This window comes from Rhipicephalus sanguineus, chromosome 10 (genome assembly GCF_013339695.2).
Source record: "Rhipicephalus sanguineus isolate Rsan-2018 chromosome 10, BIME_Rsan_1.4, whole genome shotgun sequence".
Classification (NCBI taxonomy): domain Eukaryota; kingdom Metazoa; phylum Arthropoda; class Arachnida; order Ixodida; family Ixodidae; genus Rhipicephalus; species Rhipicephalus sanguineus.
In genome coordinates this window covers 13,742,057-13,863,699 of record NC_051185.1, presented here as the reverse complement: position 1 = coordinate 13,863,699, position 121,643 = coordinate 13,742,057, and the positions used below count along the sequence as shown (strand labels likewise).

The window sequence follows — 121,643 nt, the reverse complement described above, 5'->3', positions numbered from 1 at the left end:
GGAAGGCAGCTACTTAGTAAAGCAAGTCAGCTTCTTTTGTGTGTCCGCTTTGCGATTTGGTGCCAATTTCTAGATTACGTAGCTATGTATATTATGTAGGATTGAGTACCATCTGTAATTACGTTTTCATACGTAGACCTCGGGGTTAGCTTCCTTTTGCTTCGAAGATGCAACGCACTTTGCAAAAAAAAAATATGTCTCCCTCGTCGCCATGCCCCGCCCGAAGAAAACTGCCGGTCTAACCTTATTTAATGTTTACTCATTCATTCATTCGAAGACACATGTATATTAACACTAATCTATGCACATGATCCATAAGACGTGTTTTTTATATTCCGGATAAGGTCAGAAACAGCTAGCTGTAACTTGCTATGGGAAGAAAAAAATAAATATCATAATTTCCCTTTAGTTCAACGCTAAGTAGGCTCAGCCGAAAGCGTATCCTCTCTAAGGTGGTCTCATTTCACTGAATCAGTCTTGATTCGCTTGACTTACTTTAATTCACTTTGTTTCACTCTTGACGCACTTTTTCTTAAATGATGAAATAGGAGAGGTTGGTGCCATTATGGTGGCACCGGCTACTTTGGTGTACGTCGGTTGACACCTTTAGGGCGAAAGCCTTAGATGCCTTATCAAACGCGAAAATTGACCGTTGGCGTCGGCGTCGTCAACACCAGTGATGCAAACAATATACAACACGTGATGACGTCACCATATGACGTCACTGTGACGTAACTATGTCGGTACCATGACGTCGAATAACGTGAGTCACATGATGACGTAATACCATGACAGTGCCGCCTGGTCAAAAGTGGGCCGTTCACGGAGGCAGTGCAAAACCAGGTGATGTGCAGAAAGCTTGCAATGCATCTGATCCTGGAGGCACTGCACAGCCATATTAGGTGCGGAAAGCTTTCGGAAGGGGGCACGGGTAGATCAATAGTTCGACTGAGCAGAAAAAGAAGGAGAATGTGGCATTTGCCTTCGAGTCATTTTAAGTGAATCCGTAAGGAAACACGTCAGTATTTTTCTTACTTGACTCAATCTTGATTCATAAGTAGGCAATTTCCGTCACTTTTGATTCTCTTGATTGATATTGCTCTACGTTTATTCACTCTTTATTTGCGTTGATGTACAGCTGGCAGCAAAATTTGCGGGGCGTCAACTTTTCATCAAATGGCAATGACGCTTCTAATCTAGCGGGCAGCTGTGTAATTGCGAATAACTACTGCGGGCTGGAGCATTTGACTGAAGGCTATGTTCCCAGAAAAAGCGGGAATATAGGTTTTCCTGACCCTTCGCGTGCCGAAAATGTTTGCTGTTCTTTAATCACTCTGGGTTCAATTTAATGTACATTAATTCACTTTAATATACGTTTATTTACACTTGAGTCGCTTTAATAATTATTGATTAGATTTTTATTCATTTTATTCGCTCTCTCCCACCTAAGTCAGTTCATTCACTCGTTACTCAATATTACTTCGTTTTATACACACTTGATGCAAATTATGCTGCGTGGTATCACTCTTCAATTACTTCAGTGTGCGTCGATTCACTCATAATTCACTTTAATGTACATTCATTCACTTGAATTTGACATTGAATCTATACTGAATTCGCAATAATTTTCACTTCTAATTATTTCGCATTGTTACATCTGAATTAAACATCACGAAAATTTCGGTATTGCTCGTCTTCACAACGCCGCCGGACGCCGGTATTTCCGACCATATCGTCTATATGTAAGGCTTGTTGGCAGTTGGAAATCCGGCGTCTACAGTAAACGGCTCAAGGTCGATCCTTAATCTATCATGGACCCGTCGTGTCAGCCTGATGAAGAAAACGTTGCTTAAGTAAGCAAGATGTTGTGGGATCCAACCCCTGCCGTGCCGACCGCATTCCAATGCCATCAGGATGAGAGAACCATCATTTGCCTCGCGCTGGGTGGACGGTATCAAAACCACAGCTTGTAAAAAAATAATTGCTGTGTACTGCACTACAGCGCGACTCAAAATCTTATCTAAATAAAGGCAAGTAAAGCCCTACAATTAATAATATACAGTATCTGGGGGAGGGGTTACGTTCCAAAACAACGATATGATTGTGAGAGACTCCGTAGTGAAGGGCTCTGAATATTTGGTCCATACGGGTTCTTTAATTAGTGCCTAAATCTAAGCACACGGGCCTCTAGCATATTGCCTCCATACAAATGCGGCTGCCGCGTCCGCAATACGATCCCGCTACCAAAACCCTACACTTCCATCAATTAGTTCAACATCTTCAAGGTCGCTCAGTTCGAAGAATTTTCACAAGTTGTTTAACGGTTTTTGGCAGCATTGTATTGCTTAGTTTCCCTGTGCAGATTCTCCATGCCATCATGCGATGTAGCTTCTGTTTAGCCAGGTCTATTCATAAACCTTATTGTACAACGGTATCCGCGGGGTATACGGTTGCAATCACAGAATGGACCACAACGAGGGTCACCTGGACTCCAGCAAACCTGTAAAAATGGGAAGAAAAATGTATTCTTTGAGGTCACTGCGTGAACGAGTCGTTAATTGTTTATTCAATTCAGGTTAATTTGCATTTCTTCTCCTGACTACTTAAGAACAATCGGTCGTATTATTGCTTTTCAATTTCGATCATTTGTGACGAAGACGATCGATTTCTAAGCTCCTTTTAAACTCTCCTCCTTGGCACTTCATCTTCGAGCAAAGAAATTGCATGGCGCTCCTAGTTCTTAAAACTCATTAATTATCTGTTCAATGTTCTTCGACTTCATCTATTACTGTGAAACGTATTTCACGGTTATTTCAGCTTTATTAATTTGCCTCCTGACTTCTTTATATCTTCTATACCAGATATGCGTTGATTTCTCGTATTTGGAAGCTGTTCATTCCGTATAGCTATTTGTATCGCTCTTTCTTTCCCGCGTAATACGATGTAGGCTGGTTAGCCCAGTCTACTGTGTGGAGTAAATAAGGTACCTAGAATACAGTTTAGATAAGAATGAACTGGCATTGGGTGACACAATGGCGCATTTTAATGTTAGCAGGTTCATTACGATCTCCGAAAAGTGTGTACATAACTACAAGGACTCAGTGGTGCAATCAGGGTGATTCTCGAACGATGTCCAATGCCGGCTGTTCCGGAGAGACAGAACAGCAAGCAGACTACAAGCTTTGCGAAAAAGCTTGGGCAATCAGCGCACAAAACTAAACATGTGTGTTTAATATATCTTTAATTTTCGAGTGCATTGTAACCTAGTAATGCTTGTCGCTTCGCTAGTTGGTACATGCTTACTGGTGTGAAAAAGACACGCAGCAATGACGGAAGAAAGGCGAAATGTATGAGATGCCCTTTTCTCTCATCATCCTGCAATGATTGCTGCGCGCCATTTTCTCACCATTTCGAGCAAATTATTGTTGCAATAAATATCGAATGCCTTGAAATAAAGCTGTATCCACTAGACGAATTTGCAGACAGTCCTTCATGGGTGGTGTCTGAAAGGGTTAAGCGACATCTCATAGCTTCAAGGCTCCATTTCTCTCTGTAATTCTATCTTGTTTGTAAGTCTCTCTCCATCACTCTTTTTCTGCCAGTTTTGCTCGTCCAGGTTATAGGTCAGGATTAGAACATATAAATTGGCTAAACTTATTTATAAATATGTCCGTATTGTGAGCCCATTTCGTTCTAGCTTTTACAGGTTTACAGCTTTTATAACTTTCATTTTCGAGTGCATTGTAACCCAGTAAAGCTTGTCGCTTGGCTAGTTGGTACATGCAAATTGGTGTAAAAATGACGCACAGCAACCACGGAAGAAAGGCGAAATGTATGAGGTGCCCTTTTCGCTCATCTTGCTGTGAACCATTTTCTCACTGGTTCGAGCAAATTGTTAAAGCGAAACACTAAAATGTTTCATAAAAAGCGAAAATTGACCGTCGGCACCGGCGGCGTCAACACGAGAGACGGAAGAAAATCATCATCGTGTGATGACTTCACCATGGCGTCACAGATCACCAAAGTTAGTGACGCCATCATGACCTTATCTCGACTTCACATAATATGGCCTCACATGATGACGTTATCACATGGCATCGCCACTTGGTCAAAGGTGGGCCGATAACGGAGGCAGGAAGAAACCATGTGAGGTGCAAAAGCAATGCCTCCGATCCTGGGGGCAGGGAAAAACCACGTTAGGTGCAGAAAGCTTTCGCAGGGATGCGCGCGAGGATTAATAAATCGGCTGGAAAGAAAAGGAAGAATAAGATGGCTTTCGCCTTCGAGTCGGTTTTAGGCGAATGCATAAATGACCACGTAAGGTTTTTTCTTCAATATTTTTTTATGAAAGTGCTTGAAATGGTGTAGCGTGAACATATATACTCAATGTTTCGAAGTGCCTCAGAGAACTTATTGCAGCCCCAAGTTTTGTGTAAACGCTGGTTTGGGGCACCTGATGACAAATATTTAGCGTGAAAAACAGCGCGCCAAGACGCGACAACCAAAAGAACCACATATACACAGCGCTTTGTGTGTGTGTGTCTGTTCTCGTTGTCCCGTCTTGGCGCGCTGTTTTTAACGCTCAATATGTACCAACTGGCCTGCCAGCAATCAGTGTTGGCTTATATTATTTTGCGAAATATTGCTGGGAAATCTCAATGCAATGTCCGGCGAGCTCCCGCTTTCTTTCGCTATGTCTCGCCTGCATCGAAATTTTCTGTTAACCTCTTCAGACGCTAGGTACACAGTTGTGTACGCCACTTGTTTTCGGGCTAAGAAAGAGCAAGACACATTGAGCTCTGGATGAACTTCACCTCTTGCATAATAAGGTTGTCTTCACTTGACTGAATTTTGCAGCGTACTGTTCCATATAATCACATTGCTGATCGCATTGCCCTGTTCGACGACTCGTTTCACGTAGCGCTTCCCAGGAGCCACGTCAAAAGTAAAATTGTTCTTCGTTCGAAATGCACATAACCGAAAACAAATTCGCACTTTATTTCTAACCTGGAATTTTATTGTATTAATGAAAATATAGATCATGAATGACTTAAAAATAAATAGATATTTCATTACAATTTCATTAGAAGTAATTACTATAGAACGTATAAATTACATTAGTATGGCATTTTTTGCAATTTAATATTGAATGCCTAGAAATAAAGCTGAATCGACTTGACGCATTTACAGACAGTTCTTCATGGGTGGCGTTTGAAAGGGTTAAACGACATCTCATAGCTTCAAGCTTCCATTTTTCTCTGTAATTATCTCTTGTTTGTAAGTCTCTCCCCGTCACTCTTATTCTGCGAGTTTTGTTTGTCCAGGTTACAGGTCAGAATTAGTACATAGAAATTGGCTAAACTTATTTACATGTCCGTATTGTGAGCCCATTTATGGCTAGCTTTTACAGGCGGAGAGATACGGTCGCGCAACAAAGCATTCTCAGGCACGTAATTATTCGTCAACATCAATACTTTGCTAACAGAGTACAACATATTTATACGCTCACACTTATTGAAACAACGATACCAACTTCCTTTTAAAGGAAAGAACATATTCTGCAGTTAAGGACACCTTCGAATTAAGCTTTTTTAGATGTGAAGCACGTTATGGCGGAGTTCAATCCGGTGGTAGTGGTGTGCGGCGTGACCACCCTTACTGCGCATGCGCAAGCCCCCTCCACACACCTACTCTCCACTCCCCTTTCCCCCTTTCCCCATATCCCCTCCCCTTTCTATTTGCCCCATCTCCCTCTCCCCCTCTCCCCTCCTCCTCTTCTGCGCTTTTCCACTTCTCCCTCTCCACTTACCTTCTCACCTTCCATTTTGCATTTTGGCCCTCTCCGCTCCCCGTCTGAAACGCGGGCTCGACATACCGAAACGCTGGTTCGCATCGCCTCATGCTCCCCTTTAGCGGGAGATGGTGTGATTTTTTTCAAGCTCACGAGTGTTTTTAGTTAGAAAAAACAGAGTAAAGCTTATAACATTGAGAGATTGCGACATGACATAACAATGTAGGTATGAAAGCGATTATCAACATTCGCGGGACATTTGAGAAGCACTTCAGATGCGAAGAAATAAGGATGCTAGACGCAGGCAACCCTCAATCCAGTTATAAGAGAAGATGAATAATTTTTCGTCAGGACGGCAGGTGGCGCAACATAAGCTGGGATGACTACAACCTGCTTTCCATATTCGTGTTTCTTAAACAAATTCTTTTATAGTCAGTGGGCCTATCCGTGAATTGATTCTTTGCTCGTAATTTTAACAGCCAAGCTGTTTAAGCTGGCCGTAATTTTGGGCGGATACCATAAAATGGGTATGTGAAATGGTCTATCAAAAAACCGTGATCATTATAAACGGGTATGTGCCAGAAAAATTGGGTAAGTCCCACTACTCCCCACTGTTCCAACCAAAATGAAGAAGGCAACAGTTAGCCCAACAAATGGCTGCAAAACGACGACGGCGAGCCGAAGACTCCGATTACGTACAACGAGAGAATACAAAGGAACAGGAAACGCAACTGCTGCTGTGAGAAGAGCCCCGAAGCGGTGGAAGGCCTACACCAGCGACAACGTGCCTGTAGATCTGAGAGGCGCGAACGCTCGGTTTCATTGCGAGGTTCTGTCTCTGGATTTTGGACACTGTCTTGTCTGTGACTGTCTGTGGTTTAACTCGAACCGCTCTGCGCTGAGAATCAACGTAGAAACAACCTAGCATCACCTAGTTAAAGCCTAACAACGACCTAGAAGCAACCTAGAAACAACCCGCATCACCTAGCTAAAGCCTAGAAGCAACTATATTAGTCTTCAGAATCGTCCAGTCTCGCTGTTTAAAAGCTTTGCGCGGCTTAGTGCAAGCTTCGCCAGTTTATTTCTTTTTTGTGAGTGCTGCATCAACAACATTTATGTCAATAGTGAATCTTTAAGGAATACACAAGTATTATTGTAAAAGCTGCAGAAAGAGCAGAAATAAGAATCGGTGATATCGAGAACTACCTCTGATTGCACATGGTATTCCTATTGTGAGAACTGCTGCTTGCAACGAGTCACACTTCGGTACTTACACGACCAACGCACTGATTGTATAGTACTTTCCCACTTGAGACATTCCTGAAAAGAAGCGGAGAAGAAGCGATAAAACACCATGACCACCATATGATCTGTTGCACATTAATAGTGTGACAGAATTGAAACTGTCGAAGACGGTCAAGTTCGCACTAACCGGGTGCAGAAATTGAACACTTCCTGCTGATGTGTACCGGTTGCAATATTTACTATCACACGTTCTTCTTCTGGTTCCTCATACTTGTGCCATACTGTACAGGAAAAAGGGAGAAATGCGCAGAAAGACAAGGAGATTAGCCAGTTCTTAGACTGGCTGGCCACTTTATGTTGGAGAAAGGGGCTAATAGGAATGAAAGAGAATTGAAAAGAAGCGTTAAAAAACCTGAAAGCAAATGTAAGCGAATAGCAGAAAAAAAAAGAATTGAGGCAGCTTCGAACTAGTGGGGCCAAGCCTGAAGGAAGTGCGGAGCTGGGCGGCGTGCCTTGTTTTTCTTTATTTTTCCCGTCTTTTTTCCTCTCTTCGTCTCGATTTTTTTATATCTTTTTGTCTATGTTTATTTCAATTTCTTTCTGTCTCTCTTTCTCTTTCTCGCTCTTTCTATCTTTCTCCTTATTTCTCGCTTCATCTTTCTTTCTAACTCTTTCTTTCACTCTTTCTTAAATTTAGTTTTTTTTCTCTTTCTCTCTTGCTGTCTCTCTTTTCTCTCCCTTTTTCGCATCTGTTTCTTTCTATATATTTCTCGCTCTGACTATTTCTTTGTCTCTATATCTTTTTCTGTCTTTCCTTTCTTTCTCTCTCTCTCTCTCTCTGTTTCAGTCTTTTTCTTTTTTATATCTTTCTTTATCTTCCTATTTCTCTGTATTCATTCCTCTCGCCCGTCAGAGTTATTGCATTTCACGCCGGACAAATCGGCGAGCATATTTTGGTAGCGAAGCAGAAGATTAAAAGGGGACGAAAAGTACAAAGAGAGCACGTGCTGTCGGATCGGCACAGCATAACGAAAAGCTAAGCAGCTCAGCTATCAAAAAGAAAATGAGAATGTGACACTAAAAGTCTATCTCTAAAAACCAGTTGTCCGTAAGAAGACCAACGATGTTTTTAATACCTTCTGTGCTGAGAACAGTCTCCGTCACTGCCCCAGGCTTCTTCCTTCCAAAAAAGGGCGATTGTCGAGTTGGCTCACTGCATTTTAAGGTTCTTTTCTTTGGTAGCGCTGAAACAAGGACACTCAACAGAATACGGTGCATCTATTTTTCGCAGCTGCAATTACCTCCTACGTTTGTTCGCAAACTCCGATCTTCAATGAGTGTGCATTAGTGAAGGCAACGCCCGTCTGCTCATCTCCAGTTGAAATTTTATATGTAAAATTGTAAATTAAGCCTTCTTTATGCTGTTCATTGAAGATACCGATGGCACCTTGGATTTTTTTCTCTAATTTTGACAAATTCCACGTACATAAAGTCTGCACTACATGCTTGTGATGCCCACTACTGCACAACGCCGAATCTACACAGACACCTCACACCCGTACCCCACGGCTAAAGACACGGCAGTTGACACGGCTAAGGCACAAGGTTACTGGACCCAGCTACTGGGCACGGCTACTGCACAGAGCATACGAAACGCATTGGGTTCATGCGTTGTTTTCTCTGGAAGAGGTCATTTTTCTCTGCACGTGAAAATATATCAATCATGGCAATAAGTTACTAAGCAGCAACTGCTATGAGCCTACTGTTCATAGGCTAGGATTATGTCTGATAGAAGGCCTGAACGTAAAGTCACTAAAATTAAACAAGGAACAAAACAGTGGGAAGTGAAGACGCAAGGAACAATGAAAAGAACTTAAAGGGTAAATAGAATTACAACATTACTTACTCCACCATGACTATGAGTCCGAACATTAGGACAAGACCAAACTTCACGGCTGACATTGGAGTGCTGGTGCCTGCACAAGTTCGTTTGTTGAGATACAACATGGCTGAAATTTTGTGCGTGTATATATATATATATATATATATATATATATATATATATATATATATATATATATATATATATATATATATATATAGATTGTAAACGTCTTTACAATTAGTGCCCTCACACCAACTTCGGTCCCCATTCGATGCCCTTGGAGCTTTGATCCCGTACACTGTCATATATTGTGCCTTAAGACTCCGCCCAGCAAACGCCTCCTTCCGCACCGACCACACGTCCTGCTGTCCTTCGTATGCACCACCCACCTGTTTTCACTGGCGCGGATGGTACCCGAGTGGAGGACTGGCTCGCGATTTACGAGAGCGTGAGCATACCCAATAAATGGAATGAGGCAGGAAAACTTCGCAACTTGGTATTCTACATCGCGGATGTGGGGAGCCTGCGGTACAACAACAATGCGTCAGATTTTCCTACGTGGTCCCATTTCAAGACCGCCATTATCGACGTGCGTTTGGCCACCCTGCCGTTTGTAAGCTGCTAGCAGAACAGCGTTTACGCGAACGAGCTCGCGAGGCCGAACGAGGCCGGTGAATATTTCACGAGCTATAGTTAGGCACAATATTAATGAGAACTAACAGACAACGGTGCCATGGAACGCATAGGAGATGTTATCGGTAGTAATTAGCTTATAAATGTGAAGAACGTAAAGTGGACGAAACGATAAGTTGCCACCGGCAGGGACCAAACCTGCGACCTTCGAAAAACGCTTTGTGATACTCGACGCTCGTACCTGCCAGCATTGAAGCACAGATTATCGGATTAAAAAACGGCATCGTACCAGGATAAGCGTGGTACCCGCTACAACCTCTAAGGCATTATGTGAACTTTGTTGATGCTGTGGCTCACGACGATGAAGAATTATAGCTGAGCCCTTTGTAATGGGTTAGAAGGTTTAAACGACCCACTACTTGCATAATTTTCATTTTCTGACGCTCCATCACTATTTTACTCTCCTACCACGCTATATTACATATATTATCGTGAAAAAAATAAAATTTTTTGAGGTCCTGAGGAAACGGATAATGGATGCTTATGAGCTTCCTTGACAACTAAATACATGTAAACTTGTGAGGTACCCCTAAGCTATAAATCATCATAATTTTTGTGAAGTAGGGAATTATTCAATATGCTATTATTCGTCATTCTGCAGAATAGCGTGATACCTGCTACACACCTGTAAGCCATTATTAGCACTTTGTTCATGCTGTGGCTGATCCTTATGGCTGAAGAATTATGGCGGGTCCTTCTGTAATGGTTCGGAAGCATTCAACGACCCACTCGTTGCGCAGTTCGCCTTGTGTGACGCCTGCTTACAGAATTCGCATTGTTTGACGCCTGGCTGCTGGTTGTTGGTTGTTGGTTGTTGAAGATGGATTACCAACTAGCCCAATCTCAAACTTTGCCTCGCCTCTATTTTACTTTTCTACCACGCTATTTAACATATATGATGAAGTTTCTATAGCGTCTTTCGGCGAAAGTGTTTCAAGCACCGGCATGTCTCTGTGGTAGTATACCGGGCTGCCAAGGAGAGCGCACAGGTTCGAATCCCGCTCCATCCTGGATATTTGTTCTCATTTCGTTTTTTTTTATATCGCGCGATAGCGGTTGCGGACAACGGCAGCGGCGGCGAGCAATTACGGCGCCAAAAACGGCTGTCGTTGTGATCGCATAACAGCTTTCACAGTAAAACTTCTGCAAGCCGGTCAATTATTTGTACACATTGAGGCCGTCTGATTCATCGCAAGGATACAATTCACACCCAGGGACGTCGTACTTTTCAGCAATTCCCTGAAGAATAATGAACGCTATAGTGCCCAATGTAGTTCAACTAGATTTGAAAACAGAAATGACGAAGCGTCACTAACAAAAATTGAGCGGAATTCGACTTTTAAATAGGTTCTCGACGTCGTACAAATTTTCTGAGCTACTGTGTATATGAGATAATCTATAAGGTATAATCGTTGCATCACATAAGCTCTTCTAATGGCAAAGATCATTATCCCTGCTAAAACGTTGTGCACGTTATTCTAGTAATTACATATGCTTCCACAAGATTCCTATCGAAATATATGCGAAGTTTATGGATTCAATAAGGAAACACGGAATTATTGAAATGGCATATGGAACGTTTCAGTAAAAATATCAGGGTTCTCTACCAACCATCTGATTACGATTATACCTTCTATTCTGAGTGTTAGACACAACTATGCTGCTTATCAAGAAAATGTTAATGATGAGAGGGTTACACTGCCTGCGAGAACTTGAATTAGTATGCGAGAAATATGCTGCACGATTCCCAAATTGTGTGCTTAGCTCACCCAAGTTAGCTTTCCTAGGTTCCCAGCATATATTCTTGAAAAATTAGCATTGCGGAAGTATTGGATGCCAAGTCGGCATGACGGCGTGAAAAGAAGCCGATTACGACAACAGTATTCTTCGGCGTAACGTAAGGACTAAACAAATCCAGCACCGAGCGCCTAATTTTTTCATTTGAAACAATGCTTACCCTTCATTAGAGAACGGTCGAGATGCACGACGATAATCTCCAACAAATGTGTTTCAAGATCACTTTGTTACGCGTTTGTCAGACACAATCTGATTGTGCTATGCAAACATCTGTAGAGGCTTCTCCATCACCATAACTCTCTCTTGCAAAGATTCGCAGTCGATTACTCATCACTAGTGCAATATTGTAAACTTTGACAAGCAAATGAGGCTTTTTAGTGACAGCAATTTGGTACTACTCTCTCCGTTACGTAGCTATATTTATTAGGTAGGTTTTCAAGTACAGTAGACACTCTTTAATTCGGATTTCGCGGGACCGGAAAAACTGTCAGAATTAACAGAATGCGGAAATATCGAACGTATTAAGCAAACAATAAATAAATATCTATTCCACCGATGCACTTTAATTTTCCTGGGGAATACGTCAATCCAATAATTATTTTTCATACGAGCAGCGCAAAAAACGCAATTTTCGTCATTTTCGACTTCGTTCACCATGTGAACGCGGATCAAGACCCTGGCGTCTTAATCAGAAACGTGCTCTCAACTAATACCTTATTCTGTAGCAATAATGCGATTGTGGAAGGTGACCACGCCTTCCTGAAAGACAGCGGCCGTTTCGGCTGTACTTTTCGTTCCTTTTGCGTGGCACATTTGCATTGCCTCGCGCTTCGTGCACTCCAAGGATCGTCCGAATAAACCGGGTTCAGTCTTCATATGACCGAATTAACGGAAGTTTGATACCATCAAACGATTCATGTGCTGGCCTGGACCAGAGAACACGGCCGAATTACCCGATTTTTCGAATTTACGAGCGTCGAATTTACGAGCATTTACTGTATCACATTTCATTCCGTGTGCATCCGTAGCACCTTGGGGATGGTTTAATGCACGTGCGGGTAGTACGATCATCGTTAAAGATATTACTCCAGGGCACATGGGAATTACAAGTAAATGAGTTCACATGATATACTGGACGTGTTTTTTTTTTTTTTGTTTCAGAAGTGGCTAGAAACATGTAGCCGTAACCTACTGTCGAGAAAAAAAGTGTCACTTGTTTATATGAGCCAACGCTAAGTAGATCACAGGCGAAAACATATCGTCTGCGAGCCACTCTTCATTGTCTTGTATCACTACTGCTTCACTGCATATGCTTAATGCAGTATGTACTTTGATTCACTTTTGATTCACACTTATGTCACTTGATTAAATAGTGATTCACACCTAAATCGTTTCATTCACCCTTAAATCACTTGAACGTGAAAGTTGAATAAATCTTCATTTGCTCTACGTTAATCTACGTTGATTCACACTTTTTTCAGTTTAGGGTACTTTGAATCATATTAATTCACGATAATCGATGCCTATTCACTCTTTACTCAATTTCTTGACCATTCATTTCGTTGAAATTCACTTGAAATTTCATTTCATTTTATTAGTTCGCGTCCGCGATCCAGCATTATAGGCCGCACCTGTTGCATTGACACCCTCGGAGGTGACCCGAGGTGACACCCCCTACTTCCCCTACGTAACCGTTGTAGCCGGTACAACAAGTTTGATGACGTCGTAGCTGCCATTTCTATTGACGCGCTCGCCGCTGCGCTGTTGGTGTCTCAAGGAAATCGTCGCCAACAGACGACGATGAGGAGGACGACGACAACGAGGACGATGATGGCGACGACATCGCGCAGCACGTACGGCAAGCGTGAGAATGCGAGGAGACGACGCGAACAGCACGGAAGTGCGTCACACTTCTGTGTGCTGACGTGATCGAGCGCTGCAGCCGCTATGTGGTGATAGTTGCACCCGGAGGCTTGTCGTTTTTGAAACCGAAACTGACACTGGTCGGTAGTGAGGAGCCTGTAATTAATTATTTGTCGCGCGCTGCAGCAAACGATGTTACGTGTTATGACTAACAGGTCCCCAGCAACACATTGCAGCAAAAAACGTGAGGACATAATTTTTGTGTCAGTACCCCTTTAACCTTTTGTGGACCCCTAATGTGGCCATGATGAAAAAATCACACCATCTCCCGCTAAAGGGGACCATGAGGCGATGCGAAGCAGTGTTTCGGCATGTAGAGCCCGCGTTTCAGAGGTGGAGTGGTGAGGGGGAAAGGGGAGAGGAGAAGAGGAGAGGGGGTGGAGAGGGAGAAAGGGTAGGGGAGGGGAGAGGTGATGTGGAGAGGGGGAGAAGGGCTAAGGGGGAGAAGATATGGGAGGGGAGAGGGGCAAAGGGGAGGGGGAGAGATGGGGGAGAGGAGGAGTGGGAAAGGGAAATGAGAGGGGGAAAGGGAAGGGCAGAGGTGATGTGAAGAGGGAAAGGAGAGAGAGGAAGTGGAGAGGGGAAGTGAAGAAGGTTTGCGCATGCGCAGTAAGGGTGGTCACGCCGCACACCACCACCACCACCACCGGATTGAACTCCGCTATAAGATGCTTCACATCTAATAACACGCAGCGTAACTAAGCACAATGTTGCAGGATCCAACTCCTGCAGCGGTGGACGCATTGCGATGCTGGTGGAGTTGAAAACTGTCATTTACCTTACATTCGGTGCAAGGTAGTCAAGCACAGCCGGCAAGCAATGTATGTACACAGCACCATAGCGTGACTCATGATCTTATCCTGAATTTGGCCAGTAAAACCGCAGAATTTCATAGATTAGTCCAACGTATTTGCCGCCGTTGAGCTCAAAGAAATGACAAAACCCTTTTCTCAATATCGAGCAAACTTTGTTTAATCAGTTTTCTTGCGTAAATGCTCCATGCTATCATACGATGTAGCTTCGAGTTAACCATGCTTCTGCATAAATCGTATAGTACAACTGTATCTGTTACGCCTACGGGTACAATCGCAGAATGGTCCGCACAGACGGTCACCTGGGTGCCTGCAAACCTATAAAAATGGAAAGAAAGTATGTAATATGGAGGTAAGTGCTTGATTGAGCTGTTAAGTGTTTCTTAGTTTCTTCAGTTTGCCTTCAGCGCTGTGAAATGTTTTTTTTTCGATCATGTAAAGCTTCCGAAAGTTTGCGTGAACAAACAATCCGTTGTAAGCTTGTTTAGTAGAAGTCTAACTTTTCAAAACGCCTTACATAGTTGTTGTATTTGTTTTTAGATTTATAACTATCGGCTGTTTATAAATATTTCTTCCGCGCTTTTGTTCGCGGATAACACTATGCTGTTTTTCCCAGTCTCCTTTGTGTAGTGAACGAGGTGCCTATAATGCTGTTGATCTCGAAGGAAACTTGATTTGGGGGACATATTGGCATTGCGTAATGTTCTCAGGTTCATTACTAGTGGCGAACGGTGGTATATAAATAAAAGCACCGGATGGTGTTACGTGTAATTCACGGACCACGTTAAATCCTCGCTTTTGCTTAACTCTACAACAGTGGCCTGACTACATGTTCTTTGAAAATGGTAAGGTTGGGTCATGAGCACGGAATGTTAAACATGTTAGGTTACCCTTATTAGCTTCCGTGCGTAATAAAACCGAGTAAAACATGGTGCTGGTCCTCACCTCTCTCCTTCTCACCCTCACTTTCATTTCCACCTCCATGCTATACTGTTCGGCTACGCTATGTTCTACCCTTCCCCTCGTCCTCATCCTCACACCACTCCTCCAGGCCCTTGCTGTAGTGTAGTACACATGGCTATGCATGCTTTACCCTCCCCTTCCTAATTACCTTCCCCATACTCGCAAAACTTCTCCACACCCTTACTTCCCTTTTCCACCCGCGTGCGATAGTATACTATACACTGTCATGATATACATTTTGCAAATCAGTTCATACGGATTTCGCAGAAAGTTCCTTTATATACTTTATATGACATACTTTACCCTCTCCTCTTTTCTCTCCTCCACACCCTCACAGCGCTGGTTGGATGGCAGCAAACTGTTTTCATTCATTCATTTATTGTCATTTACATAAATATTTATTTGCATGTGTATTTATTTACATGTAGGCGCACGTGTTTGTCCGCACCAGGAGCACTCTCCGCCTAGCTGTTACAGGAAGGGAAATACCATCTTACCATAAACCAGTGTCATGCCCATAAATACTTGTTCGTTAACATCCAGATTTTGTGTACAGAGTACAAGTCATGTGTACACTAAAAATTAGTCAAACGAAAATTCCCACTTTCTTTTAAGGGAACGACACATTCAGCTGTTCCAAACACCTCCGAATTGAAAGCGAGACATACGTTGTTACTTACTCGGCCAACACACTGATTGTATAGTATTTTCCCACTTCACACATTCCTGAAAAGGGGCAAGAAGTGATAAAATTTCGAGACCACCACATGAACTGTTGGGCATTAATTATGCCATTTCAGAGTTAAAGCTGTCCCCGCATTAACCCTGTAGGGAAAGTGAACAGTGCTGCGGAGGTGTACCTGCAGCAATATTTACTAACGCTCTCATACTCTTGTTCTGATTTCTCATTGTTCTCTATACTTACTTGGAGGAAGGAAGGAACAAGATGTAGGTGGATAGACTAAGAGTTTAGCCCAGTTCTTCAGTTCTTAGACTGACTGGCTACTCTGTGTTGGGAAAAGGGGTTAATAGGAACGAAAGCGTAGAAATACGATATAAAAGAAGAAAATAAATTTAAAAAAAGTAAAAAAGAAAACGTATGGCAGCTGCACTACTGTGAGACATGAGGAAGTGTGTAGCACGGGCACCCAGAGATTCCCTTTCATAGAGTTTCCTCCACTCCATTTGCCAAAGCGTCGATGACGCCAATGCTTGAGGCAACTATGTATAGGGTATCCCCGGTACGGGTACAATCTTGTTAGGGATTCGCGAACTCGGTGTGGGGCATGTGCGATTCTTTTTGCTGCGCTTTATCGATTTCCTGCTTGTTGCGGCAGTTGAGATAAGCGTCGTCTGCAACGATTTCCGTCAGGTTGTTTCCCCCATCAGATGTAGCAGCGAAGCGCCAGCAATCCGTAAGAGGTGGGGCATTCGTTGGCACGGCAAGGCAGTGGCGCCCTCTCTTGCGCTGCCTCGGAGTTATTCACACGTTTACGGCACGTTTTTAGCGATATTTATTTCGTTATTGTGAATAATTTTTGGTTACTTCTGCTACAGTATAATATTTTGGACCTTTTCCACTCATTTTATCCCATGTTTGAGAATTGCTGGTCGATTCCACGAAAGATCGAAAAACGGTGTATATTTGATGTTTCCGATTTTCCTGATAATTTTGTATGTTGTGCACATATGACTGCACAGCACGAAATCGCAGTTCGTTTTCAAATAAAAATTTTTTTCATCACAGGAAAATTCGACAAGTGTCGCCGGTTGACGACGACCAGTTTACGAAGAGTGCGTTTTCGTAAATTCGCGATCATGCTGGCAGCTACTGAAGCTATACATTACAAATATCTTTCTTTTTGGCGGAAGTAGAAGTAAAGAGGAAATAGCTGGTATGATTTCATGGAATTCTGAGCAAATTATGTATTTTTAAAAATTCACGAAAAACGCTGCCTTTTTGAAAATCAGTCAAATTTGGGACGCTATGGCTACTTCTGTGAACATCTCAGCTCTTTCATATTTGCAGTATGAATAGGCCTTTATGTGAATAATGAACCTCTGCATTTGTATTTCTCTAATAATTTTCAAAGTAGTAAATTTTCATGCTCGAAACACCAAAAAGAGAAAAGTGCTCATCGATTAAAAAATCTATAATAAAAAAAACCCGATCTCAATTTTGTTCAAAGTCCCCCAAAATGTTCTCAAAGGACTGCAGAATGATATTATGAAAAAACATGTTGCATCATTTTTATTAGGACAAAAGCAGAAAATGTCAAACATTGTGTTTCCAGAGCGTTGTGGCTACTGCGTGAAGGACATCTCTAGTAACAAGAAAATACAGTAACACGTCTTTTTGATTTTCATCGACTGCAGTGACGCTACCTGCCAGCACCTAACCGACGATATTGTAATGACTTTTAATGAATGTTTTAAACCGCTTTTATTGACTCATGAAATGTCAACTGACAACGGTTTACGCTTTTTAGATTTGAATTTGATTCTTTCACCTGACCATGTGTGCTGGCTATATGAACCTAGAACTGGAAAACCTCTTTTACCCTATGACTCTTCCCATTCCAAGTTAGTTAAGCGAAGCATCACAAATCTTTGTCTCATCAACCCCCTTAGGAAATCATGTCATCATGTCATGCAGCGCAGTTTTGCAGCTCAAGCTGAAAGGCTTTTGAGTGCCGGGTACCCAGCTATCCTACTGGCATCTATAGCTGAAAAGCTATTGAAAAAGATGAAAAAAGACTGCAACTCCGAGGCTAAGCCGGAATTTAACGACCGAGAAAGACCCGTGGTTCTACACTACGTGCATGACATTTCCCACCGACTAAAAAAGATAGGGGAGAAGGTCAGTGTGAAAGTGGTGTTTTCGGCGCCTGATAAGTTACAGCGGCTTTGCAAAGCAGTCAATCCCCTCAAATCACGCGCCACTGTTTGCTCAACTAAGCACAAAACTCGGTTTGTGCCTTGTGAAGTGGGGGTTGTTTACTCGATACCACTCTCATGTGGTAAGAGGTATATCGGCCAAACGGGGCGCTGCCTTAATGAAAGGCTAAAAGAGCACCATTATAATGTTAACAAAGCAATTCAGGGCCACATTGCAATTCACTGCCGCGATTGTGGATGCTCCCCTATGTTTGATCAATGTGAAGTAGTAAGAAAGCACCCGTCACAAATCACTCGAGAGATTATTGAAGCGCATTGTATAGCACGAGCTGGCATCAGATGTATCAGCGCCCCTTCTTTGGCTTTATCTGAACATGAAGTGGCCTTCCTTAATCAAGGAAACCGTCTATGAATCTGTGGCGTATGACAGTGCGATGTGTGCGTAATCTTGGCGTTGCGTTAGGGTGTTTTTTTATGCTTGCGCAAGTCTACATATTTGATGCATTTTCACAATAAAGCTCAGTTGGAAGTTAGCGCTCTGTCCTCTTGTGTCGGTCTGCTCGGCCGTTTCTTCTTCCCCGTAATGCGCTATACCAGTTCAAGTAAGACGAACCAACTCGCCCAATCTTCAACACTTGTGAACGGTGTAGCTTCGAGTTACCCAAAAAGACCTCGTGGGCCACATGTCGAGCTTGCCCTGCCTTTGCGGTTGCACTCACAGAATCGTCCGCAAAATGGGTCCCCCCGCCCAAGGCAATTCTAGAAAAATTGGAAGGAAAATATGTATTAGTTTGGTCAGTGCTTGAGCGCGTTGTACGGTTGCTTCAGTTCATTTTGCCTTCTCCAGCGCAGTGAAACAACTCGTTATTTAGCGATCACCGATAAGTCATGAATTTGCAGAGAAAACCGTCCCTTATACACTTGTTCTGTCTGGTTTGAATTGTTCTAAATATTTTGCATCTTTATTAACTTGAATATTCAGAACATTCAGTCTTCTTGCTGCTTTCTTATTTCGATTTTGTCATCGTCACCCTGACTACACCCACTGTAGGGCAAAGGCCTTTTTCACGTCTCTATAATTAACCTGCTCCTGTGCTTGCGGAGTCCACTTTATCCCCGCGAACATCCTAGTTCCCTCTGCCAACCTAAATTTCTCCTTCCAGCTCGTGTGCTTGCAATATTCTACTACAGAGCCACGTCGCTGCTTGAAACTCCTTTGCGAAAGTTCCCTAAACAGGCGTCATATCAGACAAGGAATCGCGTTAACAGATACAATATAGCGTGGTAGAAGAGTAAAATAACAAGCAGTACATAACAATGCGAATTGTGTAACGAGTGGGTAATTTCCAGCTTCCAACCCATAACAAAACGCTCATCCCTAATTCTTCGTCGTCATAAGACACAGAATCAACAAAGTGCACATATGTGCCGTTTTTTTTAAAGCCAAGTGCACGTCAACTGAAACTGAGAAAAACGCACATTTTTTGCTACTGACAATATGGTAGGGCCTGCTCTAACAATTTTTCGCCAGTGTGCTCCTTTCCCCTAAATACCTCAAATCTATATTGCGGCTAAAGTCTATATAGCCCACTGCAGTAGATATTTAGTAGTAAAACTTGTATTTGGCTCTTATAGATTGGAACATTCCGTTTGGGCTTGAATTAGCTCGTAGAAGAATTCTAAAACGATTATGAATGTGTGGCGTAGCGACAGAGAAGAGACCGACACCCGCGTTGCCCTGGTTCAACACTTCTTTCTTCTTTTATTCCGTGCTCACGAGCAGCCCCGACTTGCGCCCGCTTCTTCGCGCGTCTTGTGCATGGCATGGCGTTTCCCGCCAACCTTTTGCCGCGGTAGATTCAACATCCTCCCGGGGCCGCGCTGTGGTCGCTTGCATCCACTAGGTACAGCCGCTGCGCCATGCACCGGACTTGATGGCCGTTTGGGTAGGCGAGCTTGAAGTATCTCGCTATGCCGTCTTTGTCTGGATACGCCTTGACCACTCTAGTGACTTTTACTGCAGTACCGGCACGTTGTCATTCTGGATAACCATAATGTCGCCGACGTGCAGTCGGAACGAAGATGGATGGCACTGATGAGCGGAGTGCAGGCGAAGCAAATATTCTTTCTTCCTGCTTTTCCACAACCGTTGCAGAAGCTCGTGCTCGCACTTCACATGCCTTCGCAGGTCATGCGCGGTGGAACCAGGCAAACACCCGGCAGTTCTTGCTGGTAGCCGCACGGCGTGCTCGCCGGTTAGGAGGTGCGAGTGTGTCGGCGCCCGCGCATCCTTGGTTTCCTCGCAGGGTTGCGTTAGAGGGCGGTCATGTACTGTCACGCTTCTATGATCTTCAGATGTCAATGACGGATAACGTGAAAAGCGATGATCAGAAAGAACAGGAAGTTCCGATGCCCATTTCCGCAAGTCCTCGACGTCAGGTGGATGAGGCTCCTCCCAATCGATACCGTGCTTCCATAGCCGTCCACGTTTTTCCTCTTCTGATGGTGTGGCTCGGCAATCACGCATCACGCCTCCTGGAATGCTGCAGAGAAGACATGCGGTCTGTCTTGGCCTTGAAGTAACTCCTGGTGATGATGACCACGCTGTCACTGCTATGGTGGTCGGTAGATGAGGCGATGTAGAGGTGTCCGCTGCCTCACGTTTTTCTGACGCTTTCCCTGAGGTGGTTTTCTGACGTGAGATTCGTCTCTGTTCCAGACTTTCCACTTCAGCTTCAATGAACTTCAGGTTTTCCTTCACTTTCTCTTCTCTCGATTGCCCTGCAGAGTCCGCGATGTCTGTTTCGGTCTTTGTGCGCTTACGGTACAGGATAGCCAGGTCTTCTGGCAATGAGCGCAACAGTATTCGGTGTGGAACAGCCGCATTCTCTGCAAACGGCGTGCCAAGGCTGACCAAACAGCTGGTCTTGAACTCGATTTTGTCGGGCACGTCCTGCAGCCTTGATACTTGGGACGAAGATTCGATCGGCTCAATGGCAAGCAGGCTGTCTGTGTGATCATCGACGAGATCTTTTCGGCCATACCCTTCGGTGGACACCTTCACGGCAACGTTGTAATTCTTCTCAGTCAGGCGTGTTCCTTCGGTGGCTCGCCTCGTAGCGCCGGCGAAGTTAGGCTTCAAGCACTTAAACGTTTCGATATCTCTGAGCTTAGGGTGCGTGTGAGTGGTCGCCTCGTAGTACTCCCAGAAACCCGGTAACTCACGGTTCTCGCTGCTGCAGGTGGGTACTTGAAGTTTCGGCAAGGCGACTCGGAAGCCCGGTGCTCGTGGCCTACTGTGCCCGGCGAGGCTTTGGCCGATGGTGTCCGACTGGGCAGCTTCTATGGAGCTGCTGGATCCGTCAGTTGTATCCGCATGCCCCGGCTGGTTGGCTTCGATGGCGGTAGGACCAACCGATGCACGCGCGTTCAGTGCGGACCGAAGCCTGCTGACGGCTTTCACGATCTTCTCGTGGTGCTCAATAGCGCCCGTAATTTCCTCGTCAAACTCCTCACCGTCAAGGGCATATGAGATCTGTTTGTCCAGTTCAGCGAGAGCAGAGTCCTTGTCGCGAAGCTCGTCGATAAGTTCATGCAAGTCGGCGGAAGACGGTAGTGTGCCTCGCAGGAGGTTCTCGCTGGCTTCGGACAGGAGTCGGGTAGTGACACCACGAAGGGCGCCTCGATGCCTACGTAACTTGTCCATTCTCGGTACGGTATCGGTGCGGAGGATGTCGGCCTTCTCCCGGGTTTTCGGCACCAATAATGTAGCGACAGAGAAGAGACCGACACCCGCCTTGTCTTGTCTTGTCGCCTAGATCTTGGCTCATACACACAAGGGGGATTGGCCACACTGTACTTTATAACCCGCGTTGCCCTGGTTCAACACTTCTTTCTTCTTTTATTCCGTGCTCACGAGCAGCCCCGCCTTACGGCCGCTCCTTCGCGCGTCTTGTGCATGGCATGGCGTTTCCCGCCAACCTTTTGCCGCGGTAGATTCAACATGTGGTATAGGAATATATTGCGATAAAGTTAACGTCGTCCTTGTGCTTCCGTTGGTGCCGTCCTTCGTCGCATGGGCGTAATGGTGATGACTAGACTTGGAAAGCGATGTTTCTTCCTGGGAAAAGGCGCACTGTTTTGGAGTGTCGGCAGCGTTTTCGCGTTCTTGGCATCTATTGAAGGCCTTGAAAAGTACTCCAGCTCTTCTTCGTCTGAGCTCGTTTTATGCCGTGTCGTTTCTGATCACTTCTCCTTCTTCAAGAAATAGATCGGTGCCCAGTATCTTCATTTCATATCTTTTATTTCAAATATGCCGTCTTGGAGCGAAATGTGATATCGTAGCGCTAAACTCGAAAAGAAACAGTAAGAGGCAGAACGAAGTAGGAAAGTCGGCCTCTTACTCTTTATATTCGACTTCTGACCTACAACATCAAGTTCTTCGGTAAGTGGCAACTTGCCCTAAAGACTAATTGTGGAACGTAAACACTATAGCAAAGCGACTAGGACACAATGATCATTATGCCTATATGGTTAGGTAGCGCACTTTCGACGGGGACAAAAGAAACAGAAAGGACACGACACTCGCTACTCGCACTTGGAGCGAGTGTCGTGTCCTTTCTGTTTCTTTTGTCCCCGTCGAAAGTGCGCTACCTAACCATATAGGCATAATGATCAGTCACCAACTAGCCCAGCTCTCAACCTTATAGGACACAATGAAACAGATTGGATGAGACCATGTTGGTCGATTTGGTCACGAATGTTGACACAAGCAGGCTTTGGCTCTTTTTTTTAATTGGAAACTGCTTTTTTGAGTTCACGTTACAATCGGGAAGTGCACCATTTTGAATCCAGATATTTTAGAAGTTTAAGATACTTAGGCGCACTTTAAGCTCCCGTGAAATTTAGCCCAGTTTCGGTTTCTGCATTTGGCTCTTTTTAAAAAAAAACGCCACATATTACCTTCCAGATGTGTAACATGTATCTCCCTTCTCCGCAGGTTGACTATTAATGGCACAGTGGGTGCTGTTTTTTTCATATAAATTATGATGATTTGCGACGTAGTTGGTACCTTCCAATTGTTCTCGTAGTAGTTGCCCCAAGACGGGATCTAGACGGGATTAAGACGGGATCTAGAAATGCCGCTATACCGTCTTTGAACAGAACAGAACGCGCCGAGAAAACGAACAGAATGGGCCAAGCACTATTTTTGCGAAAGTTCAGGCTTGGGGAGTGGCCGCCAAATGTCTTAATTCGTGCGGTCTATTTTCGTAATTTCTAAATCTTGCTTTCGACTGACAACTGATATAGCGTCATCATACGCAATCTTTCCCGTTGCCTGAGCGAACTGATTGCGCCACCTAGTTAAAGTTCCATTAAACGCTGGCTAGGCACACTTTAGTTATAGGCTTTATGGGAGGATTATGTTAGGGTCTATATAAAAGGCTACTGAGGCACTCCAGTTTCCTCGCCAGTGCATTCATGTTTTCTTAGAAGTTTGGCACATAATACAATACTTCATTGTTGCTTACATATGCGACAAAACTTCTCCACAATCTTCAACTAGATTCTGTTACACGACCCGCAGATCGTGGCATCGAATCTCGGCCACGGCGGCCGCATTTCCATGGAGGCGAAATGCGAGAAGAACGTGTTCTAATATTTAGGTAAATGTTAATGTATCCCATGTGGTTAAAATTTACGGAGTACTCCACCACGGCACCTCTCATTATGATATCATGGTTTTGGGACGTAGAACCCCAACAATTGTTTTGTTACGCGTATCACAGGCCTAAAGCCATTAGGATACTTGAGTAGTTATTACAGATAATAGAAGCAATACTAAACACGAATCGGACTCAGTTTTTTTACGGTAGTCTCTCAATAAGCAAGCCCAGCAATTTAACTCGGATCATCTGAATTCCATGTTACGCGTGCACTGGAGGTGAAATGAAAACTGCCCGGAAGTCTTCAAATATGCGCCAGACGACATACAAGGCATTTTTCCGCCTTTACTTTAACCGCAGGGGCAGCCTTTCTACAATGTCTCAGCGTGATGGTAAAAACAATGAATAAACATATCAATTAAATATTTTAATTGATTACAAGTGAATCAAGTGATTACAAGTTAATTGATTACAAGGGCCTTATTATTTGAGTGACCTCCCGTATGTACGAAGGAGATATATGCTTTTGAAGAATATTGCTTTTCATATGCTAGTAAGTTGCACATACTTATTTTGAAGTTTGGCTAGAAGCTGAAGCTGCAGTGCAAAGGCGTGCAACTGCACTGACATTTACCGCAGTGACACCAGTATTATATAAGGTTTCGGGGTACTGATGAGCAATCGTAACTATCTTTTAGCGCTATTTGCCATTTTTTTGCTGCACTCTCCACGGTTGCAGCAATTAGGTGAGTGGCGAGCTTTGGCTTCTTATGCCATGTTGGCTGTTTAAGAATGCTTGCTTTTACATAACGTTCTTTTCAATATCACCTAAAAGCTGCCAATTCCGTGTCATTATTTAACTGCTATAACAATGAAGTTAGAACAATACATAGACATATATTTACCTTAGCGAAGTAATTTAAAACCTTTCAAAAAGCGCATTGTAACGAAAGTAGCAGAATTTACTATTAAAATCGCGAGTCTTATTTCCGTCGAGCAAACTCCGCTGTGGCGCATGTACTTGACAAATTCTACGCCCATCGTCATTGTGCGGGTGCTGCATAGTCCCATCGAGAGTCGTATGCTATCGTAAGGTGCATACTAACTCTATAGGTCAATGCGAGCCAGAACAAAAATACAACAAACACTGGGAACTTCCCGCGACCGTACAGTGGCGATCAAAATTTTAGAGACCACGGGAGCGCGTGGCAAACAGCACCGTGGCGCCTTTTGACGGCTGTCTGCGAAGCTCGAGAGCGCGCAGACAGCAATAATAAAAATATTGCGCTTTTTCTGACATTCCGATACATGCACACTTCAAGGGAGCGAACAAGCAGGCAGGCAGGTAATAAAGGACGGGCGTGTGCAGTTCGCGCCCTCGAGCTTCGCAAGCAGCCACCAGAAGGCGCCGTGGTGCTGTTTTGTTACTTGACCGATACATAGGTGGACGAGGGGGTGCTTTACCACACTTGAGATATGCCTGCGAAATAACGAAGAAAATAATTGGTCAGCCTGAACATCAACGCGTGCTTTGTTGCGCGTCTGTGGTGCAAATGAACAGATGGAACGGCTGAATATTCCCAACCTCACAATGAGCCTGTAACGAAAGTGGACGCTCTTATAGGTGGAGGTGCACTAGCAGCAGGGGCGTATCGCTGCGAGAACACCCCGCCGAAATTTTCTGACCGCGGCGTACCCCCTCTTAACCTCCTTCCCCCTATTATTTTGATATAGACGTAACGTCAAATGTAACAACTAAAGCTTGCGCTTTATTACAAAAATAATCGCGAGATTGGTCGGGTGCAGGCTCTATTTCCATCTCTACTTTTTCAGTAGCGGTGTTTAACGCCCCCTCCTCTTCCAAAAAAGAAATGGTTACTGACCTGCAGCAGCATTAGTCAACTGCAGCACGTTACTTTTCGATCCAGATTGACAGGTCATACATACACTTTGTCGAGGATAGCGTGAGGAGTCGGCTGTGTTACAATACATTACAGATGTAAATTCGTTTGTTTGCTTTCTGAGGGAAAATCACATGCTGGCCAAGCAGATGCCGGGCAGAAAATTCCGCTGCAAGGTTTTGCTTCCTCTTTTGATTTATAAGTCACGTTAAATGTATTTATTGCTAGGTGCCTTATGCGTTCCTGTATAGCGACCTTGCTTCCTAGCTTGGTCAAGGGTGGGCCGCTCACGGAGGCAGAGCAAAACTAGAGGAGGTGCTTTCGATCTTGGAGGCAGTGGTAAACCACTTTAAGTGCCGAAAGCTTTCGGGGGGTGGCGGGGCAGTATTAATACATGTACTGAGAAGGAAAATGAGATGGCTTTCGCCTTCCTGTCGTCTTACGTAAGTGCATAGTGTACCCTGTCAGTTGTTTTTGTACTCGTGTACCGAAACAGTATCAACTTCTTAAAACAATATCGGCATTTTAAGGAAGGCTGCGCAAGCTGAAAGGCATGGCGAGATGTCTACGTGGTGATGCTGTCACGAAAAGATTGAAATTTACACTTCTCTTTCGTGAGCAGTGTTGAATGTTCTACAAGATGTCTCAGAAATTGAGAAACAGGAGAGATATGAAAGAGAGGAAAAGCAAACGTATTCCTGCATGTCTTGAATGGATATATTGGGGCCGCTTTACGAAAATGTTCTTTAATCACTGTCGTTTAAGTGTACACTATCACATTCTTTTGGTAAAAGGTTCCCTTAGTTTGAACGTTTTTCTGCTTTCACATGGAGAGAGAGAGATAATAATCTTTAATGAAAATCCCGGAGAGGTTAGCCTGGTTTGTCGCCCGGCTTGCTACCCCGGGTACCGGGTGATGACTATGACATATACAACGAATCACATATACACACAAACGGTACGTACAATCACATACACACATATATACACAAAAGAGTCAGTCACAAACTTTGGTTAAGTCCAGTGTTCCTCAAGAACACCAACAGCGCTTTTTTGTTGCTCATCGCACAACCGCTGTCTTGCCACGGGCCACAGGGGTAACATGTAGTGAACACTGCACGTACGTGCCGTTCGCATGTTCATGTAAATAAAATTAGTCAGTACTATGCGTGTTTTTTGTTAATCGCCGAATGCGGCGATTGTGCCTTGACTTTTTCTTTATGAAATAAGTGCAGTCTTTTTACTGGCCGTGATGCACACTACCGCAAAACGCCTTCCCCCACGGCTAACGGACACGGCTACCTTCAAGCGCTTATGAGGCGCATTCGTTTAAAGATTTCAGACCTTCAAGTAAGGTAATTCGACTAGACTTTCCAAGGTATACCTAAAATGGCGCTAAAAGCAACAGTAAGCAGGAACACGTTAATGCCCGCTCTTATTTACAAATTAAGATTAAATTGTTTTACGAAAGCTGCGTTTACACTGTCGCAGTAACAAACGAAGAAATAAAAATGGGCAGTCAGGACAAAATTCATGTGAAAATGTTACGACCTAGGAACAATCAAAATATTACCTACTCGACCATCATTGTGAGTGAGAGTGTTGCGATGAGTACAAATTTAACGGCAGACATCCCTATGCTGGTTACTGCACAAGATCATTTGTTGAGATCGCAATATTGCGCTAAAATTGCAGTACGACGTCACTCAAATGAATAACTGCCCTACACGAGTCAGACCACTGTGACTAAAGCAAATGATCGACAGCTTTGCTGACCTTTCTGTGCTGCTCAAGGATCTGAGAAGCTTTTCCCGACTTTGACATTGACAATGATACTTTCTATTTCTCCGTACATGAACTTCACAATGCCTAGCTGCCTTCTATTGCTGTTTTGTAAGTTAACCAAAAATGCGGTATTATCTCATATTAAAGTAATTTATGCAATTGAGAGATACCTAGGGGCATTACTCAACTGTGCTTCTTGGCAATATCGTGCCAACTAAAAAAATATTTATAGTACCCTTTGTAATATATCACCCTCTGTGTCTGGGTACATATACAGACTTATGTGAATGTCTAATGCAGACTGATCTGCAATTCTCATAAATTCTTTTCTAGTAAATCTCATTTTTAAGCATCTGCTCATAAATTTATAGAGCAGTGATTCGCCCCCGACGGACAAATTTTCTGTGCTTCTGTTTCGTTACCCTTATGTGTCTTTTACGCAAAGCAGTGTTTTATACGAAGTGAGATTATGTTTAATACAAATTCATGCTAGATCTCGGTGCGTCATGTTGAGTTTGCATTTTTTCTTTTATCGTATACTGAAGTTTTTTTTTTGCCACCCGAGTGATGTTTTGGGAACTGGCATCGAAAGTATTTCCAGTTATCATTCGAGACCCCGACGAAGTTTCTGAACACGGCATGGCCTTTTGGGATCGATGCCTTCTTTTTACTGTATTGGTACAGTACACATAACTTTAACCAATTATTCGCAGGATGTGGAGTGAAAGTTGAACTCTGTTTTGCTCTTTCATACTCAGTTGTTCTGATAACACAGGCTGAACAATAGGCATTTGGGCCTAATGTTATTCAAGTACAGTTGAAAAGGGAAGTGACAGATCACCAATAACAAAATTTAAGCAAACTTCATTTTTACACAATCCACCATGTCGTGCGATCTTCATGACCCATTAAGTTACCAGGTAAACTATATTGTAAAGTTGCTGCATCATTTCAACTGTAGAAACGGCTAGAATGAATATTTGAGGGTTTGCTAGCAAGAAACTGCTTACGAATGCACTTTGTTTCCGGTATTTGTCAAATTTGTGCTGTTCATCAAGCTTATCATGTTCATTTCTCTGGGACTGCTTACATTGTCTGCGACAATTGTTTATTGCTTGCGAGAAACGAACAGCACGAAGCACAAGTTTCGTGCTTAGCTCGCCAAAGTTAGTTTGCGCATGTTTTTCGCCCACATTCTTAAGTCCTTCGTAATACTGAAGCTTTGACGACAACCCTGCGTGCCGATTGCGAAGGAAGTCGATGACGAATGGGTGTTGATAAGCATAAGGTTGCTCCGACGAGAAGGACATAGGAAACCCAGTATGGAGCGCTTAACTTCTGCTCAATTAAAGCATTGCATCCCTCCTGGTTAAATGATCATAGATATGCGTGACAAAAACAGCTTGCTTGTTCGAATACATTATGAATCCTTGTTTTACGAAACGGGTGTTCACGATCACAGCGTGATGCGTTTGACACACAATGTGATTATGCCGTAAAGATAACCGCTTTCGAGGCTGCTCGACAACCATAACTCTCTCTGGCAAATGTTAAGTCTATTATTCATCACTTGAGCAATATGGCTACGCAGAAAAGCAAATGGCACTTTTCAGCGACCCCGATTAGTGGATTGTTGCAACTTCTAGGCGACCCAGCTAAATTTACAGGGTTAGATTGACAATATGCTTTGCCACCTTAAGTGTGGCGTCATATTTGTTGGTAGGGCTGACGTACGAGGATTGATATATTACTCTAACCACATGCTTAATAAAATAATTGTTGGCACGAGGGGCATGAAAATTGTTGAAATTTTGTTTTGCAGTGTAAGCCTGAGTTTTATTACTTACAGCAGGAGCAATGGAGGGCGCAATCGCGATGGCGGTGGAATGCAAAAGCCACCACTTACTGTGCTTTCGGTGTACTGCACTGAAACATCACTGGCAGAAGTTTATTGGAGACTACTGCTGTATCGCTTGCCTCTAAATGGTATCTTGACATCGCCCAGTAGAACCCATATCTCTAGAATATTTACAACCTCTTGGCCGTCGTTGGGTTCAATGTAGTGACCAAAAGTTTTCTGAAGAGTGGTAGTAAGTTTTATTAAGTTTAGTTCGTGTGCAGGTGGGGCATGCCTTCACACGGCGTATCTTTGATTTACCCAACCACACTTCGTGGGCCACATGTTAATCTTGCCCTGCCTTTACGGTTGCACTCGCAAAATGGTCCGCACCATGGGTCACGTCGCCCGCTGCAAAGCTGGAAGAGTTGAAAAAAATATGTATTAGTTCGGTCACTGCTTGAGTTTGAGTTGTACTGTTTCTTCAGTTCTTCATTTTGCCTTCACCAGCGCCGTGAAACAACCGACTCTTTTGTGATGACTGATAAGTCATGAATTTGGAGCATAAACCGTCCGTTATAGTCTTGTTCCGTTCTATTTGAACTGTGATAAATATTTTGCATCCTTATTCGCTCCAATATTCAGAATATTCGATTTGTTTACTGTTTTCTAATTTCGATATTATCATCGTCACGCTGACTACGCCGACGGCAGGGCAAAGGCCTCTCCCACGTTTCTCCACTTAGCTTGCTCCTGTGCCTACGGCGTCCACGTTCTCACTGCAAACTTCTTAACCTCTTCTGGCAACCTAAATTTCTGCGTTCCCCTGGTGCGCTTGCCCTCCCTGCAATCCACTGTGTTACTCCTAATGACCAGTGTTTATCATGCCTCCTCGCTACATGGCCAGCCCCTGCTCATTTCCCTCCCTTGGTTTACACTAAAGACGTCTTTATTATGCATTCGGTAATATAATTTGTGTCTATGATCATATGTTTTTAACCTCCTTGCTATATTTTTCAACTTCACAGTTTATATTTCCCAAGCAAATTTTACAGCGAAAGCTGTTATGAAATCAAAACGACCGATTTTGGTGGCTAAGTTGTCCGCCGCCACCGCCACTGCGTGTCGCCGGTGTGTGCAACCGTTATCACGCGAACCCAGAAACAAATAATCAGGATCGGATGGCATTTGTACCGGGGCCCTCTGCGTTGATAGTGGAGAATTCTACCAGAGAACCACGCCGGTGCTTGAAACAAAAAGACCCTATACATGTGTCGTGTAGGGCAAATAGTCACGTTAACAGATGTACTACAGCGTCCGTCACACAATGTGAATTGAGTAACGAGTGAGCGGTTTGAAGGTTCCAGCCCATTACAGCTCGCTCAGCTATAATTCATCAGCCATATCATCAACAAAGTGCACATAATGTTTTAAAGATGTGCAGCGGGTATCTCGCTTCTCCGCAGAATGATTATTAATGTCATAGTGGGTGCTTTCCTGGCTCACAAAAAGTACGATAATTTATGGCATAGTCGGAACCTTGCATTCGTACTTATATTACTTGCCCCAAGAGAGTTTAGAACGGGATATAGAAATACCACTCTTCAGCTTTCAACAGAACAAAACGGGTCGAGTAGAAAACCGAGCGAACGGGCAAGCAGTATATCTGCGAAAAAGTTAAGCTTGGGGAGTGACCGCCGAATGCCTAACTTTTGTGGTTTATAAGGCTAAGGGTCCGGGCTTGTTGGTAAGGTTTCATGGGTCCGGAACAGCGCGTAAAACCCGAGGACAGAAAGAAACAGATAGGACCAGGCACTCATCAGCGCCTGGTCCTGTTTGTGTTTTCGTAATTCCTAAATATGCCTTGAACTGAGAACTGATGTACCGTCATCATAAGCGAGCTTTTCCGTTGCCTGAGAGAATTTATTGCACCACCGAGTTTAAGTTCCACAAAAACGCAGGGTAGATGCACTTTATTTGTTATGCACTTTACAGAATAATTCTGCTGGCATCTGTATATAAGGCCACTCGGACACTCATGTTTCCTCATCAGTGCATTTTCTTAGCTTTTTGGCAGAGCTTGCAAAGCCCTATTGTTGCTTACATATGCAACAATCTAAATGTGAAGTCTTGAACTAGGTCATGACCCGCAGGTCCCGGGATCGAATCCCGGCCGTGGCAGCCGCATTTCGATGGAGGCAAAATGCAAGAAGCTTGATGGCTTGGATTTAGGCAAACGTTAAAGAAGTCGAGGTGATTGAAATTTACGGAGTACTCCCTACGGCTCCTCTCGTAATCATATCGTAGTTTTGAAACGGAAAACCCGAACAATTATGTCACGCGTATCACGGGTCGAAAGCCATTAAGGTACATCGAGGAGTTATTAACGATAATAAAAACAATACTAAAAACGAGTGTGAATACCGGTTGTATTATGACATTGTTCCTACAAGCGAGCCTAGTGATTTAACTTAGACTATAAGAATTTCATGTTCTTGTATACAGGCAGTTAACTTAGAAGTGCCCGAAAATCTTCGCATATACGCCGGATGATATGCCTTTCATTTTTCAGCGATTACTTTGACCACAGGCGCAGCCTCTGCAGTATGTTTGAGGATGGCATGAAAAACTATGAACAAAAATGTAAACTAAATAATATTTATTGATAACAAGCGAAAGATCTGACCTGATGCACTCAGTGGCATTCTGCATGTACGAAGCGCATGTATGCTGTTCAGGAATATTAATGTTTCAAACGAAAATATCGGCAGATCCTACGCCATGTGGGAACCGATTTCAAGCGAAGCAGTTAGTAAGTACTTCTATGCTGTATTTTATGACTTTGAGCCAAGCGTTGTGAGGTGGATCGACGAGCTTTTGTAAGTGTACCAGTTGTGTGCACATCGCCGGCTGACCAGGCACGCTGACAACACTGGCGTTTAAGGGGTAACTTATGGCGTGACATAACGTCAGCACTCACGTTAGAGCCCATACGTCAGTATTATCGAAACGAAGTGCACTGTATAGTGCAGTGATGTGAATATCATACGTAACTTTCGTTAATGTACTCCTTCGGGGTCAAGGCACGCTTCGATATAGGTTGCTGAAGCATAGAAATACAAATGTAATATTTATTAGGCTGCTATAAAAGCGGAGCGCAACCGCAGACTTTAATCTAATATGACGCATGTATCGTAGGAGTACATATAGTGTTTATAGCTTTCTTACAAAACTAGATAGTCAGCACCACAACCACAATTGACGTTGCACCGGCAGTACGCCTGCATAGGCTGCTTTTCCAAACCAGTTTCTAGACCTGGCATGGATCTATGGTAGAATGCCTGACTGCCACGCAGAATGCTTCGGTTCGATTCTTGCCGGGGTCCTAATTTTTATTCTTTGCATACATCGGGTCAACGCTGCCGATGTCAGTCTTCCTTAATACTCTCGCATTTAAATTGCAAAATGCCTGTTCTCGCCCTTCGTGCGTAGATATAAACTGTAAATCACCAGTGGCGCATACCCCTGGTGATTTACAGTTTACACTGGTGATTTACGGCCCGTAGTAAACAGATATGTGCCACACGTGTCTGGAAGTAAGGATTTGGCGACGTACGCGGCAGGATTTTCACATTATTCATGTCACGACGCGACTGTCATAAGCGTCGAGTCCTCTTACCCTCCCATGCCAATTTCGGTCCACACCAAGCTAAGGAGTCGATCATGAGAGCACCCAGACGTAGGCTGCTGGATGGATGGATGGACGGATGGATACGTAGATAGAAACGTTCAGTGGCTAAGGTTCGCTAAGAAATGCTTCGCATTTAATAAGTGCACGTAGTTATTTTCAAGTGTGGCTAGAAGCCGAAGTTGCAGTGCCAACGCGTGCACTTGCAGTGCTGTTTGGAGACACCATTGTGACATAAATTTTATATAGTATTACGGGGTACTGATGAGGCCTCCTAACTATCACGTAGCGCTCTTTGCCGTTTCTTTGCTAAGCTTGCCACATTTGCCGCAATTGGGTGCGTGGCGATTTTTGGCTTCTGACCGTATGTTGGCTATTTAGGCATGCTTATTTTTACCTAACGTTCTTTTCAGGATTTACTAGAAGCTGTGAATGCCTGCAACGTAAAGTGTTTCGTTACTTACTTGACCGATACATAGTTCGTGAAGGGGACGCGTTATCACACTTGAGATATGCCTGCGAAATAACGAAGAAAAAATTGGCCGCGTATCTGCGTGCTTCGCTGCAAATGTCGTCGAAAGACTATAGTCTTCTGCCATTTATGTTTTGCCTTGCCTCAGACAGCGCCTCCTCTATGTTGAATCGCCCACATCTGGCTGGCATTGATAAAATAGAGGAGGCGCTGCGTGAGATATGGATGCCATCTGGCAGTGGCATCGGGAAACATGAGCTTGTGCAGAACCCAGGGCGACTGCCAGGTGGCAGCACCATATCGTCGGCAGAGGGCTTTTTCGTGCATAGCGTCGCATTTTCAGCGCAGCCTAAGAAACATTAGGGTCTTTAGAATTACGTATCTATATATTTTCTAGTAAAGGAACACACCACCTAACACTTACGTATTGATGTTGCGCCTCAGATATGCGTAACATTTGCTTTTTGGTCGACAATGCTGACAAGTATGAACGCAGCAACCAGTTAAAGATGGCTGGGCGTTCAGCAAGGGCTTAAACTTTGGCCGGGTGGCTGAATCGTGTGACAGACAGACAGGAAGAAAGGCAGACCAAAATTTCTGCGTTCAATATTCCAAAAAAGACTATCGTCTTTAAAAGCTTTCAACATGGAACAGCTACGCATGCTTTGTTGCGGATCAACGGCGCGATCGAACGAATTTGTAGAGGCGTCATCATCCCTCACAATCATCATCATCGTTTTACCACTTACGTGCTGCACCTCTCGCGCAGCTCATGCTCAGAGCTCGAGGCGCGAGCAGTAGAGAACGAGCTGTGGCTCCTGGCGGTGAGCACGCTTGCAGCCGCCGTCGCTACGGTGGTTCACCTCCCGAATAAAGTGGCGAGATTTCGGCACGGCCACGTCGGTGGCCGTCACGTCTTCACGTCTCTCTCTCTCGCTACACTGGTGGCCCGGACAACCTCGCCCTTCAACGAACGGCGCTGCCATGCTTCCACGACTGTGCCCGCCAGTGAAGCCTTTCCACCCGGCTACGTCTTCTTCCACCTCTCGTCCGGCCACTAGCGCAGCGGTTCCCGCGCCCGACGACCCACCCGAAGATGTTCAGGTTCCCACGTCCGAGGTTCCCGTGCCCGACGACGTTGCTGCTGCCATCGACCAGTCCGCCACGAGGTGCGTTTCTTCGCCGCCCTCGGCCCGACGGTCCATCAGGCATGCCCGCCATCCGCCCGTCTTCTCCGACCTCGACGGCTCGCGACACCTCGGAGCCATCAGACTCCACGACCGCTCCTTTGCAGCATGCCCTGGAGTAGGACACGGACATCGCACCGTCCGCTATTCGCTCCCCAATTGTGGAGGATTCGCCGTTTTTGTCCATCGACCATCACTACGTTTCAACAACCTCGACACTGTGCGTCTTACCAGCAGCGACCAGCATTGATCTCGCAGTCCACCGCAGCTGAAGTTCGAGCACCGAACCAACAACGGCCGAACTTGCGAGACGCTGCTACGAAGACGGAAGCGTCTGAGGACGACTTGCCTGGTTCGCCGATGGCAGAGCAGCCCGCGCATGCCACGCCTGCCGCAAAGGCAGACATCCAACATGCCGACCGGCGCACCAGCCCTCGTGTGCCGCCAAATCAAGGTGCTTCAACGGGCACAGGCGTGTTGTCGGACTCTCCGGCAGAGCCCACGCCTGCGGTGTTCCACGACATCCCTCGTCCAGATTTTTTAACGGGGGACGCGAACCAGCAGCAAGGCACCTTGAATGCAGGCACGCCCTTCGACACGGCACAAGTATCTCATACCGCTGCCCGACGCGCTTACCTACCACGTGCCGTACATCTAATCACTACTCGCATTGCGCGTGGCATGGTTCTGCAACCAGGACGTTCCCGCGTCCGTCGACTCGTGTACCCGTGACAGCACGCTGGCCCCAATGCAACGCTGAGGTCGGCGTTGCCCCGCCACCGACGTCTACATCACTACCCACACACTAACCACGTAAGCGGATAGGTCGACCCATCTTTGGACACCGCTCAGGTCACAATGTTTACGTACCGACATCGGCGTCAGCGCTTTGTCCGCGCAGGAAAGACCCATCGCAGCAGCTACTCGTCGATGGTTGCTCGTTGTGGCTTCACTGCGCCATTTCGCATTGTTTCGCGCACATCGCCCGCACCGGCCCTTGTGCACCCGCCCTCAACTCCATCTGCAGACACCTCTGTCATCCGCGCTCACTCGGACCAACCGGTGCTCTACCGAAAGGCTCCATCAAGTCGTCGTGGGACCCACCTGGGCACGCCCACAGCGTACTTTCGCCCAGTTCTTCGCCCGCTGTGCTTCTCCGAAAGGCGCTCTCCAGAGACCCAATGGTTCCCGATAGTCCTTTGCCGTTGACGACATAGACTGCCCACGGACATTGTCTCGCGTTACTAGCCTTGTGTATGCGCCCTCATCGTTTTTTTCATTTCGGCTTCACTTCTGCGGGGAGGGGGGGGGAGTAATCTGTAGCGGCATCATCATCCCTCACAATAATCATCATCGTTTTACCACTTACACCCCGCGCCTATCGCGCAGCTCACGCTCAGAGCTCGTGGCGCGAGCAGTAGAGAACGAGCTGTCGCTCCTGGCGGTCAGGACGCTTGCAGCCGCCGTCGCTAGGGTGGTTCGCCTCGCGAATAAAGTGGCGAGATTTCGGCACGGCCACGTCGGCCGCCACCACGTCTTTACGTCTCTCTCGCTATAAATTAAATTGCTGAAAACGCTGAAGTAAAACCCCGCTGAAATTTCCTGAGTGCTGAATACCCCCCGCCCCCTCCTCCACCTTCTCGTATTTTTATATTGATGCTGCGTTGAAGAAAAACTCAGTCTTGGGCTTTATTGCTAAAATAACCGAGACAGTCTTGTCGAATGAGACATTGATTGGGCGCATGCTATATTTCATTTTTTTACTGGCGGTGTAAAATGCCCTCCCCTCCCCCGAAAAATTATATATATTATATATATTATATATATTATATATACATATATACATGTATACGTTCGTTTGTTTGTTTGATTCACTTAGCGAAAATCAGATTCCGGCAAATCACACGCCGGGGACAAAATTTCACTGCAAGGTCTTGCTCTCCGCTCTGACTTTTTTATCACATTAAATGTATCTATTGCTAGGTGCTTATACACTGCTGTGATCTTCAATCCACCCTTAGTGCTTTCTTGAACTTCTGTGTCATTGCGGTTGATTGCGACAACGAAAGAAGAAACGCAAAATGAGCAAGCTGTACAGAGGCCATGGGAAAAACTAAGACCTAGAAACAGTCAAAATACTACTTACTCCACCATCACTGTGAGGACGAGCATTGCGACGAGTGCAAGCTTCATGGCAGACATACCGATGCTGGTTACTGCACAAGATCTTCCTTTCAGATCGCAATATTGCACTGAAATTGCACTGCCGCTGCGACGCTCGATGCCAGTCAAAATGAATTACTGCCCCACAATAAAGGAAATGATTGACAGCGTTGCTGACCTTTCTTTGTAGCTCAAGGCTACGTAGCTGCTCTGATAATAGTCATTTGCATATTTGAACGTTCATTTTTTCTATATTAATTTCACAGTACCTTACTGCCTTTCACTTCTGTAGTGTAACATATCCGTGAATTTAGTAATCTGACATGTTTAAATAATTTAAGCCTTGGTGAAATGCCTATGGGTATTACTTGACGGTTCTTTTTTGTAAATATGACGCCACTAAAAAGAAAGTCTTTATAGTATTCTTTGTAATCTATTCACCACATTCTGTCTCAGTGTATATATAGGCACTGATGTGAATGTCTAATATTGGATTTATAATTTTCAGAAGCGTTTTATAGTGCATTTTAGGTTTAAGCAGCAATGTATCAATTTATAGAACAAGGAAAGAACATGATTTTTAAGGGCTCGTTTCTTAGTTAGACAATATTAATGAAAACTAACAGACAATAATGTGAAAGAAAGTATAGGGGATGTATTCGTTGTAATTAGGATAAAGTGTGAAGAAAGTAACTGGGTGACAAGATAACTTGCCGCCGGCAGGCGACTGAACCTGCGACCTTCGAATAACGTGTCCGATGCTCTACCACTGAGATACGGCGGCGGTCATCCTCCCGTCCTCTTTATGGGGTATATATGTGCATTTAAACCTAGGAGTGTTAGTCAGCGCCAGTCGCCGCCATGGCTGCGACTTTCACCATCTCGTGGGATCCTCATGGCCTACCATGTTACCAAATACACTATATCATCTGATCATCGTATCACTGTAGCTGTACAAATGGCAGCGATCATTATTTTACGGATTCTTAGCAGCAACCTGATTCCGAGTGTATTTTCTATTTTCAGTATTTGTCACATTTATGCTCATCATCAAGATCATCATGTACATCTCTGTGGAGCTGCTGACACTCTGCAACAACTGCTCATTTAATGCGAGAAAAGAACAGCACGAACCACTCGTTTCGCACTTAGCTCACCCAAGTTACTTAACCATGTTCCTAGCGTGCATTCTTAAAATATTCGCAATGCTGAAGCATTGCTGCCTCAAGCGTGCCTGCTGACATCAAAGGAAGTCGATGACAACAGCCGTGTTCATCAGCATAACAGATTGCTTCGACGAGAAGAACACAGCAAAACCAGTCTCGAGCGCTTAGCTTGTGTTCCATTAAAACAATGCCTCTCTCTTGATCAAATGACAACGGAGATGCTTTGTTAAAGCCACTTGCTTCTTCGAATACATAACGAATCTTTGTGCCAGGCACTATGTTATTACACCACAAAAATAACCACCGTAGAGGCTGCTCGGCAACCATAACTCACACTGGGGAGTCTTCCCAGCTTATATTTCATCACTTGTGGAATATTGCTGCGTACAGAACCAAATGAGCCTTTTTGTTAGCTCTGCTTAGCGATAGTGTGTCAACCACTAGATGACCCGACTATATTTGTTAGATTCGATTGGCACCATCCTTTGTTTGCGAGTGCATAGTTAGCACCCTGGGGATGTCTTCACATTGTTTCGTAGTTCTGACGTAGAATGCTTAAAATATTACCATAAAGCACATGCATATGAAAAATAATTGTGCACATATGGTACATAAACGTTGTTTTTTGTTGCAGACAGTGTTCGAAAATATGGAATGTAAAAACTTTATTGAAGTCCTTCGGTTTGTGAACTAGCACGTAGCGGGCTGCTCCCACGTCGGGCCTGATAGATATGTCCTCTCCGCCACGTTGCGGGCCCGCTGGACTGCGCATAGTTGTGCTTCGAAATGAGGAAAAAAAAATGAAATGTCACCAGGTTTTCAGCTAACGCCATTTGCATGACAGGAAAAGGCGGATGCTCAGGGAGTAACTCCTAACTCTATTAAAATGCTCTCGATTACCTCGATTTACCTTTATGTACGTTGGTTGATTCTTGGATCTCCTGATTCATTTTTTACTCATTCCCAAGTCGTTTTAATCACTCCTGATTCGCATTATTGAACCTAAGAGGTCTTGATTCACGCTGACGTTCGTTTACTCGCTCTTCGTGAGAGAGAGAGAGAGAGAGGTTTATATACAGAAAGGCAGAGAGGTCGGCCTGAGCGATAGTATGCTCTAGCCTGCTACTCTACACCGGGGGTGGGGAAAGGGGAGAGTTTATTATATGTTTATGCGCCCTTATTCACTTGGATTGGCATTGATTCACTCATGATTCACATTTATTTACGAGACACCTACTCAGCTTATAGCTACAGCCTCTTTCCCAACTGTGGTTGGTACATCATTATCCAAGCCTGGAGGCGTCATGAATATTTCGATGGAAGATACAGCACAAGAAACTGAACTAAAGGCCAAAGATATCTTCCGCTACCACAGAAGTAAGAAAATGAGCGTCTTATAATCAGTAAAAAAAATTAAGGCACCTTCGCACTAGTGGTGCCAAGCCTGAAGGAAGTGCGGAGCTGGGCAGGCTTCTTTGTTTCTCTTCGGTTTTCTCTTTCTTTCCTCCTCTCTTTCTTTTTCTTTTTCATTTTTCGTTTTTTTTGTGTCTTTCTTTCTCTCTTTATTTCCATTTATTTCGTCATCTCTCTATTTATCGCTTGCTTCCTCTCAAGCAAGAGAAAGAAGACTTTTTCTTGGCGCCAGCGCGCGCTCAATATGCAAGTGATAGCGATGCTATTCGTGGTTTTGCTTGCGTTGCGCCAAGCCACGACAGCATACGACAGGCCGGGCCCCTGAAGTGCTCAGCACCTAAAAGATGTGATTGAACTTACCTTGCGGATCAGGGCGGATCTTTAATGCCTTAAGACGTCGTCGTGTCGTCATGATTAACAATGCGCTGCATAAATATGCAAAATCTGGCGGTATATAACTCCTGCCACGGTGACCGCTTTACGATGCCCATGAAAGGCTGAAAGCACCGTTCAGCGCGTATTGGACTCCCGACAAGCAAACCAATGTGACCAATTTGTTGCTCTGTACTGCACTGCAGTTCTCCTTATGTTATCCTGGTACAAGCCTCAGAAGCCTTTTATTTCGATCAAATACATGTGACCAGTGTCTTGGCCGCCGTTCCGCTCGAAGTGGCAAACTTTCTTCAGAAATATGATAGCAAACTTAGTTTGTTTATTTTATTGAACGAGCCTTATACAGTGTAGATTTGAATTACCCTCGCCTGAACCGCTGCGTTGGCATGCATTTAGGCCCGTATATGGTACCTCTGCACTCGCACCCTGGTCCACACTGATTTGCACCAACTCTGCAATGCTATAAAATGGAAAGCAAAATATGGAATAAGGGGATCAGTACTTGAGTTTGCCGTTGTACTGTTTGTTCGGTTCATTTCGCCTTCAACAGCGCAATGAAACATTTTTTAACGATTATTTCACTCCTAAATTTGCGTGAAAAAATGGTTTGTTATATACGCTTGTTTAGTTCAAGTTTAACTGTTCTAACCATATTGCATTTTTATTTTCGTTAATATACAAAGCACTAGGTCTTAATATTATGTAGAAATATCAGATACGATTTGTGAAGTGTGATTTATTTTATTAAAATGATGTATCCTCTTAGCTTAATCTTACAATTTCAAGCTTGATATATGATCGTCTAGAACACCGAATTTATTTTTTATTGTGCTCATAACATTCGCAATTGACATTTCTCGAACATTTTCTTCCGGTTCATAGCTTGCTATTGGACATCCTGTATTATTATTTCAGTTTTCTGCTGTCTGCTGTTACCTCTGTGTCTATCTGGATTTTTGCTTCGTTGTATCACTCATCTCTTCATGAACGTTTTATACAACCCGAAAGTTTTCTAATGTGTGTTGTAAATTTAATCGTTTCTTTCTGGTACTCCTTTCATTGCTATATTTCAACACCTTTTATGATGTAACCTTTTTTCTCCACATTAGATCAGATTTTTCACACAAAAATATTGGCTATGAAAGTTAAAGATGACGTTTTAAATGCGAAGCATTTCTTAGCGAACCTCTGGCACTTTGAGCGTTTCTATCTACGTATCTATCTATCTATCTATCTATCTATCTAGCCGCCTACGTCTGGGTGCTTTCGTGATCGCCTCCTTAACTTGGTGTTGACCAAAATTAGCATGGGAGGGTAAGAGGACCAGACGAATATGACTGTGTGGTCATGACATGAATAGCGTGAAAATCCTATAGCGTGCGTCGTCAAACCCTTTCCTCCAGACACGTGTGGCACAGACCCGTTTACCAACGGCCGCGGTGTACAGGTATGCGCCATAGGTGATTGACAGTTTATATCTACCACGGAACGGCGAGAACAGACATTAGTAATTTAAATGCGAGAGCGCTAAGAAAAACCGACATCGGCAGCGTTGACCCGACGAATGGAAAGAATAAAAATCAGGATCCAAGCAGGAATCGAACCCAAGCTTTCTGCGTGGCAATCAGGTATTCTACCACAAAGCCACGCCAGGTCTACAAAATGTTTTGGAAAAACAGCCTATGCAGGCGTAATGTCGGTGCAACGTCAGTTGTGGTTGTGGTGCTGGGTATCTAATTTTACAAGAAAGCAATAAACACTACATATGTAGTCCTACAATACAGGCGTCGTATCAGATTAACGTCCGTGATTCCAGTGTTGGCTCCGCTTTTATAGCAGTCTAATAAGCATTACAGTTGTATTCCTATGATTCAGCAAGCTATATTGAAGCATTGATCGACCCCGGAGGAATGCATTAACGAAAGTTACGTATCATATTCCCATCATCGCAGCGTAAAGTGCACTTAGTCCACCAGAACGACGCAGTGTCCTCTTCATTTCTTACGAGGCTGGGCGATGGCCTCATGCTGACCGAGGATGATGACAGATTGATTGACAGCCGCTTTGTAGACTAGGCTACGTAGGTCACATACGATCAGATAGCCTACGAATACGACAAGCGCCATCCACTGATATTGGTCTACGTAGCCCTATCTAGGCCTACCAGCTTCAACGGCCTAAACCTCAACAACACGATGGGTGACTTCAGATTCCGACATGCCGCCGGCCCTATAGACAGACAATTTGTCGACGAAATGACCGAGGCATCCACGATTTCTAACAGCTGTACTATAACTGATACTTCACTACACGCGACCGGATCCGATAACAAGTCATGACCAGCGTCTAGTTCTCACTGATCACGGTGATGATGACCTTGTTCAAGAGCTGTTAGGAACCCCTTCCACACATGCACACAAGTATAAGTCATAAGGGACGAGTATAAGCACTATACATATCAGCTTACCGCTTCTGGTGTTGGCAATACCCACGTTGCCGTTGGCAGCGTTACCCAACTGTAAACAACTCGTTATATAACACATATGCGGCTCTTCAGCATATATGTGTGCGTATAAAATTTATACAAATCTTTAGCATCATTTCGAAACGTTTCGCTCAGTAAAAAAAATTACGCCACAGTCACCTTCCCGCCGCATGCTTCGCATAACATCGACTTCCATGGTACGTGGGATCTGCCGAATTTTCTTTGCTGCACATTGTAGCGTCAGAAAACTTGTTATCCGGTGTTTGTGAGTTGTTCCGCCTCCGTATTTGCCTGAGTAATGAGATGTAGGTTCGCTTTCGCTGTCTCGTCTATTAGTCAAGAGTTAAGACAGCTAAAAGAAAGGGACATTTAGCAATTTTGAGAAAATATTGGGCTTGGGAGACACGCACGGAATATTCATCCCGAGATCATTCAAATGTTCGTAGATTGTGGCCACAGCTAGTGAGACCCAGTATTTGTACACAAATTTAGGTAACAAATGGAATATTCTTAGGCTATAGACCATGAAGCATGTACTATAGTCCCAAAGAAATTAAGCGACAACGTGTAGATATTACCGATAATAAAGATTGAGTTTTTGTATTTGTATTGTGTCCCTCGAAACTAACCAATCTGCATTTTATCTGGTTTGTATAGAGCGCCTTTTAGAAAAAGTTCGCGAAAACCTTTGAATATGTGGCTGATGAGATAATTGGAATTTTTGAGCAATTACCTTAGGCGCAGTGGCAAGCACTATAGAGTGTTCATATCGTGGTTTTGGGACGTTAAACCATAGATATTATTGTTATTAAGCACTATAGAGTGAATCGGGACAAGAAGAAAATAAGCAATGTCAGTTCATTTAGTTTTTATTCTGGTTTCCTTTTTGTTTTACCAAATAGGTTATAGTTGAGAGTGAGTGCACCTACTCGTGCGCTTAATCATCGCCCGTAGTCCATTGTAAGCGCTGCACAAACCACATCACAGAGAAATGGCATTGTAAAGGGAATATCTGCTTAAGAGTTCAAATGAAACCATAAAATAAATATAATTCCCCATATGGAAAAGTGTATATTTGAAGTGTAAGCCGCGACGACGACAATGGACAAAAAGGAGTGTAGACACACGGAGCGCCCCTGTGTGTGTACTCTCCCTTTTGTCTGTTGTTGTCGCCGCGCCTTAAACTTCAAATATGATGAATTAACACGCCCATTGTGCCATTCTTACATGAAAAACTGCCAGTGCCAGCACACCAAAGATTCTAAATTCTGAAGTGACTGAAATTATGAATATTTTGTTGCTTACTCGACCAGAGCAACTTCCAAATACCGGGTGCAATGTCACACTTGAGGTATTCCTGCAAGTTAACGGATAGCTTTGATGAGCTTTGATTATTGGGAAACTTGGGAAACTTTGAAGGTCACGACGTGAATTGTCGCGCACTACCCCTGAGATTGAACCACTCGAACTGTCGAAAGCTGTGAAGCTCAGAATAAACCTGTGGATAAAATTTCGGTAAATATCCAGTGAATGAATTGGTCGCGAGCGGTACAAGATTGTGTCATGTAGTCATGTAAAGCATGACATAAATAACACGCATTTCATGACACGCATTTCATGTCATTAGGTTCGTCATACAGTCCTCCCGCGCAATACCAATTGTGGTATACATCAGGTAGAGAAACAGCCACTAGCGCAGAATCATCCCCTATGTGACATGCATGTCATGATTTTTCTGATACGACATGTCGCTTATGTTCGCCGTACCGTCTCGTCACACGATATCAATTTTCATATATATCACGCTAGCCAAACGGCCACGAGCGCACCATGAGCGTGTCATGTATATCATGCCGCCCACGACATACATATTAATCAGAACTAACAGACAATAATGCCAAGGAATAAAGCCATTGATGGATGGATGGATTTTTCGCGTTTAATACATTCCTGCGGAGGCGTACCTGCGGCTGCACGTACATAGATCATACCACAGTGATCGTGCTCTCAGTGGATGATTGCGAGAGAAGCGGGCAATTGGGCTATTCCTTGTTATGGTAATTTGCTTTTTTTCCCAGCCAGGATGCTTTAAATACTCGCGACGAGCCATAAGGGATTACGAGATGGCATTTAATTCAAAATTCAATAGATTTTAAACAGAAAGCATAAAACTTTTACTGAAGATTGCGATACTCCAAAATGCGAAATTTGATCGCAGCTCAAGCGCGTTTTCATTTCGAAGTATCTTGAGTCAGAGAACTTGAGAGACCGACGATGCTGACGATTTCACTCAATTTCGCAGTATGTCTCTGCCCAAGTAGAATCGACATTCATAAAATGAACTGAACGTTTACAAAGCAGATTGAATGCGCGTCGCGTATTATCTTCGCGCATACAGTCCGGTTGGAAATATGGCGCCATCTAGTAGTATAGTATTGCACTCTTTTCGTCCTTCCCGCCCTTTAAATCTTTGACGGTGCTCATTCGATCGGTTGAGGCGAAGGACGACCAGGGGTTCCGGTAGTTTTAGTTCCGGTAGTAATGTGTTTTTAGAAAAAGCGTGCGAGCGCTGGCGACGAACGCGGCTGAAGCAGAGACGAAACGAGACGGCCGTCTACGTCGCACGGAGGCCTCATACGATAACATCACTGCGCGTGCTAGGCTTGCCGTCTATGGCTCGTCAGTGAAAGAGGAAACGCCCCGCCCGTCTTTCGTCAGGCAAAGGAGCATAAAGGGACGCCGGGGGATAGGAGCGGGGCTGCGTCGCTCGAGCACCAACTGCGAACTGTGCTCATAAAGGCGCGATCGCGAGCGCTGGTGCGCGCGCTATTGAGGCAGAAATCAGCAAACTCATCGTATACCCTTCTACGTACTGCGCATTCACAGCTTCACGTTTAGACGACAGACTGCACGAAAACAGCTGAGCTTCCTGAAGCGGCCGTATTCCCTTATGCCAGTTTGTAGATTGAAAGTGTCGTCCATCTTTGCTTTCCGTTCCTCGCTTTTATACCTTTCCTTCAGCACTACCGTGCTTGCGCTGCAAACCCTTTCAATATACATATTAACCAACTAGCCCAAATAGCCGTTCTTCTCCAGTTTGTAGAGTTACGCAAGATCACATCCCAAAGAGTTAACTGAGATTCTTACGTCGCATAACATTACAACTTGTTGCTATCACATTCATTGCTTTGCTCTTGCACGCGACGAAACTGATTTGATTTTTTTTTTTACTTTGAAGCGATTGCTTTGCAACGAATGCTTTGCCACACATTTAGATGTCGACTGAAACAGTGATGATATACGTCAGCTCCTGCTGAATTGAGGAAATGGAAAACGAGGACACTAGAAACCACGCTAAAAACATGAAATGTCGAAGCAATGAGAGCAGTACTTACTCCACCACAACTGTGAGTGCGACCATTAGGGCAAGGGAAAATTTTACAGCCAACATTGTAATGCTGGTCGTTGCTCGGGTTACCGCTTTGAGATTGCAATATTACGCTAAAATGACCGCGTATTTATACACAGTTTAGCGATACGATTACAATGGATCTCATACATCTCTTTTTCAGTGGCGTGATATTGCCAACTCTTGAACGTAACTGTATTGAAATACATTAAGGCATCCAATTTATGTTTCTTCTGCATCAGCAGCTTGTTATGCCTTGCGAAATAAATATAAAAAGTGAGATCCCACTATGCAAATGGTCATATCTTATTGCATAGATACTTGAGCATCAAAAAAGTTCAGCGATGCTGTTAGTTATTCATGTATGTCCGTGCGATTCACGCAGGGCAAAAAATCACTTTCAGTCTCGTCGTGCTCCTCAAAGCTTGGCTAATGCCTAACTATATGCTTGTAGTGAAGTTTGAGTGCCGTGATGGTCTCTTTTACAATTACCTGGTGATATAAATTAGGAAATTATATGAAGAATTCGATAAAAACAATATTTCACAGTTCTAAATTAGAATAAAATACTAAATAAAAATAAAATGGAGTGGATGTATATTTGAACCTCTATAAAAATCTTTTGTTATCCTAGTACGTTGAGTCATTAACTTTGCACGAAACATTGTTTGTGCGTGATATGGCTATGAGTTTTGTCAATTTTATTGGAAGCATATTGATGCTCAGAAACGCATGTATAGTACATGACATATTTCAGTGGTACTGCGTGTATACCATTACATACCTTTTCCAGCTAAAGCTGTTTTGAGATCAGAACAGCCGAATTCGGTAGCGTAGTTGTCCACCGCAGCCACCAGAGCCGCAGCCGCTGTTGTCCGTAACCGCTATCGCGCGAATTGAGAAGAAAAAGATCCAGGATCGAGCCAGATTTTAGCCAAGGCCCTCTGCGTGGCAGTCGATTTATCTACAGCAGAGCAACGGCTGGCTTGAAATTCCTTCGCAAAAAGACCCTATACTGGCATCATGTCACGCAAAAAATCACATTAACAAATAAAATTTAGCGTGTTAGAAAAGTAAATAAGAAACCTAGGTGTCACACAATGCGAATTGCGTAACGAGTAGGTCGTTTAAACCTTCCCACACATTAGAAAGGGCTCAGAAACAATTCTTTCTCGTCATCAGCCACATCATCAACATAAAGTGCACATATTGCCTTAAAGATGTGTGGCAGGTACCTCCCTTCTCCTCAGAATAACAAATAATGTGATAGTGAATGCTTCCGCCATTGCCAAGAATTTAGCAAATGTTGTATCCATTCTGTAGCAGCTCACAAAGGGGTGCAATTCTGGGTTGCGAAATTTAGGAGCTACTCTATATGAGGTAAAGTATGTCGTATAATCTCTGCGTTACTGTAGTGGTACTCATTGTGTGCATCGTTAGTTTTCTTGCAATTCCTTGATTTCCAGTGCATTGTGTAAATAAATTATGTGCCAAATTTACGCTGATTGCCAATATCCCTTTAGTCATGTAGATGATAAGTGCTTCGTTTCTTGTGCCGCGAATGTTGTGTATAAAATACCGTTGTCCTGTGGTGCGTCTTACATCGGTCAAACGGGCAGATGCGTTAACATAAGGCTCAAAGAGCACAGAACGACGCTAAAGAAAAATGAGCATGGCCACTTGGCTGCCCATTGTAGTAAGTGCAATTGCTATCCTGTGTTCAAAGGCACAAGCGTCATCAAGTGTCCACAAGTGTCCTCAAAGATACAAGCGTTTCTGGTTCAAAATTCTGAAGCTGTAGTTGAGGCCTTGAAGGAACGAGACTTCCGGGAATGCAGAGCCTTAACTATCGATGTCTCTGACCTATATTACTCTTTGCCCCATAATAAGCTGATGGAATGTGTAAAAGATTGTATTCTAGAAAATGATGAAATAGGTTTTCGGAACATGTGTGGTGTATCAATCGAAGCCTTTCTGGAAGTGTTGTCCATGTACTGCAGGTCCACTGTAGTTGGGTTGAATAAGAAACTGTTTCTTCAGCGCAATGGGGTGTGTATCGGGTCCAAGGTCGCTCCGGTCCTAAGCAATATTCTTCTTAGTTTTGTAGACAGAGGTGTAACGAAGAAGTTAAAAGATGTGGCCAGTCTGGTGTGTAGATATGTGGATGATTACTTAGTAATGATAAAAAGTGAACGTTTTACACTAAACGCCGGTTGAGTCCTGAAAGCATTCCAAGAATGTGGATATGGGTTAAAGTTCACGATGGAGACCCCACAGCAAAACAAGTTACAATTCCTGGACCTGCAATTAAAGAAGGATCCGTTGATGGGCGAGTTGGTACATGTCTTGAAAAATACTGAGTATGTGCAGCGCAATGGTACGAAGACAAGAGAAGACACACAAACGACATAGACTGGCGCTGACTTTCAACTGATTTATTGAAAAGCACGAAGCCCGCTTTTATGCATGCGCACCTGTTAGCAACAACTCAAACGCATCATCAGGGACCATACAAGACCTGCATCTCTTTGTCACTTAGACAAACACTTGGCGTACTTACACACCTGATACCAGATTTCTTAATGTGAGCTGCCTCGATTATTTCTCTTTCTGTTTTCGTTTTTGCATGCTTTATAAACGTCGCGCGATCAAAGTGCGGGGTGCATTTACACTTGTTGCAGTGATCTGCCAGATGTCCGCCTGATTCGTTTTTTACATTCAAAAAATGCTCACGTGCTCTGATGTTGAAACATCGGCCCGTCTGCCCAATGTACTCTTTTCCACAGCTGAGTGGTATTTTATATACCACGTGAGTCACACAATCGGTGTAACGGTGAACATGCTTCTTCGTGCAGGATTTTTTCTTTTCTTTGGTGAGCATAGGGCAAATCTGGCCTAACTTACATGTCAATGCTGTCTGCGAATCAGTTTTGAAGAGCATAAAGAAAAAGGAACCTGACCAGCAAAAAGAAAAAGATCAACGAAGACCGCAGGTGATACCTTACATCCATAGATTCTCGCACAATCTCAAAAAGATTGCCGAAAGGTATGACGTCAAAGTGGTGTTTTCAGCGCCATGTAAGTTAGGCCAGATTTGCCCTATGCTCACCAAAGAAAAGAAAAAATCCTGCACGAAGAAGCATGTTCACCGTTACACCGATTGTGTGACTCACGTGGTATATAAAATACCACTCAGCTGTGGAAAAGAGTACATTGGGCAGACAGGCCGATGTTTCAACATCAGAGCACGTGAGCATTTTTTGAATGTAAAAAACGAATCAGGCGGACGTCTGGCAGATCACTGCAACAAGTGTAAATGCACCCCGCACTTTGATCGCGCGACGTTTATAAAGCATGCAAAAACGAAAACAGAAAGAGAAATAATCGAGGCAGCTCACATTAAGAAATCTGGTATCAGGTGTGTAAGTACGCCAAGTGTTTATCTAAGTGACAAAGAGATGCAGGTCTTGTATGGTCCCTGATGATGCGTTTGAGTTGTTGCTAACAGGTGCGCATGCATAAAAGCGGGCTTCGTGCTTTTCAATAAATCAGTTGGAAGTCAGCGCCAGTCTATGTCGTTTGTGTGTCTTCTCTTGTCTTCGTACCATTGCGCTGCACATACTCAGTATATTTCAAGACTGCAATTAAAGTTTGAACGCAACCATTTATGCTGGATGTATGAGCCCAGGACAGCGAAGCCGTTACTAGACTATGGTTCAGGGCATTCCAAACTAATCAAAAATGGGGTGGCCTTCACGTGTTTGCGTGCAGCTCTAACTCGCTCGTGTCATCACGCAGTAGCAGAAAGTTTTTTAGAGCAGATAAACAGATTGAAAGTGGCAGATTACCCTAACTCGGTCCTTAGAATGACAGCAACAAAGCTATTGAAATGGATAAAGTTCCAAAACAAGAAACATAAAAAAGACGGGGATGATAGCAGGAATAAGAAGCATTTAGCACTTATTCCGCATGTGCACAAAATGTCTCACGGTATAAAGAAAATAGGAAGGCGGTTTGGAGTGAACGTCGTGTTCTCAGCGCCCTTAAAGACGAGTAGCATATGCGCAGCGGTGCAAAGGTGTGACGGCAAGGGTAACAAAGGGAAAAGAGGGTGTGGAATTAGTCATGTAGATGATAAGTGGTTTGTTTCTTGTGCCACGAATGTTGTGTATAAAATACCGTTGTCCTGTGGTGCGTCTTACATCGGTCAAACGGGTAGATGCGTTAACATAAGGCTCAGAGAGCACAGAACGACGCTAAAGAAAAATGAGCATGCCCACTTGACTGTCCATTGTAGTATATGCAATTGCTATCCTGTCCTCAAAGATACAAGCGTCATGTACAGACATCAAGATCGCACAGTCAGAGAAATTATCGAAGCTTTCCACATCAAGAAGGGGGGAGAGGGGTGTATTAGTCAGGCCTCAATTAATCTCCTGGAAAAGGAGATTAGCTTTTTAGATGCCACTTAAGAAGTGTGATATCTTGTTCTGCCTAACTCGCGCCTAATGTCATAAAAGTGTAAACTGATACGCATATCTTTCATCATGTGACCCTTCAATGTGTATATTTATATGTGTGTGGTGAATAAAAAAATTTCAGTTGATAGTCAGCGCTCGTGTCGTCGTTTCCTTATTCTTCTGTGTTCGTGTGTGTGCGCTGTGTTAAGATTAAGATGATCCTTTTCACTTGTTTTTGCTAGTTGTGTCGACTAGGGGCTAAGGAAGAGCCAAATAAGCTGACTTTGGAATGAACTGAACCTTCTGCCTAATAAATCTGTCTTCATTTAACTTCATTTCGCAGTGGCACTACCATGTTCGACGAGTAGTTTAACGTGCCTCTTCCCTGAAGTCACGTCAAAAGTACAATTTTTCTTTTCTCAAAATGAACAAAAGCGGAAAAAATATTTGCACTATATTTTTAGCCTGAAATTTAATTCTTTATATGCAAAAACGCAACATGAATGGCTTGATGGTAGATATTTAATCGCAACTTGGCCCTTTGTATCTCAGCGTCCACATATGTAGACAAAACATATCAGTGAAGATATATCAAGCTAGCCAACGCATTGCCCTAAAAATCAAATTGAAATGTTGGCATCACTTCAGCATTTCATAAAAACATATATATGTGTGAACTTCTGTGAACAAACAGCGGCAAGTGCGCACAGAACAATGGCGTTCTTCTCAAGTCACCTGTAGAAGTGTACGCCTACATGTTTTTATAAGTTGACTCGAAATTCATAAGTTTTTACATCGTTCGGCGTTATTTGAGAAAAGAAAGGGTTCATCTTGTTTTTGTTACTTTTGTTGCAGCGTGTTAGCGTGCGTCGGCTCATCGGAGTAGTGCAGCTTCCACGTGCACCAACGGGATTTCTCCGCCGCCGACTGCTTCAATTGCGAGAGCACCGACTAACAAAACTGCTGCAATATGCGTTGCAGAAAGGACGCGATTTCGACGGGCGAATGTCGTGCCTTGGTGGAGCGAGAGCAGCGCCTGCGAGAGAGAGGCCAGCGCGACGCACGAATTTGCGGCTCAGGCTACGAACCTGTACCTCCCGTTTTGCTGTGCCTCCCGTGTGTTATGTATGCATGAGCACAGGCGTCGGCTACCCATTACTACAAAGCACACAGCATGCCGTTTCTCTCCTTAATTGACGACTCTTTGAAGAAGTGCATACCGGGTACCAGTGCTGATTATGAGCTTGTTGATATCATCCTTACGCGGCATTCACGATTCGCTGTGTCCAAATATATGTTCACACCGTCAGCTACCACAACGGTTTAATCATGATTATGGGCGTTAGTCGTCGCGATAGCGACATGCTGTCAACATGGGTGCATCCACGTCAAACGGTGCTATAGCTACCAAACACGAATAGACATTGTACAAGATCTCATATATCACTACACAATAAGCACTACTTCTGTGAAGACACGTTTCACTTTCGTGTTATACCAATTTCTATGACGGAGGCATCAGGTTCGTTTTTTTGCTTGCATCTTTCTCTATATTTCGGTCACGGACAAGATGGTTTTTTTGCTCACAACCAACGATACCGTCGCTGACACTGGAATTTCAGTGAAACGAGTTCTTTAACGCTGTCGCGTTAAAATAAGTTGGACAGTGCCGTGGGTAGCTTGCACGAGTTCCAAGCGCAGATGGCGGCGGTGACTGGCAGTCACTAAAAAAATACAGGGGTCTCAAGCATTTCCGCCTCCATCGAAAATGTGGCCGCCGCTGGCGGGATTCGATCCCGCGACCTTCGGGACAGCAGTCGACCACCATAACCACTAGACCACCGCGGCGGTGGTGCCGCACTACAGTTCGCTTCATAATTATGCCCTGGTAGAGGCTTACAAAACCCCACATTTCGATGAAGTGCACTTGTTAAGCGTCTTGGCCACCGCTCAGCTGGAAAAATTGAGAGTAACCGTTTCAGAAGTATTGTAGCTGGGTAGGTAGTGAACTTTATTGTGGTCCTGAAGCGGTCCTCTACCCGTTTTTACTGTATCAAATTCATTGTGCGTAATCTCTGCGCAAAGGAGCCACAGGATCAAACAGGGTAGATTCGAATTACCCATGCTAAATGGTAATCTTTGCATGCATCTAGGTCCGTATCCGGTGCCTCTGCACTCGCAACCTGGTCCACACGGAGTTTCAACCTGTCTGCAAATCTATTAAAATAGAATTCAAAATATAGATCATTGGGATCAGTGCTTGAATTTGCTTTGTGTATATCTGTATACGTACATCTAAGTTTTTATTTCAGATCAACCAAGAAACTTCAGTCGAAATTCGTGCAGTATCTCAAGTAAGGCATTTTATTCTAACCCCTTATCTCTCTCTACTTTTTCGCCATTCATACCAACGTCAAGTATGGCAGAAAGGCTGGCACCATGGATATCACTGCTACGCAGAATCTGCTCCACTGATGGAGAACCATGCAATGAGGAACGCTGCCTTATTTCAGTCCTCGACTGTCTACCGCTGCTCATTCCATAGGAAAAATGAAATTTTATCATTGATCCATCAGTACAGCTCCGTATCTAATCCACGGGGCTCTGCTTTTATAATCTGATAATGGCAACATATAGTAACGCCAATAAGATAATGTTTGTTGGACAGCTATTTATTGTTACCATGAGTGTGTGCTTATTAGAGAAAAAAAAGAGCGCTGTCTCTTGCCGTCACATTTTCCATTCTTTATTGTCTAACATAATTGTCATGCCTGACCACTTTTAGAGGAATCCAAAAGCTTCATCGAGCAACCATGACCCTCAGGTCAGTAGGCCACTGTACAGTGGTATATAGGAAGCTGAGAGACCGCGCGACATGGCTTAGAACATCCACAGCATGTAGTCAGTGCTGCCTGTGATAAAACCATCAGATATTTTGTTCACTACCCCATGTTTTGGCTTCCTTCTTCCCCCGAATGCGACGTTCAAGTACAAAGCAATCATGCAACTGTCTCAGCTATAATCTACAAGAACTCTGAATTGTTTTGTGTTATCGTTGCACAAACCAACTGTCAGTCTAGAGATAGAACAACGAATATAATTTTTTCATCATCAGACACGGCAATGTAAAATCACCTTCGTTGTTGCAAAGCGAGAGTTTTTGTGCCCGGAGGTCACCTACTTCTAGAACTCCACGTGTTATCGATTGCTGCATTGTTTGTTTGTTTCTTGTTTTGCAAAATAACACCTATACTTTAGATCTAGTGCATGTGAATCTCAGTGCTTATTCAGTGTCCATCGTCCTTTTCGTAAGCGCTACACAAACATCAAAAGAGTGATGTTACTGTAAAGAGCATACCAACTTAAGAGTTAAAGTGAATCCAAAACATGAATACAAATTCCACGCATGAAAAACTCCCAGTGAAATCGCTTGAGCGATTCAAAACTGCTGATATGAGTGCAATGTCAAACATTTTGTTGCTTACTTGACCGGAGCAATGTCCAAACACGGGATGCACTCTCACACTTGTTATATTCCTGCAAACGAGGGGGGAAAAGGGATTAGCATTGAATATTGGGAGAAAATGGGAACTTTGATCGTGACTGCGGTAATTTTTGTGTGCTAGCAGTCCGATTGAAGAAATCGAACTTTGAAAGGCACTCAGGCTCGCACTATGTCACACGGTTCCTAATGCCTTTGCTATCTTTTGGTTCTCAGTGAATCATTCTCAGGACATATTTTGCTTCTCACTGAATCGCATTGATCTCTCTCCTAAAGCTTTCTGCCCAAAACCTGGTTTAGCACTGCCTCCGAGGTCGGAGGAATTGGAAGCTTTCTGTGCCTTACGAGATTATGCAGTGGCCTCGGGATCATTTATTAAGTGACGATGTCATGTGATGACGTCATCTTGCGACGTCATAATATGTGGCGTCGTAGAGACGTTATGATGAAGTCACATGACGGCGTCATCTCGTGATGACTTACAGCACCACTCGCGTTGACGCCGCCGACGGCAACTTTTCGCATTTGTTTAGGCATCTAAGGCTTTCGCCTTAATGACCCTGCCTATAATGTAAACATTCCTGCGGAGGTGTATCCGCAGACTACATCGACATGAATCATATTCGCATTCGATGGTTGCAAGAGAAGCGAGCAGTTGTTTATTGAGTCTTGATAACTTGTTATTCCAGCCAGGATGCCTTACAACTCGCCGAGAGTCATATTTACACGACAGGATTAGGACACATAGTCAAAGAATTAGCAGGTGACATTTAATTCTAATTGCAATACATCTTAAACAAAAACATAAAAATTTACTGACAATTACGATACTCCCAAATGCGAAATACGAGTGCAGCTCTAAGCGTTTTCTTATTTCGCAGTATATTATTCAAAGACATTCGGAAAGACCGACGGTACCGACGATTAAACTCGATTTCGCTTCATGCCCGTACGCAAGTAGAAGCACAATTTACAATGTAGATTGGATGCGGGCTACTTATTCGCGTCGCACGTAGAATCACGTTACAAATGATATGGCGCCATCTTGTAGTCTCGTGCATCACTGTTTTCCTACTCACCCTTTCATCTTTTACTGTACTCGTTCACTCGATGATGGGGAGCGACGACCTAGCGCGACGCATGCCGACGCTCAGCGCCAGAACGGACGGGTAAGAGCTGCCCTCTAAAAATGTAGAAAGGCAAGCGCCCTTTGTTTAGGCACATGTTATTTGAAGCGAATGTTTTGCCCCAAATGCTCTGCCACTGTGTGCGTTCTTCACAGAAACAGTGATCGCACAAGACGGCTACCGCACTGCGCCTGTAGGATGCATTCGGATGATGACTTGAGATTTCAATAAGTGCCGTTATGTGACGCCCTCCAAGTCATACCAGTAATAGTAACAGGTTCGATTAAGAATCACTGTTGATAGCCATTAACAGCAAATAATGTTTCATAAGAGGTATTAATGCGAATCGCTACGAAGAAACAAGCATTTGAAGAAAATTAATGTGAGGACACAAGAAACCACGTGAAAAGCTTAAAACATCAAAGCAATGATAAAATTACTTACTCCACCATAGCTGTAAGTACGACCATTAGTAAAAGTGCAAACTTCACAGCTGACATCGCAATGCTGGTTGTTGCTGGAGTTACCTCGTTAAAATGGGATTTTTGCGTTAAAATATCCTGGCATTTATACACAGGTTTGGGTGTAAAGATTACAAAGGATCTCGTACATCTTATTCTCAGTGGCGTGATAATGACTTAAATAGGACTGTCGATAAATGCGTCAGTTTCTCTCGGACGTAATCGTGTAAATGTATTAAGGCGACATATTTATCTATCTTCTGCACATGCTCTATTAAGAGCTCGTTAATCCTTGTGAAGTCAATACGGAAAATAGGATTCCAATTTGCAAATGAATCTTATTTATTGCATAGATGTTTGAACGTCAGAGCCGTTCCGCGAAGTTGTTCCTTATGTCCGTGTGATTCACGCAGGGCATTAATTCATTTTCATTCCTGTCGTACTCCTCAGCACTCGGTTGATGCCTAAATATGTGCTTGTTTAGTTTTATTTCTGTGATGATTTACTTTTGCACTTGCCTTATTATAAATTATTGCACAGTATCAAGAATTCGATAAACGAGATATTTTGCACTTTGATTAGTAGATTAAAATGACTAAAATAAAAGTAATTGAGGTGGATGTAAATTGTCTTATCTATAAAACTGTTTTATATCCTAGTGGGAGTGTTCACAGGCTTCACTGTACGAAACATTCTATCCATGCACTTTTTGTATTCTTTGTATTCTTTATATTCATTTTATTCGTTGTATGAAACAATATATAGCTATGCGTTTTGTTCCTCCTGGATGACCGATTTTCAGAAACGCATGTATAGCAGATTTCATTTTTGACTGCTACTGTACAAGTTAAGATACCTTTTGTTCGCTGCTCGATAGCAAAAATGTTGGTGCCTTTGTTGTTCTCATGCCTATGCTTCTTTTATTCAAAGCTAACCAAACTGCTTCGTGAAGATTTTGTTTAATCCATATCCTCAGTAAATCGTGGTGTTTAGCTCAATTTTTCATACCATTGTAGCCAAATTATTTTAGGCCAGTGTAAATTTTTGAGAAGTTACGTAGAACGTGTTTCCTGCTTCCACCATTCCGTTGGAAGATGTTTTGGGGACATGACATGGTATCTTTAAGCTCGATGCTTTTTTTTCACCTTTTTAGAAAACTTTACCTTGAGCAACAATCGGCTGCCCCGGGTAAGGAATTTGAAGACCTAGCTTGCTCTTTCATGCTCAGATGTTCCGATAGCCCCAGCTGAACAATGATAATCTTTGAAAACAAAAAGTTATTCAAGTGTCGAAGAGAAAATTTACCCTGCGTCACTGACAAGAATATAGGAAAAGTGCTATCCCTGCTGTAGCAGCCCACAAAGTGTCCTGTACTGCGTTGCGATATTTCGGAGCTACATTATATATAAGATAAACTATGTCATATACTATTCTCTGCGATATTGTAGGGGTACTGTAGGCGTAGATCATTTGTGTTTTCTAGCAATACCTCGATTCACAGCGCTTCCTGTATATAGAGTATTTGTCAAGTTGACGCTCATCGTCGCGAGATTACCATGTGCACGTTTGTGGAGCGGATAACACTATCATAGCAGAATGTTTATTGCCTTCAAGAAGTGAAGATCATGAACCAAAACAAGTTGTACAGAAGCGCTGTCGCTAGCTTGCGCAAGTTCCAAGCGCAGATTGGCTGCTGTGACTGAGAGCGTTACTTTTCTATACACACTCACGATTCGGAAACATTGGTTTCCAAAAAGACATAACGATGAGTCAAGATGGAGATAATAGCAGTATTCGTCAGCATAACGAATAATAGGTATGGGATGGTCGCAACAAAGACCGTTGCAGCTGTTTGACTTCTGTTGCTTTAAACATGCGTGTCTCTTCTTTGGCAAACGATCGAAATAGATGGTGTTAAGAAATCAGGACGAACATTTGCACTGACAAATGCGTTTTCACAATAACTTCATGCCAGATACAATGTGGCGACGCCGCAAAAATATCCGTAGACTCCTCTATCACTCTGACTCACTTTGACTAACGTTCCTGGTTTAATAATCATTGCCTGTGAAATATGGCTTCATAGACAATCCAATCCGTCTTTTTAGTGATGCCGCTTAGCATGTCGGTGCCGACCTGCAGATTTCTATATTTATTGAGTACCTCAGAGTATCACCTTTTATTGTTTGTGTAAGCGTAGACCTTGAAAATTGCTTAATTTCCGTTAATTCGTATTTAAGCTCAATGATTAAGAAATCTAATTCAAATAGGCTTTAGTTTTTCGATTATATTTCGAACTTAACACATCAGGCGAGGCATTTTATGTTCGCATGTTCAAAACGTGCCGCTGTTTTTAAACTTAGGTGGAAAATATCTACCCTTGTGTACAAACCTAGAAGTAAAAATTACGCTGTAATATGCTAATGGCTTTGCACTTATATTACTGCAATAATCTCTAACGTGGCTTCACGCATACGTTCCAACGTTTTGATTGTTTTCTAGCTTAGTATAACACCGAGGTATAAGTTATGATGCGTAGGCATTTCAAGGCTACTCCGCTCACAAATTCGAGCTTCGGTCTGTCCATCAGTCGATGCAGTATATACAGGGCGCCTCAGCTATAACGCAGCAAGATTTAAAGAGGAACGCCATTACGTGAAGCACACCTAGTGCATATTGTTCTTAGTGCACTGTAGTGGCCACTACTAGTTGTTTTCGTTAATTAGGTTTAGTGTAGTCCTAGTTATGCTTCTAACTCGACAAATACGCTCCTAATCATCAAAATATCATTGTAGGCATGTTCAAATGAAATCTAACGGCGCTATTTTCGACACCGTGCTATTTGCGGGCTTGCTTTTTTTGGGCAATAAAGAAAGCCCGCTAAATTTGAAAATTGACACGTGTCTAGAATGTAGCGCGCATCAGGAAGTAGCACCCTCCAACAGGTTCACTGTGAGGTAGCAAGTCTAGGCTACGCTCCCACCTTTTGCGGGTGGGAGCGTAGGCAATCGTTATTTTCATACTTCGCAGGCTTCCTTTATCAGCCAGAAATAATGAGCATGTAATCAGTACATTGCTGAAAATAGCGCAGTTGGATGTAATTTGAGAGTGCCAACATATTTCTCATTGACATTTTAATGATTAGGTGAATATTTGTCGAGTTATAAACATAATTACGACTAATTAACTGAACCTGATTAACGAAAAATTAGTAGTGGCTACTACAGTATACTGGGAACAATATGCACTAGGCGTGCTTCGCGTTACGTCATTCCTTATTTTTGAAATCATGCTGCGCGATAGCTGGGACACCCTGTATATGTTACCCGACGATGAACGATAGCCGAGCAGTGTAGTCGTCGAAGCAAGTGGCTATACCATACAGTTGCGCACTGGAGCCGCCGCAACATCTGCCGATGCGACGCAGAATCATATTGGCTAGAGCTGGCTACTAATGCCTAGTTATGACTAACTGCGGCTAATTTATTATATTTATTTGCGCACTAGCACATTCACGAGACGAACGTAGAGCGTGGTATATAAGAAAATATTCCAGAGATCAGCCAATCTAACCTTCTTCGCGCATGCATCTGTTTGCGTAGAACAAAATAAATGAACTTGTTGCTTTGACTAGAGTGATTTTTGAGTTCATTCAGAAGCCGCGGTTGTGGCTATTTCGCGCAAAGAAATAACAAGGGAAGGGTTAAGGGGAGCGCAATGTGCTTCTGGATTGCAAGCCATGGCTAGCTGGAATAAGGAAGTCACCCACCACTGGGCGACAACAACGCGTGCCTGATCGTAAGATATTGTATTTATTATTTCATTATAAGGGGGGGGGGGACACGAACACACAAAGACACACACCTAACAGTCACAATATCGCATACCGCAATTAGCTTATAACCGCCGCTGCATGTCTGTGGCCCCAAAGAATTTGAGCAATGACTCCGTCGTTTTAATCAGCGATGATGAACACGACAAAGTCAAACGACAAGGCGCTGTGGGTCATCAGCGCCTTTTCTGTCGCCTTGTCTGAACAACACAATGGCTGCGAAGAAAAATAAGAAAAAGGTCTTGAGTAACTCGATGAGGTACCTTTTACAGCACTAGCGCGTGTCTCGTACCCGTATCCCGGGATTGTTACAATATTCCAGGGCTACTTTCAACGAGGACAGGACCGATAAGTGTCATGTCGTCGTCAAAAGTAGCACTAGAATATTTTAATGCATCACCAACTAGCTCCGCAACCTGTTTTGTTAGGTATCCAGACATCGGCCGGTAAAACCCTACAATACCACAGATTTTTACAACGCCTTCGCCCCGGTTGAGCACAAGGATTTGACACGAACCTTTTTGTGAAGAATTGTGGTAAGTTTTACTTTGCTTAGTTTGCGTTCGCACAGCGGCCACGCCATCAAACGGCGCAGCTTCGAGTTACCCGTGAGTCAACAATGGTTCGATCAAGCGTTCATGCCGAATGCCAACTCTGGCGCAGCAGCATTATGGTCCTCAGTCACGTGATCTATGACAATGCTAGAAAAATGAGAAAAACTGGCGCAATAGCATTATGGTACGCAGTCACGTGATGAACGGCAAGGCTAGACAAATGGAAAAAAGTGTAGTTTACAGATCGCTGCTTAAGGTTGCCATTTTTCTCTTCCTTTAATTGTTCACTTCGCCTTAAACAGTGCTGTGAGCAACCTATTTTTTGCTTTCCTAAACCTGGTATGTTCTTGTGTTCCTCAGCGATTTTCTCGTACGTCATGGCGCAGTTTTAAAATTACGATTTATTCATTTATTTATTTAACCTAAGTGACCAAGGCTACAAGAGGAAGTGGGTGAAAAATATCATCAATGACATCGAAATAGGACAAGGAAAAAAATAAGTGACAAATCTCCAACCGACGAGTTGGTATTTAACACAATGGTAGTTAATCCGCCACGAAAGAGTCTATTATCACAGATTGATACCTTGTATACGAGAAGGCAGTTCCAGTCAATTCCTGCTCGCTGTAGAAAAATCGGAAAATGTTTTGCTTTTGCAAACAGCAACACCTACTTTATGGTGATGACTGATGCGATGGCACCTATATCGCGGTGGTGTAGTACATGTGTCCTAGATTCACAGTGGAAACCTAAACTGCATTTTCAACATGTGAAATTGGCGTGCCATTTCGTAACGGCCGTTGCAACACCGTTGTTTCCATCACTTTCACGGGCGCTGATGAGCACTCGTAATTATCATGCGGTGACATTTGTCGTTTTGTCGCTGCACCTACAGTCTGCTGCAATTGCGTACGCAGACAGATTTTTCTCAGGCTATGTTTGCAATGCGGTAATTGTTGTTTTTGCTGAAGATTCCTTCGGCGATAGACTAAAACCTGCGAATATGACGTGAATCTTTATTAATCTTAATAATGAGGGCATAAACAATACGTATATGTCAGCCCTTCAATAAGAAAAGGTAATTGAATATTTTTTGCGAAGCGCGTAGAATCATACACGACAAAATTTACCATTAAGAATTATCCTAGATGGGTTCAGTATAGAGCAAACTCCTCTGTTGCGCATATGTCTGTGAAATCATTTTATCAGCGGAGCTGTTTATGCCAGCCGTTGGTTGTAATCCTTCAACAGAAAACTATCATCATCATGAACCGGCACATGCTATGTTCGTCCTCTTCTTCTTCTGCTTCGCTCCCAGAGCACGTGCGCCGGTTTGCCCGGCGTGGGATAGACTAACTCTGACGGGCAAGAGAATGAGCACAGACTGCGAAATAGAAGTGGACAGAAAGAAAGAGACTGAAATTCTTGGTGAAAAAATTTCTTGACGAGGAGGTATTTGAGCCCTCGTATCCACAATCCGAAGGCGAGCATCGTAACTCGGCTGTCCAGGGAGGCTACAAGAGAGAGAGAGATAAACATTTTAATGAAGCTGGAGATGTTTGCCTGGCTGTTCGCCTGACATGCTACTCCAGGTGCTGGGTGACGGTTATGGAGGCTACAAGAGCATAAGATAGTCGTGTATAGTGTAATATACCAAGGGAGTCCGACAGGGAAATGACGGTGGGGAGGTGAGATAGGAGGAGAGAGTGAGGAGGAGGAAAAGAAGGGGGAGATTAAATCGTAGCATATGTATAGAAATAGACAGATATAAAGAGAAAGTGAATGAAACAGAAGGAGAAAGAAAGACAGAGAGAGAGAATAAAAGACAGAAAAAATTCATCCGGCTCCGCTTTGCGGAGAATCGTGAAACAGCGAACTTGGTGGCCGTGCCTTCGTCAGCCTAACGCATTTATGTTTTGCAATTCTTTCAGATATGTTGTATCCCTGCTCTTTATCAAACACTCTTTGTTAAGCTTTGAGGTGGTAGTATAGTTTTATTGCATCTTGACCGTACTACTGTGATGCACAGGTTTAAAAAGAAGCTTCAACTGTTGCAATCTCCACACTTAGGTGACTAGTGGTGAGTAGTGGGATTTACCCAATTTCTGTGGCACATACCTATTTAAGATCAGCGTTACCATGGCCCCGGACATGAAATCTTCGCTGTTAATATATAGACAGAAAGAGGAAGCGAGAAATAGAGAGATGAAAAGGGAAGAACGAGAAATAAAGGTAGGAGCAAGATATAGAAAGAAGTATATATATATATATATATATATATATATGTATATATATGTATATGTATATATATATATGTATATATGTATATATATATATGTATATATGTATATATATATATATATATATGTATATATATATATATATATATATATATATATATATATAGGGAACGTGCACTGAGCTGGTGGCGCCGCTGTGCGGGAGCGAACAAAACGAATTGGCGTGTTACTTGCAGCAGCCGCTCCACGAGCCGAGCCAGATGTTCTCTGCCCGAGCCGTGTCACGCCGTTGGAGGAGTTTTGCAATGTCGCGCATGAGTTGCTGGGTCGTCAACTGCGCTAATAGATATAAGGAATGCCATCCTGGAACAAAGTTCTCTCGCTTTGCGGGGCGAGAAAGCCTCCTAGACCAGCGGGAACGGTGGATTCGCAGCGTACGCCATGTGAAGTAATTGATCCTGTGCATGGTTATGAAGTACATGTTGTAGCTAGTTCGCTGTGAATTCACGCTTCACGCAGGTGAACCGGTATTTTTACAGTGCGAACGGAACCGAGTGGCAGCCGGCAAAGTGGTCTCGGGTCTGCAGAGTACATTTTGTGTGCGGAAAGTCATCGACAGATACAGCTTCTCCCTCGTACGCTCCTGCTGTTTTTCCGCCGACGTACCGCAAAACTGCGGTGATAGCTGAAGTTTAGCAGACTCTTCACTGTTGACAAAAGCTACAACTGCTGCTGCATGCTTGCAGTGGTCGTCACACCACCCCTACAGTTGTAGTGAGCTCTAGTGATCAGCCTAGTTGCATAAAGCTGAAAAGTTACACCCGGCCTCCGGGTGTAACTTTTATCACTCAAATTACTTGACGCCATCGAGCTATATGTGCGTTGTAGTTCAGACAATTTGATAGGTACATAAAGGCGAGCATCATTCAGTCATACTGATTTGCAGGGAAAAATGTTACTCGTACGCCCTATACGTATAAGCAGATAGCGCAGTTCGGAAACGGGAACAGTGAGAAACAAGAGCCGGATGCGTGGCACAATGCATCGGGGACCGCGCGAATTTTAATCTTTATTACACCTGTATTGTATTTGTCCCTTGACAGCGCTGCGCTTGCAAGAGGTGCTGCGCCACGCTGTTTTTATGCTACGTGACGGCTAAGATATCGCTTGCAAAGATGACAGGTAACTGATTTACCCAAGCACTCATGCAGCCCGAGCGACATCCACAAACGGAGCTGCACCATAGAAAGCTTCGCACAGTTGTTACGGCATCACTAAATGCAACACGGGAGGCGATCATGCGTACTAATTGCGCCGATCGCACTCGGTTACCCTCAAGACAACATCTTGCTACAGCTCATGTTTGACGTTAATGTAATCGTTTACTCAGTAATGAGCAGGCAAAATGATGAAAAAGCGTGCGCACAAACTTCGATGATGACGGCGTATGCTTCCTGGTTCACGTTGGCCTGTCGCACGCATCTCCCTTTCAGATTACTCTATCTGACCGTACTCTCTTCCGTCACGTCGAAAACGTGCCTGCTGCTGCATAATTTGTGTCCCTTCTCTTCGTTGGAGGCTCTAAAAAACCCTGCGCTATTTACGCCCTTGAAGCCGGCGCGCTTTGTAACACCAGTCGCCGTCGCGCGCACGCACGTCCACAAAACGCGGGCTCAGCAGAAGGAGAGACGAGATTTCGTAACACGACACTTGACAACTGAATGGCCACTCGCGGCGCTGACGGCGCGCTGGCGCACTGCTTTGTCGCGCCACCTGTAGGTGCCGCACGTTTCCCATATATATATATATATATAGAAAGAAGCAGAACCAAACGAAGACAAAGAAGACATAGAAGGAATAGAGAGAAAAAAAAAGCAAAAGATGTAGAAAGATAAAATTTGGGGGCCCCTAACCTTCGCCTCTATTAGTTTAACGCGATAGCGAAATCCGACCCTTATGCGCACTTCATCCACTAAGTGTATATTTATAAATGTGTGTTGTTACACGCACAGACACACACACAGACACACACGCGCGTGCGAAGCATCTACAGTAATGGTACAGGTGTTAGATCAATTGTATCGGAGAGATATAGCAGGATATCAGATACTCCCTTTGAAACGGTGATATCTATCGATTTGAGTGCATTGAACTCGTAGAATATACACAAGTCTCTTTTTTTCGGTCTCCCTGGACAAGAACTCTGACTGAAGTACATCAAGTTACGGTTCATTTCAGTTGTGACCTGCCACAATAAAGTGCTATTTTATTGCTTTCAAGAGTTTCTTCGCCAAGTCCACACGACGGCCATTTAAATATTTATTGCTTGTCTTGTTTCTCGAATATATTGCTCGTGAGAAACTGAACTTTGAAGGATTTGAATGCCGCTTCAACTAACGCATCTAAATCTCAATGTTACACGATGGACGTATTCATTTCGGAGGCTTTTAACTATAACGTAATTTGAAGGTGTTTGCAAGTATTGCATCTGGAACATAAATTAACTCTTATGTGTGTGGTACAATGGTGGTCAACTTTTGCATGGCTAACAAGTCATTAAAATTTCCGTTATGGAGTCAGTTCCATCATGTAAAGTCTAGTTTAGATTAGGGTGGGCACTACGACGTGCACATAATTCTATTCTGACACCGGTCAGTAAAACCCTGCAATTCCACCTGTTCGTTTACCGTCTCGGCCGGCGTTGAACGCAAATAATCGACACCAACTTTTTTTCTAAAGAAGAGTTGTATATTGTATTTTTATTACATTGGCTATTGTATTGTACTCGGGTAGCTTCGAGTTACCCGCCAATGTACAGCTCCTTTGCGAAGCATTCAAGTCGATAGCCATTTCGGGCACAATAGCAGCGTGGCGCGCACCAGGGATCACCTCGTCCACTGCAGGGCTAGAAAAACGGCATGAATAATGTATTAGTCAGATCATTACTTGAGAGAAGTAACACAAACAACCAACGTCTCTCTCATTCAGTAAGTCTTGAGCGGTGTAAATCATCACTGTTTTACTACACAGACGATTACACAAGTCGGTTCTCAATCAAAACTCTAACAATGCTCTTATCTACTTCATTCGCGATGAGTTTTCAGTCATAGCAGAAAACTAATATCTTGTTCTTTTTATCCTTTAAAGTCCAAGAGTGTGCAGCCCTCAGTTTACAGCTCCATTTGCTGCTGCGATCGGGCTTTCCGGTCAATCAGTCTTCACTGTTCATCCAGGGCTCTGCTGGAAAAGAGTGGTTTTGTACTGGTATGGGGAGGGATTGGGTAATCTGGGTAGGCCGGGCGGTTTAAGACATTGTGGCGTGTAATGGTACAACCTTGGGTGTTCTCCACTGAAGGGGCATCGGTTAGGATACTGTTTTGGTAGAGAGTGTGGCGGAGTGCAAGGTCGGGGAACGTATTAGTGGGGAGCTGGCGCCAAGCAGCAGCATCTTCATGAGTTATCTTTGCGTGTGGTGCAGGAAAGGTTCTACTGAATAGCCTGGATCGTCTCTTCACAATGTAGCAAATACCGCTTGAGAATATCCCTTTTAAGGTTTCCCGCTAAAGCAATCGCCGTAATTAGCCATAATCGACAAAGTGGTCGCTCGTTTTGGCGGAGTGCAGTCTAAAGACCTAGTAAAGCGCTTGGGTAATGGTGCCAGTTGTTTAGGACAGTTGCTGTACTTCATATGGCGTACGTAACGTCTTGTGCGATCACTCGAAGTTCGCTAGCAGCATCTGCCATTGATAGGGGGCAAACTGTCTTCCTTAGCCTTTAATGCCTGAATTATGAAAGCGCCGAAGAAAAAATTTTGTTTTTCATTTTTTAGCTTTAAATAGCAACCTTAACTTAAATCAGCAGTTGTATTATCCAAATGCAACTTTAATGCATACTTTTAGGTATGTCGTGAATTCGCGACAACCGGCACTTAAGCCAATAGTAGTTCAATTTAGGGATATGTTCAATGCAACGGAATTATGGCATCCCCGCTTCGATGAAGCGGATCTGCCCAGGGCGAAGTAACTTGGCATCGTCATTGTTGTTAAATGAAAGTTTAACTTTATTGCCTCCTACTAATCACGTGACATCGTGTCGGCCACCGTGTGGACCCTAGGCTCCGCCGCCCAGTATAGCCGACTTCTTGGGAATCGACAAATTGACATGAAGGTGACGGCACCGAGAAATAGATTTAGCTCGCCACGAGCAGAACCAGTCCTTTGTTCGAACTTTTTTTGCGTCGCAAACAGATTGCGCTGCTGAACGATGTGATCTATGAAGGTGTCATAAAAAATTCCTTGAAATATTCAATAGGAGTTCGGACAGTGTCCCATTGAGGAAGAGCCGTTTTCCACTGTGGCATTTCCCGCTGTTCTTGGCAGTCTTTTTTTTTCCACCACCCTGCATGTTTTAGAGAGGCACTAGCTTGGTTGGTCTACCACATCTTCGTCTTCATCCTCACTGCTCGATACAGACACTCATGCTTGTGCATGAGGATCGGAATCGACATCGTCGTCTTCGCTGTCACTGAGACAGCTGTCGTCACTTTTATCTTCAAGTGGCAAGCGCGTGCGAAGCCTTTTTTTTTCAATAAAATGAGCGGAAGTTCATCATCAACTTGTCATACCGGCAGTCGTCACTGACTGACTCAAGTACCGCATTTCGCGACATAGCACAGAAGCGAGGATCACGCACGAAATGACGTACTTCAAAACAATGTGAGATGTTGTGTACAACCTGTTGTATGCGTGCACACCGAAAAAATTTTATAGGAGATGGAACTTACGTCCCTCGTTCAGGAATCAACGAAGACGTGAGAGCTGTTGGATGTGCTTCGCGCTTACCGGCAACTGATGCACATCACTGGCTTCCAGCGTGCAATACCTTACATGCGATGGCGCTAGATGTCTTGTGCTGAAAGCTACGTTCGCCGCAAATACGTGACAGCCGCCGTTGAAGGCAGCAACGCGTTTCGTGTGTTACTTGGTCGGCGTCTTTCGGTATGTCGCGAATTCGCGACAACCGGCAGTAAAGGGTTAGAGCCTTGAAGATCTGACTGAATCTAACTAGCCTGCAAGATATTGCCACGCCTGCTTCTTCTTTTATTTTGATGTGTTCGAGTTTGACCAGCAAGGACGGTTATCAACGCTCGACGCTGGCCGCGAAGCAGTGTTCGAGAAGCTTCACGATTTTAGTAGATCGTTTTGTTAAGATTGCGCGCCGCACGCGAATGTTCCAGCTTTGTCGAGAGATAACGCCGCCACCAGCGATATTGCTGGAAAGTTCCATAGCGCCTGTATAAAAGCCGACGCGCTTGACCGCTGTCAGTTGATCAACGGACGACGCCCTGTTCACCGCTATCATTGTACAGCGTGTATTGCTGTAGTTCTAGTTCTCAGTTTCTCGGCCACAAGTTCGGCCAAATAAACAGTTTCATCTCGGACGTGCTGACTGTTGTCTTCGTCGACGTCACGACCACGTGACAATATTGTATTACAAGTCGAAAGAAATTAGGCTACCTATGCTAGTTATTACCCATAATAAAGTAACACTCAAAGTGAGTCTGAGTAACGGATTTAATTGTATTTTATGCGAGTGAACTAATTTAGCCACTTGAAATAGTTAACCTGCATTTTCTTGGACGTGTATACTGGGTGTCTTCAGAAATGTTCGCGAATATCTTAAAATATACGCCAGGCGATTTCCCTTGTATTTTACATCGATTACATGAACCGCAGGGTCAGGTCCTATATAAAAAGTAAGAATAATCCTCAAACAGTAAATAGCAAATATCGATTAGTTGTGTGAATAAAAGCAGGTAATGGATCGGACCTAATTCACGAAAGCAAGTCCGACATGCAGGGAACCATTTAGTCTTGAAGATTTGAGAAACGGTAACGCTTCAAATCTACAGGTAGTTTTAAGTTAGATACATTCACGCTGAAAACCGAAAGTGAAGTGTTACCATGTGAATTGCTGTGCCATTCACTAATGGCCATTGTGATACCTCTCTTTTCTTTGCACTGCAGCTTGCTGATTGGCAATCGTCTTGCGGTGATCTTTGTCCTATTTTAAAGCACCTGCTGTTGGCTCTAATCACATACGTTGAAGATTTGGCTTGGGATTGCTATGACAGGTATGTATCCGTCCTTAATTCTGCTGAAGGTTTTTTTGCCAGCTTCACTAAAACCTGCGAATGTCTCGTTATTCTTTAAAAACGATAAGAGTGAATCAACAAGTTGTTATACGCATATGTCTGTCCTTTATATTTACTAAAACTAAGTTAACATACTTTTGCGAAGCACGTGGTGTATTAAATAAAAAGAAATTAACATCAGTTGTTATGATAGTTTCACTTAATCAAGAACTTTTTTCAACAAGAACAAAAAGGCGACCGGGAAAAAACTGCCTAGTAACAGCTTGACAGTGCCCCAGCCCCCCATGGGTGGTAGAAATGGGGTACGTCACTCAAATTGAGCCTAACAAAGTGACTTATAAATGTATAATTTATGATGAACATACGCTCTATCGTAGCGTATGTTTCTGGGAAGCTATTATTCCCCCATAGTATTTCTTGCGACTGCTCTGCAGCCACGTCATACGACTGTTGCTACTGTGATGTGCATACTAATTTTAGCCTTATATTGGAGCTAGAACAGTCGTCAAAGGACTTACGCGAAGGAGTATCAGTGACAGCACATGAGATTAAGTATCTGGCATAACGGCAACGAGATGTGTTTTATTACTTACTATACCAACACATTCGGGGATAGTGGGCCGCCTTCTCCTACTTGAGATGTTCCTGCAAGAGAGTGGAGAAAGAGTGACAAAGAAGCACCATCCACCTGCAATAATGTGCCTTAGCACTGCGATCAATGAAATTGAACCGTCGTACACACGCACGCTCGCAACAACCCTGTAGGAAAAGTCAACGCTCCTGTCAATGGCGTAGTATTTGCCGCAACATTTTTCACTGCAGCATGTGCTTGTTTAGGATCTCCATAGATGGTTGACACTAACTGTAGAGGATGGCGCGATGAGCACTGTTCTATAATTCATTAGCAATGAACTCTAATTTGTTTCCCGCGTCTTTAGGGCCAGCAGCCGAGCACCGTAACCCCTCGACCACCGCGGCGGAATCCAAGTTTCAGGCAAGATTACATAACCTCAATAGAATAACAACCTGTCTACGTAGTGTTTCCTGGGACGAAGGAAGGGAAAGTTACTTTTCTTTTGTGAGCAATGTGGTACCTTGCACCAGAAAAATGTCGAAAAGTGAGAATGAGAGAGACAGGAAAGGCGGGAAAAGCGGCCATACTACTGCGGGTGTCGCTGTGCTACACTTTTAATGAGGTCCCGGCTAAATGCCGGCTGCATCCTGGAAACTAGACAAGAAATGTCCGGTTTCTTGGTTATATCTAGCACTTTAAGCGGGACCTGATGAAGATTGTATACTTTAGTTACTTCGTCGAAATTCCCACCAAACAATTTCACTGAATTCTAGACCATCAGATGTGAATATTGTGACTCATATCGCAATGGTTTCAATGTGTTTCTTCATTTGCACTTTGGCATGCGAATTATGCAGTGAAGCTTGCAAGGGCCTGCCGTTGAAACATTTATTATATACAAGAAATCAAGATTGCTATTGATGCCACCCGCCCGTAGAACGCGATGACTGTACCTTGAGTTCTCATTTCTCAAATTGTCAAACATTCGACATGCATAAGGTTTTTGCACTGGCTACGATGCCCATTGGCACTTAATGCCTACCCAATACGGCTACTGCAGGTGGATACCTGGCGACTCTACCCCGTATGGTTGCATCGCAGCGCCTATGAGATGCATTCGGCTGATTACTCGAGCTTTCTATAAAAGGTCATTCATTTTATTTCGATCACGGCAATAAGATACAGCCGGCTGCAGCGTTTTAGCGCCTACTCGCCATTGGCAAAGAACAAAATTTATCGAAGCAAGACGGCAGCGGTTGGTTAGGATACATCGTGAAGTAGGCAACAACGCATCGCAAGGCACGAACAAAAGGAACGAGCACCCTGTTGTCTTTTTTTTTCTTTTGTTCGTGTCTTGCGTTGCTCTGTTACGAGCTTCGCGAGAGGATATAGTTTGTATCATTCAATGTCTAAATTCGACATTGCTAACAAGAATCAAGCACCAGAGCAAATCAAAACTCGGGACATAAGAAACCATGTCAGAAAAAGAAAACGTAGCAACAACGGGAACATTACTTACTCCACCATGAATGTGAGCGCGATTACCAGAATGAACCAAAATTTCACGGCCCGCATTTGAATGCTATTTGCTGCACACTCTCTTCCGTTAAGTTTGCAATAGTGCCCTGAAATGTACGTGCACCTATATGCACAGAATGGGGTGCAATTAAATTTGTAATGGAATATAATACAACATAAAATATGGAATAAAATACAAATATACAAATGACAATAATTGTTACCTACATCCTTCAACGTCAATGAAAGGTTAGCAAAGCTATCGATTATTAGCTGTCATGTTTTTCAGGTTCAAGCCGGGCAATATGTCACTGTGAATTACGTCGTACTATTCGGTACCTCGCTGATGCTTAAATATAGGCCTCATTGTTCTAAGCTTTAATTTTCGTGCTTGCTTGATTCGTGCTTGCTTGAATGCCATAGAGTAAGAGATTATATGGAGAATCCGAGGAGCGAGGCTGTTTCAAGGAAATATTCATTGCGTGGTTGTGAATGTGTTTTCTGAAAACAAAGTTTATTGCGATAACAATTTCATTCATTCTCAAGCAAGAACAGAATTGCTAGATTCAAAGCAATACTGAAGCTTTGATAGCCAGCCTGCGTGCCGACGACATAAGGCGTCGAGGATGGCAAGTGTTCATCAGCGTAGCATAATGCTCCGATGAGAAGGACAGAGGGAACCCAGTTTCGTACGCTAAACTTGTGTTTCATTAATTCAATGCCTTTCTCTTGGTTAAATGACAATACAGACGCGTGGCTGAAACCGCTTGCTTTTTGGAGTACGTAACTTACTTTTGTTGTACGGAACTCGTGTTCACGATCACATCGTGATGCATTTATGCGAGACACAGTGTGGTTACACCGTAAAAAAAATCGCAGCATATCCACGTGGTGAATGATGATCAGTGGGGCGAAGCTCCGGAGGAAATGATCGGTAAACCGTGAATCTTCCGTGTAACGCCCCATCAATCATCATACAGAGTAAGAAATACTGTTTGTATATTACAAACATCAAACTTTTATTTTTCTTAATTAAATTATGCTTGGCTTGCGTTGTCCCTTCATTATCGCGGCTTTATGGTCCGTGAAATGAAGGGATAGCGGTTCCTGTACGGGTTGCAATTGGAAATTTGAAAATACCAGGTCTATACACGTCCCTCGGATGGTCGTTGGTTTCATATGATCAAAGGACGTGCACGTGAGAGCACATTCGGCTGCCGTATGTTGTATTAAACATTAACCACTCATTGTTCTTCTCGGTAATATCGACACTCAGGTCACCAACTAACACAAATGGTCTATTCTTGTACTTGTCATAATTACACAATGCCATGTCAATGAATGTCTTGATATTCCCACTCGACAAATTGGGTGCAAGGTACATGGTCATGATTATGCATCCATCAAAATCGATGACCGCATATTCACCGTTGTGGCTCTGTGTCATTGGTAGTAGTTTCAGATCTTGTGCCTTTCCTGTTTGCTTGACGTATACGGCACCTGCAGGACGCTCTGCATCATCGATGCACACGACTGGAACGTATCTGTGATGGTGTAGTGTGGGCCCAGGATACGAAATAATTCAACCGGCAGTCAGGTGATTCTGTACACACAACACAGACTTTAACACAACCGATAACTGACGATTTACACACAACACACTACAGCATTCCTTATCTACATTTTAAACATCCTACGCGCCTCGGCACACAAACTGTCCTACTCGCCGTTATGCCTGTTGCCGCTGCGGCGAGGTCGGTCGTCACCGGTGTTCCTTGTGCAGTCAACAGTCGCGCTGCCTTGACCGTGGCGAGGTGGCGGTGGTGGTGATGGTGTCACTGCAGGCCGGTAGATCACCAGGCCCCTGCAGCGCAGGTTAGCTGCCCGTCGCCAACACCACTCGGGCCCCAGGACCTCAGGCCAGGAACAGACTAGGCTGCCGGTCTCCGTGTCAGCACCGGGCACAGAGCGGGAAACAGGCTCACCAGGTCCACATGGCTGCCGGACGCCTGGTTGAGTGACGCAGCCCGAAGCAGGAAGCCAGGCTCACCAGGTCCGCAAGGCTGCCGAACGCCTGGTTAAGCGATGTCGCGACCCGAACCGCCGACCAGCGGCTGCCGTTCCAACCGTGTCGCGCTCCAACTGCTCGAGCCGCACGCCCCGCTCGCGCTTCCTTTTCGTCGTCTTCTCCTCCAAGGCGTACCGCAGAGCAGAACTGTCGTTCCCTCTTCGCCCCGTCACGGGCCACACAATCCACATCATCACAGTATCCTTTGATATACGGTCCTTTGGCGTTCCACGTCTCGCTAAGACAGAGAACGTCCACCGCAGTAAGTATGGGGTCCCGTTCCACAGCGTCTACGTGGGCATGCAAAGTTCCAACGAAAGCAGTTTGCTTTCAGCCGTTGTTGTTGTTCTTGTTCCTCAGACATTTGGCGCAACCCACTCAGCCATTTTATTTACATTCCTCCTGGCTTCTTCTACCTCTTCTTCTTGCCTTTTCTTTTCCGCCTTGTCCAACCAATTCCTTCGGTTCCTTTGTAACTATACTAAAACTAGCACCATCTAGCGATATTATATGCAATTATATAAATATATATGGAGCGAGCGCCACCAACGCCATCTAGTGAGCACCTCACGAATTAGAGGTGGCTACTACAAACAAACAAACGGAGGATGGACAGACCCACGGCATAAGGAGCTTCGCCCCTAAAATAACGGCCATAGAGACTGTTCGACAACTATGACTCTCTCTGGGAAATGTTTCCAGAGCTGCATTGGCCGAGCCGGAGCGGTTTCGCGTGCATGTACAAGAGCCATGCTGCTCATGCGCGAGGAGCAGTGACGTCGCACGGCGCACAGCTGGCGCACTGGAGCCGCCGCCGCCGCGCGCGCCTCTCCGATCTGCGCATTCCAGACGAGTGACATCATAGCCGTGGAAGACCGGCCGACATACTGGCGCCGGCGCGCGCCCAGCTGTACGCCTCCGTTGGCAGTTCTGACGCTGCACCGGGCGTTGGGGCTATACGCCTAGTGCGCGCCGACGGAAGCGCCATAGGCGGCGAACTCAATCATTGCTCTCGGGAAAGCAAGCAGACGGCCGCCGCGGTTTCCTACGTCGTTGTACGTGTGTTTCCGCGTTGTTCACGTTTCCGTAGTGAAATAAGCAACGTTCGTCGTATGTGTGGTGGTCGAAACTTCAAGGGATGTCGAATAACAATTGCTGTGGAGTGGAGTGCTCAAACACCTACGAAAACGCGCCCGAAACACGGTTTTACTCACTTACCGCAAGGCCTCCTGAGCAAGAGCGGCGGAAGCAATGGATCGCCGCTGTTCGTTGGCAAAGACGAACCGCTTCGTCATTGTGCGGGTTAACACGTCGCTTCTTGTTCTAATGCTTTCGTTCTGCCATATCGGTGCTCGCTGGATGCACTCGATCATGTTGACACCGGTAGACGATCAAAGTTATAAGCCTGAGCATGTGTTGGTTCGGTTCGACCGCCGTGCCCCCCAAGGGCACTTCGCTCAAACGTTCTATATTTCAGAAGTGTTGGAGTTTGGGCGAGTTGGTCATCCATGAACTTAGCTTGTACTAGCGCGGTACATGTACCGCGCTATTACAAGCTAAGTTCTATATCTATTATTTACAGAAACAGAAATACAGCAATGGTTGACTTCAGAAAGAACAAGAAGTGATTGAGACGTCACCTTCGTAAACAAAACAAAGCGGATGTTCACCACGAGCTGCACCTCTTAGCTGGATCTTGTTACGCTGGTCAGCGCGAAGCACCTTTGATATTCACCGGCATGACTATTCACTCCACGCGGACGTTCGTTCTCCTCCGCAGTCGGTCATCACATGTCTTCTCGGCGACCCTCTTCAAGACTTGTCACTGTCATCTCTTGATACTTAACTCGCAGCACTACATCATCAAACAACACGTCTTCTGCGGTCGAGCGAACGATGCTATCACTAGAACGACATAACTTCTTCGCCGACTAACTCTTCACTGACTGACTCTGACCCCGCGCGCTTGCTGCGCTTGCATTGCCTGTATCGGCTCGCGGCTGGGTTCGGGAAGGTGCGTATGATTCGTATGTGCGTAGCACAGCGAAAGCTGGGGAAAGGGCGAGATCCCCTCACCGATTCGTCTGCGGAATCAGACGCCGCCGCTGGCTCGGCTTTGCTTTCTCGAATATCCCGATCTTTCGCGTTCGTTGGCTGTGTCGGTGGCGTCTTCTGCGGAGAGGGTAAGAGGCGCGCGGGCGCGCTCCCGGCGCCTTTTTTTATACTTGTTTTTTCCATGCGCGCGCTCTGTCGCGCACGAACCGTCGGCACCAGGCTTTCATGCCGTCGTTCGAAATCGGCGACGTGCGCTTAGTTAAGCGCTCGTTCGTGAGAAACATCGTGCACAAGTCTACTTTCGTAGAGGCCCGCTCCTTTCCTGCAGCTGCCAGTGCAGAATTAGTTGTCTGGCGCCCGCACGAAGGGGAAATAGCAGCCGCGAACTTCATCCATCTCCTCACAGCAAAGCTGTGCAAAGCGCTCTCGTCTGCTCGGCTTCCCGCACGTACTGTCGGCGGCGCCCGCTAGGTGGCTACCAGTGGCGCCTCTATAGGCGGTGCACAAGGCGTATAGACAGCAGCGTGTAACTACTGTGTCTTTGTGGCAAGAGAGAAATGTCGTTGAGCAAGAAATGAATATACATGTGTCACATAATGCGTATACCGCGTGTGTGTATCATTGAAGCAACAGTAAGCATGGTAATCAAACTAATCCTAGACAACAAGGAGAGCTAAGAAAAATCAGCTGAACCTAAGCACAGGCTACGTATATCCTCGCATAGCCGAGCTAAGCCACTACAATTTTTCATCACTTGTGTAAAATATGGTTACACAGAGGAGCAAATGAGCATTTTCAATGACTCCGCTTAGAGATTTCGTGCCAGCCTCTCGATGAACCAGCTATATTTATTGGGTTAGACTGACACTATCTTTTGGTGACGAGTGCACGTTGTGGGAATTCAGGCGTCCGCAACCAGTTTCTCGACGCCATCTTGCCTTGGAGAGTTCTCGTATGTCTCTGCGCTCGACTGGACGGGTGGCAGCTGGTCATAAATCGCCCGTCACTCTGCTGCCACCCCGCCCTCGAAGGTTAAACACGGTGTCCCATTGGCCCAGTTTTGGCGGGATTCGGACCTGGCTCGCGCTCGCCTAGAAGCGGCGGGCGCGCGACCGGGTTCGGAAGAGACCACTTGGGGACCTCGAAGGGCGCGTACGCGCTTTGGCCGCTCCGGCCGGCGGCGATCCTTTGTTCTTTGTTGTACGTCGCCGGCCGGCGGTTACGTCGTTTTGTCGGGGCCCCGGCCTCAGCGCGCGCGCGCTACCCTCCGCGGTCTCGAAGTCCCGAGGCAGCGCCTCGCGATCGTGCACTGTATACGTTTCTTTCAAGTGTTGCTTTGTCTGTTCTATTTCTTCTGCTCTAGGGTGCGAGATCGCGGGAGCGCTGGCCGAAGGGTAGGTCGGCTCTCCAAACCTGGTTATTTCTTTGTTTTATAGGTGTGCCATTCGCGGCCACATTTGGTAACTTGTATTAGCTAATTGGTGTCATGTGTAAGTATGTCATTCGCGATTGATTCTGGTGTACAACAATTGATCCCTTCGTAGTCCCAGTAATAAATCACTAATTTGGAGAGTGTCGCCTAGGGTCTCCCTCGCTGCGCGCGATGGCTCGCCGTCCCTTCGCGGTGACGGGCCGAGTTCTCGCGCGCAGCAGTTCGAACGGTACACGGCACAGGACGAACGAGGACGCGGCAACCTGCATGAAGCTCCCAGTGCTCGAACCCCCGGTGGTGTTCGGTAAAGGCAACGTGAACATAAGAAAACCGATTGACGACACCACAACGTGTAGCATACTGAAGGTGGCCTCTCATTCCTTCGTAGCTCTGACGCACAGGGATTAAAAATGTTACTCTAAAACACATGTGTAACAAATGTAATTGCGTGACAATCTTCCTTAGAACTTGTTTTTGTGTTGTTTCAAGCATTGTTAGAAACATGTATTTGTAGCTTACTACGAAGAAAAAATAAAATGTCACTGGGGCTCTAGCCAACGCTAAGCAGATGACAGGCCAAGGCGTACGCTTTGAAAGGCACCCTCAATTCTACTGAACTGCTATCGCTTCACCTAGCTCACGACAATGCTCGTTCATTCACTTTTGAAACAGTTCAGTGTACGCTAATCGACTCTTATGTGTCTTGATTTATGTTTTACTCACATAACTTGCCTAGGTGACGGTCTCGAGTCCTTCGACTTGATACGCCCCGCTCAATGACGCCGAACATGTTTAATAAACTTGCTGTCTCAGTGGTCGTTCGCTCTGTCGTTGTAGACGCCGGGGCTTGGCTTGAACCTTTGCTGATGATGACTATGGGGAACGACTATATATATATATATATATATATATATATAGTCGTTCCCCATAGTCATCATCAGCAAAGGTTCATATATATATATATATATATATATATATATATATATATATATATATATATATATATATATATATATATATATATATATATATATATATATATATATATATATATATATATATATATATATATATGTATATATATATAATATCAGGCAAGTGGTTTCAGTGGATCCAGTGATTAATAAAAATTGGCTTGAGCGAACGAACGTACGAAAACTTTTATTAGGCCGGACCCTGGAACAATAAGTTTTGATACGTTCGTTTGCTCAGGCCAATATATATATATATATATATATATATATATATATATATATATATATATATATATATATATATGTGTGTGTATATATAATGCGCACACATTTCGATGATTCGATGAAAGATTGCAGGAGAGTATTACACGCATAAAGTTGCAAAGTGCAGTTGCTGCAGCAAGTGACTACACCATACAATCATGCCAGAAAAGCCACTGCACACTGCAAACGCCGAAATGGCTAACGATACGACGCAGGATCATTTCGGTTAGCGTTTAATACTAAGTTCTAGGAGTGGCGTAGCTTAACTGTAGTCTAGGAGTATATAGCCCAGTGGTGGCGTGGTTTAATTGACTGTAACTTTGATTACGGTTACTTTGGTAGCACAACCTCATTTTATTTGCGCTGCAAGCCTCGGCATTTATTCAGGCGAAAACCCTAGATGCGTCATAAAACACAATTTTACCGTCGGCATCAGCGTCCCGCGGCGCCGGCGACAACACGAGTGACCTCAGAAATCATCACTTGATTTCGTCAGCATAACTCGTCATAATGACGTCACATATCACCAAAATGTTTCGCTTACCACAATCGTGATGCGGATGGTGTGCAAAAACCAGCATGTACCGCGCTTTGGGGGCGCTGTTGCAAGCACAGCTGGCAAATGTTTATTCGGTGTACGTCAGTACGACTTCCGTCACACTACGCTGACATCGACCTGTGAACCCCCCAATTCCCTCCGAATACCCGGAGCTTCTCCGCAGAAATTCTGTTATAAATGTTTTCACCCCCCCCCCCCCCCAATTCCACAGATTGTTTCAACTTCTTGTACGCCGTTGAGCTCCTGGAATTGACACGAACTTTTTCTGAGCGTTAGTGGTATATTTTATTTCATATAGTACGTGCGCAGGTAGACAATGCGGTTGTATGGTGTGGGCTCGAGTCACCAAATACTAATATGCTGGCCCACATGTGAGCATTGACCTGCTTCTTCGGTTGCAATCGCAGTATGGTCCGCACCATGGGTCATTTCGTTGACTGCAAGGCTAGAAAAATGGGTAGGAAAGTATGCATTATTGAGGTCGGGGCTTCAATGTGCCGTTTACCGTTTCCTCAGTTCTTCATTTTGCCTTCAGCCCCGTAGTGAAACAATTAATTTCTTCCGATCACGCAATATTTCTGAATGTGCGTGAGTGAACAGTGTGTTAAACACTTTTCTTGTTCTCTTTGAATTGTTCTAAATATTCTGCATATGGTCGTCTGGAAGAGTCTGAACAATCGGTCATGTTGTTGTTCTGTGGTTTTTGTAATATAACTTTTGAATAACATCGTGCATATTTAACCTCCATGTTATATATTTCCAAACATTACACTTTATCTTTTAGCAAACAAATTTTTATGTCTGTTATAGCATTTACCATTCGTTTATCCCCTCATAAATATTGTTTCATTTCTACCTGTGCAAGCCTCACAGTTGCACTTTTTATGCAACCTTCTTGGTAATTTCTCTTGCTTGCTGACTTAATTGTACTATTCGATGGAAGCTATCCGGTGTTCATAAATATTTGGGAACTATCGGGCGTTCATGATTACGTGTATCGCTCTTGCTTTCCCAGATGTCACTACGTTAGTTAGTTTTACCACACTTCTCCGTCAATTCAATGATGCACCTTCAATCTCGGAGATATATATACAAAAAAGGTGTAGCTGGGAGGCATACTGGCACACCGTAATGTTTGTAGACTCCTTATAATTTTCAGTAGCAGAGTACATAAATATGATCATTAAGGGGGGTTTTAAGATCGATTGGTGAATCGTATCTGCTCAGTTCTGTTCTAACTGGCTTGCTGTAGAGAGGTTGAGCTTTGTATCAGCTCGTCTGCTCCATTTCTGCAGCAGCATCATTGCTTTAGTTATGCAGCAAGAAACAATTGGTTACCCAAGAAACACCAATAAAATGTAAAATGGCAATGTACAGTTCACTTGAAGACCACTTTTTTATAAAAAGTTCACACGCACACATTTATGCCCGAATTCTGCCCAGAGTATACAAACTAACATATCACTTCGTATATGGGTGCGCAAAGCGGCTCGTTATCTACGCTTATCTAAGTATTTTAGGAAGATGCTCGCTATTTCCTGTAGAGGCTTTGACGGCCCCGGTCCAATAAATTTTTGTCATGTGAAAGGGCGCCTGTCCAGATTTGCAACTTTTAAAGACGATAGTCTTTATTGGGATACTTAAACGGAGAAATTTTGGTCTGTCTGTCTCTCTTTCTATTTGTCGGCACGTCACTCGATTCAGCCACTCGGCCAAAGTTGAACCACTTGGCCAAGGGCCAGCCATGTTGAACGGCTGACTAGGTTCATACTTGTGTACATTGTCGATCATAAAGCAAACAATACGCATATCTGAGGCGTAACATCACTAGGTAAGTATTAGGTGGTGTGTTCCTTCAATAGAAAATACATACATACATAATTCTAAAGGCCCTAGTTTCTTAAGCTGCGCTGAAAATGCGACTGCGCTGAAACTTGCCTTAATTCGTGCCCTCTGCACGAGCTCATTGTTGTTTCGGTTTCGGTTCTGTATTGCACTGCACGAATGCCGTGGGGCGCCGCTCTGGCTTTCCTGTTTTGCCCAGGCGACGTGTAAATAAGAGTGTGTGGAGAGTACTCGTTGAGTGCGGACGTTTCTTTTGCTTCAGCGCTTCGCGCCAAACAGCGTGTTCGGGCTGGCTGGCGTCCCCGCCGGTCTCGTTGGTCACCGCCGGTCTTCGCCTGCTGCTGCGCCGGGACTACCAGCCCGCAACACAGCACTCTAGTTTCCCGACGTATTGCCAGTTCGCGTCCATATCTCACGCAGCGCCTCTTCTATCGTCTTTAGACGACATTTGCAGCGAAGCACGCAGATACGCGGCCAATCTTTTTCTCTAACTGCTTTTCATTAGCGTATTTTACTCATTCCAGAAGAATGTGACTAGCATTATCATCTTCATGACCGGGTCAGCACACCGGTGACTTGGAATGGTGTTGCCGCACACAGGTGACTTGAACAGGTGATTTGGAAATTGGAATAGAGGCTGAGCACAAGTTTTTCGAAAATATTATGTTTGGGCGATGAGCTCGGAATATATGACGTCTGTGGCTTAGTTTCTCGATTTTTAGCACATTATTTATGGAGGTGTCCAATGACACAGGATCATCATACGCAATATTTTCGTCTAACAGGATGCACTGTGGCTCATGATTTAAGTTTCGCAGAGAATCTTGCTGCGTGGACCGTCTCATGTGGTAACGGCCCTTTCAGCATTTTTTTTTTTCATCCAATTGCGGGGCGCTGGTTAGCAGTGTTAATTATCACCTGTCTACCTTTGACGTTTTTTGCCACGTCTGCTACGCTTGCAGGAGTAAGGTGTGAGAAGTTTTGCCCTGCTGCTATGTTAGCTCAAAAACAGAACGCGGTAACGCTACTGGACGTACATATAGCAAACACACAATTTCCTGAAACCTGAGTGGTATAACCAGAGCCATGGCTGAGAGCACACGGTACCAAACCCCAAACCAGATGGTTGGTGGCAGTAATAAACCAACCCTGGCGCTAGTGGTATCTGTGGCCGTACTCTGGTATCTATGGCTGGCGGGCGTTGAGCCCACTGAGCTACCTCCAAACACATAACGGAGGCTATATGAACGCGCCTGTTATATTTTACACTTCCCCTCTAAGTGCTCTTGCATGGATGGATAGATGGATGGATGCTGTGAGCGTCCCCTCTATAACGGGGTGGGGACACGTGTGCCACCAGGCTCGAGAAAAGAAACGCGCTGTTGCTGCGACCGTCCCATTCGGCGCGTTTCCAATGCAAGTGTAATTTCGTTTAACACACCACGAGGGGGCGGCTTTAACCGAAACCTCGCTCATAGCAGCCACCCATATCGAAAAATAGCTCTCCGACGCTGCCTGGCTGTCGCACCGCATTCCCCGCTCGCCCTGTGAGAACTAACTGCCAGGCTAGAGGGAAGACACGACGCGCGTAGCGTTTCTCTTCGCGTTTCACGACGTTTTGGAGGAGTGCATATCGAGTATCAGTATTATGCGCTTGTCATAGAGTTTCATACAATAACCTAGAGAGGAAAGTGGCGCTGCGATTGTTCATCCACTATGGGAATCATAGTTTCCTACAATACTTACTAGAGGGAACTCTGGCGCTAGTGTCTATGGGAGCTACAACGCATGACGCTTCAGGCAGCATGGGAATGATGGGTAGTACACAAATTTGTCTAAACTTCGTTCTTTCGGCTCCGTTTGGCTCCGCGTCGGCTGCATCCGCTTTGTCGCAAAACGAAGTTCAGCAAAAGTCAGCAGTTCCACTTCACCACATTAACCTTTTTAGGCTCACCAAATCAAACCTGGTCACGAAGTTCACAACGGTCTATTCTTTTATCCGAAACAAACGCCAAAACACAGCAATAAACGAAGCCACAAGTACGTTTGAAGCCCCAAGCACGAAGACTAGGCAAATTTTTGTACTACCCATCATTCCCATGGTAGCTGAACGATCGCAGCGCCAGTCCCCTCTAGTTAATTTTAGGAAACTCTATGATGGGAAGTAAAGGCTTCGGACTGGATTTCGTTAGCTAGCAAACTATCCAAGGATCTTTTTCTACAGTTTCAGTTTCGTTCTTCGCGAGGCGTGGGCAGTGGGGTGCGTTGCAAAGCACTCAAGCACTGCCTTTGTTTTTCAAAGAGGCTGAAGACCGCCAGCTTTCTTGGTTTGCTGCCACGTTGCAGCTTTACAGGTTGTATTTGAAAGCTTTAGCGAAGCGTCGTGCACTCGCCGCTGCGCATAGATGTACGTCCCATGCCAGTGCAGGAAATTCCATAGAGTTCACGTTTTGTTATAAGCGCTACTTGTCAAAACTCTTTCAAATCGACTGCAAAACGATGGCGAAGCTAAGAAGACGCAGTCACGCTCCTCTGACTCGACCTCACAACGAAACGAGGGATGCGTTGTGCGCAGACCACCTGGACAGACACATCTGGCGTCGCAGCACATGATACGTTAAGTGTTTTTCCCTCAATACGGTACTGTTATTTCCATAAATAGATAATGCGTAATTTCGATGGTAAGACAAGCGCGTTTGTTTGAAGTGTAAAAAGAATTCATTTTTTTGTGATGCCATATCTTGAACACAGTTGCAGAGCAATGCATACCCTGGTGGTTGAATTTGTCCAGGTTTCACTTCCATCTCACGGTCACGCAAACTTTTTGCAATAAGCTTTAGATACAAAAGAATGAAGCAAGTTTTAATTGGAAATAACTTCATATCGCTTTGTTTTACACTCGGCAAGCAAGCGTCGCGAATCTCAAGAACGCAATCCATCCGAAGCAGATCCGAAGCCTGTACTTCCGATCATTCCCATGGTGGTTGAAGCGCCGCTCAAGGAGTCCGCGTAGACACTAGCGCCAGATTCCCCTCTAGGTATTATTGTAAGAAACTCTATGTGCGCTTGTTGATGCCATATTTGCGCGGGATTCACCATATGCGGTGTCCACGTATTTGTTACGAACTCCAGCTACTGCAAGGGTTAAATCATGATCATGGGCGTTAGTTATCGGTACGCAGATGTGTCACTAGGCGTCAACGTGAGTTCGTCCACATCAGCCGGTACTACATCTGCCAAACAACAATAGACATTATGCAAGCTCTGATATACCAATGCACTAAAGCAATCAACTACTTCTGTGACGACACATTTCACTTTCGGGTTATAGTGATTCCTATGACAGGGGTATCAAGCACGTTTTTTTACTTACTAGACCAATACAATTTCTGAAGAAGGGGTGCACTCTCACACTTGAGATATCCCTGCAAAAGAATGGAGCACTAGTGGTAAGCTTTGTAAAGAACCACGTGATTTGTGGTGCATTAGCAGTGCAAGAGAAGAAATCGAACGGTCGAACACAGGCTAACAACCACCACGGAAGAAATGGGAACGCTCCTGTACGTGGAAGTTCACTTGGTGCAGCATTTATCAACTGCTGTACGCGCTTGTTCCTTTTCTTCAAATGTGGTGAATGCGTGCTGTAGAGCATCGCGTGAGGAGTAGGCTGATTTACAATTCCTTAGCAATAGACATATGTTTTTTCCTCTGCGAAAATGGCTTATGCCCACAATAATGTACAAGCTATAAGTCGGATGAAATTTCTGGAGTAGGTTTAGTTCCAAGCAGAAACCCTAAAAACCAGGAAACGTAATTGCGGGTGCTTCGTGAAGACGCCATCAACTGCTAGGGCACGTCGCACGACCCTGTGGTTTCCATTTACTTTAATATAGATGTTTGCTCACTCACACACAACAGGCGATTACAAGTGTGTGTGTGTGTGTGTGTGTGTATATATATATATATATATATATATATTTTTTTTTTTTCACTGACATTTTAGAAGTTCTGTAGGTGGTCTTTGATTTTACTTGCAGTAAAGTAGTACACTCCTATCGTAACTAACTCTAATGCAGAGTTACGCCGTTTTTACAGAGATAGTTCGGCGCAATATTTGTAGCGTTCGTGTGCGTACCCAATATTAGCGCGTAAGCACAACCTTAAATTTAAGGGGAGTTGCGAAAGCACACTAGAATGGCAATTCATCTGAACTGTGATTTTTGTAGCAAAGTCAAGAAAAATGACACTTCTCCTTCGGAATAGATGTCGAATAAGGTATCAGAAAAGTGTAATACTGATGTCGAGATGACAAAGAATAGACGTAGGGAAATCGCTATAATCTCGCCTTTGTTGCAACGCTGTACTGGGGCAGCTTGATCAAATTTACCCCTAATGAATATCATGGAAGCATACATTAGATTTGGAAAGTGCGAGTCCTTTCGTGATTGGTTAAATTAGTTAGAAAGCATTTCTTCTTTCACGTGGAAGATATTCGGGGAATCTTGAAAATGGTCGCCGTTAGACATTTATACACAGAAAATGATGGAAGATTGCGCTAGGGTCCGCCGCCATGGTGTAGGGGTTACTGTGCTCGGCTACTGACCCAAAGGTCGCGGGTTCGAACCCGGCCGTGGTGGTCGCATTTCGATGGAGGCGAAACGCTAGAGGCCCGTGTGCTGTGCGATACCAGTGCACGTTAAAGAACACCAGATGCTCAACACTTCCGTAGCCCTCCACTACGGCGTATCTCATAATCATATCGTGGTTTTGGCACGTAAAACACAAGATAATATTAAGATAACACTACTTACGTTGTCCGTGGAACGCGACGATAAACGAAGTTTGACATTGGTTGTGAAGTCCTCTAATACAGAATGCCTAACCTACACGCTTATTCCGCATGGCTACTCGGCACGGCTGGCTCACCGCGCCTATGAGGCGCATTCGACTGACGATTTAAGATCTATGTATGAGGCCGTTATGCTACGCGTTCGTCATTACACCAACCATGGCCTCCGAGATGGCGGGCGCGCGGCGGGTTTCTCTCCGGCCGTCCCAATCGCCGCGCTCCTCAGCAAAAAAACGAACATCGCGTCGCGCGCCCGGCTACCGTGAGATGGCGCACTCACTTGGGATTCCGTAGAGTTACTGTATATGCTACCTTTGGGTAGCAGAGTTGCGCATAGGTCTGGCTAGCAACCATGGCTATGTCGCGAAGACTCACTCCGTTTTTGCAGGCGGCATGCCTACCGGGTCACCGGTCGACATGTTTGGCGTGTCGAAGACCGGTTATTTGCTTTAATGTGAATGACTATGTCAATCCAGTTCGCTGCAGTGGCGCCATCGAGAAATACAAAACTTGGCCCCAGCGTCAGCTTCTCCGCAACGCATGGTTGCTGGCGGCGTTTGGAAGACAGATGCGCAACTCTGCTACCTAAAGGTAGCATATGCAGTAACTCTAGGATTCCGGCGGCAGCGGAGACTGCGGCAGAAAGCAGAGCGCGCGGAATTACAGCGTGCGCATGTTTTTTTTTTTCTGCGTACGAGCAACCATTGCCGCCAGGATCTTCTGGATGCACTGAAGGTAAGTATTTTTTTCTGTTACTGCATTTATTTTGGTCAAATTTACGGAGAAAAGCACGGCAACTGCTGAATTTACCTGATATAAATTATTGTAAGGAGGTATCAATTCGTCTTTGGTAGTGTTACATTTTTTTCATTACGGTCCGTTTTGTCTCGGCGCGAAATACCTTGATTTGAGAAATATACAGGGGCGTTCTAGCAGTCTTCCTTTGTGGAGACGTGTATGGGTGAAAACTGGGCTAATTTCCGTCGTTGAATCATATTGCCCTCCTATCGTGACACATCGTTTTACTATTTGATCGCCTACGGATATTTATGAGTTGGTCAGTCGAAGTACGGTTACGCTCTAGATAAATGAGTGCCCTGGTGATTTCACTGAGGTAAGATGATAAGTAATATTGCCGGAATATTGTTGAAGGCTTCGATTAGCCGACCTACATTTACTCCACACATCGTTCACAGTGAAAGTGCCTGAGTTGTGATCGCCTCCTTTTTCGTCATCCGGATTTTGCTGACGTTTTGGTAGCACAATGGCAATATCAGTATCGTGTTCATTTACTGTGCTCTCGACTGCATCCAAATCAATCAATCGATCATAAATGAACAAAACGCGCCTGCAAGCAGTCCGTGGTCGTCGCAGAACCGACGACTTTCAGTCTAGACCACGGTCTAGACGTATGGCGACCGCCTGCAACCTCCTCCCTGTCTCCTGCGGCGCGACGGGAGGTAGTTGGAAAGGGAAAATGGGGAAGCCTCATGGGCGAGTGCGAAGCATTGTGCGCTATGCGAGCGCGGCTTTCGCGCCAGACTTGATGGCGCCGGCGACATCGCGAGGAGAGAACATGACGATTGCTGATGCCGGGTGCCGAGTTTGGTCGGCTTTCAGCGTGCGCTCGACCTTATTTCTTTGTAACGCGCTCATGCTGCGGGGTTTGCGCGGATTTTATCTTGCGTGTTTGTGTCGCAGGCGTTCTGCGTAAAGCAGACAAAATTTTGGCGTGGAAGTGGAAATGAATGTTTGATTCAATAGCAGTGATTTATTAATTGAAGTTGCAGACTACATACAGCTATATAACTGAAACTGTCAGTGCTGTGTTTTTTGTTGTTGTTGTTGTTGTTGTTGTTGTTGTTGTTGTTGTTGTTAGAGAAAATGTTGTGAGGTCCTGTGTCTTCTCTTTAATTTCAGGAATATGGCATACTGCTGCGTGCCTTTCTGCAAGTCGAATAACAAGAAGAAGCTTGGGATCAGTTTTCATGAATTTCCGGGAAATGAGACGTATCGGCAGGCATGGCTGAACACTATATCAAGAAAGGATTTCGTGCCGATGTCACTTTTTTACTTCTTTATGCTGCTGTGACGGCATTCACCTGTTATACAATGCCTGTAAAGCATTCCGTATAGAAGGAAGTGCCATGCAAGTTGTCAATAAAGGCAATATAAACAAAGTGTTCCTAATAAAAAAATTGAGTGCTGCTGTACGTGTTTTCATTTCGCTATATGTTGTTACACCAAAGAAAAAAAAATTCACAAAGGAAGCAAGCACCGATACCTGCTTTTTGCGATACTGCTTCCAAACGGACTGCTTCCGTCGCAGGCCTTAAATCTAGCTTACAACATTATCTACATACCTATTGTGGGCTTGGGGCCAGTGGTCGGCCGAAGCCCTCAGAGAACACGTAGGCGACAAGAAGAACGCGTTTAATTTACGAAGGCCCGGCAACGACTGATCGGTCTTTAGCGGCAGGGCGAGCGCGAGCCCCTGGTGTGATCACGCTCAGCCGCATCATCGTTCTTTTTTTTTCTTCTCCTTCTCTAGCGCCCCCATACTATACATCCCCCAAATTTCGAAGTATAGTAAGTTTCTAGCATATGCGGATATCTTGCAGAGGCATCACTTTTCTAAGTGCTCTAATAAAGGCGGCGCATCTGCAGCAAAAAAAAAAGCCCATTTGAGAATCGACAGGCCCCGGCATTGACTTGGCCTCTCGTAGACCAGACATTTCCAAATCACCGCGAGGTTAATAAAACCGCAAAATCATTTTTTTTCCTCGCCACATGCAAGCTGCGCCAACAGCGCGGCAGCTTTTCTGATCCTGAAGTTACTGTATACGCTGGTAGCAGAGTTGCGCATCTGTCTTCCAAACGCCGCTAGCAACCATGCCTTGCGCAGAAGCTGCCGCTTGGGACAATTTCTGTATTTTTCTACGCCGCCGCTGCAGCGAATTGGATTGACACCAGACATTGACAATTAAGTTAATCACCGGTCCTCGACACACAAACATGTCGATCAGCGACACGGTAGGCATGTCGCCTGCAAAAAACGGAGAGCGGCTTCGCCGCATAGCTCTGGTTGCTTGCCAGACCTATGCGCGACTCTGCTACCTAAAGGTAGCATATACAGTAACTCTATCTGGATGGATGGATGCTATGAGCGTCCCCTTTAAAACGGGGCGGTGACATGTCTGCCACCAGGCTCGAAGAAAAAAAAAAAGAAAGAAAAACATGCTTGATCCCTCCGTCATAGGAATCGGAATAACACGAAAATAAAGCGTGCCCTGACAGAAGTAACTGAATGTTTACTGTACATTGATATAAGAGAATTTGCAAAATGTATATTGACGTCTGGCAGCTATAGCACCGTTTAACGTGGAAGTACCCACTTTGATCATTGGTGGTACATCTCCATCCCGACGACTAGCGTCCATGCTAAATGATTAAACAAACCCTTGTTGTAGCTGTAGTAGTTAACAGTGAAAGCGTAATCAGAGAACGAGGTGTGATAGCCAGAAGAGCGTCGCGTATTGGACGCAGAACTTGGTCGCCATCCAGCGGCATGTTAAAATGTGATGAACACCGCGGCCAGACTAGAGGGAAACGCAAAGCGCGTCGTGCCGCCCCGCGGGGAACGCGTTGTTACAGCCGCGTGAGGCAGGTGCGCGTCCAAGAGCTATTTTTGGTTTGGATTAGCGTGATGCTATGAGCGAGGCACGCTCTTACGACGCTTGCGCTAAGGTCGCCACCTCGCGGTGTGTTAAGGCATTGACAAAATTGAACTATTGAAAACGCGCCGAATGGTACGGACGTGTAACGCGTTGCAGGTGTTCATCGCGGTGGCCACAGTAATTACGAATTACTTTACTTTACCGCTTCCAAAGAGCAACACCACTCCGCCGACCGGGAGAGTGGTAGATATAACAGGCGCGTTTCTAAAGCCTCTAGAGTCTGAGACCGTGGCGCAGTGGATAGCGTGCCCGGCATTTGTTGTTGCGGACCGAGCGGTCGTGGGTTCGATGCCCGTTGTCGGGACTTTTTTTCTTTGCCATCTGATCGTGTATATTTTTTCAACATCATTTCCGTGACGGAAATACGTCACTGAAGTCTTGGTGGACCCCGGCATAAAACACTTTCGTGTTAAAAAAAGCTTCCTTGTTTCATGTTGGCCTAATACCTTATCTACATTGATTAAATCTGATCCCAGGTAAGTGCGCCGCGGTGCGGAGAAAATAGCGCGCCACGCCCACCTATGGAAATACGCACTCTCCGTGCGATTGGGACGGCCGGAGAAAAACCTGCCGCGCGCCCGCCATCTCGGAGGCCATGCACCAACTATGTCAATGAGTTGCAGTAAGCAGCAGGCGCTTACAGTCTCATCTCCATAGCCAAAGAGCATTAAATTAGTTTTGAATATGCATCTAAATGCGAAAGCATTGCAAACGAGCATGCATTAGAAAAACATGGCAAGCGAGGACACAGGAAGTTTTGTGAACAGGTTGAGGCAATGACAACTTTCCGTACTTCACCATGACTGTGAGTGCAAGCATTAGGACGAGCGTAAGCTTCACTGCCCGCATTGCAATGCAATTGCTGCAGAAGATCTTGCGTGGAAATCGCATTACTTGTAAATTGTCGTTTGTCGTACATACAATGTATATATACATATATATATTGTGAGCGCTGACTGTGTAGTTCATCATATTCACTTGTGCATGCAAATCATCGTGATTATCATCATCTGGTTTGCTCGCCGTTGTTCGGTTTTTGGTTCGCGCGCCTTTGCTGTAAAAAAATAATACGGCAGATCCGATGTACTGTGGGAATCGATGCAATGCGAAGCAGCCGGCGGAGAGCTGCTACATCGCCTTGTTTGTCTTTGAGACAAGTGAAGTCATTCATGCCATGGCATCTAGTTCACTATATATCGTATGTTTGACATGCATGCATGCATATACAATCCGGTATGTGTCATGCTATTGAAACGTATATTCTGGAATATACAATGCATAACCTGTCAGTTATGTTCATGACGCACTAGTGTCATACCACACCAGTTTTGGTATATATCCAGTTAACAAAACAGCCGGAAGCAATCTATGACAGTGTCACGTAAATCATGTCGTACATGACATGACATGCCAATTCTGGTGTATATCAGGCGAGCGAAATGGCCCCCGAGGGCACCATGAGCGTAGCATATAAATCATGTCGTACATGACTTGCATTCATGATTTTCAAGTTTCCACCTCTCATTCACGTTCATAATGCAGTCGCGTTGCGCAATACCAATTTTGATGCATCTCAAGCGAGCGAAATGGCCGCGAGGGCACCATGAGCGTGGCATGTAAATCTTGTCGTACATGACTTGCAGGTCATGATTTACCTGTTACGATGTGTCAGTTATGTTTGTCATAGAGAAATGTCTCATCATACCAGTTTTGGTAGGTGTCCATTCATTTAAACGGCCACGAGCGCCCCAAGGCCATGTAATGTAAATCATGCTGTACATGGCATGGTTGTCATGATTTGCACATTAGGAGCTGTCACTCGTGTTCGTCATACAATATTGTCACGCCATACCAATTCTGGTATATGTCAAATTAACGAAACGGCCGCAAGAGCCAAGGACCGTTGCAAGTAAATCATGCTGTTCATGACATGCATATCATGATTTTTCTTTTGACATGTCGCTTATGTTCGTAATATGGTCATGTTATGTCATACCAATTTTGGTAAACATCCCATTAACGAAACGGCCAGGAAAGCTAAAAGTCGTAGGCGGCTAGATAGATAGATAGATAGATAGATAGATAGATAGATAGATAGATAGATAGATAGATAGATAGATAGATAGATAGATAGATAGATAGATAGATAGATAGATAGATAGATAGATAGATAGATAGATACGCTCAAAGGCGCAGAAGTTCGCTAAGAAATGCTTCGCATTTAAAAGAATCGTTTCGTCGTACCTGACGTCGTCTCACCAGTGTTGGAGGTGCTGGATGTGTATGTATATATATATTATATATATATATATATATATATATATATATATATATATATATATATATAATATTGTCACGTGGTCGTGACATCGACGAAGACAGCAGTCGGCGTTTGCAGAATGAAACCGTTTATTTGGCCGAACTTGTGGCCGGGAAAATGAGAACTAGAACTACAGCAATACACGCTGTACAATGATAGCGGCGAACAGGGCGTCGTCCGTCGATCAACTGACAAGCGGTCAAGTGCGTCGGTTTTTATACAGGTGCTATCGAACTTTCCAGCGATATCGCTGGTGGCGGCGTTATCTCTCGATAAAGCTGGAACATTCGCGTGCGGCGCGAAATCTTAACAAAACGATCTACTACAATCGAGAAGTCTCTCGAACACTGCTTCGCGGGCAGCCTCGAGCGTTGATAACCGCCCTTGCTGGTCAAACCCAAAAAACATCAAAATAGGATAAGAAGTGGGCGTGGCATTGCCCCCTCTGAAAAAGCATCGTCCCGATGCTTGTGAAAGAACAAAGAGAAAAAAAACACAAGTGCATACATAAATAAATTACAATAACAAAGGTAAAAGTAGAGTCCCCAGATTCGCTAACGTGCAAAAAACGGCTTAAGACGCACGACATGGACGACTTCAGGTCGTGCGCGGCGTCGCTGGGAGTTCGTAATGCCGTCCGGGATGACCTCGTAGTCAAGTGCGCCGAGACGTCGAAGAACCTTGCAGGGTCCGAAGTATCGCCGAAGGAGTTTTTCGCTAAGGCCACGTCGACGTATCGGCGTCCAGACCCAGACGCGGTCGCCGGGCTGGTATTCCACGAAGCGTCGTCGCAGATTGTAGCGACGGCTATCGCTGTGCTGCTGGGTCTTGATGCGCAGGCGGGCGAGCTGTCGAGCTTCCTCGGCACGTTGTAAGTAAGCGGCGGCGTCGAGGTTTTCTTCGTCGGTGACATTCGGTAGCATGGCGTCCAGTGTCGTCGCCGGGCTCCTTCCGTAGACCAACTTGTACGGCGTCATCTGCGTCGTTTCTTGGACGGCCGTGTTGTAAGCGAAGGTCACGTACGGAAGGACGGCGTCCCACGTCTTGTGCTCAACGTCGACGTACATGGCCAGCATGTCGGCGATGGTCTTATTTAGACGCTCGGTGAGGCCATTGGTCTGCGGGTGGTAGGCGGTGGTGCGGCGGTGGCTCGTCTCGCTGTATTTTAAGATCGCCTGAGTTAGGTCCGCAGTAAAGGCGGTACCTCTGTCTGTGATGAGGACCTCTGGGGCGCCATGACGCAAGATGATGTTCTCCACGAAGAACTTGGCTACCTCGGCGGCACTGCCTTTGGGCAAGGCCTTTGTCTCGGCGTAGCGGGTGAGGTAGTCAGTTGCTACGACGATCCACTTGTTGCCGGAAGTCGACGTCGGGAACGGCCCCAGTAGGTCCATCCCGATTTGCTGGAACGGCCGGTGAGGTGGTTCGATTGGCTGCAGAAGTCCCGCTGGCCTAGTCGGCGGTGTCTTCCGTCGCTGGCAATCTCGGCAAGTCTTAACGTAGTGGGCGACGTCGGCAGGAAGGCGTGGCCAGTAGTATTTTTCCTGTATCCTCGCGAGCGTGCGGGAAAAGCCGAGGTGGCCAGCCGTCGGGTCGTCGTGCAGGGCCTGCAGAACCTCTGGTCGTAGTGCCGAAGGTACAACGATGAGGTAGTCGGCCCGGGCCGGAGAGAAGTTCTTCTTTACGAGGACGTCGTTTTTCAAGAGAAGTGACGCCAATCCCCTCCTGAATACTTTTGGAACAACGGCGGTCCTGCCCTTGAGGTATTCCACAAGGCCCCTGAGTTCCGGGTCGGCTTGCTGTCGTTCAGCGAAGTCGTCGGCACTTATGGCTCCCAAGAAGCAGTCATCATCGTGGTCGTCCTGCGGCGGTGCGTCGACGGGGGCACGAGACAAGCAGTCGGCGTCGGAGTGTTTTCTTCCGGACTTGTAAACGACGGTAATGTCGAATTCTTGGAGTCTTAGGCTCCACCGTGCGAGGCGACCTGAAGGGTCCTTCAAGTTGGCTAGCCAACACAAGGCGTGGTGGTCGCTCACAACTTTGAAGGGCCGGCCGTAGATGTAGGGGCGAAACTTCGATGTAGCCCAGATGATGGCCAGACACTCCTTTTCTGTTGTGGAATAGTTGATTTCTGCCTTTGATAGCGACCGGCTAGCATAACTGATGACCCTTTCCAATCCGTCGGTCTTCTGCACAAGGACGGCGCCGAGTCCTACGCTGCTTGCGTCGGTGTGGATTTCCGTATCGGCGTGCTCGTCGAAATGCGCAAGTATCGGAGGCGTCTGCAGGCGTCGTTTCAATTCTTGAAATGCCTGAACTTGCGACGTTTCCCACCTGAATTCGACGTCGGCCTTCGTGAGTTGCGTCAGTGGCTCGGCGATCCGTGAAAATTCCTTGACGAAACGTCTGTAATAGGCGCACAAGCCGTGAAAACGGCGTACGGCCTTTTTGTCGGTGGGCGTCGGGAAGTCAGCGATGGCAGCTGTTTTCCGCGGGTCCGGGCGAACACCATCCTTGCTGATCACATGACCCAAGAACAAGAGCTCCTCGTACGCGAAGCGGCACTTTTCAAGCTTCAAAGTGAGTCCGGAGGTCTTGATTGCTTGAAGTACAGCTTCAAGGCGCCGAAGGTGTTCGTCGAAGTTTGAGGAAAACACTACGACGTCGTCCAAGTACACGAGGCACGTCTGCCACTTCAAGCCGGCCAGTACTGTATCCATAACCCGTTGAAAAGTCGCAGGTGCCGACCAAAGACCAATAGGCATGACCTTGAACTCAAACAGGCCGTCTGGCGTTATAGAGGCAGTCTTTTCTCGGTCTCTCTCGTCCACTTCTATTTGCCAGTAACCGGTCTTGAGGTCCATCGACGAAAAGTACTTTGCGTTGTGTAATCGATCCAGGGTGTCGTCTATCCGGGGAAGGGGATACACGTCCTTCTTCGTGACTTTGTTCAGGCGACGATAATCGACGCAAAAACGAAGAGTCCCATCCTTCTTCTTCACTAGCACCACGGGGGATGCCCACGGACTCTTCGACGGCTGGATGATGTCGTCGCATAACATTTCGTCGACCTGTTTATTCACGGCCTCTCGTTCCCGCGTCGAAACCCGGTAGGGACTCTGACGGAGTGGTCGAGCATTTTCTTCTGTTATAATGCGGTGCTTAGCAAGGGGCGTTTGTCGGACCCGCGATGACGACGAGAAACAGTCCTTGTATTGCAGGAGCAGGGTTTTGAGCTTATCTTGCTTGACCTTCGGAAGGCTCGGGTTGACGTCAAAATCCCGTTCGGGACCTCTATTCGTCGAAGCAGGTTCGCCAGCATCGAAGAGGGCCAAAGCATCGCTGGTGGCTACACATTCGTCGATGTAGGCAACCGTCGTACCCATGTTGAGGTGCCTATATTCGTGGCTGAAGTTTGTCAGCAGTACCTTTGCTTTACCGTCATGCAGCTCGGCGACACCTCTTGCGACGCAAATTTGACGATTCAGGAGTAGTTGCTGATCGCCGTCGATTACGCATTCAAGGTTCGCAGGTTTTTCCGTGCCGACGGAAATAATGACGCTGGAGCGTGGCGGAACGGTCACCTGCTCTTCTATCACATTCAGTGCATGGTTCCCTGGCGTCGCGTGGGGCGGGAGCGCTTTGTCTGAGGTTAGTGTTATCGACTCAGACCTCAGGTCGATAACGGCGCCGTGGTCACTTAGGAAGTCCATTCCGAGTATCACATCCCTGGAGCAGTTTTGTAGGATTACAAAGCTCGCAGGATAAGTGGGGTTATTGATGGTGACTCTCGCCGTGCAGACACCAATCGGCGTTATCAGGTGGCCTCCAGCTGTCCGGATTTCTGGTCCACTCCAAGCGGTCTTTACTTTCTTCAGCTTGGTGGCGAATGGCCCACTGACGACGGAATAGTCGGCTCCGGTGTCGACGAGAGCTGTGATGCTGTGGCCGTCGATAAGAACATCGAGGTCGCTTGTTCGTCGTCTTGCGTTGCGGTTAGGTCGTGGCGTCGGATCACGGCTTCGTCGATTTGTCCCACTGTTTCGACGTTGCGTCGTCAGGTTTTCTTCGGGCCGCGAAGTTTCGTCGTGAGGTCTCCGTCCGGTTTGCATCGTGTTCTGAAGGTCTCGTCGCGTTGTCGTCGTCGGCGGCCGCGGAGGATCTTCGGCAGTTCGTCGTACAGCAACCGCACCTCCATCGGTTGCTGCCCTTAGTTTCCCGGATACGGGCTAGGCGACCGGCCCCGGTTTGGGCCAGTGTACTGCCGGCGGTGCGGTGACATGTAGCGGCCGGGCGACGGCGAGCGGGAAGGTCGTCGTTCTTCCCACTGTGTTCCGGTGAGGTAGTCGTCGATGTCGCGAGGCCGTTCGCCTGGCTGCGGGCGCGGCGCGTTGACGGCGAATCCGCGTAGCCCCATCTGTCGATACTGGCATCGGCGGTATGTGTGGCCGGCTTCCCCGCAGTGATAGCAGAGCGGTCGGTTGTCAGGGGCACGCCAAACGTCGGTCTTTCGGGGGCGCAGCGTTGTCCTGTCGGCGGGCGGTATGGCGTCGGTGGTGGTGGCGGCGGTGCCTGGCGGCGGAACTGCTGCGGCGGCGCGGCGTCTTGACGTTCGTTGCGTCGGGCTGCAGCAGCATAGCTCATGGCTTCCGGCTGAGCCTGCGGTGCTTCGGGAATTCCAAGCGATTGCCGGACTTCCTCGCGGACAACGTCGGCGATTGAATCCACTTGATGCTGCGGCGAAGGTAACAGTTTGCGCAGCTCCTCCCGCACAATCGCTCTGATGGTGTCACGCAGGTCATCAGACTGCAGCGCCTGAACCTCCCCGTAGGTCGTCGTAGGAATGCGGCGGTTGTACTGCCTAGTGCGGATTTCTAGTGCCTTTTCGATTGTGGTGGCCTCCGAAAGGAATTCCGAGACCGTCTTCGGCGGGTTGCGCACAAGTCCGGCGAAGAGTTCTTCCTTCACTCCCCGCATCAGGAAGCGAACTTTCTTTTCTTCGGACATGGCTGGATCGTCATGGCGGAATAGGAGAGTCATTTCTTCGGTGTACAGTCCGACGTTCTCATTGGGGAGCTGTACACGGGTCTCGAGAAGGGTTTCAGCCCTTTCTTTCCGGATGACGCTCGTGAAGGTGTTGAGAAATCCGGAGCGGAAGAGGTCCCATGATGTTAGCGTGGACTCTCGATTCTCGAACCAGGTCCTTGCGCCATCTTCAAGGGCGAAGTAGACATGGCGTAGCTTCTCGTCGTAGTCCCAGTTGTTGAACGTGGAGACCCGGTCGTATGCCTCCAGCCAGCTTTTTGGATCCTCGCATGGTGATCCGCGGAATGTCGGCGGCTCCCTCGGTTGATGCATGACGACCGTTGCAGGCGCCACAGCGGCTGTCATTGTGGCTGTTGTCTTCTTCGTTGTGATCCTGGTCTTGTCCGGTAGGGGTCCGTATTGTGGGGGTAGTCCTTCCAGTCTGCGGCTGGCTCGACTGCCGCTGATGGTGTCGGTGTCTTCTTCGCGACGTGGGCTGGGTTCACGGTTTGACGGGGGCGTCCGATCATGGAAGAAGCAGCACCTCCACCAGATGTCACGTGGTCGTGACGTCGACGAAGACAGCAGTCGGCGTTTGCAGAATGAAACCGTTTATTTGGCAGAACTTGTGGCCGGGAAAATGAGAACTAGAACTACAGCAATACACGCTGTACATTGATAGCGGCGAACAGGGCGTCGTCCGTCGATCAACTGACAAGCGGTCAAGTGCGTCGGTTTTTATACAGGTGCTATCGAACTTTCCAGCGATATCGCTGGTGGCGGCGTTATCTCTCGATAAAGCTGGAACATTCGCGTGCGGCGCGAAATCTTAACAAAACGATCTACTACAATCGAGAAGTCTCTCGAACACTGCTTCGCGGGCAGCCTCGAGCGTTGATAACCGCCCTTGCTGGTCAAACCCAAAAAACATCAAAATATGATAAGAAGTGGGCGTGGCAATATGCGCGCAGAAGGGGGTCTGAAGAAGATATCCCACACATCTGCCTACATGAGCATCAACATGACAATAGGAGAACTCAAGCAATGCGATCGCCTTCTCTCGAAAACAGTCGCGTTTAACTGCATTGCAATATCAAATTTATGCAAGCACTGCACATAGAACAGAGGGAGCTGGTTAAGCCTTTGTGATGTGAATATAGAAAAATATAGAAAACAATGTTCAAATATGCGAATGCCTTCTGACTATTACACACATTCATCATAATTCAAAAGACGTCATCAAAGCTGTCAAGTGTTTTGCTTTTCATGTCCGTCTGATGCAAGTTGAACAATCACTCATTTTGAATGACGTCATGCTTTTCAGCAATTCGCTTTCACCGAGGTACAGAATAACTGTTGTCAACTTTCTCATGATTCTCTTTTTTACTAAATTCAATACCAGAGAATATGGGACATTTATGAAACCAGATGGTATCAGTGACATATTTCTTGGGTGACTGTAACTGGCTTTGTTCCAACTTACTATCTTCCCTGGTAATGTATGGCCGCAATTCCTTTTCTGTGTGGAGTATTAATGCGTGCTGGCAACTTCTAATGTGCATGGACTTGCGATTTGCAGAAATACCTCTGAGGGAAATCCGCGCTTCGGCGTCTAAAGGCGCCAGAGAAAAGACTCAAAACCAAGCATCTATATTTCAGAGCGTGTTCTTTCACTCACGTTCTCTTCTTCTTCGTCGTTACCGAAAGTCCTTCGATGTGCGTGACATTCTCGCGGGAGGTTCAAACAATTTACAACCTCTATAAGTTAAATTGATTTTTATGCGCTCATGCGCAAAACTCGAAACGTTGAGTTCAACATCGAAATGCTAAAAATGTTTGCTTTTGTTTCGTCATGTTGATGCATGCGTCATTGATGTATGACCAATTTTATGTTATTGTGGTCAATTTACATTACGCACAGAATGCTTTCAGGATATGCGTTCTACATATTTCCTGGCTGGATCATTCGCTATAGGACGACAACGTATCGTAAAGATTCGCAGGTCTTGTGTATTATTGCTGTTTTATTCCTTATTAAAGAAAGCCATAGTTTCACCGCAAGGACGAAACAATTGCATAGCTATGTAAATGCGCTGAATGAAGCACAGACGAGAAACGTAACAGGGGACAGGACAAGTGGTGCGCAATCTTTCAACTGTTTATTTTCGTAAAAGCACGTCAAAGATATACACAAAAAACACTGAAGATAACAAGGACTATATTGCAACGTGTTGTTCATCGAACGAGGTCATTTTGGTGCTATCATGCTCCGCATGTGTATTCCTAACTAATGTGGCGGTTGTCAATAAAGTTAAATGCTGCCTCACTAAGGGCAATAGATGCAGAGCTCACGTGATTGTGTGATTTAAACATGAAAAATGCCTCCATGATTTCGCGTGTTCTTTTAGACCTGCAGTGTGCCAACGTCTGCGTTTGGTTAAAAATGGGATCACATCCGCATCTTGCGCAATGAGTAGCTAAGTGCCCTGGTGACTGCAGCATTTCTGTGGCGTACCTATGTTCTCTTAATCTTGTGTTTATGCAACGCCCAGTCTGCCCAATATAGCATTTTCCGCACGTGAACGGAATTTTGCGCACCACTTGTCCTGTCCCCTGTTACGTTTCTCGTCTGTGCTTCATTCAGCGCATTTACATAGCTATGCCATACCAACTAGCCCAAATTGAAGCTTTGCTGAACGAAACAATTAATGAGACAGCAACAAAGTGGGATGTTATTCGAAGAAAGTCTAGCTGCTCACGTCAAACACCATGTATACTACGCATGACTGAGGTAGAGTCCGTTACGAATGTTGAGGGCCCAGACACCTTGGTACCATGAGATCTCGTGTCGCATGGAGGGTCTCTTTCCTACGCGACGCCTGCTCATTATTGAAGCAAAGTCATCCACGTGGACGGTACAGACAGCAGCATGTACCGCATTATTCATAGGGCAGCGCCTACACGGCTAGGTGGAAGACAATGCTGTAATTGTGGAGGAGCCTACTAAAATGAAGACAGATTACTTGCATACTTATCTATGCAAATAGGAACTAGGAGAGTGCACTTCGGCTGCATCTTATCAGGTAACTCTCCAGGAGCATCTCCTGAAAAGTCGTGTGCTTTTCCTAGATCGCTTGTTAGGTGAACTGCTGATATGGTTTATTGAATCCTGTGTCTAGCAACACCTGTCGAACAACAGCAACTGCTGTTGTTGGACTCCGCCTCCAAGTGAAGTGGTGACACAAAGAATATGCTGCACAAATTGTAAGGATGACACAAAACATGAGCTGCAGCAGTGTGGTCGACTAGGCCGGTTAATTCTTTATGAAAGGGAACAAAACAACGTTTGGATAGGAGAAAGTGAATACGGCAGACAAGGCGCTGCTGATCCTCACAGCCTTGTCTGTCGTCTCGCCTAATCTGCAGGACTGACTACGAAGAAGAAAAAAACTCGCCTGCTTTCTCTAAGATGACTCGAAGGCGAAAGTCATTTTCTTCGTCGATGTTTTGATATACCCCCCGTCCTGCGAAAATTTTCTGCACCAACGTGGTACCTCCAAACCGGAGGCATTCGTACCTCCAATCTGGAGGCGTTTTAAGCTCTCTGCAGTTCACCTCGGGGGGAGGGGGGTTTGCACTGCCTCCGCAATCGGCCTACTTTTAAGCGGCAATGTCACGTGCTGACGTCATCAGGTGACTTCACGTTGTGTGACACCATACTGACGTCCTGATGACGTCATGTGCTGGTGTCATCACGTGCTGATATTTTCGTCACTTGTGTTGACACCGCCGACGCAGGACGTCGATGGTCAATTTAGGTGTTTGAGGAGCCATCTTAGGCTTTCGCCTTAATAAGCAAAACTTGTCTTTCGCCTTCCGGTGGTCTGGAGTAAATCCATACGGGAGTGCGTGACTTTTGTGGTGTACAGCCGTAGCGCGTACCTCGTAATTGTATGCAGACGTCGAGCGGTAAAACCATGCAATGCCTTCAATGTTCCCAACATCTTCACCCTGGTTGAACACAAGGAATGGACGCAAGGTTTGTCTAATAAGGAGTGGGAAATTTGTTTAATTAGGAGTGGTAAATTTTACTTTGCTTAGTTTTCGTTCGCACAGCAGCCGCGCCGTCATACGGCGTAGCTTCGAGTTACCCTTCAGTCAGCAACGGTTGGATGAAGCATTCATGTCGAATGCCAACTCTGGCGCAGTAACAGTATGGTCCGCAGTCGCGTGATCTACGGCAAGGCTAGAAAAATGAGAAAAAAGTATTTTTTAGAATACTGCTTTAGGTTGCCATTGTGCTGTTCATTTATTCTTCATTACGCCCTCACAAGAGCAATGAGCAACCTATTTCTTACAATATCTTACGACTCGTGTGTTTCTCCGCAACTCCATTTTTTTAACACGAAAGTGTTTTATGCCGGGGTCCACCAAGACTTTCATGACGTATTTCCGTCACTGAAGTACGTCAGCAAAATGAATGCCCTCAGATGGCAAAGAAAAAAAAGCTATAAGAAGAAGTTCTGCTGACGGGAATCGAACCCACGACCTCTCGGTTCGCGACGATGGCTGGCGGTCGTTTAGCCCACTGAGCTACCGCCGAACACATTACGGAGGTGACATGAACGCGCCTTTTATCTTTCACACTTGCCTCTCACAGTGACTTTGGATGGATGGATGCTATGAGCGTCCCCTTTATTACGGCGCGGTGACATCTGTGCCGCCAGGCTCGAAAAAAACAAAAAACGCGCCGTTTTAACAACCGTCCAATTCGGCGCCTTTCCAATGCAAGTTTAATTTCGTCGACGTTTTAACACCGTGAGGTGGCTGTTTTAGCGCAAGCCTCGCTCATAGCATCCATCCAATCGACAAGTAACTCCGACGCTCGCCTGGCTGTCGCACCGCGTTCCCCGTTCGCCCTATGAGAAGTAACTGCCAGGCTAGAGAGAAGACACAACGCGCGTAGCGTTTCTCTTCGCATTTCACGGCGCTTTGGAGTGCATATCGAGCAAAAATGTTTATTATGTGCCTGTTGATGCCATCTTTGCGCGGGATTCACATATGCGGAGTCCACGTATATGTTAAGAACTTCAGCCACCGCAAGGGTTAAATCATGATCATGGGCGTTTGTCGTCGGTACGGAGATGTGCCACTTGGCGTCAAGGTGAGTGTGATGCGTCCACATCAAGCGGTGCTATATCTTTCAAACAGTAGACATTGTACAAACTCTCACATACCAGTGCACTATACACAATAAACTACTTCTGTGACGACACGTTTCACTTTCGTGTTATACCGATTCCTATGACAGAGGGATCAACCAACCATCTTTTTTTGTTGTGGCGCCGTATGTCATCCAAATGGCCAAGCTTCGTGTAGTGTGGGTGGAAAATGGCAACAAAATAACATCAATAATTGGTGGGGTTTAACGTCCCAAAAATGGCAAGAAAAAGAGACCAAAATAGGGTGAGAAAAAGAAGTATCGGTAACAAATGTCAAACCGATGAGTTCTTATACAACGCTTCTTAATGTTTTGCGAAAAATTGATTATCCATGATTGATACCATGTAGGCTAGAAGGTAGTTCTAATCTATCGCGACTCGTTGTAGAAAAGACTCTGAAAATGCTCTTTGTTTACACAAAAAAAACTTAGTTTATGGTGATGATGAATACGATGGTACGTATGTTGCAGTGATAAGGTGAATGAGTCGTAAATAACGACATGGTAGTACATTTAAGAAGATAAGGTCAATGGGAACAGTTTTAATTTAATTCTTTGAAGCATTTTGCATCCTGCCTCTCTGGAATATCCGGAACATTTCGTCCTGATATGCTGTTTTGATTTAGATTATAAATTTTGTCACTTCTTTTGATATCACTAGAAAAAGTAGTCTTTTTTAATTGCTTCTTGTATTTTTTACCTCGACATTTTGATATTTGCGAACGCTTTGTTTTTGGGCGCGTAGCAATTAAATTTGCTTGATTCTCTGATAAATATTGTTGAGTGTCATGTCCAGGCGTCCACGGTTCCGCACAGAACAAGATGTGTGTGTGTTTGTGAGTTTGTTTCGCCATTACTTGAGTCACAGGGGATGTCACGTGAATCATTCCGTATATTGTTTACAACTACAAATGTGAAATATAGATTTTTTCAGAGTATAGTTTCCTGATCGACCTGATGCAAGAAGGGAACTCATTCATGCAATTAATGTATATGTTTTAACACGAAGGTGTTTTATGCCGGGGTCCACCACGTCTCCACTGACGCATCTCTGTCAAGGATACGACGTTGCGAAATATAAAGACTAACATATGGCAAAGAAAAAACTATAAGAAGAAGTCCCGTCGCCGAGAGTCGAACTTACGACCTCTCGATCGCAAGCGCGCAGTGCGAACGGCGAGCTATTTGTGTACACCATTTGCCGGTGGCGGTACTCAGAGATCGGTGGTACAGCGTGTTTTCGTTATCACTAGAGACATGGCGCGAAGGGCTCGAAGAGCGTAGAGCACACTTTAAAAGTCGTCCCCCACGCGGATTAGCGCGCGCCCCGACAGGGCGTGGTCGCTCGTTTGGGCGTGATCGCTCGTACAAACCACCGAGATCTCGTGATCTCGGTGGTTTGTACGTTTTGCGCTCTGTCTGCAAGTTTCCGATGAGTGCACGGAGGTCACCTCGCTCACTTCAGCGGCCGCTTTTGCGAAAGGAGCGCGCTGCTCACACATAAATAAGTTACAACAGTGACAGTTCGCTCTCATCCTGTGTATGTTCGTTTCGCGCGTTCTTTCTGCTCGAGCAGCGCATTGCAAGTTTCGAGCGGCTTGCCGTTCTTCGCGTAACATTACAATTTGATGCTGTAGCATTTATTCCTTCGCGCTTGGGGCGAAAGAATGCACAGAAAACGCTGAACTACGTCTGTGAAGACACGTTTCATTTTCGTGTTATACCGATTTCTATGACAGAGGGATCAGCCATGTTTTTTCAAGATTCGCGGTATGGAGAAGCTCTGTCACACATGGTTTAAGGTATAGCTTAATTGACGCTGGAAACCTGAAATGACTTCTCAACATACGAAATTGCCATGTCATTTCGCAGCAGCCGTTGGGACACGATAACTTCCATCGCACTTTTGGGCGCTGATCAGCGATCGTTATTATCATGTGGTGACCTTTTTCGTTTTGTTAACGCGTCTGCTGCTGGCCTAAATGGCGAACGTAGGCAGATTTGGCTCCTGGTGCTAGTATATGTGTTGGCTATGCAGTCATCCTTGTTTCTCCTGAAGGTTCTGTTCCAGTTTGACTAAAACCTGCATATGTCATGTTGATCTTTTATAATGAAAATAAAAATGCTTAAACAATAGGCATAAGTAAGCCATTCAATGAGAAAAGGTAATTGAAGAATTTTTGTGACGTGCGTAGTGTCGTACATAGCAAAATTTTTCATTAAAAATAAGCATAGCTGTTTCAGCCGAGCAAACTCCTGTGTTGCGCATATAGATGCAAAATTATTGTTTCATATGATTGTTTTTTTTTGTGAGTCCGGCATACCCACATTGAGACTTATGGTTTCGTAAATAACATAACTATCAAGACAAGAGCGAGCGAAACGAGAAATACAAAGAACTCATTCAAAGCTGTCAGTCTAGCACATGAAAGAATGCGCATACGGTATTTACTGACAGGAAATGTTTTGTTACTTACTAGACCAACACACAGTGGGATGAAGGGGCGCTTCCTCACACCTGAGATATTCCTGTAAAACAATGGAGTGCGAATGGTAAACTGAGAAGCAGCGCGTGCACTGTGGCGCACTGCAGTGCGATTGCAAAAATCTAACTGTCGAACATATTCAAGCTTAGAACAAGTATATAGAAAAAGTTAACGCTCCTGTGCGTGGATGGGTGCATGCAACAACGTTTATGGAAGGCTGCAGGTACATTGACTTTTGCCATTTCTATGCACTATTGCCGCGGAAGAGGCCGCAAACACAGTTAATGGTAAATGAAACATTTATGTTGCATAGCAAAACAGGAGAGAGATAGGAAAAGCCGGGATGTTAACCGGTTTAGAGTAACTGGAGCGGTACCCTACGCTGAGGAAACGGAATGGGAGAATTTCAATGTTAGAAGAATCTAGAAGGTGAGCAAGAAAGAAAGGCAGAACACACACAAAACGTCGCAGTCCGTTGGTCTTGTGAAGTATACGGCATCACTGTCGGTCTACAGCCGCTTGTCCGAGTCTGTTGGTTGGATGGATGGATGGATGGATGGATAGATGGATGGATGCAAATGTTTACCGACAATCCTGACGTGCGTGACTCAGCACGCACCGGGCCACTCCCCCTTTGGGACAGTCCGGCCAAACACAACCGCCGCATCGTGGGCCCTCTGGACAGCCAATAGTTCAGTCTGTTGTCAATAAAAATTCGGTGATGCCTTTATCGCCTTCATCCTGCATGACTTTTCAAGATGGTTTCTTTTTATCACTTATGCGCGAAATATTTTGGTACACACGATTAGTTTCGTCAAGGCGGTGCCATGTTTAACGGGATATTGGACATGGGTCGTTTTAGAATTAATTTCGAAATACCTTTTCACTATTGTAGGAAGGCTTGCCGCCAGCAGATAACTATCGCATGCAATTTTAGTGAATAGTTGAATTCGTTTAATGTCTAAATTCGTTTAATGTGTAAAATCGTTTAATGTATAAATACACCATGGTCTATTTCAACACTTTCGCTTCCTTAGGTGGGCCTCCAGAACCTTGGAATCAAGATATGTAAGTTGGACGCGCGTATAGACAATCGATCATAATGCCTGTCGCAAAGGGCTTATTCTATTTATTCTATTCTGAGTGCTCTCTTTCTTAACATTCCTTTTGCTTAAGTCGTCGCGGTGTCTCTGGCCGACACCTGCTTTCCTATGGGGTGTTGGGGTGCTCGAGACATCTGTGTAATATGCCTATGAACTGGATTATGGCAGGGCTTACTAACCTTTGCGGGACCGGACAGCACCGACAATAAGAGAGAGAGAATGGGAGGCTCTCCTGACTGGGAAACCGAACAGAGACGTTCTGACAATGAAAGACAAAGGATCCTGCTTTGGCTCCCGAACCCAGTTGTATATATGTAAAATAAACTTCTTGTAGCAATAGAAACCTCAGTTTGATAAATGAATTGACATCGATCCTTTTTATAACACTGTTTGACTTCGGCGACATTGCGGATTATTGCTTTTTCCTGCTGCAACGTGACTCTGCAGACTTCACGTGAAATAAATCACATGCGAACTAATATAGTTGCCTTGTCTAAGCAAGGATGAGGCACTTGAATTACTGACAGGAGAGAAAGAAAAGGTCTCATACGCTGTTCGTTAACAACATAGGGCCACGTAGGCACTGTGTATAATGGAAACGAGCGCGGAAAATAACTTCCAACATCATGCTTGACTCTACAGCTACATATGATGCATGTAAATTGTGTTTACATGAAATGTTCCCTCATAGAGTCTTGCATATTTAAACCTTATGTGCTTGAAATGTCTATATCTTCGGAGTCCACAAAACTGCGTAATTGTTTTTAGTGCATGGTTCAGATGAAAGAAATGTCTGTCATTGATAAAGCGTTCCTTTCTTAAAGAGTAAGTTGCAATATTGGTGGCCTAGGCAAATACCTTTTGTGATGGAGTTCTTGAGAGCAATTAAATTGAATGGAGCGATAATTCTACAATTTATTATTGACATGACGTTGTCCTCGTTGAGACACATTAAGTTTGGATATTCTTTCTATAACCTACGTATTTTTCTTCAGTATTTATATTTGCAGAGAACGAGAAGCGGGAAAGAGAAGAAATACTGACATACTAGAACGTAGGTTTTACTGGAGTACTTTTAACGTTTCACTGGAGTAGCTTTCTTAGAATTCCCGCTAAACAATGTCGCGGAAGTCTGATAGGTCAGATCTGAAAAGAGCAAGTCATTTGGTTACGGGTTCCATTTTTATGATTCTGTTTGTTCTGTTTGTGCTTTCCGGTGGGAAATTTGCAGCCAACCTTGCAAGTGGCCGCCGTCGAAACATATATAAAAGCAACGAAGATTGTTCTTCATGTTCTCGGTACGCGATGACTGCACGTCGAATTTTTATTTCTCAGATCGTCAAACACTCCACATATCTAAATAAGGTATTTGCACTAGTTGCGTTGACTACTAAGGCAAAAAGCCTACCCTGCGCGGCCACCCTACATGACTACCCCACGTGGCTATTGGATACGGCTGCCTCCAAGCCTCTATGATACGCTTGGGATCTCTATCACACGCGATATACTACGCTTTATAAATTATACCGATCGCGGCAATAACATAGAGGAGTCAGCAACTTTTTAGAAACTACTCTCCGTTAGTAAAGGACATAGCTTATGTTTCGTTGGAGGACTCAATGCGACAGTGCTACGTGGAAACACACTAGCAAAAATGAAACAGGACAGAAAGAGCCGCGTAGATAACTTGACCGGTAGAAGCAGCGAGAACATTACTTACTCCACCAGGATTGTGAGTGCGATCATTAGTGCAAGTGCAGACTTCACAACCGTCATTGTCATCCTGCTTGCTGCTCAATTTCTTTTGTTCAGATAGCAATATTGAGCTGAAACGTTCATGTACGTAGATATAAGCAGAGAGGGTGGTATAGTGAATGCAAAGGATCTAATACATCTTTTCTCGAGTGGCGTCATGTCGACAAAACAGAGCGATCGGTAAATGCCTACGGTTTCCTCTCGAAAACCGTTAGGTTAAAGTACATTGATATATCAATTTTATATATCACACATACTGCAGGGGAAAAATGTTAGGTCTTGTGAAGTAAATATATCGGGAAAAAATAGAATACAATGTCCTGGTGTGCCTCGGCATGAATGAAGATATGTTGACATTGTCGCAGATTTATTCAATTAATTCAATAAAATGTTCGATATCCATCTCTAGAAACACTATAATGCTAGAATAGAAGCAAAAAGTTGCTTTTAGAGCAGCTTGAGAAAGGGCTGTGCCCCTACTGCATTTAACCACACATGCTCGACACATTTCATGCATCCCTACATTAATAGAAACAGGATTGCATCGATACACAAAGTGTGTTTTGAAAAACATTTCAAAGGGCGAACTAATATGCGTTTTAGAAATATTTTTGCGCTACTCCGTGAATAGAAGACAAGCACAGCTTGCACAAGTCCGTGAAACAGCCTATCAGCAGGACAGAGTGTTCCTTCCTGGTGTTCGAATATCAACAGCTCCACTAGACGGAGTCTGTTAAAGCACTCCATCGTCTTTGTAGTCTAAGTGTAACATACGCGTCTGCATACATTATAACCAACATTTTTCATTTAGGCATTACTCACCGAGAGATCTGCCTTTTTCACTAACAATGCAGGCATTTTCCTCAGAGAATCAGGCTTAACTAACGTTATGAAACAGTGCATCTTTCGAGGAGCATAAGAATATATAAAACCACTCTAGGGTTGGAGGGACCAGGTACATTGGTATCAGGAAATCTGGCATCGCATGGACGTCGCTTACCTGCGACGCCTACGGAAATAATTACTACAGCCTAGTTCCTTGTGTGGATCCCACAGAGGACCGTGTAGGATGCCTACGCAACTGAGGCGCCGCGCGAAAACTATTCTTGCCCACGTTGTTGCGCGTACCATCTCCCCTAGAGGACCAGGCTGTAGTCATCATATGATGAGAGCAGTCGTCTACGATGAGTGAGTGAATGAATAAACTTTATTTACAACTGGTCCGGCAGATTTCGCTCGGGCTAGGCTGGGGGAAGAGGGGATGAACCCCTGTCCCGTCCCACCCTCCGTCAATGATGACGGGATATTATTTGTATGGTTACATGATGTGGAAGTGCCTGAAACAGCACACTCCGACTACATCTTATCAGACCAAGAGAGAAGCTCAGTGGAAGAGAGAGGTTTGCATCGATCAGAAATCGTTGCATTGGGATTATCTTTAGAGCCAACGTTTCGACAAGTGGACTTGTCTTCTTCAAAGCAGTAACAGTGTTACTTAGCAGCGTGTATGTGTGCTTTTTGCTCACCATCACCAGGAACGAAACCAGAGGAGAACAGAGCAAGTGCAAAAAGGGAAAAAAAGCACAATAGGGGATATTGAGATAGCTTGGGGAGTAAAATGGAGTGAATAAGGAGGAAAACTTAAATAAAAGGGAGAAAACAGGTTTGTGCGGAACAGGTACCTGGGTTGCAAGCGGGTTATCTTCGAGACGACAGGGTACAGGGGACAGAGAGTGAGGAGGTGGCTTTGCGCTGAGTCTTGATAAGCTGGGGATCAGGAAAATTGCCCGATGTATTACGCCAAAATATACATCACACATGAGCAGCAACTGCGAAGGCACAGGAATTTCATGTTCACAACGGTTAGAACTGAGATACAAGGCTTAATTCTGATTGGTTGTAATTGTGTACCTAGTGTATCGGACAGATTCAAGAATTCTATTCGAAAAGTTTGTGCCTGGGTATTTGGTGGAGTGTATTAACCTTGTGCATTATATACAATTTTAGTCTTTCTCGACAAGAAGTATGACAGGAGTACGTAAACTTTGAGTTCAGCTATGTTGCGACCTCCCACATTTTAAAGTGCTGTGCCACTGCTTTCGGTAATTTATGTGCTGTGTCCGCTAGACTGCCGTTTAATCTAACATTAATGGTTGTCCTTATTCTCCGATGTATTGCATATGATTAAGGGAACGTTTGACCATGTAAATAACGTTTAAACTAGCACGTCTAAAAGTAGGTTTTACGTCATGGACGCAAGAACTTCAGATGCATTTAACTATAGTGATCATTTTGAAGGTGTTTCCCAGTTTTACATCCGGGACATGAACTAGCCGTGATGTGGGAGGTAATGTGAGGGCTTACTTTTGCATTCGCCAACAAGTCTTACCGTATTTACTGGAATCTAGGCCGCCCACGATTGTAGGCCAACCCCCGAAATTTTGCAAGGCCAGAAAAAAACAACTTAGTCATGGTGCTCGAATCTAAGCCGACCCCGCTACTTTCGCACATCGTTTTTTCGGAAAAAAACATCGGCTTAGATTCGAGTGAATACCGTAAATGTTTCTGTTATGGAGATGGGTTCATCATGTAAAATCCAGTTTAGATGACAGTGCTCGCTACGTTGAGCCTGACAATCTTATACTGACATCGGCCAGCAAAACATTACTTACAACTTATAACATTACTTACAACTAACAGACAAGAAAGTCAAGGAAAGCATAGGGGATGTTATTTGTGGTAATTATGATGTAACTGTGAAGAAAGTAACGTGGATTAAAGGATAACTTGTCGCTGCCGGGAACGAACCTGCGATTTTTAAATGACGCGTCCGAAGTTCTACCAACTGAGAAACAGCGGCGGTTCAACTTTTTGGGTTCGACTTTTGTTCGACTTTTCGGGGTTATATATGTGCATTTATATTTGGGAGTATTAGTTAGCGCCGCTAGTAGCCATGACGGCGAGTGTAGAACACTCTCTGATGTAATAATAGTCTTGTGTTATACATTAAAGTGAATCAACAGTGAATAGGCAAACCAAGAAGGAATGAAAAGCTTAAGCGTAAATCAAGATGGAATCAAGTGAAATAAGTGTGAATCAGAATACATCAACGTGAATCAAGAGTGGATCGAAGTACGCTAAGGTAAGTCAAGTGACTCAAGTGGGATACAAGTGAGTTGTGAGTGCGCAACAGAGCATATGCTTTCGCGGCTTGCTTTTTGCTTTAGCTCAGGGGACCCGGTGACCTTTAAATTTTTTCCTGCATTAATCTTCAGCTGCGTGTGTATAACTTTATTTGGAACATCAAAATGTCTCATGCATCACCTCCATACACTTAGTTTATTTATGCATGTCCGTGGAGCTATATCTTTAATTCTAAGAAGACAGGGCGTGCAAACACGGACACAAAGATCTTGTGTCCGTGTTTGCACGGCCTGTCTTTTTAGAATGAATGCTTACCAACTAGCTCAGCTCTCTGTTATTCTAAGCTTCATATCTTTAAGTGTTTAAAGTCAGAGCTACGACACCAAGCCAATATGTGGTACCCATACACATGCATGTAAAATTGATACTCTCAAACCTATCTAATATATGTAGCGGCTTAATCTAGCGGTTTCCACCAAATCACTAAGCGGAGTGCCTAAAGAGGATGATTACCTTGTTTATGTACCCGTATTCAAATAGTGATAACTGATCATCCGAGAATAATTGTCACTTTGTTGTGGTGATCGAGCGGAATCTACGGATACTTCTATCGGTGAAATTAGATTGTGTCTGGCATGAACACGTCATGACGTGATCTTGAAACTCGTTTGTTAAAGGAAACATTCGTTTCGCTTGGCTATGGTCATGATTGACGGTTATTTTAATGGAGCACAAGTTAAGCACTTGATACTCGATTTAACATGTCGTTCTCATACGTACATTCCCTTATGGTGATAACAACGTTGTCGTCATCGGCTTCTTTTGTCATCTTCCTTCTTTATGACGTCATGGCTTCCGAAGCTTCCGCATTGCGAACGCTCGGAAGAATGCGCTCTAGTCTCTAGCTAACATCAATGAGCTAAGCACTGAAATTAAGGTTTATGCTGCCCATTTCGCCTACACAATAAGAATTTCGGGAAGGAAGTGCAAACAGTTTCAAACAAATGTGCATGGCAATATACATGATTCATATAAATGTGACAAATGCTAAAAAAACATGCACGCAGGATCGGCTAACTGCTAGAAAAGCAATAATAATTATCCTATATATTAGTGCGCCTCATGTCATGAAACAATTACACCGCATAGTTTACCTCTCATATTCAATAACTAAGAAAATTCGCTCGACAAAGTGAACATATATGAAGAGACATTTTGTTGAATTTTTAGTGGCGCTGAGTCTAAATAAGTAAAAAACTTATTTAAGTTTTTAATACTTGGTAAAGCACAGTAGGCTTAAGAGCTTATCGTTGACCAGCCGGTGCAATCAGAACAGCTGAGCATGAAGGCACAACTACATTTACAACTGCCCCACCACGTCTAGACGATCACTGCTTAGCATAAAGAGTAATCTTCGAATGCGATAGAAAAAGGCATTGATACCGACGATTACGGTATGTTCTAGAAACTTCGTTGACAGCGTAGTTGGTTGTGAGGGAAAAATCAGTGTTGCCCGCGACCGAAAAATCGAGCAAGATGCAAATAAAATAAACGGTATAATACGGACGCCTAGGGGGCCCTTCGCTGCCCTCAAAAGGAAGAATAAATGCGTAGTGGGCGCATCGTAACTGTACTTGGAGTATGCATTCTATGATAATTTGAAACGGCCGATGTTACGCACACAAACGTTCGTTTGCGGATAGTCATAGGTCGACAAACTCACTCATGTGTCTGCTCAATCCGACTCAGTCAGACTGAGATCGGGCAGGGAGTCTCAGTGAGTCCAGGTGAATAATATGGTGAGTTGAGTCCGAGTGAGTCTGGATGAAGAAACTTTTCATGAGACTGAGTCCGGGTAAGTCCTGTTGAGTAAAACAATGGTCTGAATCTGAGTGAATCCTAAGCGCAAAATATATTTCTTGAGTGAGCTCCACCTTTTGTTGCCGACTTATGGTCCTATCTACTCATCTTTAGCATTACTATCAGCCTTATATTGGCTTACGTTTGTAGTCCAGTCAATTCACACATATCTCAGCACACTAGCATTCATGCGCCACTTCAACATGTATTAATCAGAGGCGTGAGTTAGGGGAAGGGGTGCCATGATCAATCACCCTCCGCAAACTCTTTTATGGGAACTTCTTGATGAAAATATCTCATGTGAGTCGCGCATGTCATAAAAATGTCCTTACTGCATCGATATTTGATATTCATGGTATATATGATGACAATTCGTATTTGAAGCTACAAGATCAAAAGGAATATCGTAGGGCACTGATTACGTGAGATATTGGCATTAAAGAGGATTGACACCATGAAGAAAGAGCCAATTTTACGCCAACGGACTCATGAGTCGACTCACTCAGACTCAAGTGAAGGCGTTAGTCTGAGTGAGTCCGGCTGAGAAAAAGTTTGTGAATTTAGGCACGAGTGAGTCTGGCTGAGTAACATTTTGGTGAGTCTGAGTCCGAGTGAGCCCTCAGAACAAAATATATTTTTTGAGTGAGTCTCAGTGAGCTCCATTATTTTTGCCGACCTATGGGCACAGTTGAGCCATGCACCGAGTACTGAAGCCAGGCTAGCAAATGAAAGGGCGATCCGCATGGGGCCCGATTACACTATCGCGTTCTATATACTCTTGGAGGCGAAGGTGAAGCGTCCTTCAAGTTTCCGTACACAAACATGCATGCGTACTCAGGAAGGCATCTCTTGTGCTTATTTCAGCTAAGTTTCAGGACTTCTAGGCGAATGCTTAATCTAGAATCGCCGTGTTAGCATGATGAACAATAGGTCCCGCCCGTAACAGAGCACGCTGACGTGGAATCCTAATGTTACCGGAGCGACCACATTGCGACATGAGTCGAACAGAAAAACCAGCAGTTATCATGTATTGGGTGCACCGTATTAAAACCCAGGAGGCCAAAACGATTCCAGTACATCAGACTGCACGTGCCTCATAATTACATCTTTGCATTGGCTAGTAAAACGATACAATTTTACACACCTGTTCGACGTCTTCAACACAGCCGCGCTTGAACAATTACCATGAAATGTCTCTGAAGAGTGGTACTAAATTTTATTGTCCTTGGGGTTTCCTGGAGTGTCATTGTACATGTCATCCACCTCATAGTACAATCGAGGTTTTTCCCTTCTAATTCCAGTCGTTGATTAGGCCGCATTTAGGTCCTTTGCTGGTTTGGACGCACTGACACTGCGGTTGGCATATCGGGTCATGGAGGTGCCTGCAAGGCTAGAAAGGCAGAAGAAAACATGCGTAATGTTGAGATGAGTGCCTCCAATTCAGTTATATCATTTATACAGTTCTTCATTGAGCCTTAGTAGGCCTAGCACAATATTTCTATCTTTCAAGATCATTTAAGACTAATCGATGTTTTCCTAAAGGAATCGTTTCCTATACTGTTGTATCGGCCGATTTAGCCGCTGGCCGGAAGCAACGCCGCTAAGCAACATCGCTGCAGTATCTGTTGCACAAGCTCTTGTCCACACCTGGATCGCTCGTTAGGGCGTGCCACACGCTATAAGGACAGACCGAGGGAGATATTTCGAATCGTCCCTCTTTCAGGCTCTCTCCCGCCTTCTAGGCGTCTCACACATACGAACTACTGCTTATCACCTCAGTTCGAACAGCATGGTGGAACGCTTCCACCGTCAACTGAAGACATCACTGCGTGAGCAAGACTCAACAATTCCACAGCAGAGCGCCTGCCTCTGGTTCTACTAGGTCTTGGCTCTACGGTGAAAGAAGACACAGAGTGTTCATGCGCAGAGCTGGTTCACGGCACGACACTTCGCGTACCCGGCGAGTTATTTGCCTCGAAACCCACATCAGCTGAGCTACACTCTTACGCCGACCGCCTGCGAACTACTATGGCTACCGTTGTACCAACGCCGTTGCGTCATCATGGCAAGACCGTTTATATGAGCCCATATTACTCTATACCAGCCATGTCTCTATCCATCACGATGCTATTCGTCCTCCATTACAAAGACCTTACGACGGTCCTTTTGAAGTCCTCAAGAGCGACCCTAAGTACTCCACTCTCCTTGTCAAGGGACGCGAAGAGACGATATCTGTAGACAGTTTGAAGCCAGCTCACGTTGACGCTGGCAACGCCATATCAAGCAACTAAAGCGCTCGACGGCAATGCCTTCATCGCTAGGAGGTGAGCCATGTAGTGGGTATCGTGCATGCGATAGCGCTGTAGTGGGCAGTGTGCTTCGGTCCGCAAAAAAAAAAAGACGAAGAGACAGAGAAGCTTGTCTTTACTGAAAATACTTTTAAAAAGAACTTTTTTTTTCATAATATGACTTTTTGGCCAATCTCCAACAGTGGGGATGAGCCATGCAGTAGAGGATACTACTACTACTACTGCTTGTCTTCTGTGTTAACTCATTAGTTATAACTTTAACACTTCATATCAATTCTTGGTCCATCCCCCAGTGTGGGTATGAGCCATGTGTAGAGGCACATCATCATCATCATCATCATCATCATCAGCTCCGACGTCATGGCTGCGACATCAGCTTTGTTACCCCGCAAATAAATGTTTGCTTGCTTCAAGCCTTTTGTTCTCACACTGTTGTTTAGTTCGAGTTCAATTGTTCTAAAGCTTCTGCATTATTCTTGTCCTAAGTGTAACGAACATTTAGCCTTAATACTGCGGCCTCACTTCACTAATGCAACTTCCACGTATTACCTATTTTACTCTGTTTATTACACATCGTTTAATATCATTCCATACATTTCACGGTCACATAACGCGGCTTAGCAAACCAATTTTCATATAACCTCTCATGCAACACTGTTCGCGCTCATCTCTATCTGTTCAACATTCTGCAGACTCATTTAATTTTTCGGCCGCTGTCTTGGAGTATTGAAGGATAAAAAAGCGGAACCCATGTTGTGTCCTCGTGTTTTTGTATTTTAGTTGCGCTTATTTATTCTTCAATGTCATGACTCATTTCGCCCAAAAACAAGCTTTATTGAACGATGTACCTTGGTATATTTATCCGTTGTTTGCGTTGTATCATTCATATCATCATAAACAGCTTGTACAGACTTAAATATTGACTCAATATTAATGACAACACACAATAATAGCAAGGAAAGTATAGCGAGTGTTATTTGCAGTAATAAGAATATAAATGTGAAGAAAGTAAAGTGGACGAAAAGATAACTTGCCGCCGGCAGGGACCGAGCCTGCGACCTTCGAATAACGTGTCCGACGCTCTACCACTGAGCTACGGCGGCGGTCATCCTCCCGTCCACTTTATGGGGTATATATCTGGATATAAACCTAGGAGTGTTAGTCAGCGGCGAGTGTGGAACACTCTTTTTTCTGCCTGTTGGCGTCACGTAGCACGTGATCTAGCAGTGCAGTGTGCCGTTTTTCCGAAATTGTGAGAACGTCGTGCGTGCTGCAGCGTGTGTGGTGCATTGAATTCGTCATACCGAACAAGTGCTGCGTCCTTCAATGCAGTAGCAATTACGACTTGAAGTGCAAGGTTTGCGTTTTCCGATTTTCCAAGACGCGGAGCTGCGCTGAAAATGACTGCGCATGATTTCGCGTGACAACTTCACTCCTTCACAGAAGCCCAGGGTGAATTTTCCTACAGGATATTGTATATATACTTCGAGCGTGGTTAGAAGTACGACGGTCGGCACTTCTAGATATGCCAGTGACGAGGATGAGAAATGGCATGACCTTCGGAGGGAAGCGAACTGTTCACGGCCTGGCTGCAAAGTAGTTGTCACAGAGGAAACGCTGTAAAAGATGGACATTATCCCCGCATTGGTGTATATGGCAGGGTATGCTGTCTACACTGCCTTGAAAAAAAACTAAAGTGTGAGAAATGCAAAGAAGCACTGACAGTGAATAAATAAATTTCAGTTTATGTTGCAGAGAAGCACTAACCTCATCAGATCAATGGATCGAGGAAGTCTCCTGCTTTTAGCGCTGCTTGTCGTAAATGCTTTTGCATATAATTATGCAGTCTTGGAGCAATCGCCGAAGCAAGAAGTGCTTTAAAGTTCTCGAACCAGTGCCAAGTGGTTATAGACCTCGCCGTGGAGCTCCTAACCAACGAAGAGTCGTCAGATTGATATACCTGCGACGATGGACACGCGTGAGAGCTGGTTCTGAAGCGAGTGTTGCAGTGTATCAAGATGCCTCTCATACAATTCTTTAGCCGCATGAGAAGTTTTTAGAAGCTCAATCGAAAGCAAAGACAAGAAAGCTGGAAACGCTCAGCTAGAAATAGCTCTCGAAGTGTCTTTGGCTCCGCTCTAAATAAGGTTGTTCAGACAAAATGCCATCAGTCTCCCTTTCTGTTTTATAAAGCACGCTTGCGACTTGTTGTGAGATTTCCTCTGTTTAATTTATTACCTGTCCATAAGATTCCCTATCACTGGCACGCGCAATTCGAGAAAGCAAGTGTACGGAGCCTATGTATTTTCGCACAAACAATTAACCGTGCAGTTTTACTTAAGGTAGAACGGTACCTTGTTCCTACGAATCTTTTTTTTTTTCAGTCCAACTTCTCTGAATGCATTACGCAAAGATAATTTTCTGTGAGGTGTGACTATACGTGTTCGGACTCTTAGGTCGACACATGAATCAGTCGCAAGTTTGTGCTACCTGTCGGACGTATAACCATGAACGGATGAACAAAATTATGCGAAGTTTCTGGCTATTTAACATATCTATTTCTGTTTACTACCGAGGCGAAATACAGGGCATAAGCACAGTAAAGTTATGTTTAAGTGCTGTATATTCCTCAGAGCAAACACACTTCTTTTACTCATTCATAAGAGAAAAGAATATGTCAATATATGTGAGGCTTATTTGACCATAAATATTTGCACGTAATTCCTTCACTCCTGAGAAGAGAATTTCTAGGCGCCAAACAGGAACACTGACGAAAGAAAATACACAGACAAGCGCACAGCAGACGTTACTCGATGGCCTTCACATACGGTCCCCAGTTCTAGGCACCGTACTTCACGGCTCGGTGGCGAGCAAACGCCGCCGCCGCTTCGTGACGTCGCGGCGGCAGTCTTCAGGCCTTAAAAGTCTAGAGGGTGTTGATACTATACATGGCTATTGTACACAGCTTGGCATTGGGAATATCTGACACAGTACCAGCTACCTAAAAGTAGCTGGCTTTGGGTGACATATTCATAATGCCTAATGGTCGCAGGTTCATTACGATTTCTTACACGGGTGCACATAAGTGCAAGCACTCAGTGGCGTGAATAGCGTATCATAACTGGTTGGGCTATAGTTGGTTACTTGTCATATTGAAGATACTTCAAGATGCTGTGTGTGGCGTGTGTCCTTGAGTGGAAGCGTGTCTGTGAATGTGTGTTTTTTGAGGGAATGCCAAGTTGTGCTAAGTATCTTCAATATTCTGTTACGGAAACCTAAAATAACGGGCTGAGTAAATGTTTTGCGAAAATGGAGCATTTGAGCCACGATCACGGAAAATTAAACTCTCGCTGTGTGCATTATTTTCCAGCGTTGTAAAACTGGTTGCTTGCCCTGTTGGTACATGCTAAATGGTGTAAAGAGGTCGAACAAGAGCACAGGACGACAGATTAAAGGAAACGGATGCTTCATTTTCTAAAATTCCACTTTTCTTCCTTCCTCCACGTTTGCTGAGCGTCATTCGTCATTGTCACGCTGGTTTAAGTAAATTATATGTGAAAGTGCTTGAAAGCTGCGTAGAGTCACTATAGTCAGAGCTTTGAAGCCTCTGTAAGAACTGAATGACTCACCGAGGCCTACTTTTGTTGACGCGCTGGCTTGCGGTGCGTCATAGCGAGCAATTTTTATGCGACACATTCTTGGGCAAATCTCTCCCATAAGATAGAGAGGAGATAGTAGAGAATAATACGCCAATGCCGTAATATTGTTTACTATCTGCTTTCTGTCTTTTCGTTTTCCAAAACCAATTCGGTTAAGAGGCATTGCATGTACCATATTGTACGTTCGTTTTTCATAGTTCTTGTGACCGCTGACCTAACCACGTTATGAGATTCAAAAGACATTCCAACTTTACATATGAATTGAATCCATGACACATATACAAAACAGGTGACATAGATGACTGCAAGGGGTAGCGCATCAACGATTGAAAATGCGTGAATGACTGCAATGAGAAATGTTGTGTTACTTACTTTACCAACACAAGGTATTTTGCCACTGGGGTAGATTTTCACACTTGAAATGTTCCTACAAAATGTGACGTTGAAAGGGTAAATATCCATGCATCGCGTGTACTGCTTCGCGTTAACATCGCGACAGATGAACTCGCGTTATCGAAGGCAGTCAAGCTCACTGTAGCCCTGTCTGTAATGCTAGTTGTCCAGTAGAAGCGCAACAACGCTTTCATAGCCATCTTTGTTGAGAACAGTTAAGGTCAGTATCCGAGGACCCTTTTCTCCTATAAAATTTGATTGTAAAAGCTGAACCTATTTAACGCATTTGAAAGCCCTGTTCTGGGCTCCCTCCAACGGGGACAATTACAAAGGGAAAGCGATCGTTTCCACTACAGTTATCGCATGTGACACACACATATATATATATATATATATATATATATATATATATATATATATATATATATATATATATATATATATATATATATATATATACACACACAGGGTGTTTCAAGAAATGTGTCCAACCTTGTCAAAAAATCAGGAAAATGCGATATTTGATTGCTGCCTTCAGAATTGGTTTTTCTGTAGTGGCAGGAATTTTAAGATGGTTAACGAGATTATTTGGGACTGTAATTAAAAAAATTACATTAATTAACTTTTTAATTAGTGGAGTTAGGTGGTTGTGTCCAATGGGAGAATTGAAGTTCTTCATGCCAGAAACCCAACCCAACTTTGAGATTTCGAGAAAGTGGCATCTAGTAATTATTACGAAGTAATGAAATTAAACCGAATTCGATGGCTTTCGCTGTTGAAGGCCGTTGCATTTCGTTGAATTTCATTACGCCACAACAATTACTAGAGGACGCTTTTTAGAAATCTCAAAGCTCAGATGGGTTTCTCGCATGAAGAACTTCAATTCTCCCATTTGACACAATCACCTAACTCAACTAATTAAAAAGTTAATTAATGTAACTTTCTTAATTACTGTCCTAAATGGTGTCCTTAACTTTCTTAAGATTCATGCCGCTACAGAAAAAGCAATTCTGAAAACCCCGAGAAAATATCGCATTTTCCTGTTTTTTTGAGAAGGTTGGACACATTTTTTGAAACACCCTGTATATATATATATATATATATATATCGCCCTGAATGTGCCATAGCCACCCTCAAGTTAAGATTTACAGGTTTACAGGTAAGGGGCAATACGTAGACACATGGAACTTCTGACCACTCGCTGGAAGTAGTGACTACACTATTACTTACTCGACCACGAATGTGGATGCGAGCATTAGGGCTAGCAGAAACTTCGAAGCGGACATCGTCATCCTTGTTGGTAGCTTGGTGCAGAAGTTCTCTCGTTTAGATTGCTGGCGATGCATAGGTCGGCGCCTAAGAACTACGTAACTCCTATATATCTTCTGTGTGCAGCGAGGTTGTTTACGGAGAAAACAACAAACGCTTGTCGGTTTCTCTCGAACAATGTACACAGTTTTAATGTTATATTCCCTGGCAGCCGCAGCACGGCTTATCAACAGAGGCTGCTGCTGCGGTAGTTGACAAGCACTTGACAATACAAGCACTTGCCTCCAGGCCTATGGGCACAAAGGACTTGAGGAGGCACAAGTGCTATTCACTCCGTACGTTATCGCCATAATTTCATTGTGTACACACACACACACACACACACACACACACACACACACACACACACACACACACACACACACACACACACACACACACACACACACACACACACACACACACACACACACACACACACACACACACACACACACACACACACACACACACACTTCTTCAGCAATATCTTCAATATCTTCTTCAATATCTTCAACATCTTCTTCAATAGCTTCTTCAATATCTTCAGCAAGTGCAACCCCCTCCCCCGAAAAAAATTCACTGACTACGGGCCTTGTTCGGGGGATTCCGAGAACAATTTTAGTAATTCCAGTGAATTGTCGGGAGACACCGATATGATCATTTACAAGGATTTGGGGAGCCCTTTTATTAGTTCTTTGTTTCGCTAAAGGAACTGCAGATAACTACCACTTTTTCTTGAAAGTAGTGACGTTTATATACGCGGAAGAATCGCATAAAATGACGTTTACATTTACCACCGTGGAAGCTTGTTAGCATTTTGAAACGACCTTTTCTCAGAAAAAGGCTGTGTGGAAACGTAGCGAAGGAAACTGGAATGAGCTAAAAAATATTGCTGCATATATATTTTCCTTGAATACTAATAACCATAAACACAGCTATAGGTTATAACTATTTGCTTCCTGTATACACGGGAATGGCCTAGCACAATCATTCAATAGCAATTGCACCATTTGGTACGCAACTCTAGGCTTGTTGTTGAGTGAACTTCTGAAGACCGTTTGCTTTTAGGGTCTTTAGAATATTGTTCATGTTCTCGGCTGCTGAAATGATTTATTAAACGCTGCATTTGTCACCTAAGGCACCATGTTGATGGTGACAGAAACTAGGCCTGTACCTTATTAAATGAGAAGCATTTAATGCCGAACCAAAGGTATTTTAGCCGTTTCTATCTACCTAGCCACGTATACATCTGGGTGCTCTCGTGGCCGCTTCCTTAACTTCGTATATACCAAAATTGGCGAAGGAGAGTATGAGTGTATGGCGAACATTACTGCCAGGTTATAACGTGAATAACGTGAAAAAAATGCCCCCACCTCCCCGAAGGGAATCGTGAGGAAATGCGAATGCATTTCTTGCGCCGAGAGTACATGGCGTAGTAATTTTAATGGCGTAAAGCTGGACAAATCGACGCGCTCAAGTGTCTCCCTTTTGGGCGCCTCTTTCAACGAACGCTTCCTACGTGCGTTCGTAATCACCTCAGGGATGTTGCCACCGCCTTCAATGCAGCACAAACGCGCTTAGAACGCGCTGTTTTCAGGCTGTGCCAAGGCAGCACAAACGCGTTTCAAACGCACTGCATTGAGGCGGTGGCGCAGGGAGGAGTGAGAGCGAACGGCGAGAGGAGGAGTGGCGAAGCACTGCAGCTGCCCTCTCCTACACACTCTCCACACACGCGGGAGCTCGGATGCGAGCGCCCTCACACGCCAGAGCGCGCTCCTCCTCTCCACTCACTCTCCGCTACTCCGCCCGCACCACCTGCTCCGGTTGCCAGGGGCGAGGATAAGCGCGCGCGCCCGCAGCTGTTGCTATGGGAGAGGGAGTGAGAGCGGAGAGGCGCGCGGACAACGCCGGATGCCTCACATAGCCCGACTAAGAAATGCATTCGCATTTAAAATCCTTCCGCGCACGTCATGATGCCCTTTCCCTCAGTTGCCGGTGGCACACACCCGCATACCATGTGGCCCATTGTATGCGAGTATCCACAGGTGATTCACAGCATATATAAACCCAGGAACGGCGAGCACAAACATTAGAAAGTTGAACGCGAGAGCGTTAAGGAGACCGTGTCGCAGAAGAGCCAGCGTTGATGTTCGCGGCGTTGTCGGCGAGTGAAAAATCTCGATGGATGCAAAGAATAAAATCCAAGGTTCGAGCCGGATTCTAACCCAGGCACTCTGCGTGGCAGTCAGGTATTCTACCACAGAGCCACGACAGATCTTGAAACTGCTTTGGAAAAAGTCCCTACACGGTTGTCATGTCGCGGAAACGTCAGATGTGGCTGTTGTGTTCGTCATCCACTTATAGTGCGTTTGTTTACACAATGCAGATTTTTTTATAAAAAGGCTATGCCAGTTAGGCCCCTGTCGTCCTCACAAACAAACTCTACGCGAGGCGGAAAAACTTTGCCGCACCTAAATTTGAACTCAAATGTGTATTTCAAAAAAATTTATTATATATCTTAAGCAAAACTGCAATTCGGCCTAGTTGGAACAAATTCATCCTTCACTTAATCGCGCAAAACACACAGGGACAAGAAGAGACTTACGAGGACAGGCGCGATCTAACTGCTTTATTTTTCGGAATACACACATATTTAACAGCCCACTGTTCTGCTAGATCAGCTTAAAAAATATATGACAATCGCACACAGCATCACATGATCACGTGCCTTAACGTCCTGATATCAGCAACAACTCTTTTACAAGCAGAGCAACCGAGGGGTGGCTAACACACTGTGGTTTTCGATGTGACAGGCCTCCGCTATCTCCCTACGAGTTTTATTTCGATGTCTGTAAGTCGATGTCCTCGTAAGTCTCTTCTTGTACCTGTGTGTTTTGCGCGAGTAAGTGAAGGATGATATCTTAAATATTAGCTTTACGGCCGTTGTTTATATGAAAAAGTTGCAGGACGTGATAATTTATGGCATGTCCGTTTTTTGTAATCAAAAACGCGCTAATTTGGCATAACAATCACCGAAATTCAGGGCCGCGATTGAGGCGAAACCGAAATTGAGCGCACCGGGCGCGCAGGGATTCCTTCAGCTCTCTTACGTCAGACCGGAAGCTCACATGACAATTTTTGAAAAAAGGCATGTCGCAGAACAACATGGGTCAGGAAAAGAGGCAAGCTGTCGCAAGTACCCAATTGGACCGCTTATTATTTGCGTTTGGAGTGTAATTCCTATTTGTTTTGTTAAACTCGACATAAGTAAAAACAACGC

At 44.8% G+C, this 121,643-nt stretch overlaps 1 protein-coding gene and 4 long non-coding RNA genes across 5 annotated transcripts; 1 reads left to right on the top strand and 4 right to left on the bottom strand.

The window, feature by feature from the left end:
• Positions 1–1,070: 1,070 nt before the first annotated feature.
• On the bottom strand, positions 1,071–9,012 carry LOC125760064 (uncharacterized). The gene is made up of 3 exons (XR_007417730.1): positions 8,943–9,012; positions 7,066–7,111; positions 1,071–2,500 (listed from the first exon to the last, which is right to left on the bottom strand). It is a non-coding gene; the product is annotated as an uncharacterized LOC125760064 (long non-coding RNA).
• Positions 9,013–26,825: 17,813 nt separating this feature from the next.
• LOC125760094 (uncharacterized) lies at positions 26,826–56,310 on the top strand. The gene is made up of 3 exons (XR_007417757.1): positions 26,826–26,929; positions 52,345–52,386; positions 56,276–56,310. It is a non-coding gene; the product is annotated as an uncharacterized LOC125760094 (long non-coding RNA).
• LOC119407069 (uncharacterized) lies at positions 29,450–36,788 on the bottom strand. Its single transcript, XR_005186612.2, has 3 exons — positions 36,690–36,788; positions 33,349–33,400; positions 29,450–29,615 (listed from the first exon to the last, which is right to left on the bottom strand). It is a non-coding gene; the product is annotated as an uncharacterized LOC119407069 (long non-coding RNA).
• LOC119407070 (uncharacterized) lies at positions 39,999–45,637 on the bottom strand. Its single transcript, XR_005186613.2, has 3 exons — positions 45,559–45,637; positions 43,469–43,520; positions 39,999–40,138 (listed from the first exon to the last, which is right to left on the bottom strand). It is a non-coding gene; the product is annotated as an uncharacterized LOC119407070 (long non-coding RNA).
• An 8,171-nt stretch (positions 56,311–64,481) lies between the features above and the next one.
• Positions 64,482–105,750, bottom strand: LOC119372358 (uncharacterized). Its single transcript, XM_037642832.1, has 5 exons — positions 105,653–105,750; positions 102,821–102,872; positions 82,565–82,616; positions 68,496–68,547; positions 64,482–64,653 (listed from the first exon to the last, which is right to left on the bottom strand). The coding sequence occupies exons 1-5, from the start codon at positions 105,712–105,714 to the stop codon at positions 64,482–64,484; spliced, it is 390 nt and encodes a 129-aa protein (XP_037498760.1). The 5' UTR covers positions 105,715–105,750.
• Between the last annotated feature and the right edge of the window lie 15,893 nt (positions 105,751–121,643).

Coding starts and splice junctions, on each gene's coding strand:
- LOC119372358 (XM_037642832.1), bottom strand. CDS start 105,714: ATGACAATGACGGTTGTGAAGTCTGCACTTGCACTAATGATCGCACTC. Junction 102,873..105,652: donor GCACTCACAATCCTGGTGGA/GTAAGTAATGTT, acceptor ATTGTTTTACAG/GAATATCTCAGGTGTGAGGA. Junction 82,617..102,820: donor TCCCACTGTGTGTTGGTCTA/GTAAGTAACAAA, acceptor ATTCTTTTGCAG/GGATATCTCAAGTGTGAGAG.